At 36.9% G+C, this 135,895-nt stretch overlaps 2 protein-coding genes across 3 annotated transcripts in view; both read right to left on the minus strand.

The window, feature by feature from the left end:
- Positions 1–377: 377 nt before the first annotated feature.
- Positions 378–101,384, minus strand: MED13 (mediator complex subunit 13). 2 transcript variants are annotated; one of them, XM_025851084.2, is made up of 30 exons: positions 100,553–101,384; positions 98,320–98,554; positions 90,014–90,182; positions 69,544–69,689; positions 68,559–68,756; positions 66,915–67,109; positions 66,204–66,366; positions 65,905–66,015; positions 54,378–55,061; positions 43,800–44,013; positions 42,364–42,445; positions 40,486–40,607; positions 38,831–38,921; positions 38,487–38,701; positions 35,940–36,136; positions 34,285–35,198; positions 24,241–24,402; positions 21,539–21,762; positions 19,440–19,629; positions 18,036–18,498; positions 16,606–16,825; positions 15,438–15,629; positions 15,010–15,233; positions 13,029–13,171; positions 12,367–12,525; positions 12,063–12,251; positions 9,957–10,105; positions 7,861–8,034; positions 5,117–5,217; positions 378–4,400 (listed from the first exon to the last, which is right to left on the minus strand). In XM_025851084.2, exons 1-30 carry the CDS (start codon positions 100,616–100,618, stop codon positions 4,268–4,270), a joined length of 6,525 nt encoding a protein of 2,174 aa, XP_025706869.1. In that variant the 5' UTR covers positions 100,619–101,384; the 3' UTR covers positions 378–4,267. The 2 variants fall into 2 exon arrangements, with proteins under 2 accessions (XP_025706869.1, XP_073735607.1); XM_073879506.1 differs by lacking the exon at positions 12,367–12,525.
- Positions 101,385–118,516: 17,132 nt separating this feature from the next.
- LOC112808159 (uncharacterized) overlaps positions 118,517–135,895 on the minus strand; it is a 167,091-nt gene continuing 149,712 nt past the window's right edge. The window contains exon 6 of the mRNA XM_073879585.1: positions 118,517–118,644. Coding sequence (XP_073735686.1) covers positions 118,577–118,644 — 68 coding nt within the window. The 3' untranslated portion in view covers positions 118,517–118,576. The remainder of the gene's footprint in view (positions 118,645–135,895) is intronic.

The following is a 135,895-nucleotide window of genomic DNA, read 5'->3' on the forward strand; positions in this document are numbered from 1 at the left end:
TTAAAATGGGTGCTTATACAAAATATTTTTAATGGATTGTTCATATCTGAACCCCTTTATGTTTCAAAAACATTTATGTGATCAAAAAAATAGGACTGAACTAAGCTTTAAATATTTGAAAGTAGCTTGTTTAGACTAGAAAATGGATACCAAACTGACCAGCCTAACAGGAGTATGTACATACATATATAATTTTCCTGTATATTAATCACTGATACAGTTAAAATCTTTTTTTAAATAAAATACCACAGATGGAGAAATTAAAAGTCCCATCAATTAATTTTTAGGTTACCCCTTTCCACTTACGATGAAAAAAATATACTAATTTTTACGTAAGTTTAAGATGGAAATATTTTGAACAGAATGAGACACCACAATGAAGGCTTCATGAATAATTTATTCCATTTGAAGTTTTTTTTTTTTTTAAAAAGTATAAACCTTTTCATTTCCTCAATCACAATTTGTACAACTCAGTGTTATGGCATTCGGCAGCAATAGTGTTTGTTCCTTATTCTTTTTTTGTTACATTAAAAAAAAAAAGCAATTGGACCATATTAAATGTCACTGCTAAACAACAACTTTAAAACGCCCCTTCATAAAGTGACCAAGCTATTTTGAGAGAGTTGATGCTGACATGTCCAGTAATGACGTTACAATTTGTAGTTTAAACTCAGTAACTTTAAGGTCCACAAATCCAGTTACTTTGAAAACTAAAGCTATTTTAAAACTTCATGAATACATCAACCTGAGGAGTATTTTAGGTCCCAAATCCAGTTTTTTAATTAATACTCCACAAAAGAGAAAACACATATGAAAATTTAAACCACAGTTCTGGGCCCATTAAAACACCAAGAAAAACCAGAAGGTAAGATTTCCAGCTGACTGGGGGATTGGGGGGAGAGTGGGGGAGGGGGAGAGCAGGGCCAAAAAAAAAAATGTGTGTCAAAAACATTTTTCCTTAATTTAGACAAACTAAAATCTTAAGAGGAAACCCAGACCAAAACATTACTCATGCAACATTAAATGTATTAATAGACTGATATGCGATGCCATAGTGGATGAATAGCAAATTATATGATGCGACAGCATTTAAAAACTTCCTTTTAATGTATTCAATTTGAACATTTTAAATAATGCAACATAGTATTTTGATATTACAGTATTAACATAGTGCTTGATTAAAGATCTGCAAATCTTTGTAGTAACACATTAAGTTAAAAAATTACCTCAGAAGGTAAATATGAAGACGAAAGGAGAATATTTTCATACAGTAATCTGTGCCATACTGACAATTGAGTACGAATACAGCTGAGGATAGTTGACTAAGTAGTAAGAGCTTAATTTTAGTGGTTTAAGAAAAGTTTAGAAAGATTTAAAAATTACAGCTACTTTAAAATTTAAGGATTACATATAAGTACACTTGGTGGCCTTCTGGCCAAACAATAAGGTGTACAGAAATTTATTCATACAGTGTTAATTCACAGTCCTGAAAACTGAATGGCTTGCATAAGAAAGTATGGCTAGATGTTTCTCACTGGTTGGAAGCAGACATTATGTAACTAATCTTTTTAAATGCCAAAATACTGAACTTCCACCCTGCTTGGTAATGGATAACTGCACAAAAAACAGACGTTAGCACTGTAACAAAGAAGTCAAGGTGTTGGTGATCAACTGGTATAAAGAATATATTATTTTGCTTACCATTTAAACAAACAAAAAAATACTACCCATACTTGTCTGTGACAGTACATTAGTAAGTCAGATCCATCATCCTGCACAAAAGGTTAATTTTTTTTTTTCTGAAATAAGTCTCCTGACCTTTTCTAATGACTATTTAGTAATTTTCTATTTAAGTGTGAATTTATATGTGAAGGGAAGAAAAAAAAAGTCTTATCAGTAAATCCTGTATATTTGGGAACTACTCCCTGACTCCCAGATAAAAAGGAATTGTACACTGCGTTCCTTCCTTATGGCTCCATATAAAAGAAACTGTCAGGGAATAATTTTTTAAAAATCTATTTTCAAAACTGAGGTGTGGTTACTATAAGCTAGTGATATTAAACAACTGAGAATATAGTTTTTATTTTTAGAAGTCACTACTGGGCTAAGTATATTTTAAAAAGGATACTTTTTATAGAAATTCCAAATAAGCATCTTTTCCCTCAAATCTCAGACAAGTTTTTTTTTAAGTACAGAACAAAACATGCCAACATAATCTGTAGTGTGCTAGCATAATTTAAAAATGAATGCAGAGATGTGATCTTTAAATTTTAATTTCAAAAATGCTGACCACTGGAATTGCATTGTAATTTTGAAGAAGTGATTGAAAACCTTCGTCACCAGTTGTGTTCTTCATAGAAAAAACAAGACTTGCTAATGTTTTAATATACACAATTTGAAGTTATACTGTTTATAAGAAAGTGATATTTAAGCTAAGCATATAGTATTTACAAAACAAGTTTCAGTAAAAACAAAACAAAACATACCGAATTACAGTTTTGTAAATACAATTGATTTTGTCTTTGTGGAGAATTAGTGAATGTACAAATTCCAAATTTTGCTAGACTGCTTCCAAGAAAGATAGGTAGACTTGGTGACTGTGAATTCAAGTCAGCAACAAAGGTAGGAGGCTAACTTGGACTCTCCTGTGAGCAGCACTGTAGAAACAACATTTTAAGGGGGTAAAGCCTGCATAAAAGCATTTCTCTTGGCATGTGCAAACAAGAAGGGGGAAAGCTGTGTTGAAGGAAGGGGTGAATTAAAGTCCCTAAAATTCAAGTCCCTTCTTTAGGGAGGTGAGAACCTCCTTGGCATATGCCCTGCCTTAATCTGAGCTGTGTAATAGAAAAGTACAGACTCTGGTGTTTGGGACTGCCATCTCCAAACCAAGAAAATTAAATAAATAAAAAAGGCAAAAGGAAACAGGTTAAGTTTAGAAAATGGTTTTTTAACTAGTGGAATAGAGTATGAATACCAGAATTCACTGAGAATCTATTTACACCACAGTTTGATTGCACACACACACCCATACATATGCATACTCTCACACACATTCCCAATCTTTAATTTAAAAAACAAAAAAAGTCAAACAGAGTGACTGTTCTTAAAATAATTTGTAAAATGCCTAGAGCTGGGCTAAATTTCAACCTTATAGCAGATCCTGAAGATAATTTTCATAATTAATAATATTCCCATGCCTAGATGTGCCACTGTCAAAAATGAAAAAAAAAACCAAAACCAAAAACATTTAAGCATGTAACATTAAACACCAAAATTAGTTTAAGCATTCAGTAGCAAATGTTTTTCTTGTAAAACTAAGTTTCTTTCACTGGAAATGGCCTGAAATATTAGTCATAGCCCTAAACCATAGTACAAAATATAACTGAAGAATTCTCATTTTATTCTAAGTTAAACCACCCAACAATATCACTTGTATATTGCCATCATGTTATTCTGTAAAGGTGTGATATATAAAATGCTGTAAGACCCAGTACCTTTTCAATTTATAAACACAGTGAACTTCATTACTGTACATGTACTCTGCAACTACAGCTTAGCTGTAAATCCTCCACACACAATGGTATGGACATTATTCTCCCTCTATCCCCATTAAACTGTACATTGAGACAATACAAATTTACTGTCCCACCCACCCCTTACAAAAAAATAATACTCTAAAAGCAACCCTACTGCAACTTTTTAATTAAGACGATTACATATATTTTAGACCAATTGCTTTAAAGCAAGAAGGCAGTATAAACCTTCTAGGAAAATTTTTATAAAAGAGGTTAAGAAATATAAGACAATTTATACATTTAAAAACTTACAATAAATAAGAGATGCAGGCATTTTTGAATACTAGATACTATAATCCAATATAAGAACATCTTGATGTTCTGAAGCCGTATGTTGAAATTCATTGTTCCTCATGTTTCCTCTCCATGCTTTTAATATTCATTTAATATGACTGGGTACTATGGCTCATTACTTTTCACAAATACTGTGACTGGAAAAAAAAGGTTAATTTTGCTACGAAATGTTATAATACGTTTTGTATGATCAGTCATCATCCTAAAGAGTTCAGTATAGTCAATGAAAAATAGCAGGGTTATAGCCCCTCCCCCCAAGTCAAAACAATATTTGTTGAAGTAATAAGAATTAGACCCCATCACAGATGACTTTCACTGAGAAGATAACTGTAACTTAATCTTGCAGCGAAATATCTTTTTTCCTTGTTCTTTTCTTGCACAGTTCCATCGAATGAAGATCACAGCATATTCATGATAAAGTTATATAACTGATTCAGCACCACAAAATGAATTGGGAGACATGAGCGTCTGTCCTGGATTGCAGGGTCACAGGTTAGCCAGGAGAGTGCATTGTACTGTTCCAAAACAAACCTGGAAAGTGTAAGTCATGTATTTACTTTCACTGTAGATTTTGGAAACAGTTCCCAATTACAGCATCTAAGATTCAAAGCTACTTTATTTTTTATTTCAATTTTTAAAGATTTTATTTATTTCACAGAGAGACACAGCGAGAGAGGGAACACAAGCAGGGGGAGTGGGAGAGGGAGAAGCAGGCTTCCCGCGGAGCAGGGAGCCCGATGCGGGGCTTGATCGGATCATGACCTGAGCCGAAGGCAGACGCTTAACGACTGAGCCACCAAGGCGCCCCTTTTTATTTTTTTGAAGACTTTACTTATTCATTTGACAGAGAGAGAGTGCACAAGGAGGGGGAGCCCCAGAGGGAGAGGGAGAAGCAGACTCCCTGCTGAGCAAGCATCCCAGGACCCTGGGATCATGAGGAGCCGAAGGCAGACGCTTAACCAACTGAGCCACCCAGGCGCCCCTCAAAGCTACTTTAAAAAATGGTGGAAGGTATGGAATAAAGAGTCCTTGGGGAGATTAAAGATTAATTTTCATAAAAAGAACTCTCAAAAGTAGATTACACATGCTAGAAAGAAAAGCACTCATTCTGAATGATGTACTTCATCTAGAGATCCAAGGGTACACAACTGTTAATTATCGCCAAATATGAGAGAAATATGTAAGAATCAACATTATATTCTTTCAAAGATGTAATGGAGAACCTTTAACAGTAAAAAGAGTTATACCTGAGGACATCTGAAGTCTGATTTGAGTCAAGTGGGTGGGAGTGTTTACTGTGAAGCAGCTCGTCAGATTGCACTGAAGGCACGTGGAGGTGCAAAGAGGCCTAAAAAAAACAGGAAATCAGTCAGCCAAATGGAAAAGTTGTTGGTTTTACCTTATTTTCCCAAAGTCTCGTCCTTGATGAAATACATTTTAGACCTATGTAATGAATGGGCACCACTATAAAGATGCTTGTTCTCCTTGTTTAACCAATTTATTACAGAATTTTTAAGTGCATAACTTATACTGAATCTTACTTTATTTTCATCAGCTCTATTGCTTTTGAGACCACATAATAATCCTTAAAAAGGTTATTGAAAAGTTATTTTAAAAGTCATTTAAAGGCATCTATTTTCTGAGTGTAACATGCCTAGTTGCATAAATGTTTAAAGAAGCACTAAGCTGATAAACCTGAAGTCTGTCTACAGGTTACATAGAACTTTATGCACATACACGTAGGTCTAGCACTGAAAAATGTTAAGAGGAGTAAGTATATGCAAATATACTGCTTACAAAGGTATAAATTTTAAACAAAGTTACCTATGGTGGAATTGTGAGCACTCTAGTACAGTGCATAGTGCCTTCTTTGCCCATGCAATTTCATAATGGAGGCTTGGTGACAACTGTCACACCCATTTCGGTATGACAATGAAGAGTGGAAGAAAGGAATTTCAATTAAAGTGAATAATTTTTTGTTTATTGAGTCAATATATGTAAAGTGTTAAAAAAAACTATGAGAGATGGAGAAACTCTTAGCAGATCTCATTCTGTATACTGTAAAAGATACTATTTTATATTTAGGTCATCTCTTCTCCACAACTGTTATATATATATATAAACTCTTGTGTTATATATTCAAGAATATAACCAAAGATATGTGTTTTTTTAACTGCCCATAAACTCTTGATTTATAAGGTATAAACAAAAGTCTCATATGGCATATCACTACAAATTAGATGAATATAGTCAGTACCAGATATTACCATTTAATTTCTATGATAAAGAGATTTTTTAATCATCTAGGTAACAATTTATTATTTTTCCAAGTAAAGAGAAACACATCAGGTAGTTTTATTGCCTATGGTATAGGAAATAAAATGGAATGTATGAAAACAAAAGGTGAACAAAATTATGGTAAATTATGCCTTACCTGGTAATTCAGACCAGAAGTCCTAATCTTGTTACACTGTATCTGAGGGTGAATGCCCACTTTACACTATCCTCTCTGCAAATAAATATTGAGTAGAAAAGAATCTGGATAGTCCCTTGGACTTTTTGTAAAGTGGTGTTTCCTAAAAAAATGTTCCGTGAAACACTAAGGTCATGAACTATTCATTGGTGTTACACAATCGCTTTCTGGTGTATTAAAGTAAGTTTGGGAAATAGTAGGTATACAATGTTATTTACTGCTGTTTTTCCAGAAACTTTAATGTGCATACATGTATTATAACAAGAAAAGGGGGGCAGAAAGCATGTGCAACATTTCCCAAAGGACCAAAGAACCCTTTGTTTTGAAGAAACACCGACAACTACTATTTTGCAGAAACACACTGGGAATATGTTCTTGTAATGAGATCTGTATAGACCACTGTACATATACTGGAAAAGGAAGAAAAGTCATATGATAAAACTTCATTACCTTGACTGCCACTCCCTAAATATATTATTGCATCAATAGTCAATTCAGATCAACAGTTGTTGTATTCTTTATGAATGTGCTACTGAAGTTCAATGCTTAGTCTCAAATGTCACTGACTCAATGGTATGTGGGCCAAGGGTATCAAGATTTAATAGCAACAGGCTTAAGAGAGGACAAGCCTATTGGTTCAGGTACCTACTAAACTATAACCCCCCAAAACTAAAGCACAGTATCCAACTTTTATCCTACATGTAAAAAGCAACTGGCAAGAAGTGAGGTTAGCATGACTTCTGGAATAAAACAGTCAACTTCTGGTGCGTGTTATGTAAGAATAAATGAATCAGATCTGAATTTCCTATTCTGGAATAGTAGTAAGCAACAGCAGTAACAAACTCTGGATAGGGCTTTCACATCTCATTTTACCACTTTATAATGTATCTCAACCTCGTTATGTCACTTGCTAATGAACTTGTTTGGATAAATAAGTCACTATGGGTCTGAGAATCTTAGCACTTGAAAACCACTTAATAGTCTAACACAGCAATTTACAAAGCTAGAAAAAAATTTTTAAGGAGGTAGTAAATGGACCTAAATATCAAATATTCTTAACAAAACTATGAATCCTTTAATCCCCAAAATATTATGGCATAATAGCAGTATGATGTAATTCAAAGAGTAACAGTATAATCATGAAAGGATCCAGACTGTAGTCCTGGGTCTACTACCAATTTATGACTTTGGACAAATGAGTTTTTCTGAACTTTAATATGCTCACCTAGAAAATGAGAAGGTTAGATTAAAAGTAATATAAGGTTCACCCAGATTTAAACTTCCACATGTGCAGCTGCAAATAATAAGAGCAAGGGTCCCAGAAATATAACTTAAGATTAATTAAAAGTTCAAACTTAAGTTTCAATTTAAAAAGTAGAGCTGTTTCATAATTAGGTAACTTCCTTGTGATCTTGTCATATTTCAAAATGCATTTAATAAGACCTTAGACACTTCTATTTCTTAGGAATTAAGCCATCAATTAGCATTATTTAGGAACTGGCATAGAAATGGAAATACCTTAAGAAAAAGGGGACACTGATATTGTGCTTGAGGACATGCTGACCAGAACCAGTCAGGTAACGGACCCGCTTTGGCAGTTGATACAAAGTAACCAAGGGCCAATGGTTGCTGAAGAATATTAGTTACTTCATCATGAGATTCTGTTGAAAGTAGCCGATCAGTACCCTGGCCCTTAAATAGAGAAAATTAAAAGTATGTTAGTTCACTTGATATACCTTGGCACTAGATATACAGAATGGTTTATGGCAATCAGTCTATCTTACGACACCAATTTAAAAAAATACTAAAGGATATTGAAAAAAATCAGTTGCTATGTACTTAGTAAGATCATAATTTAAAGAATGAGTTTTAAGAGTTATATGAAGAAATTAATATACCAACTGTTTAAGTTTGTATTATTATGCCGAGCCCATGTTCAGTGAATGTGTGCATAAACTTTTCCAGCCAATTGAAAAATACAAAATGTTCAATGAAATTTCTAACTTACTTCCTAATACTCCCTCAACTAATTCCTGACCACCACATCTCAATCCAAAAGGTAAATTAAATTTAGCTTTGTTAATCTAACACTATAAAATGCAGTTATTAGTTTTTAGGAAAGCATTATGGCAATAGGAAGGGACAACTATTAAGTGATGCTCATATCCTTCAGATTTAGTCCATGTATTTCTTGGTATTTATGTTAAGGAAATAGATAAAAAGAAGAAAAATGATATGCATGGAAATGTTCATTGCAATACTGTCTATAACAGAAAAAAATAAAATACTTAAATGTCCAACATTTTGGGAATGATATAACAAATTACGGGAAAACAATGATGTTAAAAGGTGATTATACTTATTTATATGTATTGAAAGCTACAATATAAATACATGTGAAAGGAAGGTAATCTGCTAAAAGTAGAAACGATTTTATTAAAGTGGTAAGATTACTGGTGCTTTTCTATATACACATATATTTTTTCAATAATCTCACTTTTTTCCAAGGTTTTTTTTTTTATTTTTATGTAATCCCTACACCCAACATGGGGCTCGAACTTAAAACCCCGAAATCAAGAGTTGCATACTTTACCAACTGAGCCAGCCAGGCACCCTAATAATCTCACTTCTTTCCAGTTTAAAAAAAAAAGGAAAGATGTAAGCTAAAACTGGAGAAAGATCCTTATTTTATTCTTTAAGATTTTATCCATTTACTTGTCAGAGAGAGAGCGAGCGCGCAGAAGCAGGGAGAGCAGCAGGAAGAGGGAGAAGCGGGCTCCCTGCTGAGCAAGGAGACAGATGCATGACTCGATCCCAGGACTCTGGGATCATGACCTGAGCCAAAGGCAGGCGCTTAACTGAGCCACCCAGGCATCCTGAAAGATCCTTATTTTATTTTTTTAAAAAGATTTTATTTATTTGACAGAGAGAGAGAGACAGTGAGAGAGGGAACACAAGCAGGGGGAGTGGGGGAGGGAGAAGCAGGCTTCCCACGGAGCAGGGAGCCCAATGTGGGGCTCGATCCCAGGACCCTGGGATCCCTTGGATCATGACCTGAGCTGAAGGCAGACGCTTAACCGACTGAGCTACCCAGGCACCCCAAGATCCTTATTTTAAAAGGGCAGATTCTAAACATATGCATACTATAACAATCAAATAACCACTATATATAATTTCACTCAAATAAAGATGTTATTCAAATGAAGCCCAATTAGTTTTGAGTTCAAATAGAAGGACAAGGCAGCCTGCTTCCCAAATGCTAAAAATTAAGACAGAGGGAAGCCCTGATTGAGTGGCATCTCTTAGAGCATATACTAATTCTCAGATAATCTGATCCTATACCTGATTAGAAGCAATGGTAAAAAGGCAGGAAAACTACAAAAGGACTAAAGCCAAGTAGTCTAGAAAAACATGAAGTCAGGGACAGCAGACCCTTAGATATTCTTTTTATTATTCACAATTCAAAGTTGTAACATCTGTAAGACAGGATGCAAGAATGTACTATTAATCTCACTTCTTGTTAATTTCCCAGGAAAAAAATGTTTTATTTCATATATCAATCCATTAATAAGTTAATGAATGACATTTAGATTAAGCTTTTATAACACAGTTACCTTGCCAGCATCACCTCCATGGGGGTAATGAGATCCTGGAGAATGTACAGGAGACCCCGTTGGAGAGGCAGGAAGAATATTAATAATATCAGGGTCAAGATCATCTCCTGTGTCTAATAAATCAAAGATACCCATTCCATCTGCTCCATCTATACAGAAGAAAGAAAAATAAATAAATCCTCCATTTTTCACATCCCGCGGTCATTTTCAGGAGAGGGTTAAAATAAATTAATGAATTTTAACCAAAATGGGTTAATTTAATTAACATCTATTGAATGTCTACCATGTGCCAAGTATTGTTTTAGGAGCCATATAAACAATTATACATTATAAACAAGCATGTGGTAGTGTGAATAATGCCCTCCCCCAAGATGTCCACATCCTAATCCCAGGAATGTGTGAATATGTTACCATAAAGAACTTTGCAGATGTGATCAAGCTAAGGATCTTGAGATGGGGAGATTATTCTGGATTATCCAGGTGGGTCCAATGTAATCACAGGGGTCCTAATAAGAGGGAGGCAGTAGGGTTAGAGTCAGTGATGGAGATGTGATGATGCTACACTGCTGCTGCTGAAAATGGAAGAAGGGGCCATGAGCAAGAGGTGCAGGCGAGCTCTAGAAGCTGGCAAAAGGCAAAGGAACAGATTCTCCCTTAGAGCTTCCAGAAAGAACCAACCCTGCAGACACACTGACTTCAGCCCAGTTAAGACTGGTTTAAACTTTTGATCTCCAGAACTGTAAGATAATAAATGTGTGTTGTTTAAAGCTACTAAGCATGTGTCAATTTGCTACAGCAGCAACAGAAAACTAATACAAAACAAACACAGTATGCTGGAAATGAAAATGTATTTAAAATGGACTATGCACAATTAATACTCTAATTCTTTATTAGTATATAAAATACATTCAAGTTATTGTATAACGCACTGAAAGAAGAAAATAATAAATACTCCTTACTTGTGATTTTGTTTCTTTTTCTTTTTTTAAAGATTTATTTATTTGGGGGGTGGGCAGCAGAGGGATAGAAACTCAAGCAGACTCCATGCTGAGCAAAGAGCCTGACATGGGGCTTGATCCCAGGACCCTGAGATCATGACCTGAGCCGAAATCAAGAGCGGGACGCTCAAACGACTGAGGCACCCAGGTGCCCCTTGTGACTTTAGAGATGTGCCATTTTCTAAGGTACCTCAGAGCAACAATGGAATATCATTTATTTTCTCTTCTACTAAAATGTAATCTGTAAGTTTATCTATAAGAGTTATTCCCTACTATGGCAGTTTATATAAATTATTTTGGCAAATCAATTTAGAAAGGAATATAAAATATGCTGCAAAGTCTATGATTTATGTACAGGTAGCGAGCAGCACAGGCAAAAACTTGTGCATTTTATGATCAATGTTGCCTTTTAAAATAAGTAAATATTTATGAGATAATTCACAGCACTAGTTCCAATATCAATAAGGTAGAAGAATGGTTGTATTAGTTTCCTATTGCATTTTTAACCAATTACCATAAACTTGTTGACTCAAAACAACATGCCTTCATTCTCTTACAGTTCTGGGGTCCAAAAGTCCAAAATCAGTTTTACTGGGCTGAAATCAAAGTACTGGTCATTAGAGGTCAACATCAGGAACCAGGAGGCCTATGCTCTTTCTGGAGGCTCCAGGGGAAATCCGTTTTCTTCTCTTTTCCAGCATCTAGAACTACACTCCTTGCGTTCCTTGGCTCCATGGCCCCTTCCTCCATCTTCAAAGTCAGCAGCACAGGATTATTTCTCTGTGACCTTCCTTCCCTCCATTTCCATCACATGACCTTCTCCTCTTTTGGGCATCATCAAATTTCCCTTTGCTTCCCTCTTATAAGGATACATGTGATTGCATTTAGTGCCCACCTGCATAACCCAGGATAACCTCTCCATCTCAAGATCTTTAACTTAATCACATATGCCAAGTCTTTTTTGGTCATATAAGGTTAACACTGATAGGTTTCAGAAACATTTACCGGACAAGGATAGGTTTGGGGAGGCACTCGTCAGCCTAAAATCAGCCACAGTCATCCAAGACTTATTTTATATTTGCAAACCTTTAAAGAACAATTCACCTACCATTGTTGGGATTAAAGGCTAAGTCCAAATTTTCAGTGGTATAAGTAGCTGAAGCTACTTGCACAGAAGCAGAAGTAGGGAACACAAGTATATGAGTACATGATGTATCCTGTGGGGTATTTAGCATCTGAGATGTCTGCATATTTAGAGTGGTGCTTCTTCCAAACACAGAACCAGTTGACACAGAATCTGGAAATAAAGAGAATTTATTTTTTCTTTCAATAAAAGAAGAATCAATTTTACATAATATTAGAAACACAAGCACATGAAAAATTAAATCTGATATAAACTAAGGATAGCTAACCTGGCATAATAACAAAAGAGCCTTGGGGTTCCATTGCTACCAAGCAAGCACTGAGAATGCTGGGAGAGTCTGCAGCAGATATACCACACATTCTACACATGTCTTTGAGCCTTTTACTTAGAGACTGCAAGTTTCGACGACTCAGCAAACTGCTCCAATCTGTGGGTATCAATAGTAAAAAAAAAAAAAAACAATATCCAAAGTAACAGCACTGTTAACGCCCTCTAGAACCAAAGTTAAAACATAATGGTCTTAAAACTAGTGAATTCCTCCAATAGGAGTCATCATCAAGCCAAATATATTGCTGATGTTACTCAACGTCCTTTATCTACCTAACTTTAATGTATGTCAACATCAATTAGTATTTGCTAAACAGGGGATGAACTGAATAATAAGCAGAAAGAGGAAAAAATAGAAGACAATAAATAAGAATAGTAGTAATAACACTGGTGGTATAGTCAAAATATAAAATGTCCTTTTAAAATTGGAATTAGGCCATTTGTGACCTAGACATATGTAATTCCTCTTTGAAAACAAAACAAAAAACTAGTTTTTATAATGTCTGCATTTTACTCAGAACATATACCCAGATGTGTCCTGACAGTATATTAATTAACACAAAACAGAAGTTGAAGTACTTAACAATCAAAGCACAATTTTACCTTTCAATTCTCCATGACCAATCCTTCCTAAGCGGCCAATTACAACTCTCCATGGTAATGAACTCATTTGTACAAGTCCTAAGCACCACTCCCAAAGTTTCTGTAGACCGAATCTTCTAGCAGATCCTTTTTTCCGACGAGCCCTGTTGTACAGAATAAAGAGACAATTAAATATTTCTAAAAATCATACGAGAACATTTTAAAAGAGCTCAAATTTGTGAAAAACTAGTCCCTCAGTTTTAATGCCTGACACTTTTTACATAAGTCATAAGCAAGAATATACATAAAACCACAGTGTTTAGCATGCTACTTTATGTTTTTCATAATACACATTAAAATAGATTCTTAACTTAAAAGAAAAATTGTCCATGAACCACCAAAATTCATCAGAAACACTGTTCTACACCAGAGATTGCAAACTTTTTCTTTAAAGGGCCAATATATTAAGCTTTGCAGGCCATCAAGATTCTGTTGCAATAATAACTCTGCTGCTACAGCATGAAAGCAGCCATAGATAATACTTAAACAAACGCATGTAGCCAGATTTGGCACACGGGCTGTGGTGTGCCAACCCTTGCTCTATACTTTAAGTTGAAGAATATTAAACAAAAGACTACACTTCTCAGACCAAACAACACTGTTGTGTTTTCTGCATGCATGTCCTTTATTAGGCAAGTACATGACATAAGCACTCTGTGGCTGAGCCATGGCAGCTATGATTTACTGAGCACTTAATACATAGCAAGCATTATGCCCAATTTACATGTGATACCTCATTTCAGCCTAACAAACCCTAGGAGGGAGATAAAATTATTCTCCCGGTTTTATTTATTTATTTTATTTATTCTCCTAGTGGAAGCTCAGCTAGCTAAAGTAATTTTCTCAAGATCATATAACCAGTACGTAGGAGAGTTGGGATTTGAACCCACGTCACCATGACTCTGGAGTTGGACCTTTTTACCATTATCTCACTTCTACTTTCAGTAAAATGGCAATACTATCTTTGTATTGGAAAGGTGGTATTATTCTTTCTCTACTCTTTCTCATCCTTCACAGATAAGCATACTATTTCCAAAACTCACTTCATGACCATTTTAAAAAATCAAAATTGTGTCAAGGAAATAAGGTATGAAGTATTTCTCTAAGAATTATAAAAAATGGTCAATAGATCTTTATAACCAATAATATAAATGTTTCTATATTCCACTTCTTCAGCACCACTATAACCTAATATTCATTAAACATTTCTGCACATAATCAATTTCTGAGCTTAAAGAAACTGATCTTTATAAAATAAAAAAAATTAAGGATACAACCAAACCTCAAAATTGAACATTACTTCATCGACCTGCCTTTCAGGTTCTCTTATGCCATGTTCACTAGCCTTGAAACATGTTACTAGAAATGTCTATTAGGTTATAACTTAATATGAGGCTTACCTGTTGTGATCTATTAGTTACAGCCTTGATAAATAACTGAGCATGATATCTAATTACTACCAAGAAGAATTCTAAAAATAAGGCCACCATTTTCAGAAGACATTCCAACACTTAAAAGGAAAATTTTCAGTCAACAATTTTAGTAAAGGTAGTTAACTCAGTTAATTAGGGACTATATTTTAGATGGTACCTGAGAGAAGTAAATGCTATATAGGATGCTCTTTTTTAATTGCAGAGGGCTCTCTCGTTCCATTCTTTAAAATTTCTTAGGCTGAAATCATTGCCTCAAGCTTTATTACATAGAATTTAGGGACTTTAATCTCTTTTGTCTGTATAACAAAGATCACTCAAAATTATTTCTAATTATACAATATATTCACTACCCAAAAAAGTGAAAAGCACGCACAATCCCAAAACTTAATGTCCATGACCTTCCAAACAGTTTTCTATTCATTAAAAATGAAACAGTGTGTGTATTTGTGTGTGAGAGAGAATTTTTTAAAATGGATGATATAATGATACACTTAAGGAAACAGAGGTACCTATTTGGGACATCGATGTTAATGATACAAGTCTCTAAAAGTTCTCCATATAGATCTGTGCAAGATGCAAGAATCCATCTTTGATCATGTGATAAACAGTAGCCCACGAAAAGAACATTATATTTCTGTCCAGCTTCTCCAAATGTTTCTCCTAGCTCTGTCTGTTTATCCTTCACTGGAGCCAGAATAAAAGGTGGTGTATAAAGTCGAATACACTCTGGTCTCTGTAAAATAAAAAATAAAGGTACTATGGTACTAGACAATTATAGAAAAATCTTTTATTGAAAATGTGATATATTATCAATATCCAATTATAAGATAATCAGAAAATGAGAACTAAACAAAGAACTGTACTTAGTTTTGTATAAAATCATAAAATGTACAGTTATTCAATAACTTTGGTCATGGAAAACATACTTAATACTTACATCAGGACTTTTAAGAGCAGTTTCCATGGCTAAGCCTGGACCAAAGCCAGTCAATGTTTTCACGTTGGTTGATGTTGGAAGTGGTCTCCGACATTGGGTAAAGGCCGAAAAAGCCAGGGATTTTAAATGCTGGGTATAGATTTGTCTATCTTCGTGTTTCACAGGTTGCAACAGGTACTGACAAGGAACAATCTAAGAATTATAGGCAAATATTACAAAGGTTAAACTTCCAAAACTAAAAATAAAAAGAACCATGGGTCTAAAACTCTAAAAACATTTACTAGAGAATTTAAACAAAACCTAATTAAAACTATGTTCTAAAGAATTATATTTTATTATACAGGTTTTTAATAATCAGTTTTACTAACAGGTTATGTAAAAACCTTTTAAAATTTCTACACAGCAGTTAATCAATACTGCCACTGATTAGTCCTACTATATATAGTCTATAAAGAAATAATTCAAACTCTGCAAACAAGTTAATATCACTAATTTCTTTAATTTTTTATTTTTTTAAAGAGTTATTTATTTTGAGAGAGTGAGAGAGTACGTGTGTGAGTTGGGGGGGGGGAGGCAGAGGGAGAGGGAGAGAGAGAGAGAATCCTCAAGCAGATTTCCCACTGAGCATGGAGTCTGACAAGGAGCTCAATTCCAGGACCCTGAGATCATAACCTGAGCCAAAATCAACAGTAAGACTCTTAACCAACTAAGCTACCCAGCAGCCCACTCCTTTAAAATGTAGGCCCCATGCCCAGTGTGGAGCTCAATGTAGGGCTTGAACTCATGACCCTGAGATCAAGACATGAGCTAATAAGATCAAAAGTCAGAAGCTTAACGTACTGAGCCACCCCGGCACCCCCAATATCATTAATTTCTTACTTTTACTTGCAATCTATCTTATTTAGAACTCTAGTTTATACAGATCCATGCTCTGGTCTTCTATTTAAGCTTATCAATTTAAAAACTGGTTTATAACACAAGAGAAATATTTAATGTACTTAAATGCAACCTTTTTATTCTCCATTATTATTGTGGTATGATTGTAAAGTTTATCTTTTATAAAATCCCTAAGGATTCTATTATAATATCACTTAAAGTAAAATATAATAGAACCTGGCTTTAACTTCTGTCTACATCAAACTGTTTAACTTGCAAAAATTATTCTTACCTGTACAGAAACAGTACTCTTAATATGAGGAGGAAGAGTCTGGACCATTTCCAGAAAGCATCGAAGTAGCCCCAAAGTCCATACATTAGAAGAATTAGTGCTCTCCTCTTTATTTTCATAAGTAAAAGGATCAATTATATAAACAACAATTGCAGGTGGATAAGTGATTGCATGTGAATCACCATCTGTGGGGATACCCACTTTATCCCGATCCATTGTGCTAAAATTTAAGGTAGAAATATACAGTTAGGAAAAAAGTTGTACCATACTTTTTGAGGTAATATCAAAAAGCAGGTTCTTAGTAACCTCTCCCCTTCTTCTGGTGGGGGGTGTCGGAGAGCTTCTCTAAAAATTAAGGGACATCTCTTTCTCTCCAAATAGAATAGTAAACACTGTGCACACAATTTCATGGTATACAAATACGCTTACGTTAAGAGGGCTTGCATTAAAAAAGGGAATAGAATTTTTAAAACCACAGAATATCCAAAAACACTAGAGAGCTTAATGCTTAAGTGATAAAACTGAGACAAAGATAGTTCACTGAGCTGCTAAAGATGACAAAGCAGAGCCAGACCAGAAAGACACCAGGTCTTCAGACTTAGTCAATGTTCTACTACATTAATAGCCTATACATATTCATTTCACACTTCATAACTTTAATAGTGCACAAGGTTCATTCTTTGATGTTGATATGATTTTTTTAAAACTCCAAATCTCTTTAGATGTTCAAGATGAATGCATCAACCTGGGTAAATTAATAGTTTGTTTTTACTCACATAAATAAGTTTAACTTTGAGCAAAGTGCATCTGGGTAACTGAAAGATATTACTAAGCTCATGTTAACCTAACCTGTAAGTCAAAAGGGAAGCTCACTCAATACCTTCATCATAAAAGGAATAGAGAACTGCAATTATCATTGCTGTCATAAATAACTCACGTGTTTGGAAGCACTGTATAAAGCACTTAATGTACATTATATCCTACTGCTCCCATTTTACAAATAACATGCTCAGAGAAGTCAGACAACTTTCCTAAAGTCACATAGCCAGTAAATGGCAGAGCTGAGATCCAAATCTCTGTATGGCTCTTAATAAGCTCTGAACAGACTGGTTCAGTAGTGACTTCTAAATCATTGTAGTGATTTGCAAAGGCTAATTTACTTAACAGTTATGTCACAGAAGAGATTCAAACATCACAGGATAGTTGAACTAAATGGTTTTAAAGCTCTTAATTCCATGAGATTTTACGATTCTATGCTAAAGACTTTATGAAGAGTGTGCATTATAATTTTAGAGATAAAATAATCAACATTACAAAAACTAAAATTTCAAGGATAAGATCAAAAAACTTTCCATGTTCATTCACAAGGACTATCTTAGACAGAAAGAAGCATAATGTATTTACATTTCTGCAAAGAATAGTAAAGGTACCTTTCAGACACATCAGGATGAGGCTGAGTGGGAAGTGAAGATGATTCTCCAGAAATCCCTGCTGTTGGTAGAGCTGATGACTGTTGCCCTCCTAGCTGGCCATTCTGAACTGTACTTGCTTGTGTAGACATGGATCCTGTGGCATTACTGTTCATACTGCCAAAGGGTGGAAATGAGGGCAGTTTATTTGATGATACTCCACTATTCAAGTTGGAGGATGATGAAGATGAAGTTGCAGTTGTGGTCAAAGTTGAATTAGCTGTGGCAACTGAAGAAGACATGGTAACACCTGAAGTCATTGTCATAGTGCTGCTTGCTGCAGATGCTAGGGTGGCAGATGGAGTATTAGCGTTTCCAGTACTTGTCATCTGAGGTGGAGTAATCAAAGATTGACTTGTAGGGGCAACTAAATTTGGCTGGGAAAGTAGAGAGCTGTCCAAAGGCTGGGAAGCAAGATAAGGACCTAAAGGTAATAAAAACAGGCAGGATATTTAATTCTTTACTTCACTGATTGGTTCTTTTTTTATTCTATGTGAATAATAATCTAGTTGATGCTTTTTGGTAATTACCCTCCCTTAGCTGCATGCTAACAATGTAGGAGATAAAGCTTTTTCTTTTGCCCAGAAACTGAAGAAACAAATTTTAAATGGAACTTCATACAAAATAAAGAAATGGTTCCCATGAAAGTATAACAAAATTATATTTACTAGTTATAATTAATTGAATGAAAACAATCTAGCAAATTTTCATCAAACCATTCAAAGGGTTCCTAAATCACAAGTTGAATAAACACTGACTAAACTGAGAGCTAACTAGATATAAAATAAAAAATGTTATCATGGGGTTCATATTATAGAGATGCCTAATGAGGGTCAATATTTTGGTTGTGTTTCCTTAGATTAAGTCTAAAGTCCATTGATATTTAATCCAATGTTAATTCAAGAGTGTTAAAACCAAGTCTTAAATAGTTATTTTCTTAGTTCCAACAAAGAACTGTTTTCTTGGTGTTGTAGAGGTAATACAAGTTATTTTATCTCTAAACCATTAACAAATCAAGAATCTTAATGTTAATAAGCGTAAATAAAAACACAAATTCATCAGATCCTACAGAAGCAAAGGAAATTGTTTATACCCACAATTTCTTCTTACCTGATAGGATCCCTATTTTAGGGATCAGCAAACTTTTTCTGTAAAGGGTCAGACAGTAAATATTTTGGGTTTTGGGGGTCACACAGTCTGTCTCAACTATTCAGCTCAGATCTTGTAGCACAAAAGCAGCCACAGACAATATGTAAATAGATGAGCAGAGCTGGGTTCCGATAAAATTTTATTTACAAAAACAGCAGATACATTGGGCCATACTTTGCAACCGTTGGTTTTATAAAATAAACACAAATTTAATACCTAGATCATATCTGCAGACTTGTGCATAAAGCTTGAGTTTAGAAAATGCTTCATTGTTACCATCAGCTGCCTGAGAAAACCATTCTGCTACCAACTTTTCTGATAGTTTCTTTGATGCAGTAGATCCAACTCTCATGATCCCATCCGTCAATAGTCGAGAAATAGGTCTATGCTGACCTAATCGACAGGACTACAGATATACATACAGAAAGGAGAATTAGTGAATTTATTATAGTATGAGTACACACTATAAAATAAAGCATTGAAGTTATTTATTTTTTAAAAGATATATTTCTAAGTAATCTCTACACCCAACACGGGACTCGAACTCACAACCCTGAGATCAAGCGCTCCATGCTCTACCAACTGAGCCAGCCAGGTGCCCCAAGCATTTAAGTTATTTAAATTAAGCTTTATAATTTATAATTAACATTTGGGATAAAAATATCAAGTGAAGTAGTACATCTTTTTCTTTTTTACATTAGAAATCCATTACTTTTTTTTTAAATTAAACTATCTCCAATGAAATAAAACACCTAGATAATAACGGCACAAGAACTATGTGGTTTGAATGAAAACTTGTAGAATACAGATATAAGTGAGCATAAATATGCACATATAGCCAAGTCAAATAAAAATAAAAATTGGTATATAAATATACCATGTATTTGTCACCTTTCCCTCCAATTCTGTGGGCCACTGATGTTTGTTACAAGAAGTCCAATATCAAGTAAGTTTGTAATACTAAATTAAGAAAATCTAGAGGATTTTTTTTTTTTTTAAGTAGGCTCCACACCCAGTGTGGGGCTTGACTTTACAATCCTGAGATCGAGAGTCACACTTCCACCAAATGAGTCAGCTAGGCACCCCTAGAGAGAGGATTTCTTTACTGTTAAAGACTTTAAAAAGCTTAAAAAAAAAACAAAACCCAACTTTCAAAAGCTTTAATAATCTAATATGAATAGTGACTCTCTTAAAAAGTAAAATAATATATAATGTTTCCCCAAACCTGTTTAATTATGGAACTTTTTTCTGGAAAGATTTTGCAGAACTAGTGTTCCAAGTAATACTCCTTGGGAAATATTTATTTCCAAAATCCACAGGAGAGATACCTTGTAATTAAGTGGAACATTTAAAAGGAGCTAAGTAAGCACAAACAACTCAGACTGTAGAAGAAATTAAATTTTAAAGACTGGATTTCTAAGCATTTATGGGGAAAGGAAAGTAAAATGAAGTTAAGACTTTATGTCCTGTAGCACTTAAAATTTGTAATCACTGCACTCAGTGATGGATACAACATGAGAATTATAAGATCAGTTAAGAATTTAAAAGATCACTCAAGAATTTCAGAAATGATATAGATCACAGAGAAATCTAATACAACTTAACTTTATGAAAGTGAGGCCTAGTGTCAGCACCTGAGGTCTAGAGAATCAGGACTAGAATTTTTTTTTTTTTTAAAGATTTTATTTATTTGAGAGAGAGAATGAGAGAAAGCACATGAGATGGGGGGAGGGTCAGAGGGAGAAGCAGACTCCCTGCCGAGCAGGGAGCCCGACGCAGGACTCAATCCAGGGACTCCAGGATCATGACCTGAGCCGAAGGCAGTCGCTTAACCAACTGAGCCACCCAGGCGCCCAGGACTAGAATTTTTATAAATGTAATTTTTTTCCTGGCTATTTAATAATGCAACCCTTTATTTAAAAAAAAAAAAAAAAGATCATCTTAAATGGCATACATATGTCCTCAATGGTTTTTCCCCAATACAGTGATTTCACTGTGATCCATGGCACACACATCAGACAGTCCAGGTCAAATGCTGTAAAGAACATAACTGGCTAGCATGAGAACTATACAACTAGTTTCACATCATTATTACTCTGTCCCAATCAACTGAATTGCCCAGTATATTTCATATATAAATATACAAATTATAGTTTTAAAATGCCACCTCTTTTTTTTTTTTTAAAGATCTTTATTTAAGAGAGAAGAGAGCGTGAGAGAGCGCGCACACACACAAGAGTCAGGCAGAGGAGCAGAGGAAGAGGGAGAAGCTGACTCCCCCCACCACCCCCGAATACCTCTTTTTAAACACCTACCTCATATATCGCAGTGAGGTCTCTAAAAAAGCTTTTGGCTCCATTTAACAAGGCTTCATTTTCTGGACATAATACAACATAGGCTATATCTCTTTGAGATCCATAGGGTTCCAGCATAAGTCTCTCCCAATAAGGGAGCGCAAATGGAGAAAGCACCAGAAAATCATAATCATAACCCAACAAAAATGTAGGGATTGGCAGTGGTTCTGGGGATTCATCAGTTCCTAAACAGGAAAAAACATATTTTAGTATTAAAAAAAAAAAAGGAAATACTTTAAAGCAGTTACATGTCTTCCTTTCATTTAAATGTCAAAGTTACTGAAGTCATTAGCAAAAATATTTGATTAAAGATAAAAATATCTAAAGCCAATCCATGATTGAGACTTTTCCACAGTTAGGAATTTGCTAAATGGTCTTTAGGAAACATGACTTACATTAATTTAATTTATTTAATCCTTAAAATTAATTGTTTTAATTGTTTAAAAAATTCAAATGAAAAAAACTTAGAAGTACAAAAGAAAACATGGGAGGGGAGTTTTATTTTATTTTTTATAAATTTGGATTGGGGAAAGCCTTTCTAAGCATAATGTAAAACCTGTCCATTTAAAAGCTGATCAATCTGACTATACAAATTTTAAAATTTGGCATAAAAAACATTACAAAAAAGCCAAATGATTAACAACAAATTGGAAAAAAGATTTGTAATGCAGATGACAAAAGGTTAAACTCCTTACCATATAAAGGGGACTTATAAATCCCTAAGAAAATGATCAACCTAACAGAAAAATGGGTAAAGTGTATGAACTAAGTTCACAGAAAAGGAAATATCTTATACATAAAAAGCTGCTCAATCTCATTAAGAGAAAGCAATTTAAAATAATTATTGGTGAAAAACTGTAACATTTACTATGTGCTAGGTACTGTTCAAGGATCTTTACACATACTAACTTTACACATATTAACTCATTTAATCCTCACAAAACCTTATAAGGCGGATACTAATATTAACCTCATTTTAGAGGTGAGAAAGCAAGAATGAAGAAGTTAAGCAATTTGTCCGATTCACACAAGTGGTAGACATGGGATTAGAGGCCAGGAAATCTACTCTTACAGTCTGTGCTATGCCATTTCTCAAGCTATAATAAAACAACCATTTTCACCCATCTACTTTAGCAAGGGTTTCCCGAAACAGGCATTTTGCTGGTGGGAGTTTAAATTGATACGCAGAGAGTAATTTGGCAACAATAAAAACAACAACAACAAAACACACATCCTTTAAGCCAGAGATGTGTGCAGTATAGAAAAACAGTTGTGATGACAATGAAAGAAACAATATGTATGTCCATAAACAGTGGATTGGTAAAGTATTATCATATGTAAAGAACAATGAAATACATGCCCATTAAAAATAAAGAAAGACAGCTCTGTGTGCTGGTAAGGTGCAGAACACTGTGTGTGTGTGTGTGTGTGCGCGTGTGCGTGTGTGTGTGTGTACACACTATTTGGTTTTTTAAAGAATGTAAAAATATAATTAACCTGCATTTTTCTTTTTTCTTTTTTTTTTTTTTTTAAAGATTTTATTTATTTACTCATAAGAGACAGACAGAGAAAAGAGAGAGAAAGAGGCAGAGGGAGAAGCAGGCTCCCAAGGAGCGAGAGCCCGATGCGGGACTTGATCCCAGGACCCTGGAATCATGACCTGAGCTGAAGGCAGATGCTTAACTGACTGAGCCACCCAGGCGCCCTCCAAATATATTTCAAAAGCTCCCACCTTTCAGAGACAATCTTCAACAGATAGTTCAAGTATTTTGAATGTTCTTTGCCTTGACAGATGACCATAAATCTACTGTGTACCATACATACATATATTATTTTATTTTTTAAAGATTTTATTTATTTGAGAGAGAATGAAAGAGAGAGCACATGAGAGGGGTTAGGGTCAGAGGGAGAAGCAGACTCCCTGCCGAGCAGGGAGCCCCATGCGGGACTCGATCCCAGGACTCCAGGTTCATGACCTTAGCCGAACGCAGTCGCTTAACCAACTGAGCCACCCAGGCGCCCCATCCATATATTTTAAAGATTTCATATTTAAGTAATCTCTACACCCGATGTGGAGCTTGAACTCACAAACCTGAGATCAAGAGCTACATGTTCCACTGACTGAGCCAGCCGGGCACCCCTGTACTGTGTACCATATTTAGAGTATTCATTTGCTACTCTTACAACCAGCAAATTTCTCTTTTGTTTTGTTTTTTTAAATGAAGAACTTGGGTTGGGGCACCTGGGTGGCTCAATCATTAAATGAAGAACTTGGGGTCTTTCATCACTAGTAGTATCTTCTTCTTTTCATCCCATTCTTCATTCAACTTTGTAAAGTGATAATTTACAATGAAAGTAGTGTTCATTTATTTTAAAAATTTTGGCAGTACGATTCTTTCTTCATATAAAATCTTACTGGTGAGTCTCATCTGTAAAAATAGATCTAAGGGAAGCTGTTCTTTCTGAAGAGGGGCTGGAGAACCCAGTAAATTAAATGTTGGAAATGCTCAAAGTAATGAAGGCTAAGATTGACCACCCTGGCCTTAAGTCAAGCATATGCCACAAAAATATTTAAGGAAGACAAATGTGCTTATTCCATGTTGGGCACAAAAATAAAGGGCTGATATAAAATCAGTCAATACACATTACTATAAACTACTTACCATAAGAGCCTCGGCCAGCCATTTTATGAAATTGTTGCCAAGTGAGAGGACCTTGAACTCCCCAAGGCCTTACTGTTCTTTTTTTCTGAATAGCATCCTGAAGAACTGGCTGAAGAGAGAGGAGCATTCGAAGTATATCCTGTGAGCACTGCATACTCACATCTACAACCATTAAAAAAAAAAAAAAAAAAGTTAAGAATTGCTATTGCCAACATGAAGAAATAAAATTTTATAACAAAATACATGAAAGTTCAACTTCAATCATCAAGATTAAGCATCTGCTTGTGCAGAGAACTGTATTAGGTTCAATCTCAAATGATCTGTAGAAATGGTTCTTCTAGATACTTACCTAGAACAGACATAAGAAAAAAGTTATTATAACTCCTCTCCATAAAAAAGTCACTCATTAGCTCACTAACCAACTTATAATCAAATAAATTTCTTCCTTTTCTCCATTTGTTTTGGTTGTTTTTGGTGCTTGTAGGTATTTTCCCAGAAAGAACTCTACCTCACACTGAAATGAGTTATAAAACTGTATACCTTAATAACCACTATGGTAAAATGATCAGATAGATAAGACTGGTTACATTGATTAAAGTTTAATTTGGGAAAAATAGTAGACTGTAACAATTCTGAAATACAGAACTTTACAGTAACAGATGAACTTGCTCACACTGTAAAAAGTGTTATAATATCCATAGATATTTTATAAAACTAGATTTATAGATTATATTATGACCTGCATTGCTGACCAACTATCAGAATGGGTATGAAAGATGCTGCTCTTACATGTCAAATGGCTTTAAAAAAAAAAAATCACTAAATGTTACTGATATGGTTAATCTGTGCCCCCAGTACACTCAGTTGTACCACTGAAAATGTATGAGCACTTGTACATTAAATCATTCAACTTTTTTAAAAAAAGATTTTATTTATTTGAGAGAGAGAGTGAGCAATACAGAGAGCACATGAGGAGAGGAAGAGGGAGTGCAGACACCCCTGCTGAGCAAGGAGCCCAACCGAGGGCTCAATCCCAGGACTCTGGGATCATGACCTGAGCTGAAGGCAGACACTTAACTGACTAGGCCACCCAGATGCCCCTAAATCACTCAACTTTAATTCATTATTATTACTGCCTAATTTATTATTTCTGGCTTTCATTCCCTAGATCTAAATAGTGTACAGAATTGTAAGTAACTTAATTTCAAATATACTGCTTAATAACTATTACATTTAAATAACCTACTGTAGGGTTGCCTACATGGCTCAGTCGGTTCAGCATCTGACTCTTGATTTGGGCTCAGGTCATGATCTCAGGGTTCTGAGATCAAGCCCCACTTTGGGCTCTGCACTGGGTGTGGAACCTGCTTAAGATTCTCTCTTTCCCAGGCGCCTGGGTGGCTCAGTTGGTTAAGCGTCTGCCTTTGGCTCAGGTCATGATCTCAGGGTCCTGGGATCGAGCCCTACGTCGGGCTCCCTGCTCAGTGGGGAGTCTGATTCTTCCTCTCCCTCTGCCCCTCCCCCTGCTCCTTCTCTCTCTTTCCTTCTCTCTCAAAAAGTAAAATCTTAAAAAAAAAAGTTCTAACCCTCTCCCTCTGCCCCTCCCCGACTCCCTCTCTAAAAATATCAGTAAGTAAACCACCTAATAGAATATGTAGTCACTAAGTAACAACAGAGCTATCTTAAATGGACTAATGGCTTACACACTGGTAAATCAAAGCAAGTTATAAAACTATAGAAGATATTTCACATAAATAGTATAAAATATAATTATGTGTATTCATATCTGAATATTCACATAAAATGAAGTCTAGAAAAAGTTGCTATTGGCTAAGGTTATTTATCATAATCACATGGGGAACTTTTAAAAGACACATGCAGAGACACCATGAGAAATTCTGACCTGGGTTTAGCTCAGGAATTTGTATTTTGATTTTAATTCAGAAAGATTCTCAAATACTTTTTCATTCTTTTAGAAAATATATTTACTGAAGACCTACTATGGGCCAGGAATTATTCTAGTTGTGAGGAATACTGTGTAAATTCTTATTCATGTCTTGAGGAATTTTACTATCTTGTGGGGGAGACTGACATGAAGAAGAATTATAACTGTATACAGCCACAGGTGCCAGGTCTCTAAGCTGAAATCTGGTTGGAAAGCAATGATTAAAAGGTTACAAATGATTTTTAAGAGTGATCATAATGAAGGATAGACACACAGATCAGCAGAATAGAACATCCAGAAATCTCACAATTTATTTTTGACAGGGTGTCAAGACAATTTAATGGGGAAAGATAATCTTTTTAACAAATGGTTCTAAGACAGTTGGATATTCACATGCAGAAGAATAAAGTTGGACCCCTTCCTTATACCGAATACAAAAATTAATTCAGAATGGATTACACACCTAAATAGTGTTATAACTATAAAACTCCTAGAAAGAGAAAGAGGAGTAAATATTCATGACTTACCTAGGGTTAGGAAAAGCCTTTTTAGATATAACACCAAAGGCACAAGCAACAAGACAGTAAGTATGCTGAACTTCATTAACATTAAAAACTTTTCTGCTTCAAAGGATACCATCAAGAAAGTGAAAAGACAACCCAGAGAATAGGAGAAAGTATGTGCAAATCATATATCTAATGAGGGACTCATATCCAGAACATATAAAGAACTTACAACTCAATGATGAAAACAAAAAAGTCTAATTTAAAAATGGGACAAAGGTTCTGAAAAGACATTTCTCCAAAGATATAAAAATGGACTATAAGCACATGAAAAGCCATCAGGGAAATGCCAACCAAAACCACAATGAGATGGCACTTCATACTCACTATGATGACTATAATCAAAAAGACAATGACAAATGTTAATGAAGATGTGGAGAAAGCAGAACTCTCACACATTGCTGGTGGGAATATAAAATGGTGCAGCTGCTTTGAAAACAGTCTGACAATTCCTCAAAAGGTAAACAGAGTGCTATAGCCCAGTAAGTCCACTCACGAGTAATGAAAACATATGTTCACATAAAAACTTGTACACAAATGTTCACATCAGCATTATTCATAATAGCCAAAGAGTGGAAACAACCGAAATGTCCATCAACAGATGAATGGATAAATAAAGTGTGGTATACCCAATACAACAGAATATTATTTGGCAATAAAAAGCAAGTACTAATCAATGCATGCTACATGGATGAACTGTGAGAATGCTAAGTGAAAGACACCAATCATAAAAGACCATATGGTGTACGAGTCTATGTGAAATGTCCAAAAAAATCTATATGGAAGGAATGTAGTTGACTGGCATTGAGAGGGAGGGCTTGGAGGGAACAGGGAGTGACCTCTAATAGGCACAGGGTTTCTTTTCATGGTGATGAAAATGCTCTACAATTGACTGTGGTGATGGCTACACAACTCTGAATACAGGCATACCTTGCTTTATTCTGTTTCAAAAATACTGCATTTTTTTTTTAACAGGTTGATAGTTTGTGGCAATCCGGCAACGAGCAGGTCTATTAGTATCATTTTTCCAATGTCTCTGTCACATTTTGGTAATTCTCCCAATATTTCAAAGTTGTTCATTATTACTATACTTGTTATGGTGATCTGTGACCATTAGTGATCTTTGATGTTACTATAAATTTGGGGGGACACCACAAACCATGCTCTTTTAAGATGGCATACTTAATAAATGTTGGTGTTCTGACTGCTCCACAACTGGCTGTTCCCCTGTCTGTCTCTCTCTCTCCTTGGGCCTCTTTATTCCCTGAGACACAACAATACCGAAATTAGGCCAACTAATAACCTTGCTGGGGTCTCTAATGTTCAAGTGAATGGAAGAGTTGTACTTTAAATCAAAAGCTAGAAATGATTAGGCTTAGGGAGGAAGGCATGTTGAAAGCCCACACAGGCTGAAAGCTAGGCCCCTTGTGCCAAACAGCCAAGTTGTGAATGCAAAGGAAAAGTTCTCAAAGAAAATTAAAAGTGAACACACAAAGAAGAAAAGTGAAACAGGCTGTCTGCTGATATGGAGAAAGTTTTAGTGGTCTGGATAGAACAGAACATTTTCTCAAGGCAAAACCTAATCCAGGGCAAGACCTCTTTTCAATTCCATGAGAGCTGAGACAAGTGAGGGAACTGCAGAAGAAAAGTCTGAAGCTAGCAGAGGTTGGTTCGTGAAGTTTAAGCAAAGAAGCTATCTCCATAACATCCAAGTGCAAGGTGAAGCATTAAGTGCTGAGGTAGAAGCTGCAGCAAGTTATCCAGAAAATTAAGCTAAGATCATTAATGACGATGGCTATACTAAATAACATTTTTCAATGCAGACAGAACAAACTTCAGTTGGAAGAAGACATCATACAGAGGTTTTCACAGCTGAAGAGAAGTTAATGCCTAGCTCCGAAGCTTTAAAGGACATGCTGTCTCTCTTGTTAGGTGCTAATGCAGCTGATGACATTAAGTTGAAGCCAATGCACATTTACCATTCTGAAAATCCTAGGGCCCTTAAGAATTATGCTAAATCTACTCTGCCCCTGCTCTATAAATGGAACAACAAAGCCTGGATGACAGCACATCTGTTTATATCATGATTTAGTGAATATTTTAAGTCCACTGCTGAGATTTACTGCTCAGAAAAAGATTCCTTTCAAAATATGACTGCTCAGTCTATGGCCATACCACCCTAAACGCGCCTAATCTCCTCAAAATATGACTGCTCATTGGTCACCCCAGAGCTCTGACGGTGATGTACAATGAGATTAACGTTGTTTTCATGCCTGCTAACACAACATCCATTCTGCAGCCCATGGATCAAGAAGCAATTTCAACTTCCAAGTCTTACTAGTTAAGAAATACATTTCATAATGCTGTAACTGCCTTAGATAGTGATTCCTTTGATGGATCTGGGCAAAGTAAATTGAAAAGCTTCTGGAAGTGATTCACTATTCTAAATGCCATTTAGGAACATTTGTGATTCATGGGAAGAGGTCAAGATACCAATATTAACAGGAATTTTGAAAAAGCTGATTGCAACCCTCATGGATGATTTTGAGGGATTCAAGATTTCAGTGGAAATGTGGTGGAAATAGTGAGAGAAGTATGTGACTGAATTCTTCAATCTCGTGATGAAACTTTAATGGATGAGAAGTTGCTTCTTACTCTTGAGATGAAATCTACTTCCAGTGAAGATGTTGTGAACTGTTGAAATGACAACAAAGGATTCAGAATATTCATAAACTTAGTTGATAAAGCAGGAGAATTTTGAAGGACTGACTCCAATTTTGAAAGAAGTTCCACTGTGAGTAAAATGTTATCAAACAGCACCTCATACTACAGAGAAATTGTTCATGAATCAATGTGGCAAACTTCACTGTTGTCTCATTTTAAGAAGTTGCCACAGCTACCCCAGTCTTCATCGACCACCATCCTCATCAGTCAGCAGCCGTCAACACTGAAGCATCCAGCTAAGAGAATATGACTTGCTGAAAGCTCAGGTAATGGTTAGCATTTTTTAGCAATAAAGTATTTTAAAATTAAGGTATGTACATTTTTTAGACATAATGCTACTGCATATTTAATAAGACGACAGTGTAGTGTAAATTTAACTTTCATGTGCACTGGGAAACCAAAAAGTTCATTTGACTCACTTTAGTGTGTATTCACTTTACTGTGGTAGTCTGGGACCAGACCCACAATGTCTCTGAGGTATGTCTGCACTAAAAACCATTCCACTGTACACTTTAAATGAGTGAATTGTATGGTACGTCAATAAAGCTGTTGAAAGAGTGATCTTGGAGTGCTGTAATGGTGTTGTGAATGGGCAGGAATATGGGCAATTTTTACTTCTACTTTTCTGCATTGTCTAGATTCATTCTTTTCAGCAAGTATGTATTTTTTCCTAACTAGAACAAAGCTTTTCCTATCTTGAAAAAAAAATAAACACTACCATTAAAATATACAAACCATGGCTTGACATTTTTAATTCCTTCAAACAAATATTTTAACACATTGGGCATCTACTATATGCCTGGCACTGTTCTAAGTACTTGGGATATATCAACAAGCAAAACAGACAAAAACCCTAGCATTTTCACAGAACTTTCACTGGGTAAATTTAATGGAGAGACAATAATTAATCAACAAACTATACAGTATGTTAAAAGGTAAAACACATTACAGAGAAAAACAAAAGCAGCAGGATGGAGAACATGAAGAGGGGTTTGCAATTTTATACTGATAAAATGACACCCGAGATTTTTTTTTTTTAAGTAGGTTCCCTGCCGAGCATGGAGACCAACGTGGGGCTTGAACTCACAACCGCAAGATCAAGACCTGAGCTGAGATCAAGAGTGGATGCTTGATCGACTGAGTCACCCCGCCACCCCAACATCTGAGAAGATTTAAAGGAGACAAGAGAGTTACCCTTGTAAATACATGGGGGAAAGGTGTCCAAGGCAGAGGAATCAATTAGGGTAAAGGTCCTAATGTTGGACCTTTTCTTTCATGATGCTGCTATAGTTTAATAAAAGTATTCAAATATTACACATTTAGATCACAGCATTTTTTTTTAAAGATTTTATTTATCTGACAGAGAGCGAGCAAGCATGCATGCACACAAACAGGGGGGAGGAGCAGAGGGAGTGGGAGAAGCACATGAGCAGGGAGCCCGACATGGGGCTGGATGCCAGGATCCTGAGATCATGACCTGAGCCAAAGGCAGACACTAACTGACTGAGCCACCCAGGCATCCCACATTATTTGTTTTTATGTTGAAATTTAAAAACTGAAACATAAAGGAATTGCTCCTGTTTTGTTTTGAATTATTATTATTATTACTTTTTTTTTTTTAAATAGGCTCCATGCCCTGCATGGAGACCATTGCGGAGCTTTAACTCATGACCCTGAGAATCAAGATCTGAGCTAAAATCAAGAGTCAGTCGCTTAACTAACTGAGCCACCCAGGTGTCCCTTGAATTTTTATTTTTTTAAATATTTATTTAAGTAATCTCTACACCTAACATGGGCCTTGAATTCATGACCCCAAGATCAAGAGTGGCATACTCTTCAAATGAGCCAGCCAGGCACCTCTGTTTTGAATTATTTTAATATAAGTTGTTAGGATGAAATTTATCTTTATGGCTGTGAAGTTTCCTGTTTACATCAATGTTTACTGTTACACAAAAAATGATGAGGCTCAATGTTTTCTATTTGGCAGATAAGTTGGGCCTTTGAGGTACAACTGGCATAAGCTGGTTTTTTTATTTTTTATAGAGGTAAAATTGGCATAACATTAGTTCCAGGTGTAAAATGTAATGATTTAGTATTTGTATATATTGCAAAATGATCACCACAATAAGTCCAGTCAACATCCATCACCATACATAGTTACATAATATTTTTTTCTTGTGATGAGAACTTTCAAGATGAGTTGGTTCTTAAAAACAAGCAAGAGAGTACCACTAATGCTACTGCTTCTGCTATTACTACTATTACCAACTGCTAATATTTGAGTTCTTACTTTGTGCCAGCACCACTCTCTCTGTTACATAAAACACTGATCCTCTCAATACTATATGGGGTAAATACTATTACTGACACAATTTAAGAGAACTGAAGCACAGAGAGATTAAATAACTTGCCCAATGTCATAGTCTATAGTGATAAAGCCATATTTCAAACTCAAGCAGTCTGCCTCCACAGCGTATGTTCTTAACTACTACCTACGGCTGAAAACAATCCTGCCCATTTTTTGAACATCTGACATTTATTTATACCTTTTTTAACTCTGTCCTTGAGTATAAGGAGTTCCATGAATCATCAAACTATGTCATGAACAAAATCTTAACCACTGGTCCATGTACTGCCCTCCTATATCACAAATTTTCTTTAATAATAACATTATGAACAACCATATTACAGCCCAAGAACTAGAACATCACCACAAAAATCATATTAGCGCTTCTCCCTATCCTAACCCCCCTTCAGCTTTTAAAAATTAACCACTATCCTGAATTTTATGTGCATCTAAAAAATATTTAGTTTTGCTCATTTTAAAACTTTACAAAAAGGTAACTTACCATATATAATCTTCTAGAACATGTTCCCACTCTCCTTCCTCTCAATACTAAGATTCACCTGTTTGTTATATATAGTTTTATTCATGTTTAGAACTATGCAACATTCTATTTGTACTATCATAATCATTTATCCATTCTCCTGTCAATGGGCATTTAGGGTGTTTTTACTTCTTTCAACCCTGCATTATAGTTTTGGTTCTCTGAGTACTGTGTAAGCAATTTAAAAATAGGTTATCTACCTATCTCCTAGAAGACCAAGCACATTGTTTTGCCTATGTGTCAAAAAAAATAACTGAATTAGCGAATGACACATGGACCAACTAAAAGTTATTATATGGCAAATATCACCTTAAAAAAGATCCTTACCCAAAACCACATTTTGAAGGAGGCTAATTTTCTATATAATAACCACGTTAGAAAAGTTAGTGGTATATTGAGACAACTTTTAAAAAGTGTTAGGTTGGTTGTGCCTGAAAGAAAATATCTAATCAATTATTTTAATAATAATGGCAGCTTATATTATTAGTTCAGTACTATGTTACAAGCACCATGCTAAGCACTTAATATGGATTAACATATCAGATCTTCAGAACAAAGTATATGACATTGTATCTGTATAACATTATTTGACATTGATGACCATTCTCTCCTTCAAACATTTCCTATACTTGGCTTCCAGGACACCATACTCTTTTGGTTTTCCTCCCACTTCCTTGTTTTCTTGTCCTGGATCCTCCCTTTCTTCTCCACCTCTAAAAGTCAGTTCCATCCTTGGACTTCTCTCTAGTCACTCTCAAGGTTGTTTGATCCAGCTCCATAGATTTTAATACTGATAATTTACACAAGAAAATTTTAATCTACAACCCTAACCACTCCTCTGAATTTAAAACTATCTCCAAATGTGTACTTGACCTCCTCCCCCAACATTTCCCTCCTCTATAATTAGAATGATCACTTCATCCTGTTGCTCAAGCTATTCTTGATGCCTCATCTTTTCTTATGTATCAGCAAATCCTGTAGGTTCTATTTCCCAAAAATACCTAGAACCCACTACTCCTATCTCTATTGCTTCCAATCTTGTCTAAATTACCATCATCTTTCACCTGGACTACTGTAATTGCCTCCTAACTACTCTGTTTCTACTCTTACCTTTACCATCCACAACACAATAGCCATGAAGGTCTTACATGGCCCATAAGACCCCTCCAGGATTTTGGTGTTTGGCCAGTTCTTAGATTTCATGTCTGACCAATCTCCCATCACCCAATTCATTCCAGCAACAATGTCTCTTTACTGTTCCTCAAATACATTAACCTCAGGGTCTTTGCACTGCCTGAAACACTCTTCCCTTGGTTAGCCACATAGCTCCATTCTCCCAGTTTATGCAGTTTTTTACTCAAATGCCTCAGTAATATCTTCTCTAACCATACATCTAAAATAGTACACTCCTGTGTGTTTCCACTTTCACCTTTCTTTTTCTTCAAAGCAATTGTCACTAATATTATATAATTACTTACTTTTTTTGTTTATGTCTTCTCTACTAAATTACAGGCTCAAAAAGGGCAAGAAGTATGTTTGCTTCATTTAATGCTGTACTTTCTAAAGGAACAGTCTGTGGCACATATCAGGTGTTCAGTAAATATTTAATGAGTGAAAGAATGCTGAATAAAGCAGACAACCAGCAATTTTCTGCTAATTAACATCTGCAAAGTGCCTTTTATACTCCTACGTAAGTACATAATTACAGACTTACAATAACCATACTTTTATTGGTGAAATTAAACTAAACTGCTAGGAAATTCTCCCTTTAAAAATGTCATTCTTAGAGGAGTTTTAAGTCCCAAATTTCAATGTCTGTATTAGCTACATGGAAAACTGCCTCTAATACTTTTTCCTAAGAAAGAAAAGCAGTCCTACAACTAAAGGAAAATAAACAGAAAAATTATTCCATTAGGATGCTTACCATTTCTTTTGGACCAGGGGTGTAAGCATGAACTTTTCACAAGTGCTTCATCAACTTTTCCTCCTGACATGTTATCCATGAATTGACGCCCATGTTCTAATGCAAGGTAGCAGTCATTGCAACAGTCCCGCTCTTCAACACGTACCCAATTACTAATTACACCAATTCTGGGAAAAGGGTCTTGGTCTGCTGCTCCAAAAGGTGAAAATAAATTAGTGCACTGATCTTGTAGCAATAATATCAACTCATCAGGGAATTTCTCAGATTCCTTTAGTCCTCCATTAACATGTTCAGCAGAAGTAGCCCTGAGAGCTTCAAAACGTTTTTCTGCTTCTTTGCCACATTCTGTGTTGCGTCCTATGATATCTAGTTCATCTTCAAGAAATAATCCTGAATTGTTTCCAAATTTTCTGTTCATGACAGCACTGAAGCCGCAGGTACACCTATACTGTGCTTCCTGCACTGGATCTGGAATGTAAACTCCAACATCTGCACCCTTGATATTCATGTTGCAGACACAGATACAGCAACTATCAAAGTTACAGTCTTTAAACAAATTCATAACTGATTCTGAAAGAATGAGGTTTACATAAAGACTGTGTGCTTCAGGGATGGAGGGAACAGTTGCAGGTTCAACAGAATTAAGGGGTCTGCATGTGGATGGGGTGGAAGCTGGTGAATACAAGTCTGAGTTTTCATATTTGACTGAACCTTGAGCACTAGCAGGTCCACCAGCTCGAGGAGTCCTTGGAGTCCTTGGAGTCCTTGGAGTCGGAAACCTAGGTGTAGATGGAGAAGGAAGAATTCCTGCTCCACTGTTACTAGGAGGTGCGCTGCTAGGAGGCATCCCAAAAGAAGTATGAGTTTGAGGTGTATAAGCAGGACCATATTCTTGATCAATAGTACTTCCATCACTGGTGTCACCAGGGTAAAAAATTAAACACATACATAAAGGAACATATTAATAATATGAAACAGAACTAAAAAAGTCCCAGTATTTTTCAGTAACACTGAAAAGGAAAGCACAATTAGTGCAAAAATTACAAGTATAATTAAAATATGTTATCTGGTTATTATATCCACTCTAGGTGACTATTGTAGACTGTGGACCAACTGACTAGTTCCAAAATTGTAAATAAAATCTGTTTACACTTATCCCCACCTAGACATCCACATTTACTATCCATATTTCTTGTACTACAAATAACCGTATTTCATTGATCCTAAGATGTCACTGTTAAAAAAAAAAATCCTGATTTTAGAGATGTTTACATGCAATAAGGGACAATGACAATTTTAAGATCCTACCAATTATAAGACATCCCAATTTCAGAGATATTAAAATATGAGAAGTATGTGATACGGCAAAGACACAAATGGGATTTAGAATTTCAGAGCAAAATAAAGGTGCTTCTGAAGAAAAGCTCCACCCACAAATGAAGACAAATAACCAAAGCATAATGGTCTTAAGTTTTCCAACAGTTTATCTACATGCAACTAATACCATTATAATTTATTGATCAAAAAACAATTTTTAGAATTAAAAAAAAACTATCTTTTTTCTAAGTACTAGCAAAACAGGTACTTCTATGAAAAAAAATTAAAGCTATGTAAGCACACCTACACTATACCAATAACATAAATCTAAATCATACCCCTCTTTGATGAATGGCACTGCAGGCCCTGAAGGAAGCAATTCCAATTTTCCAACAGTCCAACTCTGACGGTAAATACACTCTTCTGGCAATTTGATAGGAGGCAGACATTGGCTTGGTAGACTTTTTAGAGGTGCAAACATGGAACATCCCACCAGAACTTGACAATTTTCAGGCTTATAGACATAAGAAAAATCCTATAATACAAAGACCATGACTTTCAGCATCTTATCTTCCAGGGGAAAAAAGCCAAACTCACTCTAGCCTTTCCCCCCGCCTTTAAACAAAATAATAAAATGTAAATATTCTTTTTTTTTTTTAAAGTAGGCTCCATGCCAAAAGTAGGGCTTCAACTCATGACCCTGAGACCAAGAGTCACAATCTCTACTGACTAAGCCAGCCAGGTACCAATATAATTTTATTCTTAAATGAATTCACTCTATTTTAATTTCAATTAATTAACATACAGTGCTATATTAGTTTCAGTTGTATACTATAGTGACTCAACAATTCCGTACATCACCCAGTGCTCATCACAAGTGCACTCCTTAATCCACATCACCTATTTCATCCATCCCCCTACCAACTTCCCCTCTGGCAACCATCAGTTTATTCTTTATAGTCAAAAGTGATTCTTGGTTTGTCTTTTTTTTTTTCCTTTGCTCATTTTCCTGCTTTGTTTCTTAAATTCAACATATATGTGAAAGCATATGGTATTTGTCTTTTTCTGTCTGACTTATTTTGCTTAGCATTATACTCTCTAGCTCCACCCAAGTCACTGAAAATGACAAGATTTCCTTCTTTTTTATGGCTGAATAATATTCCTATGTGGGTGTGGATGTGTGTGTGTGCATATGCATACACATCTTTATCATCTGCTCAACATCACTCATCAGGGTTATGCAAGTCAAAACTACAATGAGAAGGGCTCCTGCCTGGCTCAGTTGGTAGAGCATGCAACTCTTGATCTCAGGATGGTGAGTTTGAGCTCCATGTATGGCATGGAGTTTACTTAAAGTAAAAAAAAAACTAAACAAATAAAACAAACTATAATAAGATCATCTCACACTTGTAAGAATGGTTAAAATCAAAAACACAAGAGGGGCGCCTGGGTGGCTCAGTTGGTTAATCAGCTGCCTTTGGCTGAGGTCATGATCCCAGGGTCCTGGGACCTAGCCCCATGTTGGGTTCCCTGCTCAGTGGGGAGCCGGCTTTTCCCTCTCCCTCTGCCTGCTGCTCCCCCTCCTTGTGCTCTCTCTCTGTCAAATAAATAAATAAAATGTTAAAACACACACACACACACACGAAACAACTGGTGTTGGATAAAAAGGAACCCTCTTGCACCCCTGGTAGGAATGCAAGCTGGTGCAGTCACTGTGGAAAACAGTGAAGGTTACTAAAAAAGTTTAAAACAGAACTACCCTACAGTCCAATAATCACACTGCTGGGTATTTACTCAAAAGTTACATGGGGCGCCTGAGTGGCTCAGTCTGTTAAGTGGCTGCCTTCAGCTCAAGTCATGATCCAGGGTCCTGGGATCGAGCCCCGAGTCCGGCTCCCTGCTCAGCGGGGGGAGTCTGCTTCTCCCTCTCCCTGCCGCTCCCCCTGCTTATGCTGTCACATAAATAAATAAAATCTTTTTTTAAAAAATTACAAAAACAGGGCGCCTGGGTGGCTCAGTTGGTTAGGCGACTGCCTTTGGCTCAGGTCATGATCCCAGGGTCCTGGGATCGAGCCCCGCATCGGGCTCCCTGCTCAGCGGGAAGCCTGCTTCTCCCTCTCCCACTCCCCCCGCTTGTGTTCCCTCTGTCTCTCTCTCTGTCAATTAAATAAATAAAATCTTTAAAAAAATAAAAAATTACAAAAACAAAAAAATTAAAAATTACAAAAACACTAATTCAAAGGGATTCGTGCAACCTTATGTTTATAGCAGCATTATTTACAATAGCCAAAATTATGGAAGCAGCCCAAGTGTTCTTAAATGCATTCTTAATAGTGTCACCACTCTTTAGTCTTCAAATCTGTTAACTACAAAATAAGAATCACCATGAGTAGATTTTTTTTAATACAGCAACAAACTGGGGGTGCCTGGGTGGCTCAGTCAGTTAAGCGGCTGCCTTCGGCTCAGGTCATGATCCCAGAGTGCTGGGATCAAGCCCCCCATCGGGCTCCCTGCTCAGCGGGAAGCCTGCTTCTGCTCTCCCACTCCCCCTGCTTGTGTTCCTTCTCTCGCTGTCTCTCTGTCAAATAAATAAATAAAATCTTTAAAAAAATACAGCAACAAACTGAATCTGTAGGAAAATATTGGAGGGGTGCCTGGGTGGCTCGGTTGGCTGGGTGTCTGACTCTTGATTTGGGCTCAAGTCACGATCTCAGGTTGTGAGATAGAGCCCCACAGCAGGCTCCACACTGGGCGTGGAGCCTACTTACGATTCTCTCTCCCTCTGCCCCTCCCCAGCCTCCCCACCCTTAAATTAAAAAAAAAAAAAAAAATATATATATATATATATAAAGTGAATTATTTTTCTAGAAAAATAAAATACTTACTTTAATTTCGGAAGGTTTTGGGCTACAGAATCCTTCATCAACCTCAATTTTGAACTGTGTTCCTATACTAGAACTATTTCCTTCTAGAACAGTTCCTCCAGGTGTTATATCCATACTACCATATTCTTTATTGCTCATATTCATTGGGGAAAATCCCATAATATGTTGTTCCAATGATGGTGGTGTAGGATACATTTTATGAAGATCTGCAGTGCCTATATTTAATAAAACACACATTTTAACATAAGACTAAAAAGAAGTTAATCTGTGTTTAAAAGAAAGGAGTGGAGAATTTTACTCAGATTAAAAATCTGCAGATTTATCTGGAGATTTGGGAAGCTTACTTATGCAAGATAGTGGGTCCATATTTCCTGTCTTTGATTCCTTACTGCTGGATTTATCATCTGTTCCATTTGCAGACTTTTTAGATCCAGGCTATTAACAAAAACAAAAACACATTATTTATCTGAAATTTTAAGTCCAATGTGATCCAAGATGGTAATCATTAAGATGTAACTTGAAGGTCACACCCATTCATCAAATATATTATTCTGGTTGTGCCAGAGATAAATATTGGTTATTAGAAAAATGTATAAAGATGTAAAACACTTTTTAGGCAATCAATGAACCCAGATTAATTTCTCTGTTTATTTGATAATCCTACAAATTAACAGAGGGAAAAGTTCCTCCAAGACACAGGACCAATACTTTCAGAACACACAGAAGCAAAAATAACCTACCACTTAAAGCCTATTAAAATTAAAAAAAAAAAAAAAAGGAAACCTGCAATAAGAAGGATTTGTAATATCAAAACTGCTTCTTAGTAAAATATAGCATTTGTCCCCTTAAATTTCCTATATATTCAATCACCACTCTGAAACCTAATTTACACTTTTACCTTGTTTAATAATCTCCTTACCCTTACAAAAATGCTACAACATGTAAAACAAAGCACAAACTTCAGAAAGATCTCATTTGGTAACAGGATACCTAACTAAAAATTAGTTTTTAGCCTAATTTAAAGCCTCCTGTTAGCCACTTTGTCATAAATATGTAGACTGAGTTCTAATTACAACCTTTTTACCTCACAAGAGCCACAGCTGATACATGAATGGTAACGGAGAGAAAGCATAAAAGTACCAAAGTATTCGGGATATAGAATGTAAGTTTATGTACAGTTATATCTGCCTTATGTCACTTAAATGAAGACACCAAATGTGCATATGTGTATATACATATGTACATAAATATATATATGCAGTGTGTATGTGTGTATCATATATACAAGAGAGAGGATTAAAAGTGTAATACAGAACAAGAATGACCAAATGTACTAAAGAAGTTTCCAAGCTACCTTTATGCAGATGAAAATGGAATTCCCTTTTATGATAATGCAGCACTCAATTAATTTTGCTAGAGACTTGACATTCTAGTAAATCTCATTTTAAATTTTCTTTTATAATCACCTTTCTCTGCAAATGGATGTTCAAAGTTAAATATTTCTCTTTCTGCATCTTTCATTATTATAGTGTATAGTTGTTTTACAAGAATGGCTAGAATGCCAAACATATTCAAAAGAAGTAGTATTCCTTAATAAACTGACAAGGCATACAATTTTAATGTCAATTATTTATTATTTTATGTATGTGAGTCAATTCCAGGGTCATTTCTCAAATGAGAGATCAAAGAACAGGAAAATAATTCTGCTTCCTAAAGACTGCAGAAAAAGACCATATGGTAGAAATTAAGCTTAATCACACATGTCCTTCAAATATAAAAAAATAAAGAAAAAAACCCCCACAGCTTATAGGTGACACTATGCCAAGACTGCTCAAATATAAGTTTTAAAAAAAGAAACCAATTAATAAAATTTTATTCCAAAATATTTCCTATTTTTCAGGGCTCAAACATACTATTCAAGTCACATATCACTTCTGAAAAGTAAGTCTATATAAAACCAAGGAAAAGAAATAACTTTAACCATTAATAAAATACTCACTGTTAGTTCATCTTCATCAGAATTGAAGAGATTATCAAGGTCAGTGTAAGAGACAGCCAGGTCTGAGTCATAAATCAAACTGGTTGATGGAGGACGGGCATGACTAGTAGGGCGTGGAGCATCTATATATGTCAATCAGAGTCAATCAGAAAAACAAAATAAAAGATTCTACTACTGACCAAGTATTATTCTAGTTATTTAAACTAGATACCTAACTTTAAACTTATGAGTATTTTGCAATAAGAAACTGTGATATGCTTAAAATCTAAAAATTTTTTCATAGAAATAAAGTTGCCAATAAACAGTAGTAATTTCTCCAGGAAGATCACCAAAGGCTATGTAATCCATAACATGGCTAAGTACTCCAATTTTATATATCAAATAAAAAGACATACATTCTTAGGACAATAGTACGTACACACACACACACACACACACACACACACACACTTTTATTTTTCTGTCTTCCTGAAATGTAGAACAAGCATCGTATGATGACTAGGTGCTCTGGCTCTTGAGTCAGACGGACTATTAGTAATTTGAATTCCCAACTCTAACACTAATAGAACGACCCTGAGCAAGTTACTTAACCTCTCTGTACCTTAGTAATGGCAAGAATTAAACATGAAAGGACGTAGCTAAAGCACTTTGTCCAGTGCTAGGCACTTAAGTACTCAATAAATACTACCTTTTGGTTAAGATTCATTTTAGTTCTAGAATTTTACTTTCCTTTTTCTTCCCCCCCCCGCCCCCCACCAATTATAGTGGAAAAAATACACGATTACTCAAGAAAAAAATAAAAACACCAATGGAAGTTAAACTCCTCTTACATTCCCCCACAAAAAAAACTAATTTGCAGTTTGGTATATAACCTTCCAAAGCATCCTTGGATTATCAAATGACTTGAAATAGTCCTCATTTTCAGAAAGATAAAAGCCACTTTCCAAGTGCCTCTGCATGTCCGTTCTAAAAATTCACTGGAGCACTAATTCTGAAATCTGGTGTAAAAAAAATCACCTAGGGTACTTATTAAAAAACAAGATCTCCAAGCTCCACATCAAAAGATGCTCCAGAATGTGGTACGTGGTCCGTATTTTGAGAAAGCACAAAATAGCGATTATACATTCTCTACATCCTAGGGTAGGTAAACAGCCCAAAGAACCCAAACTGTTAACTTACCAAGCTACTCAGAATTATCAACTGATTTTGCTACATTAAAGACCATTTCTTCCTTATTCTTGTTTTTGGTTGCACAGAGCCTGACCCTCTCTATCCCAAATACTAAAACAAAACTTTGTCCCTAAAAAAACACCTACAGAAGGACAACTTCCTTTGCCTTCATCAAAAGTTAAATAGATTTTGTTAAAGAAATAACGTGTTGTGTCTGTCTATTCCAAGCACAACAAGCACTAGTCAGATACTTTACTTTCAAAGTGGAGCCTTGGCCTCAGTGGCAAAAACTGTGCCTATATATAATACCTACTTGACAAATATTTGTTAAATTAATAATTTCAGCAACCGTTCTTCTAATTTGAGTGAGAGAGAAAAGGACAACAAAATTATAGTCAAGCCTAATTTATAAGTTTTCAGATCTGAGAGGGACCTTAAATGATGATCTTTTTAAATCTCATTTTAAAGATGAGAACTATTTTTATTTGTGAGAAAGTATAGTTCCAACAGTTGAAAACAGAATTTCTATCACCTCAACTGCTTCTCCCAGTGCAAAATAAACAATAAATCTATCATTTTAAGATAGGTACCTCTCTATGAAACATATGAATTATGCAAAAAAGGAACAATGTAAGTCCAGTAATATCAAATTAGCTTGTAGTAATAATCCTTCAATGCAGTATTTTTATTAGGAAATAGAAGTTTTACCTTGCTTGATAGAGGGACTAAATAATGACATAGCATCTTCCTCATGTGATAACACTGTTACACTAGATGGCCCATCTTCTACCTGCAAACAGTATTACATATTAGATTGAAATATATAATTTAAAATAACAAAATCTTCCAACTATTGAGTTAACTACGTATCAAGCATCTTGCCAGGTGTTCTACAGACATACTAATTCCCACAACTAACCTATGTAATAAGTAAGTACTATGTTCAACTTACAGACAAAAAATAGTGTTAAAGATAACCCAGGAAATATATCTGATAAATAAATAGTGGAGCTGGGATTCCAACATAAATCTGTCAATTTCCAAAGTCCATGTTCTTTCTACAGTACCTATAGCCTTCCCAGCTACTACTGTTTTCATATTTACAAAAGGACAAAATCTCAAGTACCAGGCACGTAGTAAGGCTAAAAATTTTGTGAAATGAATTCTCTGTATTAAACTTATTACTGGGTTCTTTTCACAATTTTATAGGTTTTAATTTCCATATATTGTATTTAAGGCAAAATTCTTATCTAACAGAGTTATCTTGTGCTTAATAGATCCTCTAATTGATTTTTAAAATTTTAATAAATACTTCTATATCCTACGCTAAATATATTACTTCAAGGGACACTATAAGTTCTTAACTCACATTTAAAAATATCATATATTTTGTAAACTAAGCATTGTGTATTTTATTGTATTTTTGAAAACTGGGAATTCACCTGTAACATATTTTAACTCAGTATCAAAATAGTTTATCTAACTAAATGTAAACAATAAAAAATCTTTTCATTACAAGAGACCGGCTATAAAGTCCACACAGCTCTTAAATTTTGTATAATGTGCCTGATTCACCTACTAAAAAAAAAAAATGTTTTCCTGGGGCACATGGGTGGCTCAGTCAGTTAAGCGTCCCAACTCTTGATTTTGACTCGGGTCATGATATCAGGGTCATGAGCTTGAGCCCCATGTTGGGCTCTGTGCTGGGTGTGGAGCCTGCTTAAGATTCTCTTTCCAGGCGCCTGTGTGGCTCAGCTGGTTAAGCGTCTGCCTTCAGCTCAGGTCATTATCTCAGGGTCCTGGGATCAAGCCCCCCATCAGGTTTCCCTGCTCAGCAGGGAGTCTGCTTCTTCCTCTCCCTCTGCCCCTCCCTCCCTGTTCCTGCTCTGATAAATAAATAAAATCTTAAAAAAAAAAAAAAAAAAGATTCTCCCTCTCCCTCTGCCCTCCCCCCACCCTGGTCCTTCTTGCTCTATCTCTTAAAAAAAAAAAAAAAGTTTTCCTAAGTTACAATGATAAATCTGTTCTATTTTTTTTTTTTAATCTGTTCTATTTTAAAAGAAAACAATGAGAAGTGTGGTACCTATATGCAGTGTTACAAATCATCAGTCACCCTTCGGTGTACTTTGATTTCTTTTACTCACCTTATGTTTTTTTACAGCTTCTCTCTCATTATTTTGTCTCTCTTTCTTATCAGGAAAAAGGAATTCCTCATCTCCTTCAACAAATGCGTATGGATCAATTTTAGATTCTTGCTCTGCATCAGATGCTACTGCTGAAAGATACTGATTTTTAATTTGATATTGCTGTACTAATTCATCAGAAACTTTTAAAGGTTTCTTACATTGCACCATTAACCTGCATAAAAAAACAAAATTAGAAAATTAATTATATTTATTTTCCATAAAAGCAGAAAAAATTCCAATATGACTTAAGAATCATAAAGTTTTCAGGATTATTTAGAGATGATCTAACCTGTAATCCTTCATTTTATAAATGAAGAAACCTAAGCATAGAAAGATTATATGATTAAACCTTCAAATTTAGCAATAGAGAAATGCAGCTAAAATCTAAGCCTCCTCTTTATATGTTCTTTCCACCAAAATACACTGTCTTTTGGTAATCCACTCTGTTCCCAAATCCTCAAATGCATTAACTTGTCCAAATCCATTCACTGAAAGGGACTGGACTGCTCCAGGACAGGAACTCTCAGAATGTGGACTAACTATACGGTGAGACAAGACAAGTTTTATACAATTTATACATTTATACAATGAAAGTGATTATCCTTTACCTACTGCATTAGTGGATAAAGTTATAAAATTTTAAAGACCTCATCTGTGTTTCACAAAAATAACATTATAACTATTATTAATTCTGACAAGAGGTTTTATAATGGCAAGTTTCAGTGCAAGTACCTTAGAGGCTCTTTTTGATCACTTTGGAAAAATCTATTTTTATATTATCAGCCTTATGGTTTCACATGGTGACTAATAAACATACTTTTGTATTCTCCTAAAACAACCAATAAAATGACAAAGGACAACAGAATAACAACAGTGAAGTTGGAAAGACAAACTAGTAGAAACTGACAGACCAGAGAAAGCTGAAATTTAAGGTTAAGAGAAAGAAGATACAACAAGCTGATCTGCACCACCAGAATCCTGGAAAGCATCAGGACTTTTCTATCTCTGAAGACCAGGTTGCTTGGTGAGTGGGAATACTGAATGATTTGATTTTGGTTTGTATAATACAGACACTTTTTGACTCTCAAATTCATGTTCTCTGTGGTTTGTAAAGCTGAGTTTCCCATGCTGCCAGAAAGCAGCAGCTAGGCTTCTAGTCAGACCATGATCAAAATCCTGCAAGGACTATGTAATTCTGAATAAAAACTAAAGTCCTTGTAATATCCTACCAAAGCTTTCCATATCTTTCTTCTCTTTTCCTCTCCAACTTCATCTTCTGTTATTCTACTCCTTCCTCTCTCACTCTGCTTCCAAGAACTTTCTTGATGTTCCTCAAATAGGCCCGATATACTGCTGGCTGTTCCCTTTGTTTGGAGTATTCTTTCTTGAAATAAGATGGCCATCTCCCTCACTTCTGAAAGTTTTTGTTTAAATGTCACCTTATGTATGAGTCCTTATTTAAAACTGCAAAATGCCCAACTGTCTCAACACTGAACCCCCTTGTCCCACTCTATTTTTCCATTCACAGCACTTATCTTTAAATATTCTTATATAACTTGCTTAAGTTCATTGTTGACTGTCACTCTCATAGAATGTAAGCCCCTAAATGGTGGGGATCTTGTCTTTGTTCACTGAATTATCCCAAATGCCTAGAACAGCACCTGGCACGTAAAAGTTACTATAAATATTTCCTAAATGAATATGTCAAATCTAAAAGTCACATAGGATAGAGATGTTGTGGTTGCACTAATAATCCTAAAATACAGTATCTTGTACTTTGAAAATAAGCCACCTTTATTCATCAGAAAGTGATACTGTTACCACTTATCTGTCCTACAATTTAGGACAAAAAATCCTAAGAGACGTTAAGATTTGGGAATGATGAAGGCATTTGCTAGCTCATAAAATCTTTGAATGAGAGGGATAGATCTTTAAATCTATTCACCAATGCCCAGCACTAGAAGCACTCTATACTCTATAAACTAAGGTTGAAACAGAGGCCATCAAAAGGATAACTGGTATTTTCTAAACCTGCTATCAAATATCATAAATGCCATTTTTATTTCCAATATGCCCTAGATTTATCCCCAAAACTAAAATTCAAAGTCTATAAAAACCTTCTTACATGAGAACATGGTGCTATCTAGTCAACAGGGATATGTTTTAAAATTAATTGTTAAAATAGGGCACCTGGGTGGCTCAGCCAGTTAAGTCTGCCTTCAGCTCAGGCCATGACCCTGCGTCGGTCTCCCTGTTTATTGGGGAGCCTGCTTCTCCCTCTCCCTCTGCCCACACCCCTGCTCATGCTCTGTCTCTAAAAAACCCCACAATTGTTAGAATAGTTGTTCTATAAATGAACATTTATTTCTTAAGAGTACCTTTATACCTTACCATGTTAGATCCTAATAACTGTTTTTTTGATTATTAGATTCTAACATAAATACTTTGAAAACAGTTTTTCCATCTACTTTGACACAGATTTTATTTAATACTTAAAAATTAAACTTACAAGATAAGAAATGAAGGGTATCTTCTCTTTGCTATGCAAATTATGCAGAAAAAAATGGTTTGCTAAGGTAATAGATAGGAAAGTTAGGGCTAGACAGATTTTAAGTACGTGTATTCCAATAACTATTCATAGGGGAAAAGTGTAAGATCCCACTACCCCTCCCCACCACCAACCCGAAAGACACTACTACTCTGTGAAGGGCTAAATAAAACATCTCTGTTTTTCACATTAAGTTGTCCTCTGGCAGAAGCAGGAAAACTGCCACACTATTTACATAGGTAGTTAAATTAGTGTGCAGTAGCATTAAAAGGACCAATGCTACTGCATAGGGCTCTATGAAGAATAAAAATGAGTAAACCAAATGCAGTGCCTAAAGACAACTTGTTATTTTATTGAATGGTTCTCACAAACATTGGGATATGCAAAGAATTTAAATGTAGTTAATATCAAGAGTATCAAGTCACAACAAATTTTAAAATTTATATTACACACCCTTCTATATTTAAAAATGGTAGAATAGAAAAAATGGCAATTTTTAAAAGATGCCAGATTAAAAACTCAGTTATTTCATCACTATCCAATTATACAGTATACACATACTTTTGTGAAACAGGAATAACACTTCTCCTTTTCTAAAAGAAACTCTCACGTATGACCAAATGGTTAACTACAGAGAGAGTTTCAATGAGATGTAAAGCTAAATATACAGACCAGCTGGAAGAGGATTAGGTACAGCCATGAACAGGAAGCTTTGCAAAGCCCAAAGCAAACTGAAATTACTTTCATATTATTCATTAATTGTACCTTTCCTTTTACTATGACCACAGTAACATTCTATCCTAAAAATAATTATATATATATATTTTTTAAAGATTTATTTATTTGAGAGAGAGAGAGAACGCCTGTGCACATGAGCAGGGGGAGAGGCAGAGGGAGATGAAGAGAATCTCAAGCAGACTCCCCATTGAGCATGGAGCCTGACGAGGGGTTTGATCTCACCACCCGAGAGATCATGACCTGAGCCAAAATCAAGAGTCGGGACACTTAACTGACTGAGCCACCCAGATGCCCCTCCTGAAATATAGTTGTAGAGATTTTAACATAGCTTAGTAGCACATGCTTTTAGGTCTTTATTCAATAAAAATTTTTCCAGACAAGATATGAAAATATTTTAGGATTGACAATTATAAAAGGAGATAAGACATGTTAAGGAATAAATGAATTCAATAAATATAAAAAATCCTCTATTTTCTTTAATGGTACCTTTTCTAATATCAGCTCCAATCTTCAGAATCAATCCTTAAATTGAGTCAAGCTTGCTGTCGAAAGTACAGCTTTATTGTATTAAGATACCAAATAAGATTTACTTAAAAAGATTTAGAATACAGTAAATCAAAGGTTTATTTCATCATAGACTTCTATGAAACAAAATAATTAGAAACTAACTTTTAGAGGGCAAATAACACATTCTATAAACCATTTAACATATACAATAAAAATTGGGTATATCACTAGTACAACATAGGAGCTAGCTCTATTGATGAATGGTATGGTTAAAATATCCTGATGAATGTAGCCTTACTACCAAACAAGAAATGATACAAATATGCTCAAGTATAGTTCTCCTTTCTCAGGGTTTAGAAATGTTTCCCTCTGAATCAGAATAGAAGACTATTTTAAGCAATCACAAATACTACAGAATTAAGTGCTAAACCCTTGAAAAATGATATTAAAAACTGTAATGTTTCTTTGCAGAAACTTTGCTATCTTTAAAACTTAGAAGGTCTTAAAAGCCACTATTCTAAAATAGATGCTATCATTAACTAATAGAGAAACTAAAAATAACTAGAAGCAAAAAGAGGATAGCCACAGATGTGTATATCCTGTGTGTAGGCTATGCTATGTGCCACCCCAACCTCTCTCTCTCCTTGAACAAATTCTAAGAAATTAAAAAAGGAATTTTGCTTTAAGGTAGTTGCTAAAAAATCTGGCATCAACTGCTGCACACTGACAGAGTCTAAGAATAGGGAAGGTGCTAGAAATGATGAATCCTATTACTCTGTACTAGTTAGGCAGCCAACACCACCTAAAATTAATTAGAAAAACCAAGAGTATTGCTTTCTTTTGTTTATCCACCTATTATGGAAGCACACTGCCACCCTTTAACAGCAATCAATGGAAAATTTAATTTATACAAAAGGGAAACTGAGTTTTCATGTAACATAAATAAAACAAACCTCCAAATTTCTCCTTCATCACTTTCTAAAAAGACACACACCTGTAAAAACCAATTTTTATTTAAAAAATGTTTCTTTTTAAATTTCTGATACATTCTTGCCTCTCTTTGCCTCTGTATTACTCCAACTGGGTTAATATTAAGTTTTCTCCTAAGCTTCAGACACTTGACAACTGCCTGATTGCATATTTAAGCAGGCTCCTAAAATGAAGTCACAAATTTACAACGTATATGTATTACAAGCACATAGTTAAAAGTCATATTGTACACTAAGGCATGACTGAGACATACAAATTTCTCAATCCCCCTCCTTCAAGATAACAAGGGATTAAGTTTCTTTCACTTTAAAAAAATTGTAAAATTAAGCTTAAGATCTAAAGTAAGTAAAAAAGTAGAAAAGAAGCATTCAAATCTGTTTCTCCTCCTCTTTCCCTCATAATTAAATATGTTGGTCTCTAACTCTTCTGTTACTCCCCTACTTTAATATTCAATTGGCCATAAAGTTCTTCAGTCTACTCTGTATCCACAAAATCCATACATCCCTAATGATCTCTTTCTAATTTTCCTTGGGCCCTCAATTACCTTATATCTGAGCTATTCAAGATGTCCAAACTGATGTCCTTTCATACATATATATCTCTTCATTTAAATAATAAATCTCTTCATTTAAGCAATCTTCATTTAAACAATGCTACTTGGTTAATATTTCTAAAATCCTTATTTTCCAAAACCCTGTTATTTTTATCTACCTCAAAAAAAGCTTCCAACAGTGCCCCTATCATCTCAAGGATAATACTACATTAATACACAAGCTTATAAACAGTATTTTGCTATTCCGTTATATAGCACTACCCCACATTTCAGGTCTCCTTTCTTATCATGACATACCAAAACTAGTAAGCAACACCAGATAATCTATCCATACCAAACTACATAAAGCTTCTGGATTTCATAAACAGAATTAAATTATTCTTTATTCTGGTTCTCCATCCCTAATATATTTTATGTATACTTCTATCAGAGAATTTAATGTTATTTTCCATTAGATTACAATTTCATTTAGGGTCAGGACCAAATTTATTTCATACTCTGACAGTGCCTTACAGCATCTAGCATATTAGAGAAACCTCAGTTTTATTCAAACTGATAAAATACATCTTTGAGGAATATGAATTCAAAAAGGGTGAAAAGAATATAGGAGTTACAACAGTCCCCTAATTAACTGCCATATATTTAAATACACTTTCAAAACTCAAGAGTATGGAAAAAGATTAGAAATTTACAATGTCTAATAAGAATTCAGAAGTTTATTTATATAAAAAAATCTAGGCTTCTGAGTGGATTACGCTGACTAGAAAAGATCATATCTTTAAAGCTATACAATGCTTCTATAAAAAATTTAAGGTTGTTTAAATGCCACTGAGAGAATATTAATTAATAGAATTTATTTTAATGACAGGGGTATCATCTGACTGACGATCCTCATGACATCCTACCTCAAGTAACATTAATAGCAGGACCAGAATCACTAAGTTATCCAAACAAGATCCTTTTAACAGAGGAAACAAAACAAAACAAAACTGCTTTAGCACAATGCAAAGCCAATGCCAGGTATTTTACTGGATAATAAAATAGTATGGGGAATCTCCCTCGTAAAACTAATCAGTAAACAGGTTTGGCCTATCTAACTTAGTAATTTATTCTAGAGCTCAAATTTCTGTTAAAAATGATTCATGATATTAAAGCACTTCAACACTATTAACATTTTGGGCTTTGTTGTACTATATATATATGGTAGGGTACTTAGCAGCATCCCTCCAAATAGCAGCATGCCCCATGTTGTGACAATCTAAACTGTTTCTAACACTGCCTAATGTCACCTGAAGGTAAGTGGGGGAATAAGAAACTGCCCCAATTGAGAAACTACAGCCATAGAACAGTTAACTACAAAAGGAAATAAAACCAAAAAACTTGTAACCTATCAAGTACAGAACAACTATATTCCATAAATGTTTTAGTTCATATTTCAAGCAGCTAAGCTGAGGGTTGACTTTTTTTGTGATATTTTTCATAGTCTAATCTACTATAATAATAAAAAGGATTCATCTAAAAATAAGTGACACAATACACATTTTAGTAGCTAATAAAACCAAAACAATACTCACATAAGACACAGAATTAAAAAAAAAAATCCTTTTATTCAGTCTTTTCCGTTCTTTTTATGAAGCAGAAAAAATGGTGACCAGGAACAGATAGAAGCATGTTATTTCCTTAATTTACATAATCATGACCCAGCACCATTCTACTCTGCATGCTACCTTTCTACATTATGCTTCTTCCTTCTCATTCTTATTCAGTGAGAAGAATGTCAAATAATTTCAGAACGGATTCTAACATTAAACAGTATTAACTTCTAAGAGACCTTCATTCCACTTCACTTACAGATGTTCATGCACACAAGCAGCTAATACACTTATTTAAAGTTATGGCTAGGATTCTTGGATCTTATGAATATGATGTGCCCATAAAAACTCACCCTTTAAGTTTATAAAACTAAAAATATTATTAATGCTACATTTTATATACATTAAATAAAAAATTATAATCTAGAAAAAAACAAGTTCTAAAATCATAAAGTAACCCTAGGGCCATACTGTTGTTTCATTTATTCAAACATCTGCTCAATGTCTACTATGGACCTAAAATTGTTCTAGGGGTCTGTGTGTGTGTGTGTGTGTGTGTGTGTGTGTGTGTGTGTGAGTGAGTGTATGTATGCTGGAGGAACACAGCAGTAAACAAGACAGAGTCCTTGCCCTCATGTAGCTTACATTTTAATTGGAAAAAGATCATTAACAAATACATAATGTAATTTCAGATGATATATATAAAGAAAAAATGAAAGCAGTGTACAAGATAGGTAGTGATTTGGGAAGTGAAGAAAAGCCATAGTTTAGATAAAATGGTCAGGAAATACTTCCTGAGAAGGTAACTTTTCAGCAGGGCTAAATAAGGGGTGAGCTGTTTCCCCATCTGTAATACAATTCTAAAGGCCATTAGGAATGAGGTTGGCTTTCTGAGGAATAGCAAGAAAGCTGATGTCATGAAATCAGGAAGCAAATAGGACAGTGGTAAATAAGAGTGAAGAACTAGCTAGGCAGGAACTGGGTAGAATCTTACAGATGAGGAAAAAGTTTGGATTTTATTCTAAATGTAAAGGGAAACGACTCACGGGTTTTAAAAGGAAATGAGTAACGTAACATTTAACTTATAATGACCATTCTACTGTGTATAGAATATATGTAGAGAAGTACAGAAACAGAAAAACCAACAGTAGTTTCAGACAAGAGTTGAGGAATTTTATATTACATCCACCACAAATAACATTAAGATCTTTTGGGATTTGTTTCCAAGGCATCATTTGCTTTCAAGAGACCTCCTAACTATTAAATAATCTAGTTTTCTTCCATGATCATAAGGGTATCCTAAAGTCCCTAAATTTCAAATCCAGATTAATTTCAATTAAAAAAAATACTAGAACACTTTAAAGATTCAAAGAGCTAGATAAGGCACACAGGTTTACTAAAATAATAAAGAATATTAAAAGAGAATAAATCTTTAACAGTAAGGAAAATGGGAGAGGCTACAAGTGGGCCAGACATTTTACTTAGTCTCAGGGAAGCTCAAAATCAATGAAACACAGCAGAGAAAGGTCATGGACTAGAATATGCAAGAGGGGGCTATAGGAAACCTACATAAACAACAGGAGAGCTAACTCTCAAAAAAAAAAAAACTCAGAGGAAATTTGCACCTGTATCTCCGCACAGAATTGAAAAATACTAAATTATTTACTGAATGAGTAAGGAATAGGGGATTCCTTCATTCTAAAATGTGTATGAAGAGGGGCACATAGGTGGCTGAGCTAGTTAAGCGACTGATTCTTGACTTCAGCTCAGGTCATGATGTCAGGATTGTGAGACTGAGCTCCACGCTGCCCCCCTCCCCCGGCCCCACGTTGGGCTTGGGTTCCGTGCTGGGCATGGAACCTGCTTAAGATTCTCTCTCTTCCTCTCCCCCTCCCACTCTTTCTCTCTCCCTCTCTCTTGAAAAAAAAAAATTGTATGAAGAAATAATTATAAAAAAGTGATAAAAGCACAGTAAAAAGATGAAAATAAAGTAATTCTGAAGAAAAAAATTATAGAACATTAAACAAGGGGATGATATTTTTTAGAAAAGTTTAGAAATAAGAAAACATGAGCAACAAATATTAAGACTTCAAGAAAGGGTTAAAAGAAATTTGAGGAATCCCCTTAGAATACAAAGGAAAAAAAGATGGAAAATCAGAGAAAATACAGAAATTCAACATATGAATTACAGAGGTTCCAAACAGAAGGCAGGAAAAAAGCAGATATTATCCAAGAAGAAGAGAACTTCCCAGTAGCAGGACAAAGACTTCAAACTGAATCAGCCCACCGCAAATGCCCGATACAAAGAATGAACAAAAGATCACTACACCTGCACATATTCTTGTGAAAATTTAAAATTCTAAACTAAAGAGAAGACCCTAAATACTTTTGCTGACAGCAGACTAATAGAGAAGAAACATAACTTTGCACACTACTTGGTCTTGCACTGGTAAGAAGACAGACAGTTTTAATGAATATAATGGTGTTTTGTTGATTTTCACCTTTTAGAAAAATCTACAGATAAAAATGCAGAAGACTTATGGGACAGAACATAAATTTAATCAGAACAACATAGTAAAGGGAGACCCAAAAAATCTTCCCACCCAAAGTATGTCACACATAAAGTGGACAAAGGCAATCCATAGAATGGAGGAAGATACCTGTAACACATGTAACTAATATAAGATAAACAGCCAGAACATGCAAAGAATTGGGGGGGGGGGGGAAGGGAAAGAAAAATAGACTAAAAAATATGACATACAGACAGTTCACAGAAGAGGAAATCTTAATGTCCAATGAACATTTTAAATGATGCTTAATCTTGCTAGGAATCTGGAAAACATGTATTAAGACAGTAAGATGCCATTCTGTATACAGATTAGCCAAATTAAAAGTCTCATAATACCAAACACTGAGGAAAATACCATTCTCATACTCTGCTGGTTGATGAGGGTGTAAACCGGTATAGGTGGAGAGCCAACGTGGCAATGACCCTTAATGCAGAATATGGACATACCCCAAGGCCCAGCAATTCCATTTTTAAACATATTCCCTAGAGAAATCTTATACAAATACATAAGGACATGTGTACAAAAAAGTTCACTGCTACAGCCTATGTAACTGAAAATAACCAACTGTCCATCTTTAAGAAAGTAGTTAAATTATGTATTATTCATAACAGAAACACTATAAAACAATTAAAATGAATTAACTAGAGCTACACATCTAAAAACATGTATAGAACACCAAATTTAGGACAGAGGAAGAAAAAAATGGAAGAAAAATAGTACACAGGAGTTCTAATTATATGCAAAATCCTTAAGTTGGTTGATGGACAAGTGCTATTATTTTCTCCACTTTTTTGTGACTAGTATTTCAAAGTAAAGAAGTTCCCTGAGGAAAAAACACAGTAAAGAAGTTATGCAAAACTAATATTTATATTTATATTTATATGTATTTTATTTATAATAATATAATAATTAATATATTATATATAATAACATAATAATAAAATCCTACCCTGAAACCAATTCTGGAGTCCTAGTATCAAGAACTTACATCATTCCTACTCTTAAATGATAAATAGTGACTATTAAAAAAATACATACTCTGTAACTGATGTTACACTTTCCTGTCCAAAAGGTCCAACTGGATCATCCTTGAATTTATCACTTGGAAGCTGAGGTGGTAAAAACTCTACATCTTTTTTCTTTGGGACCTTGTAATACTTCCAGGCTATATTAGCTTCATCTTCTTCCAAGTTTACTGCTGTACCAACATACACTGTAGGTTCTACAGCTTCCTGGAATTGAGCTGGGAAAGATTGGGATAAACCATCTATCCTATCTTCCATTGGTTTAGAAGGAACCAAGGGATCTGGTGTTGGCATTTGATAAAAATGTTGACTTTGAGGAGTTGAAGGTGTTTTAGTCACTCCTTCATCAACCACGTCACATGGGTGAGGACTAAGTGGAGGTGGTTGAGGTGAATTTGCCATTTCGGTGCCATGCATCTGAGGAGTCTTTGCTACATCATTAGTTCGGATGTTTGAAAATCTCACTTGACTATCTGGAGCGGAAATCACAAGTCTTTGGCTAGCTGAATCTGTATCCATGCCAACATCATCACTAACAGATATACGATGGTGAAAAGGAGTCAAGGGGCGTTTCTGTGGTTTTTCACTCTTTTCTTGCTTTTCATTGGTCTTGTGCTTAGGAAGTACTTGTTGTTGCTGACTTAAAGATGGTGCCTGTCCTTGTTGTCCAGGATTTCTTGGTTTGAGATTTTTGTGCCTAAAAAGTTAAAAGAAAGGTTTAACTTATATAGTATGCCTATTACATCAAAGTACACAAGTTAACACTATTAGACAATCATGTATTTGTTCTTTTACATATAAATCTAAAAGTAAATGATTTGAATTTACAGGGAAAAAATACTTTGTTCAGCAACCTGAAGCTAAGAACTGCAGAAAGATTCATAAGAGCCAATCATCTTCTCATTTACTAGTATGTGATTAGATAACCAAAGATCATTTACCTTATGTAACCTAAGTATTTTAGTATCTGAATAGAAATAAAATTCTAGTTATTTTAAGATTAAAAAAAAAGTATAGAAAGATGTGAAATTCATTCATTCATGAATGTACCTGATATTTCAGAATAATTGTGATAAATCAATGGCTTGGCTGAGCTCCCAATCATCATCTACAACCCTACAGTAGCCAGCCAAAAAACTTACTCTACAGAAATAGAGTTAAATAACTCTGGATAGCACTGCAACTGTCTGATGGACCCCACACAGCATCCCACCTTCCTTCTCCCAAGGCTTACCACTACAGAAAGAGAATCAGCTAACTAGAAAAGAAAATGCCTAAAAGAATTATTTTCCTCATAATGTGAAGCAATTCTGAAACTGAAAAACTTAAAACTATATACATACCTAAAAACCTAGTAATTCTGTTCAGAGTTTAAGATTTCTTTAAGTGTAGTAAAAATACTGTGCACCTTGAGATTTCTAAACTCAACTGACAGTGGTGTATACTGACATGTTTTTTTAACTAAGAAACTAGGCAAAAAATGTGGAGGAATATGAAGTAAAAGCATTCAGTATTCATTAGATTTTTTAAGTTTTCTTTTAAAATTTACTTTACTAATGGTTTTGTTATATCAGAGATAACCAAAAAAGAGTATGAAAAAGCAACTGTAGGTACTTTTTTGAAGAACCCTCTCTATTCAGGGAATATGCTGAACATCCTTCTGTACAGAGTCTAGGACATATTATATGCACAGGGGAAAAAAGCATGAAAGTTATCAAAGAAAACTGGAATTATGTCAAAAAGACACAGGAAAAATCCACCATTAACCTGGGAACAAAATCAAAGACATTATAAGAAAAGGAAATCATAGAACAATATCCCTTAAAGGTATAGATGTAAATCATTAACAAGATATTAGCAATCCAATAATATACAAAAGGATAATACATTATGACCAAATGGTATCTGTCCCAGGAATATAAGGTATAACATTCAATAGAAATCAACATTATTCATCACATTAACAGAATAGAGAAAACCATATAGATACCGCCATAAGTACAGAAAAACATATGGCAAAATTCAACACGTAATTCATTATAAAAAGACTCAAAATGCAGACTAAAACTTAATCTGATAAAGGACATCTATGAAAAACCACTAATATCATACTTAATGATAAAAGGCTGGATAATTTATCCCTAAAACTGGGAACAAAGCAAAAATACTAACTCAACATTTCTATTCAATAACTGTATTGAAAGTTTTAGCCAATGTAATAAGAAAAAGATTTCAAAGAAAGAAGAAAAACTGTATTTATAGTATACATGGTAAACTTTACAATGAGGGGTCAGGCTGATCATCACCTTCTCAATCTCAACCAATTATTAAAAGTGGAACAACCAGACATTTGTCTTCTGATGTGACACAATACAAAGCAACACAGCACCACTTATGATGAAGTATTCTCCTCAAAAATACTGAACCTGAGGGGTGCCTTGGTGGCTCAGTCGGTTGAGTATCTGACTCTTGATTTCAGCTCAGGTCATGATCTCAGGGTCCTCAGACTGAGCCCAGTGTCAGGCTCTGTGTGCTGGGCATGAAGCCCATTTAAGATTCTCTCTCTCCCTCCACCCCCCCACCCACAGCTCACATGTGTGCTCTCAAAAATTAAAAAATAAAATTAAAAAATTTTTAAAAATTGAACATGAATCCATTAAGCCTCTAGATCAGCACTGTCCAACAAAACTTTCTGTAATGACAGAAATGTTCTATAAGTGGCTATTGAGGACCTGATAATGTGGCTAGTTCAACTGAGAAACTGAATTTTTAAGTGTATTTAAATCCAAATACTTTAAATAGCCACTGGTGGTTACTAACATAGATAGAACTGGACAGCACAGCTCTAGAACTAACTTCCATTTACAGAAATGCAAGGGATAAAGGAAGAAATTAAATGGCACTAAAAGAACAAGTTACAATATATGACAAATTGAGAAATCAAGAATGAGGAACATTCCACAGGATAACTGACATAGCTTCTCCAACCAAGTCAATGGCATACAAATGAGGTAGGGGATTACAAGGGAGACCTAGAAGACTTAACAATCAAATGTATACTCCCTGTCCAGATCCTTGTCAAACAAACCAACTACAAAGACATTTCTGAGACAAATCTGTAGAGGATATGAGATGACACTAAGAAAATACTGTTCTTTTTATTAGGTGTGATAATGGAATTATAGTTATGTAAAAAAAGAAAATATTAATAATTTATAAAAATTAAAATATTAGAGTTGCATACTGAAGGAGTGAAATGATATTTAAGATTTGCTTTAGAAATCTTCAGCATGGTGTGCCTGGGTGGCTCAGTCAGTTAAGTGCCTGCCTTTGGCTTAGGTCATGATCTCAGGGTCCTGGGATCGAGCCTGTTCAGCGGGGAGTCTGCTTCTCCCTCTCTCTCTGCCCCTCCCTCCTGCTCGTGCTCTGTCTCTCGCCCTCTCAAATAAATAAAATCTAAAAAAAAAAAAAAAAAAAAACTTCAGCAAGAGTACAGCATAGGGGAATGCCAAAATAAAGTATTATATTTTCATAGTATTACGGAATAGTATAAACTTAAAAGAAACACAGAGTTGGGGGGGGGGGCCTGTGTGGCTCAGTTGGTTAAGCAACTGCCTTCAGCTCAGGTCATGATCTCAGGGTCCTGGGATTGAGCCCCGCATCAGGCTCTCTGCTCAGCAGGAAGCCTGCTTCTCCCTCTCCCACTCTCCCTGCTTGTGTTCCCTCTCTCGCTGTCTCTCTCTTTCTGTCAATTAAATAAGTAAATAAAATCTTTAAAAAAAAAAAGAAAAGAAACACAGAGTAGGGTCTATATGTGCTAACAGAAAAATACCCACGATTACTGTTTATCAAAATAAGCAAGTTGCAAAACAGTATACATAGCATGATTCCATTTGTACGAAAGAAAGCAGGCAGATCTATATACATATATAGGAGAGGGAACTCAGTTTTTAATTTTATTTCATGTGCATTACTTGAATTCAAATTTAGCATTTAAAAAAATTTTAATAAAAAATTGGTCCTTAAAAAACAAGCAGTAGTTTATTCCAATGTAGAATAATCCCTTCTCTGATCATCCTTTGAATACTTTCATGACAAGGCCCACATTACCTTATAAGGAAATGCATCCCATTGTTAAATAGCTCCAGTTGTTGAAAAAAAAATTTTTTTTAAACTTTTTTTATTTAAGTAATCTATCCCCAGTGTGGGGCTCAAACTCACAACCCCAAAATCAAGAGTCCCAAAAAGCCAGCCAGGCACCCTGTTAAAAAATAGTTTATGTTAAACAGAATCTTCCCTTTTCTGCACCTTCCAGTCATTAGTCCTAGTTCTATTTCTAAACTTACGCTAACAATGGTATCCACAATCACACTGACTACTAGAAACTCAAAATGTGTCTAGTTTAAATTGAGATGTGCTACAAGTGTAAAATGTAAACCAGTTTTTGAAGACATGAAAAAAATGATGCCAACTATCTCAAAATTTTATACTGATATGTCAAAATAATCATTTTAGATAAATCAAGTTCAATAAAATGTTAAAATTTTTACAAATCTTCAATAAGAGGTCTACATGAAGCAAATGTAGTAAGTAAATATGGATGGCTGCTATATAAGAGTGCACGATCCAATTTTACCTTTCTGCATGTATGAAATTTTTCACAACAGAACAAGGTAGAATTAAAATGCAAACAACAACAACACAGAAAATAACTGGAGCAAGATTAAAGTGTCTAAAGGTCCTTTTATGTTCCATAAAGAAAACAGACATAAAGATTAACTTTAGAGTTGACAGAAAACAAATGCAATAAATGTTTGATTCAATTTACAGAAGAGTAAAAATAGAGTATCTAACTTCTAAGCCAGCTAAGGAAAAGAAAAAAAGGACGACAGGCAACAGTAACAGCAGGATAAGGGAAGGAAAGCAAAGGAAAAAAACGGGAAAAAAAATAGAAGGCGGCGCGGCAAGAATAAGTAGATACCATGACAGTTTTTATTCATTTATTAATTATTCAAATATTTTAGTGTCTACTACAAAAGTCCTCAAAATATGGTTCACGGACTCTTTCAGAGGTTGTATGGGGTTCAAACCATTATCATAATACCATCAAGACATTATTTGCCTTTTTCATTATGTTGATATTTACAATGATGTTACAAAAGCAAGGGACAGTACAACTGCTGGCAACCAAACATGAATCAAAACAGTGGTACTATTAGTAGTAAAACTGTGTTCTTTACCACCATACATTCAATTTTTTTTAGAGCCAGTTTCACTTAAGAATGTCCTTCAAAAGACAGTAAAAATGAGTAATTTTTATTAAAGTTCAATCTTTGCATACACAGCTTTTCATATTCTATGTAAAGAAACAGGAGGGGCACCTAGCTGGCTCAGTCGGTAGAGCATGTGACTCCTGATCTCATCAGGGTCATGAGTTCTAGCCCCACCTTGGTTGTAGAGTTCACTTAAAAAATAAAAACAACTAATTAAAAAAAAAAATACACATAAAGCATTTCTGCTACATATTAAAAACAACAGGTGATTTAAGGGAAAGTCCTTAAATAACTGAGTTGCAAGCTAAACTAGCCATTTTTTCACGGAACACTATTTTCATTTAAAAAATGAATAATTGACTGATAAACCTTAGTTGCTCAGATCTGGTTATTTGGCAGACTTGGTTATTTGGGTCTCAAAAATGAACAAAATGAGTTTGTCATTTTAAGTAAGAACAAATAAATGTGAGTTTTTAAGTAAGAATTAGAATTTGGAAAATTTTATCTGCAACAATAAGCTTCCCAACTTCCCAATATTAAAAAGATTTTTCTGATGAGATCATTGGTGATATTAACAAATTCAACTTTTTTTATACCATACAACAAAATGTGCTAACGTTCAAGAATCCGCATAATGCAGTGACTTCCTATTTTCCAAATGATGAATGATGTTACAAAATCATGCATAAGTAAAAGATCCATCTAGTTATTATGGAATATAAGAATTTGATTAATATGGGCTTCAGATTACATATTAAGACTAACCTTTAAGAAACTACCACTTGTCAAATTTTGGTGTAGTATCAAAGCACATCTACTATTACCTGAAAAAGCTATTAAAATAAACTCTTCCCCTTTTCCAACTGCATAGCTATGTGAGGCTGGATTTTCTCCACATACTTCAGCTAAGACAATATGCACAAAAGATTGATTGCAGAAGCAGATGAGAATCCAGATACCTTCTATTAAGCCAAACATTGAAGAGATCTGCAAAACTGTACAACAATGCCACTCTTCTAGGTTTTGTTTGCTTTGAAAAATATACTTGATTTCTATAAAAGTATTTTATTCATGTTAATATGTACTGGGTTTTTTGTTATTTTTTAATTAAATAAACTTTAAAATTTCACTAACATATGGGGTGCCTGGGTGGCTCAGTCAGTTAAGTGTCTGCCTTCAGCTCAGATCATGATCCCAGGTTCCTGAGATGGAGTCCTGCATTGGGCTCCCTGCTCAGTGGGGAACCTGATTCTCCCTCTCCCTCTGCCTGCCGCTCCCCCTTACTTATTCTCTCTCTCTCTGTCAAATAAATAAGTAAAATCTTTAAAAAACAAATTAAAAATATAAATAAAATTTCACTAAAATAGATATAAATAGATGTAACCCACATAAATAAAAGCACTCTGGGATTCTCGATAATTTTTAAGAGTTTAAATGAGTGATGAGACCAAAAGTTAAGATTAATCAAGTTATGCAAGGCACTAAGGAGAAATAATATCTCCAATAATCTGAGGGGAACTATTAGGTTATATTCCAAGTATATAGGGAATGTGAAAAGTACACAGCCATAGGTTCATTTACCCTTCTATAAGGGTAAGAAACTATTAATTTGGAACATATACTAATAGCAGTGGCTCTCTAAAATTTTGATAACATTAAATCATAGTCCCTTTCTTCTATATGGACACTTGCCTTTTTTAAATTATTATTAACATACATTATTTATTTCAGGGGTACAGGTCTGTGATTCATCAGTCTTACACAATACACAGTATGGACACTTTCTTTAAAACTAGTCTCCTTTAGGGGCACCTGGGTGGCACAGTCGGTTAAGCATCCAACTTTTGGTTTCGGCTCAGGTCATGCAGGATTTTCGCTCTCCCTCTCTAAAAATAAAAAAATCTTAAAAAAAAAAAAAAGCTACTCTCCTTTAGAGAAAACAACTGAATTTCATAAAAGAATTCAACTAATTTGGGAAATTGTCCTAAAAAAGTTGTGTTCTTAAAGCAAAATCCAAAAGAATGATCCCTTTAGATGTGTCTTCCTACTGATTAAAGTTCCCAATATTTTAGTGTTAACATTTGAAATTTATTTTATCACTTTCTATTTATATAGCTTGCTAAGTGCTAATTTTCTTAAGAACACTCTATCACACTAAAGCTTAATTTCAATAAATATGCAATATTTAATGTCATTAATAATTGAAAGAAGCCAATTAAAACAATTTTATGCTTTTCAATTACTCTAGTAGAAAAAAAATAATTTTGAGGACCATTCTCAGATCAGTGAAAGCACAAGAAAAACCAGCACTTCTATATATAAAAAGTGGGAGTAAAATTGGTAGGATCTTTTTGAATTCACAAGTATTTAAATAGCCCCCTCTCCCACAACTCTGTATCACATCACCCACCTAATTTTTTTCCTTCTTAGCACTCATCACTTTTTTTTTAAGATTTTATTTATTTATTTGACAGAGAGAGACACAGTGAGGGAGGGAACACAAGCAGGGGGAGTGGGAGAGGGAGAAGCAGGCTTCCCACGGAGCAGGGAAGCCAGATGTGGGGCTCAATCCCAGGACCCTGAGCTGAAGGCAGACGTTTAACGATTGAGCCACCCAGGTGCCCCAGCACTCATCACTCTTAAAATCTAAAAAGATTAAAAATTCTTTTTTTTTTTAATAATTATCTACCCCATTAGTGTACAGGCTTCATAATAGCAAGAGGCCTTATTCACTAGTGTATCTGAGCCTAGGACATCTCCTATCACAGAGTAAGTGTTCAAAAAAATCTAATAAATAATTGATAGTCCTAGAAGTGTTACTTTGTTTTAAAAGTAAACACAAACAAAAACTTTTGGAAACAACCTATCTGTCCATCAAACCCAGAATGATTACATACACTATGGTACTTTCATTCAGTGGAATACCAAGAAGTTTTTAAAAATAATATGGCAGATCTACAAGTAACAAGAATGGAAAGATCTAGGGCACATTAAAATGAAAAAAATAAGTTGTCAAATACATCCGTATTATATTTTTGTGTTGAGAGGAAAAACACATACACAAAATTACAGAAAAACTATGGAAAGATAATACCTAATTGGCAAGTAGTCAATTCTAGGGAAAGGTAGTAGCATTTGGCAAGAGACTGAGAGTGGTCAAGGGTAACTAGCTCCATTTGTTTAATTTAAATATTCAAATCATACATTACATACTCATGCAAATTGCTTATATAACTATGCACTCTTTTTCAAATTGATTTCTAAGAGAAATCAACATATATCAGTCAGGGTCCAATCCTGTGTCTCACATAGAGGAAATCTACTATAGAGACTGAGTTACAAAAAGAGGAAAGTGAGTCAACTCATAGACTACCAACAGCAGACAGTTTCTGGGACTTCTTGAACTAAAAGGGCAGTAAGATGAAATAGTATCACCAGATCAAAGAAGCTTAGGATGGCGTTAGAACCACAGTGGGATCTGTTCAGTGGTAAGTTGGACCACAGAAGAAGGGGCCATTAAAGAACTGCTGCTGGAGTTGGCTCAAAAAAGGGGTGGAGAAATAAGCTGGCTTCCTTCCTCATTTCATCAACCAATCTTCTCTTAGCACCTACCATAGCCAAATTCAGAAAGCAAGTGAGTCTAGTCAAATCATCACACTGTATACTTTAAACTCACACAATGTTATTTATCAGTTATATCTCAATAAAGCTGGGGGTGGGTGGGGGAAACAACAAACACATGGAGAAAGCAAAGGAGCCTAGGAAATGTAATCCCCTGCAATATAGAATAGAGTAGGGAAAAGGCAGGGATAGATTTGACAGCAAATTGGCTGACTAGCATAGTCAAATTATCAAATGTGTGCCCTACTTCCTATATTCTATGGCAGCAGATGATACTCATGGTGGCTCAACATCTATTTTAAGCCTTCTTTAAGAAGTAAATAAGAGAACCTGGTTTGAGGGAAGTGGAGAAGGAATTAGAAGTACAAAATGCAATAATGAAAAAAAAAAAGTAAATGATCAGAAACACTGTATTATTTCCTAGAACAGCAAATATGCCAAAATAAGTCACATGTATAGATGATACAAAATTTCATTATTGCAAATCTCTATACCTGGGAGGAATTTCTGGAGTTATGAGACACAATAAGTTTTGAAAAATAAAAGTTCAGCTTAGGAAGCAAGAATTTAAACTTAAACTTATGTTTACCAATATGCATTTTGAGGGTCTTCCTCTAAAACCATTTTAGGGGCACCTGAGTGGCTCAGTCAGTTAAGTGTCTGCCTTTGGCTCAGGTCATGATCCCAAAGTCCCGGGATCAACTCCAACATCAAGTCCCGCATCGGTCTCCCTGCTCAGCGGAGAGCCGCCTTCTCCCTTTCTCCCTGTTCATGCTCTCTAATAAATAAGTAAAATCTTAAAAATAAATAAAACCATTTTAAACAAATATACTTAAAACTCGCATCTTTTTCAAAAAGAATAAAACAAAAATCTAGGTAGGGAGCTAAAAAAGAACAGCTTAATAAAAATGTCAATATATGGAAAGAAAAGCCTAGTTTCATTTCAGCATTCTACTTATCTTAGACTACGAACTGGTAAACTTTTTCTATAAAGGACCAGATGGTAAATATTTTAGGCTCCAGAGGCCTTACAGTCTGTGTCACAACTACTCAACTCTGTGAAAGTAGCCATAGTTGACATGTAAATGAACAGATGTGACTCTGTTCCAATAAATCTTTATGGACATTAAAATTTGAATTTCATTTAAGTTTCTCCACACATCACAAAATATTCTTCTTTGATTTTTTCCAACTATTTAAAAATGTAAAAGTCATTTTCAGCTCACAGGTCATATGAACAGAGGCAGTGAGCCAAATTTGGCCAGTGGATCATAGCTGCTGCTGTCTGGTCTCAGACAAATAGTCATAGAGCTCTACATTTGAAGATTAGGTTTGGGTCCCCCCTGTCCAAGTGGCTATGGTGTTTAACTATTTTAAACTATTAAACAAGAGCTAATCTATCCATATTTTTATTCCAATGTATCAGCAACAGACAAGTTTTTAACACAGTTGTCAGACTTTAAAAAATTATACGGTCTCTAATGCAAAGAATCTATGTAAGTACATTTAACCTATGCAAAAACAAACCAGAACACTTGAGAGTCTGTCACTATATTCTATTTTTTTAAAGATTTTATTTATTTGAGAGAGAGAGAGAGCACAGGCAGGGGTAGAAGCAGAGGGATAAACAGAACCCCCCCCGCAGAGCAAGGGGCCCAATGTGGGGCTCGATCTCAGACCCCGGGATCATGACCTAAGCCAAAGACAGCCGCTTAACCGACTGAGGCACCCAGGTGCTCTTCTGTCACTGTATTCAATCAAACAAAGCTAATGTAAGAAAAACCTTGGTCCTAACATACAGGCACTCCATTCCTTTGGCTCACATCTGTGACAAAAGAGTAACCAACTATTAGCTCACAAGTTCTGGTAAGGGATGTCAGTGCCATTATTTGTTTACAAGACTGCAAAAGCATATGATCTACCTTTCATTTTAGAATAAAATAATAAACTCTAGGCAATATAATCTGAATGCCTCTGACAACCAAATCTCAAAGTCTCCAATATAGAAATACAATTGCCAAAAGAATTCCAAGTTCATCCATTGTTCTACTAATCTTTAACCAATACTGTCTATTAGAAAGTTTGTATTTTTACAGTACAGCTTCAATCCCTTGTAGAATTGTACTTTCTGAATCTTATTTCAACATATCCCTATAGTTTTGCCCAAAAGGGTAAGAAATTGCTGCATAAAACCTAATACCATATCTACTATAAAAAGGATTACAGAAATCTTCATCTAGTGTATCATATATGACCTTTTTTATGAGAACCTACAGGAGAAATTTCTCAGGCACAGTGCCATCTATGAACTCTTTTCTCAAGAGACTTGTGTGCCTTTTACGTTATAGATACTATATATACTATAATCCAGTATAAAATTCTCTTTTATTTAGCTGTAAAACCAAGCCTTCAACGATTCAGCTCTGGTAACTGTGTAAAGACTATGGCATACGTTTATATGTACTTCTATAATCAGCTCAAGTCACTAAATTTTTTTCCCCTCAAATTTTCTTTTGAAAAAAATCCTCACACATTATGCTTAGGTAAACTAGCTCAAAGTGAGACCCAAGTATTCAATAGCATAAGAAGCTATTACACACACGTAATATAGACATCAATCAACTGGGGGGGAAAAAAAAAAACTACCTCAAACAACTGCAATTTGTTCTTTGTGTGGCTTCAACAAAATCCCAGGATGCTACTTTATCAGGTATCTCTTCTTCAGACAGACCACCTGATGAAGCTGAATATTTCCTCCTAAGATTTGAAATTATAAAATTCTTTAGAATTCATAAGGTTTTCTATAACCACGAATAAAGCATTAAAATTGAAGTTAAAAAAATCAGATTTTTAAAGTCATACAAATGACTTTTTATACTTTAAATATCTATATACAAGTAACTGCCAACATGCAATATTTTAAACTTGAAAATGAAAACACGTACTTGTTCTGTGCTCTGTTCATATTGCATTCTTGCCAAACTCTATCCACCACATGATTTGCTAATTTTCTGGGTATTTTCCCACCGTGATGGCTAGTACTATCAGAGTTGAAGCCATCAGATACTGAAGAAAATTTGACCCACTTCTGGGCAGACTGAGGATCAACTGAAAACAAACAAAAAAGAACAGGCTATAGGAGAATAAAAGTACATTTAAAGTAACATTATTCGGGTTTGGGGCTTTTTTTTTGCTTGTTAATTTGTTATACAATGTACTCCACATCTATCTGGTATGCCTCCATATATTTGGAGACAAAAAAATGTTACTTTAAATACAGAAAGCAAAAAATCCAAAGAGGATGTAAACTTGATGGTAGTGTTATATCAAAGCTGACTTCCTGACTCTGAGGATTAAATGATAGTTATATAGGAGTGTTCTTAAATTTGGGAAATACACTCAGTACTTGGGCGTAATGCAGACGCATTGTGTCTGCAGCTTGTTCTCAAATGGTTCACAAAAAGGCCAATGATAATGAATGTATACATCTAGAGAGGGTGATGGAACAAATGCTGTTTTGAAATCTGGATGAGAGAGTTCTTTGTATACATGGAAACTCTTCAGTAAGTCCGAAATTACTTCAAAATAATTAAGTGCTGATATATTCAAAACAACAGATTTATAACTAGTGCTAATGAAACAGATTAATATGATACCTGTTTGGACTTCCTCAGGAGACGTAGGTGGTGTAAGAGTAACTGAAGACATAGCAGGATCTCTTGTGGAAGCAGGCACTTGGTGGACACCCAAGCAAGAAGCTGAACAGTGAGAGGATCCCACAGAGCTAGGAGTAGGAATGTCTGACTGAGGGACTAGAACAAAGCATGCTGGGTAGATCATTCGGACACCAGCTGAAAGGAAAAAATAATGGACAAGAAAATAAATTACCACCGTGACTATAGTGGGATTAGTTTCATTCAAAAGTACTGTAATGGAAAAGTACATACTATATTTGTTTAAATAAAATAAAAATATATTTAATGTATTTTTATAAATATATGCTCCTTTTGGCAGGTTTTTGGAAGAAACCGTAAGAAAATGTTAATACCTTTAGTGGTAACCTTCAGTGAGAGACTTCGAAGCAAGCAGCTTTCTCTTCATTTTTGGATTTTCTAATCATGAGAGTATATTACTTTTAAATCTTTATTTGTAAATGTGACAAACTATAATGTATATTACTTTTTAAATTTTGTTAAAGTTTAACAAAGGTAATCTGGACACTAGAATTATGGACCATTTTCTGCTTTCTTCTTTACAGGTCTTTTACTGAAAGCCTAATATTTTGTTTCTGGTTTTTTCACAACTACCCTGGTAGTAAAGTATTTATTGAAGTTCAATACTGGTATTCTTTTTATTAAAAAAAAAAGAAAAAAAACAACAACAACCCGTGAATAAGACAATCTTCATATATATAACATTGCCACACGTTTCTATTAAATACTGCTGCAGATTCTAATCCTAATTACCTGCTCAATTATACATTCCCCACACCTCCCCCATCTCTCTAACATGGAGTATACCTATTCACTCCACTCTTAGGCTTGGCTGTGTGACCTGCATATGATATACACCAGATCCCAACAGAAGCTTTAAATGTGCTTGCAAGATCAGTGCAGCCTCTCTTATTCCTGTCCTTTCCCTAAGATGATGTCTTTTCCCAAAAATAGTTTACCTTGTTAATCTGGGTCCCTGAATGAGAAGACACAGAGAAGAGCCAATATTAAAAGAGCTGACCTGGGCAGAGCAGATCAAAGCCATGAGTTCTTTAGGTGCACTTTCTACCTTTTAAAAATTATCAGAGGCAACAGTTTCACCAAATGTTAAAATACTACATAACAGGTTGTCAACTTTCCAGCTTCCAAATGTTACTCATTCACAGTTATCTTCTTCCCACCTTTAGCATGCTTACCTCTAGGTGGTATTTATTTCCTTGCCCCAATGACTTTGGCATGGCAAAGTGACTAGTTCTGTCTAATGGAGTGTGAGCAGATGTAACATACATCACATCCTAGCAGAAGCTTTAAATACACTTACATAGTTACACTCAGTCCTTATTATTCCTCTGTTCTTATAAGAACAGCATGTCCCAGAGAGTGGGTAATCATGGAACCTAGGTTGTAGAATGACAAGATACAAGGAGCCAAACCACAACCAACTTGTAGCCCTTATGTAATGTGAGGAGAAAACAAAGAAACAAACGCTTACTGTTGAAAGCCACTAAGGTATGGAAATTATTATTCAGCAAAATCTAATACACAGTCACATATTTTTCTCTTAAAATTAATACTCAGAATCCATACCAACAAGAACTTCTACTGCAGCTAAAGAGTCATCTTCCCAATCCATATCTTCCTGTTTTTCTTCAGACATCTCCTTTAAGCAAGATGAGATAGGATAGAATTGCTTCCATTCACCAATCAATTTTTTGGTAGCTGAATCAGACATCTTGAATGCTTGTCCTGTGAGAGTGCCATTTAGTCCAAATGGGCTTAAGATTACTAGAGACCCAAAAGAGACATTGAGTAAGTAACTAAAGACTGGTACACCAGATAAGATCACACTGAATAGTTTGAAAAGTAGTTATGCAATCTAAAAAAGAAAAGGAAACTCTTAACAGTCATTTCAGAGAAAAATTTATTATACTTCATTATTGTGAAGATAAAGCACAATATTTATTATAAAATCTTAGTATTTTGTCCACCCAAAAAAATCTCACATGGTTAGAGTTTCAACATGAGTGGGGTTATATGTATATCCTTTACTTCTCTTGATTTCCAGTAAGGAAAAGCAATTTGAGGAAAACTGTATGTGTGTGTATGTGTGTATAAATCTAAGTACTTTTATTATGTACTGCCATGTAATTTTTAAAAAGTAAATACTAGGGTTAGAATTAAAACAAGAACACCTTGTCCTTAAAAACAAATCAGCAATCTTGTATAAATATCAAAGTCCCCGTGTACCAACGTTAAAAATGGCTTATGTGACTGGACACAAAAGATGACCTTGAAAACATAAACATATATATCTGCTAAATGTTATTTAAAAGAACACTTTAAAACACGTTATCATTCATGTACAAGAATTTTATTAAAAAAATATTTGTATTAAAAAACTTACTTCATTAACTTAAAACTCTGGAAGAAGAAAATAAACTACATCAGAATCATCACTAGGCTAACGATCATGGGAAATCTCATTAATACCAAAATTTAAAATTACCGATTGCAATTAAGAGTTTTCTTGAAACAGTAAGAGATCAAATATCTAAGCCAGTAAATAATCTACCTTGAAATGGGCTATTAGACTGTTGAGCAAGGGTGATATGCTCTTCACTAAGAAGGTATACAGGTTGATGTTGGTTAATTTCCACACTGGTACAAACATTGCTGTCTCCATGCAAGAAAAAGGTGAAAGAGCAGGACAAGTGTTCACTAATAAAGAAGAAAAAGTTGTATTTTAGTGATGATTAATAACCAAAATATAAGTTAACTTGCTTTTCTTTATTAAGAAGCTATACTATAAAAGTGCACATTTCTCTTTAACCCAGAAGTTCTACTTCATCATCTGAAGGGGGGGATGGGAAATCACAAATATAAGCAAAGATTTAGTTTTAAGAAATGTTCTTCACAGCACTGTTCATAGTAGAAAAAGCTGCAAATCGAGGAAATCAGTAAACAACTTAAGTACACCCACACATACCCTTATAATACAGCCACCAAAATAAGTAAAGGTAAAGGGGAAGTGGGTTTAATGGAAAGGGTAGGCTACTAAAATAGTACAGTTACAATTTTTTTTTTAAATTGACTGTAAAAAATCTAGGTGTGCAACCAAATTACGGATGACCTAATTTTTATTTTCCCTTGTAATTAAGAAATTAAATACAATTATATTTTCTTATTTTATTATTTCTGAAATTGGGCTACATTCAATCAGTCAACCATTTAATGTACTGCCCTCCTCTGACCCCCAATAGTAAGTTATTTTTAAAAACTGATGGATCTTACAACTGAAGGCATCCTAGAATCGAAGCCATATGCAAAGCAGAACATCTTATGAAATTTAGATATGGCTGGGAAAATAAAAGTTCCCAAGAGGAAAGCACAACTATCTTTAGGATAAAATATAGAAAGGTCAAATGGCCTAGAAGAGGAGACTGTACAGTAAGAAGAATCCACTCTTATTTCTTTTCCACACATTTATCTTAAGAATTTGTCTTGGGGCACCTGGGTGGCTCAGTCAGTTAAGTGTCTGCCTTTGGCTCAGGTCATGATCCCAAGGTCCTGGGATCGAGCCCCGCATCGGCAGGGAGCCTGCTTCTCCCTCTTCCTCTGCCTGTCCCTCCCCCTGCTTGTGCTGGCTCTATCTCTCTGTGTCAAATAAATAAATAAAATCTTAAAAAAAAAAAAAAGAATTTGTCTTAAAGAACCAGTTCTTTAAAATATAACCATTAATAAGCTGAAAACCTGTTGTATCTATCTATAAAGCCCTCTTGAATTATTTCTGGACAAGTCAAGCGCACAAAAAATTAAGTTATAGTAAAAGTAATACTATAGCTAACAAAAGTGGGAAAATAAAAAAGTCAGAAAGAGGTGAAGAGTAATGCAGAGCTGAGAATTTCTTCATTTTATATATAAGGGAGCCAAAAGATTGTTTGAAGTTGACAGAAAAATCAAGAAACAAATTTAAGCATATCACTCAAGTTAAAAAGATAACCAGAAAAACTGACAATACTATCACTAATAAAGCAAATCTTATCTTTCATGGTAGAGAATCAGTAGATACTGTCTAAAGTTGATTAATCAAGGTCTAGAGGTATAAAGCATCTCTGTAATTATGGCAGTAACCACTAGAAGTAGGAAGCAAAAAAGTTAAAAAGATGGAAAACTAAACCTGGTTACTTCTAAGGAATGGGACTAAAGCAATTAAGCAGGGATTTTTAGAGGTTTTCAAAATTTGTAATACTCTATACTGCTTGAACTGTTACTTTTAAATTTTTAAAAATTATGAATTCTTGGGGCGCCTGGGTGGCTCAGTTGTTAGGCATCTGCCTTTGGCTCAGGTCATGATCCCAGGGTCCTGGGATCGAGCCCCACGTTGGGCTCTCCCTTTCCCACTACCCTGCTCGTATTCCCTCTGGCTGTGTCTCTCTGTCAAATAAATAAAATCTTTATAAATAAATAAATAAATAAAAATTATGAATTCTTTGGGTGCCTGGGTGGCTCAGTTGGTTAAGCATCTGACTTTGGCTCAGGTCATGATCTCAGGGTTCTGGGACCAAGACCTGCATGGGGCTCTCTCTTCAGCAGGAAGTCTGCTTCTCCCTCTCAAATAAATAAAAAATCTTTTATAAAAATTATGCAATGATTACTATATCTTCCCTCACCTCAGCAGCTTTTGTTGCTTTTTTTTTTTAAATAAACTTATTTTTGGAATAACTTTAAATTTACAGAGAAGTTGCAGAAGTATCATAGAAAGTTCCCATATACCCTTTACCCAGTTTCCCCTGAAGTTAAACATCTTACATAACGATGCTACATTTGTCAAACAAGTAATTAACACTGGTACATTGATTCCAGTCTTTATTTAGATTTCACTAGATTTTCCACTTAACCATTTTTCTGTTTCAGGATCCAATCCAAGATACCACACTGCATTTAACCAATACATTTTTTTCCCGCCAGCCTTGCTGAAGCATAAGTGACAAAGCCAAACAGTTTTTAAATAAGAAATAAAATTATTTGAATTATTTATTAAATATATTAAGCTTGTTACTCATCTAGAACAGCTATTGGTTGAGTAATTACAAAGCCACAGACATTTGCTTTGGTATAAGAGTAAAATCTAAAATAATCCCCAAGAGAAGAGATTTAACTAATAACGTTGAGAACTGTCCATCAAAAAGCAGACCATTGCTAATGCCCATTTAAAATAAAGACAATTTTATTATTGCTTTCCAGCAGTGGTAAGGCACCCATTCTGTAGAACAGGCGGAAAAATAAAAGTACCAAACACAAACCTAATTCCAAATGCTTAAAGCAAAACACGTACACACATTCAAAAGAACTCTGCATTAAACTTACTATATTCAAATCTAAATGCACTATATACTAAGCCACCAAGCGAAAGCAAGTATTACTCTTTTATTAAACAAGTGTTTTATGGCTAAGCATATGGCACTATACTAAATACCCATTTAATTTCAGTTATGTTAAGTGCTATTTAAAAACCAGGTACAGGATCTATGAGAATGTCTCAACAAGACCTAGATAATGAAAATAAACTTTAATTTCCTAAGTGGAAAAGAATCAAACCTGGGTAACAATATAAAAGTTAGTCTTATGTCTCATGTAACATTACATCAGCCTACCCCCAATACCTATTTCTTCTCCAACCTCATCTCTTACTAGTAAGTCTTCCTTTAATACTTTTCCTTCTCAACTGGCCTCTCTACAGTTCCTTAAACACACCAGGCCTTTGTACCTATTGTTACTCAATCTGAAACACTCCACATATCTACATTCACCTTCATTAGGTTTTTTGTTCAGATACCTTGTAGTAGAAGTTTTCACCAATCATTCTAATTTAAACTGTCCCTTAATTCCTATTCTGGGATAGATTTCATTGGCTAAATAATCACAATCTAAAATTTTAGTTTATTTTTTTCTTATAGTCCCACCCGAATGTAAGCTCTATTGGAGGAGCAATCTGTCTTCTTTATTCAAGGCTGTCTCCTCAGCTTTTAGAATAGGTCCTTGACACATAGTAGGTATGCACTAAATACTGTAGGACAAGGTCTGTATCTGAGCAACTTATTTCTAATCAAACATTCCTTTTCTTATCAAGTCTGTACTTATATAGTTGTCCAAAGCTAGAAAAGTGAATCATTCTCAACTTCTTTTTCCTAAGCTCTCTATAGTCAACTAATCCATCACCAATTCCTACTGATTCTAGTTCTTAAATATTCATGATTCGTCAAGTTGTTTTTTCAAGGTCTGAATAACTATTAAAATCTCTAATTTATCTTCTTGCTTTTTACTGCTGCCAGCAATCTTTCTAAAAATTAATTCTGATCATGTAACTGGCCGGCTCAAAACCAATAGTTGCCCAATGCCTTAAGGACTAAAAACAAAACAAAACCAAAAACCTTAGTATAGCATTTTAGACCTTTTGTTATCTGATCCTTGCTTAACTCTCCAGGCAGAGGTACTTAATCTACCAAGAACTCCTTTGTTACCACAAAATTCCTCCCCACTTCTTAATCTTTCTTCAACACTCCTTTATTTTTTTTTTAAAGATTTATTTATTTTAGAGAGAGGGAGAGGGCATGCAAGGGAGTGTGGGGCGGGGCAGAGAGAGAGAGACTTTTCAAGCACTCCCCACTGAGTGAGAAGCCCCTCCCTGGGCTTGATCTCAGGACCCATAAGATCATGACCTGAGCCAAAACCAAGAAGAGTTGGACGCTTAACTGACTGAGTCATCCAGGCACCCCACTTCTACACTCCTTTAAACAATGTCTCTGTGAGCTCCCATAATAGTCTATGCTTATCATAATATTTATCATAACACTATTATTTAACTAATAGAACTCCCTGCCAAGTTGTAAATTCCTTGATAAAAAATAATTATAACTTTAATATTGGCAGAAAATTGAGTTAGTGGTCCTAATTCTTCAACCCCTTCTTTCTCATTTATTTAATCATGGTAAAAAAACACAACATAAAATTTGCCATCTTAATCATTTTTAAGTGTACTGTTCAGTAATTTAAGTATATTCACATTGTTTTGAAACAGATCACCAGAACTTTTTCATCCTGCAAATCTGAAATTACAGCCATTAAACAACAATTCCTTCTTTCTGCTTCTCCTAGCCCCTGGCAACCACCATTCTATTTTCTGTTTCTATGACTTTGACTACTTTAGATCTACTTCATGTAAGTAGTCATACAGTTTGTGTCTTTGTGACTGGCTTTTTTCACCTAGCATTATGTCCTCAAGGCTGATCCATGGTGTAGCATGTGACAGGATTTCTTTCCTTTTAAAGTGTGAATAATAATCCACTATGTACATAACACAGTCTGCTTAACCATTCATCCATCAGTGGACATTTGGGTTGTTTCCACCCCTTGGCTATTGGGAATAGTGCTGCTATGAACATGGGGTATGGAAATTTCTTCAAGATCCTGCTTTCCCGCAGTCATCAAAACAGTATGGTACTGGCACAAAAACAGACACACAGATCAATGGAACAGAAGAGAAAACCCAGAAATGGACCTAAAACTACATAGCCAACTAATTTTCAACAAAGGAAAAAATATCCAATGGAAAATAGACAATCTCTTCAATAAATGGTGTTGGGAAAACCGGACAGCCACATGCAAAAGAATGAAACTGGACCACTTGCCTACACCATACACAAAAATAAATTCAAAATGGATGAAAAATCTGTATGTGAGACAAGAATCCATCAAAATCCTAGAGAACACAGGCAGCAACCTCTCTGACATCGGTTGTAGCAACTTCTTACTAGACACATCTCCGAGACAAGGGAAACAAAAGCAAAAATGAACTATTGGGGTGCCTGGGTGGCTCAGATGGTTAAGCGTCTGCCTTCGGCTCAGGTCACGATCCCAGGGTCCTGGGATCGAGTCCCACATCGGGCTCCCTGCTCGGCGGGGAGCCTGCTTCTCCCTCTGCCTCTCTCTCTGACTCTCATGGATAAATAAATAAAACATTAAAAAAAAATGAACTACTGGGACTTCAACAAGATAAAAGGCCTTTCCCCCCCCCCAAGATTTATTTATTTGAGAGAGAGGAGAGAGACAGAGAGTGCATGAGCAGGTGGCAGAGGCAGAGAGAGAGAGAGAATCCTTAAGCAGACTCCCTTCTGAGTGCAGAGCCCAACGCAGGGCTTGATCCCAGGACCCTGAGATCATGACCTGAGCTGATATCAAGAGTTGGTCGCTTAACCTACTGAGCCACTCAAGTACCCCAAGATAAAAAGTTTTTGCACAATGAAAGAAATGATCAACAAAACTAAAAGGCAACCTTCAGAATCGGAGAAGATACTTGCAAATGACATATCTGATAAAGGGCTTAATACCCAAAATCTAGGGGCGCCTGGTGGCTCAGTCTTTAAGCGTCTGCCTTCGTCTCAGGTCATGATCCCAAGTTCTGGGATCAAGCCCTGCATCGGGCTCCCTGCTCAGCGGGAACGCCTGCTTCTCCCTCTCCTACTCCCCCTGCTTGTGTTCCCTCTCTCACTGTGTCTTTCTCTTGTCAAATAAATAAAATCTTAAAAAAAAAATCCAAAATCTATAAATAACTAATCAAACTGAACACCCCAAAAACAAATAATCCAGTTAAGAAATGGGCAGAAGACATGAACAAACTTTTCCAAAGAAGACATCTAAGACACATGAAAAGATGCTCAACATCATTCAACATCAGGGAAATAGGAAACAAAACTACAATGAGATGCCACCTCACACCAGTCAGAATGGCTAAAATTAACAACAGAGGAAACAACAGGTTTTGGTGGGGATGCAGAGAAAGGGGAACCTTCTTCCACTGTTGGTGGGAATGCAAACTGGTGCAGCCACTCTGGAAAACAGTGTGGAAGTTCCTCAAAAAGTTAAAAATAGAACTATCCTATGACCCAGCAATTACACTCCTAGGTATTTAACCAAAGTATACAAGAACACAGAAACTGATTCGAAGGGATACACGCACCCTGATGTTTACAGCAGCATTTTCAACAATAGCCGATTATGGAAAACAATCCAAAATCCATCAACTGTGAATGGATAAAGAAGTGTAGTATACATATACAATGGAATATATGAGCCATAAAACAGAATGAAATCTTGCCCTCTGCAACAACATGGATGGACCTAGAGTGTATTATGCTAAAGTGAATTAAGTTAGAGAAAGACAAATACCGTATGATTTCGCTCACATGGGGAGTTTAAGAAATAAAACAGATAAACATGGGGGGAGGGAGAGAGGCAAACCATAAAACAGACTCTTAACTATAGAGAACAAACTGAAGGTTGCTGGAGGGGAGGTGGGCAGGGGGATGGGCTAAATGGGTGATGGGTACTGAGGGCACTTGTGATGAGCACTGAGTGTTACATGTGATGAATCACTAAATTATACTTCTGAAACTAATATTACACTATATGTTAACTAACTAGAATTTAAATAAAAACTCACAAAAGAAACAAAAAAAGATCCTTTCAATTCTCTTAGAAGTAGGACTGCGGGATCAAGAAAACAAAAAAGATCCTTTCAAATCTCTTAGTAGCAGGACTGTTGGATCATACGGTAGTTCTATTCTTAACTTTTTGAAGAACCTACATAAATGTTTTCCATAGTGGCTGTACCATTTTACGATCCCATCAACAGTCAACATGGGTTCCAATTTCTTTGTCCTCACTAATACTTGTTAGTTTTCATTTTTTTGATAGAAGCTGTCCTAACAGATGTGAGGTAGTATCTCATTGTGGTTTTGACTTGCATTTCTCGGATTAGTGATATTGACTATCTTTTTACATGTTATTGGCCATCCCTGTATCTTTGAAGAAATCTTTTCAAGTCTTCTGCCCAATTTTAAGTTGGGTTACTTGACTTTCTGTTGTTGAGTTGTAATTCTTTACACAAGCTAGATATTAACCCCTTATCAGATAGATAATTTGCAAACATTTTCTCCTATGCCATAAATTGCCTTTTTACCGATGCACAAAGGTATTTAAGTTTGATATAGTTCTATTTATTTTTGCTTTTGTTGCCTATGCTTTTGGTGTCATAACCAAGAAATCACTGCCAAATTTAATGTCTAAAGCTTTCCCCCTATGTTTTCTTCTAGAAGATTTATAATTTTAGGTCTAGGCTTTTAACCCATTTTGGGTTTTTGTATAATAAAGTAAGGAAAAAGCCAACTTCATTCTTTTACATGTGGATACTAAGTGTTCCCAACACCATTTGTTGAAGAGACTACCTCTTCCCCACTGAGTAGTCCTGGAACCCTTGTCAAAGATCATTTCAATACATATGTACATACTAGCTTATTTCTGGACTTTCTACTCCATTGGTTTACATGTCTGTATGCTAGTACCATACTGTTTGATTACTGTAGCTTTGTAATTATGTTTTGCTCACCCTCTCTTCATTTAGGCTCTTTAGTGTAAGGAGGGGAAATATACTTCCCCAACCTTGACTCAGGTTTGCTTTGTGACTTGCTTTGACCAAGCAAGCTTCAAACATGCTTATGCAATCTGGACTGCCCTCCAATGCTTCTTTCATTGCCATGAGAATCATATGAAATATACCTTTACCCAAACTATAGTTTACAGTGTGGGCTAGATTGGGTAACACCCAGCTGACCAGCAGATACATTAATGAGAATATGTAACTGCTGTGTTAAGCCTCCACATTTTTACGGTGCTTTGTTACACAACAGTGGCCAAAACAGAAAATGGCACAAAAAGGGAGATCTACCACGACAAAAATCTAAATATGTGGCATTGGCTTTGGGACCAGATGACTGATAGCAAGGAACATAAGACACTGAAAAGTGATGAGGAAATCATTAAATGGTGACCCAAGTTATGCAATGGAGAAATACATCATAGAGCTGTTGCCTAAAGGGGCTCCTGGGTGGCTCAGTAGGTTAAGCATCTGCCTTTGGCTCAGGTCATGACCCCAGGGTACTGGGATCGAACGCTGCATCGGGCTCTCTGCTGAGCTGGGAGTCTGCTTCTCCCTCTCCTTCTGCCCCTCCCCCCTGCTCATGCTCTCTCTCTCTCTCTCTCAAATAAAATCTTAAAAAAAAAAAAGAACTATTGCCTGAAATAATCTAGAAGGCAGGAAACGTGCCTAATGAATTCTCAGAGTTGGAGAAAAAAGATCAAGTCAAAATGTAATTTGATTGTTACTAGTTATACTTGATAAGGTACTAAAAGAAAGAGATGAACTCAGAAAAAAACCTGATGGTTTACAAGCATCATTTAGAGAGAATACAGACAGCCTGTAGGCTAGAAAATAAAACTATTTCTCAACAAAGTGATGGTATGGCCTATATATAACACAGATTCAAGGAAAAGACCAAATCAAGAGTGTGATTCTAATACCCTTTGTTAAAAATACATGATTCTTGATACCAGCTGGAACATTAGGATTTTCAAAAATTACTCCTAAGCCTCCATACATTTTTCTCAAAAAAGGTATCTAAAGTAAACAAGCATATACGGGGTGCCTGGGTGGCTCAGTCGTTGAGCATCTGCCTTCAGCTCAGGTCATGATCCCAGGGTCCTGGTATTGAGCCCCGCATTGGGCTCCTGCTTGGCGGGAAGCCTGCTTCTCCCTTTCCCACACCCCTTCTTGTGTTCCCTCACTCACTGTGTCTCTCTCTGTCAAATAAAGAAATAAAATCTTTAAAAAAAAATAAACAGGCATATATGCAATAATTTTGTTACTATATATGTGGGAATGCATATATAGTCATATTTGTACTTTTCTTTGTCCTCTTTTCTGACGCAGTTCTTCTATAATTGTTAAGGTTGAGTAATAGAGCATATAATACATAATTCCTAAATAGTACTTTTGTCTTAGCAAACCACTAATGTTTAATTTCTGAGAGGGATATGCCCATTTTAAGTATTGACATAAAACAAGCAGATCAATTTTCAAAGCATTTCTCTCTCTAAACAACAAAAAAAAGAATTTAAAAGCAAGACAAAATGCTTTAAAAAAGTTAAGAAAAATTTATATTCAACTGATTAGAATGACTATTTCTTACCATTACAAAGGTTTTTTAAACATTTTTCAGAAAACTTTAGAAGACAAATATTTCTTAATGAGGGGGAAAAATTTAAAGAGTTTAAAGGGGAATTACGGACTAAAAATACTTCTGTCAAAGAAAACACTTATTAAGAAGTGACTCCAGTAAGGGCGCCTGGGTGGCTCAGTTGGTTAAGTGACTGCCTTCGGCTCAGGTCATGATCCTGGAGTCCCGGGATCGAGTCCCACATCGGGCTCCCTGCTCAGCAGGGAGTCTGCTTCTCCCTCTGACCCTCTTCCCTCTTGTGCTCTCTGTCTCTCACTCTCTCTCTCTCAAATAAATAAATAAAATCTTAAAAAAAAAAAAAAAAAAAAGAAGTGACTCCAGTAAGAATAATTTATTACACAGAGAAATTGTAACTTGATTAGTTTTAGGGATCGAGTAAGTATTCTATAAAAATGATTATGAGAGGGGCGCCTGGGTGGCTCAGTTGGTTAAGCGACTGCCTTCGGCTCAGGTCATGATCCTGGAGTCCCGGGATCGTCCCATGTCGGGCTCCCTGCTCAGCAGGGAGTCTGCTTCTCCCTCTGACCGTCTTCCCTCTCGTGCTCTTTATCTCTCATTCTCTCTCTCTCAAATAAATAAATAAAATTTAAAAAAATAAAATAAATGATTATGAGTGCTGTGTGCTTATTCAGTAACTAAATAGATTTTAAAATCTGAATTGCAAATATTTCCAAGAACATTTGCAAGTATAAGCAACAACCTAAAACAGTCTCGTGTTCTTTATCTTCAAAAAGACAAAAGAGGAGGGGCTCAGTTGGTTAAGCCGCTGCCTTCAGCCCAGGTCATGATCCCAGGGTCCTGGGATCAAGGCCCGCATCCAGCTCCTTGCTCAGCAGGGAGCCTGCTTCTCCTCCCTCTCTTCCCTACTCTTGCTCTCTTATCTCAAATAAATTAAATCTTTAAAAAAAAAAAAAGACAAAGAGGCTTCCTCATATTCACTGTTTTTAATCAATGAAGTATAGTTCTTAAAAATAGTTTGTTTCATTTCATATGTAAAATCTTAAATGAGAATTAAAAAGGATATTCAAAATGGATTTTTGCCATGACATATAAAGCAAATAATGTAACTAAAAATTTTCCTAAAAAGATTACTATAATTTGGAAAATGTTTTTTTTAAAGTACATTACTTATAGTCTATTAAATATACGAAAACTATGGCCCATAAAACGAAGGCCCAATATAGCCTTTCCATGTGTCCAATGAGTACTTGACCATCTTAACTTTCAAATCAGAAAAATTTGACTGACATGAAGTGAAAAATTTGTCTCCAAGGGGTTTTGTAAAAACCCAATTGTACATACAAAATTTAATATGTATACTGATTTAGGAGGGGCCATATCTAATTTATTTTTAGCACCTGGGTTAGGTAGGTACAGAAAGATGATATCCCATTTTGCTATCAGGGAACTCAAGGCATAAAGAAGTTAAAGGGTTTGTCTTAAATCATAGAACTAGTTAAAAACAATGTTGACTTAAAACCCTAGTCATCCTGCAGCCCCTGGGTGGCTTGGTCAGTTAAGTGTCTGACTCTTGATTTCAGCTCAGGTCATGATCTCAGGGCTGTGAGATCCCCGTGTCAGGCTCTATGCTAGGCATGGAGCCTGCTTAAGATTCTCCCTCCCTCACCCTCTGCCCCCAAGCCCCTGCTTGTGCGTTTTCTCTCTCAAAAACAAAACAAAACAAACAAAACAAAAAAAACCCTAGTCATCCTAACCAAAACGGGCAAAGGACTTAAACAAGTATTTCTCCAAAGAAGATACACAAACGACCACCTCGTACATGAAAAGATGCTCAACACTAATCAGTAAGGAAATGCAAATCAAAACTATGATGTACCATTTCAACCCACAGGATGGCTATTATTACATTCTAGAAAACTTGGTAAAGATGTGGAAAAATTGGAACCCTCTTGGTGGGAATCTAAAATGGTGCAGATACTATGAAAAACTATAGCAATTCCTAAAAAAGAAAAAAAAATCAAACACAGAATTACTACATGATCCAACAATTCCATTTCTAGGTATATTCCCAAAAGAACTAAAAGCAGGGATTTTAACAAATATTCACACACCAATATATATAGCAGCATTATTCACAACAGACAGAAAGTGGAAAATCCAATCGTCCACTGACAGATGAATAGATAAACAAGATGTGGTATAAAAATACAATAGAGGGATGCCTGGATGGCTCAGTTGGTTAAGCGACTGCCTTCAGCTCAGGTCATGATCCTGGAATCCCGGGATCGAGTCCCGTATCGGGCTCCCTGCTTAGCAGGGAGTCTGCTTCTCCCTCTGATCCTCCCCCTTCTCATGTTCTCTCTCTCTCTCATTCTCTCTCAAATAAATAAATAAAATCTTAAAATAAAACAGAATGTTACTCAGCCTTAAAAAGAAATGAAATTATGGGGCGCCTGGGTGTCTCAGTTGGTTAGGTGTCCAACTCTTGATTTCAGCTCAGGTCATGATCTCAGAGTTGTGAGATAGAGCACTGCATTGGGCTCCATGCCAGGGCTCTGTGCTGGGTGTGGGACCTGCTTGGCATTCTCTCTCCCTCTTCCTCTGCCCCTCCCCAACCCCCCCAAAAAGACAAAAAGAAATGAAATTGTGGTGCGTACTACAAGGATGAGAACCTGAGAACATTATGCTAAATGAAGTAAGCCAGACACAAAAGGACAAATACTACGTTAATTCCACTTATATAAGGTAACTAAAACAGACAAATTCATAGAGACACAAGGTAGAATGGTGGTTACCAGTGGCTGAAAGGAGGGGAAAATAAGGAATTCTTTAATGGAGAGATTTTCAGTTTGGGATGATGAAAAAACATTCTGTATATAGTGGTGATATCGGCACAAGGTGATTATACTTAAGGCCACTGAACTATACACTAAAAAATACTGTACTGATTCCATTAATTTCAATAGTTTCCCTGTTTTTTATTACAATTGGAGGTCTCTTTTTAAAATTCCAAAGCCTAGGCCATACTCCCAATGTAAAACATGGGCATCAGTATTTTTTGAATCTCTCAACATTATTCCATATCCCAACAAGTTTCACTACTGCATTATACTATATTTCTGTAGCTCTCAAAATAACATTTTTAATTTCTTAAATTCATAGTTATTAACTTCAACATTAGGTATTCTGAACATATCTCCATGAACAAGATAACACCTTATCTGTGAATCTTGGATATACTTCTGCTCACTTAGTGAACACATTACTTACACTATAAAGAATACTTAGAAAACAATGATATTCTGGTTTACAGCTTCAAGTGTTCCGCAAGTACTCTTTATATTCCTATTATTTCCCCAATATAAGAAATTTTTAGGTATTCTGTTTTACTACTTCCTATCACTTTAAGATGACGTAAGTAGAGGAGCACTTGGGTGGCTCAGTTGGGTAAGCATCTGCCTTTGGCCTAGGTCATCATCCCAGGCCCCTGGTCAGGGGTTGGGCTTCCTGCTCAGGGGGGAGCCTGCTTTTCCCTCCTCCTCTGTCCCTCCTCCCGCACGTGCGTGGGCATGCACACACTCTCTCTAATAAAGAAATAAATAGAATCTTAAAAAAAAAAGATGTAGGAAGAAAAGATACAGTTGGTCTACAGGGTCCAAAACCTGTCTCATTTTTCATGCCCTATAATCCTGCTCCAACACTGGCAAGCTACATGACCTTGGATAAGTGACTTAGCCTCTCTGTGCTTTAGATTTAGCAATTGTAAAACTGGAGTAACAAAGTTTTAAGAATTGAGTTAATGTTAAACCCTAATTCTAAACACAGCCTGGTGAGTTCTGCTTAAGCAAAGGTTTCTCCCCCTTCAGAAACAAAATTTCCCTATTATTATTCATAACTAAAACCAACAGTTCAAAAGGACAGACTTAAAGGAGTCTATGGCAAAAATCATATAAGAAAAAGAAAAGCTTACCAGAGAGGAAAAAAGAAAGAAGTCTTAGCACTTAATTTTTCTCATAAGTGAGGGGCGCCCGGGTGGCTCAGTTGGTTTAGTGACTGCCTTCAGCTCAGGTCATGATCCTGGAGTCCCAGGATCAAGTCCCGCATCGGGCTCCCTGCTCCGTGGCGAGTCTGCTTCTCCCTCTGACACTCCGGCCCCCACCATGTTCTCTGTCTCATTCTTTCTCTCTCAAATAAATAAAATCTTTAAAAATTTTTTTTTTCTCATAAATGTTTTTGGAAAGTATGAGAATGTAGAAAACTGATCATGCAAATCCTCACGACTCAAGCATCAAGAGAAATTTCATGGGACGTAAGTAATATATCACCACTTAAGATTTCAGAAAACAGAATGCGTAATATTCTTGAGGAGACATTAACAACAGACCAACATAGGCTGCAGAGAGGCAAAAAAAAAAAAAAAAAAAAAAAAAAGACAGTAACTATGCCCAACCGGACAAATAGTGGGTACCTTGACATAAAGGTGAAGGTTTCCCCTATCTTTGAGATTCTAGATCACACTCAAATTTTAGCATATGGGGTGCCTGGGTGACTCGGCTGGGTGTCTGACTCTTGGTTTCAGCTCGGGGGTGGTCTCAGGGTGGTGGGATCGAGCCCCACATCGGGCTCCTCATGCTTGGTATGGAGCCTGTTAAGATTCTCACCCCCCTCCGCCCTTCCCACTGCTTGCACACTTGCACTCTCTCTAAAATAAATGGATAAATAAAACCTTTTTAAGTTTAGTATACAGGGCGCCTGGGTGGCTCAGTTGGTTAAGCGAATGCCTTTGGCTCAGGTCATGATCCTGGAGTCCCGGGATCGAGTCCCACATCGGGCTCCTTGCTCAGCAGGGAGTCTGCTTCTCCCTTTGACCCTCCCCCTCTCATGTTCACTCTCTTTCTCTCATTCTCTAATAAATAAATAAAATCGTTAAAAAAAATTTTAGCATACAATTCCAAGAGAATTCGGAAGACCAGTTAGAAAATACTTTTTTTTTTTTTAACGATTTTATTTATTTGAGAGATAGAGTGCACGCACGAGAGCACAAGCAGGGCGTTGGGGATGGAGAGGGAGAGCAGGGAGCCTGATGTGGGGCTCGATCCCAGGACCCTGGGATCATGACCTGAGCCGAAGGCAGAGGCTTCACTGACTGAGCCACCCAGGCACCCTAGTTAGAAAATACCTTCTACCAATAAACATTATACCAAGCTCAGCTGGGCTTAAAGCCCTAGAACAGCCAATATATACACGTGACTCTTGAGCACGTGAAATGTCGCCAGTCCAAATGGAGATGTACTCTAAGTATAGAATATACATTAAACTTCAAAAACTTCTTTAAAAGTAGTAAAATATCTCAAAAAAGTAAAATATATCATTAATATTCTTTGCATAATTAATTACATGCTAAAATGATGTTCTGGATATACTAAGTTAAATATATTTATCTCACCTGGGTTTTTGTTTTACCTCTTTTAATATGCCTACTAGAAGGTTTAAAATTACATATGTGACTCACATTGTATTTCTACGGGACACTGCTACCTGAGAAGGCAGGAAGAAGAAAATGAGTCCTTAGAAGACGTAATGATGATTGCTCTTAGCTTCCCTAGAAGTTCAAGTTTTCAGAAGTATTGAGGGACCCAACCAAAGGGCATCCTAAAGCTATATAAAATGGTTAATAATGTATCTCCAGAGAAAACTTAAATCTTGTATTGCTCACATTTAATTAAAATACTAGAGATAAAAGGACTGTGTAAAAGCCACAGGTATAGAAGATAAAACACAGTTTTATGGGTGAAATTTAAAGTATATTCTTTCATCTATTGCCTTAAAAACAAAAACAACTTTGACCAACTTCTTTAGTAAAGCTCCTAAAGTATTATTTTAATTATAAGTGTAAAGGCTCTGGTGTAAATAACACCAAAAGAACTTTCTGCAATGATTTAAATACTCTGTATCTATATTACCCAATACTCTGTATCTGTAATACCCACTAGTCACAGGAGTACTTGAAATGTAGCCAGTGAAACTAAGAAACAGAATTGTAATTTCACTTTTTTAAGTAACTGAAATTTAAATAGTGGCTACTATCCTGAACAGCACCGTTCTAAAACGTCTTTAAAATAAAAAAAACAGGGACGCCTGGGTGGCTCAGTCTTTAAGCATCTGCCTTCAGCTCAGGTCATGATCCCAGCGTCCTGGGATCAAGCCCTGCATCAGGCTCCCTGCTCGGTGAGAAGCCGGTTTCTCCCTCTCCCACTCCCCCTTGCTTGTGTTCCCTCTCTCGCTGTCTTTTTCTCTGCCAAATAAATAAATAAAATCTTTAAAAAAATTAAAAAAACGGGGATTAAAATTCCTTATTTTGCCCTAATATTCTAGTTACAATTAACTCTATAAAATACTTAGGGATATACTCCTCTCCTTCCTGTGAACTTTGCCTGCTTCATCTCACAAGACAAAAATCTCTTTCTGTGGGCCAGGCTCTTTGCTAATACTTAACCCTTAATTTCAGAACCCAAAATAAGGGCATAGAACATACAGAACCTGGGGTGCCTGGGTGGCTTAGTCAGGTAAGCATCTGACTCCTGATTTTGGCTCAGGTCACAATCTCAGGGTCATGGGATCAAGCCCCACGTGGGCCTCCACATTCAGTGCAGAATCTGCTTGAGATTCTCTCCCCTTCCTCCTCCTACACACACACACACACACACACACGTGCACGCGCTCTCCCTTTCTCAAAAAAATAAAATCTTTAAAACAAAAATACAGAACCAGGTATCTGATCCAATCTCCTTTATGTTATATTCAGCAAAGATTTATTCTATCCTATTTATATACACACACATATATACATGATATATAGATATCCTATCATTACCTTTTAAAATTGAAATTAAATAGTAGAGTAAAAATCTCAAAGCAGATTTACCAACTGAACAATATATTTTTTTCCATAGAAATTAATTATATGGCTATATCTGTAGTTGAGGGAACAGAGTAAAATTAAAGTATATATTAAATGTTCCCTATTAATTCTCTCCTATACAATCTCAACTGCTACTAATTAGCACACCTATGTAAACACATAGTGTAAGATATTAGACTAGCAGTCTTAAAAGAAAAAATCCTTATTAAGGGGCGCCTGGGTGGCTCAGTTGGTTGGGCGACTGCCTTCGGCTCAGGTCATGATCCTGGAGTCCCGGGATCGAGTCCCGCATCGGGCTCCCTGCTCAGCAGTGAGTCTGCTTCTCCCTCGGACCCTCCCCCCCTCGTGCTCTCTCTCTCTCTCTCTCTCATTCTCTCTCTCAAATAAATAAATAAAATCTTTAAAAAAAAAAAAAACCTTTAAAAAAAAAAAGAAAAAATCCTTATTAATATCTTTCTACTCTGTGTGTCTTCCTATAAGCATTTAAAACTCTTACTAAATATACAAACTTAACTGGCCACTCAACTAAGCTGCTGTAATAGATTGACAAAAAACTAACTAAACACAAACAGGTTCTTCTTCAAAATAATCTTATCCTAATGTACACTCAAACATCACAAGTTTGTAATGTCTTTTTGCTAAGAGACTACTTAAAACTTACAGTAAGTCATTGGTATTTATTATAGCCATTTACCTGTGGTTTCACTAGCAAACACAGCAACTGCATCTGATCTAGTTTCCTACACTGTAGGAAAACATCTAAACTGTTAAGACAAAACACTGGTCATTCTTTTAACAATACCTGAAGATGGTAGATTTAAAAGTAATTCTTTTAAATTCTTTGTGTTAATTACCCTAATAACATCTCAAATTTCTGTGGTTAATTACCTATACAGTTGAGGGGTTCTTTACAGCTAACCTAGCTATACCACTAGATTTAATTCCATTTCCTCTCTTTCAGTCCCTGAAGGTTGTTTTAGTTAATCAGACAATTAGCTACATTGAAATTCAGATTATTAGAAGATGAGAATCTATATTTAATGGGGATAAAGGGAGGAAGAATAAAGAAAAGGTCAGGAATATTATTTTCTCCTTTGTTCAAATGAAACCAACTTCACAATACCAATTTCCTTGACAATTGTGTTCTTTTAGGATTTTATTTATTTATTTAGAGAGCATGTACAAGAGAGCCCACAAGTGGGGGGAGGGGCAGAGGGGGAGAGAGAGGGAGAGAGAGAGAATCTCAGACTCCCCACTGAGCACAGAGGTCTTATGTGGAGTCTTAAGTGGCCAATCTCATGACTGTGAGATCATGACATGAGTCAAAATCAAGAGTTGGGTCACTTAACTGACTGAGCCACCCATGCACCCCAGACAATTATAATTCTTTTTAAGAATGTTTATACAAGTTCTTGGGGCATCTGAGTGGCTCAATCAATTAAGCATCCGATCTTGATTTCGACTCAGGTCATGATCTCAGGGTTGTGAGGTGGAGCCTGCTTAAGATTCTCTCTCACCCCCCACCCAATCCCCCTGCCTTCTCTGTCTTAAAAGAAAGAAAAAAAGCTTATGCAAGTTCAACAAAAAGTGACTTGATCATTAAACAAAAATAGTATATATGATGCTTAATGGTTTAGCTTCATAATAGGTTAGAAATGCAATTTATAATCCAATTGTTATCTACCTTCCTAGTATCATTCCACTGAATTCAATGGAAAAGTAAGTAGTCCCAAACCGTAATTAAAAGCAGTTGAGAGACTTATCTGCTTGATTTTTCTACTTGTTTTTCTAAAGGGAGGGGAGGTAGCAGGAAGTTCCTATGAAAAAAGGTTTGAGGGAGAACATTTATCTGTCCTGGATAAAATCAGTTTTGTACCACAACTACCCTTCAAGAATAACTCAAAAGAGCATATACTATTTCTAGTACCACTCCACTAATAAAACACAATTTGAATTTAGTTCCCCTTCTAAATGGGTCAGCCCACAGAAAAACACTACTGCTCAATTACATTATGTAAATAACAAGCAGAATCTATTGGATTCATGAAAATCTCCAGTATGAAAAGTTGCATCTTCTATTAATAAAAGCCCACTAAGAGAGCTTCTTTCATGAAGAGAAATAAAGATACTTCCAATATCTTACATGGATCATTGAACACATTCATTTACCTCTACGTCTTTGTGAAACACCTTCCACATAGACAGAAAAAGAGCACAAAGAGAATGGTATAAGTGAATGCAAAATACTGGCCACAAAATTTGGGGAGCTAACAAGCAAAGGCAAAAATAGTAACTAGCTTAGTAGATAAAGGCTAAGGGGAAGAAACCAAGATGCAAACTGAATCAAAGCCACAGAAATCCCAGAAAGGCAGAGAAGTGAAGACACTGGTAGATCTCTTAAGGTGTATGGTGTAACAAAAAACAAAAAGAATGAAAGTTCAAATGAGTAAGTCAGACTCCTAGACCCACTTCTCTATCCTGTAGACAGGCTCTTTATATTACTGATCCAGATCAGTAGAAAACTTAGAAGTTCACTCTGAATTGGATGAAACTCCTTGCTACCGAGAAAAATCAATTCCTACATAAGCCAAGTAGTTAGGTGTTCTGTCTTTTGCAACTGAATTCATTCCTAACTTGTACAATTTGTTTGTTGACAGTAAAGGTTTATGTTCATTTTCAAAGAGGAAGAAAATGAAAGAGCCTTGATTTGTCCAGGCTTATCTACTCATCCATTCTACTAAAACTAAAAAGAGAAGTCTGAAAAGACTCCAGAGTTACACACTGAAAACAATGTGTACATAAGACATAAAGGTTGGGGGCGCCTGGGTGGCTCAACGTCTGCCTTTGGCTCAGGTCATGATCCCAGAGTCCTGGGATTGAACCCCGCATCAGGCTCCCTGCTCAGCCAGGAGTCTGCTTCTCCCTCTCCTTCTGCCCCTCCCCCCCACAAACACACTCGTGTGCTATCTCAAATAAATAAAATCTTTTTTTAAAAACATGGAAAAAAAAAGACATAAAAGACGGCATCTCAACAATGATAACATAACCAAATGTTTCCTTCATATCCTCACATCTTTCAGGGAAAACTAAAAAATTTCTTTTTCTCTCACATCCCATCTTACGGTTTCATCTTTCTTAAAGCCTCACCAAGTGCTTAGGACCAAATCTTCTAAGAGATCGTATCTTATATCATATTTAAATCAAAAAGAACTGGGGAGCCTGGGTGGCTCAGTCGGTTGAGCATCCAACTCTTGATTTTGGCTTGGATCATGATCTCAGGGTCGTGGGACAGAGCCCCGAGGTGGGCTCTGTTTTTGGCAGGGAGTCTGCCTGGGATTCTCTCTCTCCCCCTCCTGCTCCTCTCCCCTTCTCACGCATTCTCTCCCCCCCAAATAAGTAAATAAAAATCTAAAAATAAATAAATAAATACTGTAGCAATCTAAAGCTTTTAACTGCATAGGAAAAGAAGTTATCTTAAAGTCTTCTGTGTCTCTATCTGCAACTACTCTACAAATTAGTGTCATAAATTTGCTTAATTCAAAGTTCAAGAAAATTACACTCTAAGAGTAAACATGTCATATAGAAAAACACAAATTTAAATTACTTTAATTAAAGCAAAATTAGAGATTTGGGAATGAGAAGGGTTAACTCAATCCAAAACACAACTACAGATCACTACCTTTAATAAGTATTAATATCACTTAATTTTAACAGAGTACTGCAGATATATTTGCACTATTATTAAAAAAGTATACTCTTCATTGCTTAAGCCTCTGCTTTCACCCCATTTTCTATCGTCCCAAATAAAAATTCAGGTCACTAGACATCCAGCCTATTCCCACCTCAAGAAAATTCTTAAAATGCATAAAAGAAAGGGTGGAGGGGTCAAAGAAAACTGAATACTTATAGTACTTTGCTGAACTTAACTTCCTGCATATGTAAGACAGCTTATTTCCGTCCACATTTTCTGTAAAGCTATAAAAATTAACAAACCTAAAGAAATGTTGAGTTTATATGAGATAGCTTACCTTTTATTTATAGGTTTTTCATCTTTTTCATAAGGCTTTACAAACCATTTGCCAATGCGTACAAAGTTCCGGTTCATTAAACACCGTTCCAACAGATTGTGAACTGCTTTAAATAGCAGAGTACGACATTCATAGGAAAGTCCATTCTCCCACACTCCATCTTCCTCTTCTACAAGAGAAATGAAAGAAACAAAAAGTAAAGTAGTGGCACTATATCTACTCAGAGCCAAGTAAAAAGTGTTACAGTTTAAATTCATAAACACTACTATACCTACTACATAAACCCAACTAAACCTCAGAATATTGAGCTACCACCACTTCAATATATCTCCAGACATTGAAATATCAGGTTTCAAAGTTACTCCATTAAGGAGCAAAATGCATAAGTGTCATGTATTCCATTAAAGTACCTGAAAATTATTTTCCCACTGCATAAAAAGTCAATGATATGTTGCAAACATACTGATTTGGTTTCTGTATCAATGCAAAGAACATTTGTATAAGCTGGTAAACATTAAAGACACGCTATACCTAAGATGCCAATTTCTAAGCTGGCTCACTTGTTACTTTGTCCTAATTCCTCCAGTCATTCAGCCTGCCAAAAAAAAACTAGCCAGTTAATAATTAACTCAAAAAATGTTATGTCCATCAGCATTCTAATCCACTACTCAACTATAAAAATAAGTGATGAATAAAAAGGAAGCTTTTGGCACAGAGGCTAACAAGCGATGCATTATTAGCCACCTTCGGTCTCATTTCAACCAAATGATTCCCATTACTCTTCAATATAGGATCCTCTACTTGACGAAGAAATTTTAAAATATAAAGATTTAAATTTTTTTAAAAGATTTTATTTATTTATTTGACAGAGAGAGCGAGCACAAGCAGGGGGAGAAGCAGAGGGAAAGGGGAAAGCAGGCTCCCCGCTGAGCAGGAAGCCCAACATGGGGCTCTATCCCAGGACCCTGGGATCATGACCTGAGCGGAAGGCAGACGTTTAATGACTGAGCCATCCAGGTGCCCCAGAAGTTCAATTTAAAATTTAAGTCTTTAGTGGTATCTGGGTGGCTCAGTCGGTTAAGCATCTGCCTTCTGCTCAGGTCATGATCCCAGGGTCCTGGGATGCAGTCCCGCACTGGGCTCCCTGCTCAGTAGAAAGTCGGCTTCTCCCTCTGTTCCTCCCCTGCTCGTATTCTCTCTCAAATCAATAAATAAAATTTTAAAAAAATAAACAGAACTTCCAATACGAAGTTATAACTACCCTACTAACTATACAGCCTCAATTTTGCCAGCCCATCTATTAACCACTTTAACTTACAAAATGTTAACATAACATAGTTATTTCTAGATAAGTCTAGAAGTAGTTCAAGAAAGTTTATTCTCTATCCATTTCATATCTTTAACAAAGCATCCAAGGAATTCTGCTACAAATGATACTTAGGCTTTTAACTTATTTCAAATATAATTTAGTATCATTCCATAGCCTGTATACTTTTATAAACATTTTATAAATATGGGTCATCTTTCAGTATAAGTAAAAAATAAATGACGAAACCTTAATTCAACACTAAAAATGTCTACACTATACCCATAGAATAATAATAAACTATGATGGGCTTTTGAATAAAAGCAGAAGCATGTATTAAGAGGGACACATGGTTTATATTCATAATCTACACAACAAATGGATAGACTAAACATTAACTAAAAAGCATAGTGACAGTGGACTTTAACTGCACTAGAAATCTGTGCCACTACAAAGGTTAATGTTGATTTTATGTTGTTCTTTAAAGTGTTTCCTAAATTAGTCAAGTCTTTTAAGTCAACTAATTATTTTTCCAAAAAGGTAAGCTTTAAAAAATGACAGTACTTGAGAGTTGGAATAATTTTAAATCATTAATATTAAGCATTAATTTTAAAGGAAAAGAGGTTTTATATTCTATTATATTGTAGACCACCTTATATATGTCTATATAAGCCAAAACTTCACAAGTTTCACCTTATTAAAGAAAACAGTAGTCTAGGAGAAAAGGGAAATGGCACACAGTGACTTCACTTTAATTATTTAACGGTCTAGATCACAAGTATATTCGTGAGTTGCTGAGAGAAAAAAAATAAATCTTAATCAATCTGCTTTCAGCCTAATCAGAGTGTGTCATTTCAAAATTAGTCACATTAAGAGTTATACCTCAAATTGTGATCTATGATTACTAAAAATATGCATATTTTTAACTTCCAGTTATGCTGGGAATATCTCCCAGTTCTTCATTTCTTTGTAATCTATTTAGTATACTTTTTTTATTGCCTTCTCAAAAATCCTTACCTTCTGAGAAGCACAATGGTTCTAACATTTGTCCTACAAAACAAACGTTTACCAAAATCTTTTTAACTAGTTTTTAAGTTTTAAAGCCACAAAGATCCAAGACACAGAGTTGTTACCATTACATATCAAAGTTGTTCAGTCGCTATAAACTTTAATTATCAGAAAATTATTCACTTAAAACTTGAGAATGAATTTGTCTTCTTCCCACAAAGAGTAAATAAAAGAGTCTTTGGAATAGTAAAAACCTGTAATACAATAATTTGCATACATTTTTTACATAAAATTCTTAAGATTTTTATTTTAAAAATCTATCCCAGTTAAACCTGAAGTTACATGATTTAAGAATACTAAATATAGTTTAAAAATTTCATCAGTACTAATTTTCAAGCATTTCTCCCTCATTGCTCTAAAGTTTATCTAGGGAAATTCTAGTTCTAGGGAACTTAATGCTTTTATCTAGAGAAATTTAGGTGAACTTAATCCTCATTTTACATTATATCCTCAAACGCCCACAATTTTCATTAACACTAAATGGGCGTTATGCATAAAACAAAGAAGAAAGGACACCTGTTAGGATTTTTCTAAGCCAACAAATATCAAGTATATCTTCACCTATATAGCAAGTAACTAAGCAACTATTATACTAAAGCAACAATTTCATTTTTCACTGCTGAAGAAATAAGTCCAATAACACTCAATGAAAAGCCTTAAGATTTTTTTGTTGTTGTTTTTGGTGTGTGTGTGGCGGGGGAGGTCACCTAGAAATAAGAGTCTACTCAGCCAAGCTTCTAATAGCCTGTTATAATAACCATAGCAAAAGTACTTCTCTACATGTGTATTCAGATGTGAAAAGTGAAATGGTACAACCAACCCACCCAAGATAGTGATATGCACCTCTTACACTAATTAAAACCAGTCCCTGAATCTCAACACCAGTATCATAATAGAGAAGGGAGGTAGAAGGGAACATATAGCAAATCTTTACCTAGCTCTTTTGAATTTAATCAACCATAGCCTAAAGGAAAAAGTCTGCTTAATGCATTTAAATAAATGTTTTTCTCCTCTTGTATCTGTATCCCCAGAGAAAATAGGTTCAATTTTGTTTATAGTAATTTTCCATTAGAACTCTTAGCATTAGAACTCATCATCATGACCTGAAAAATTTTTACAAAATATCTGAAAACAATGCAAAAGTTCAAATGCTAAATTTGATTACCATAAAATATTTTCCTGAAGATACAGATTATAGTGATGACAAACTATGTGATAGGTCATCAAAATAATTCTGAGTGGGGGGAAAAAACGAAAAAATGAAAAAGCTGACACTCTTAGTACTCGTATTCAACATTTTTCTCAAAACTGACATCTTTAAATATCTCCACAGTAATACACCAGTAAAAATGGATTCTTTTCCTAAATAATTCTGCCAAGCTTTTAAAACACAACATATACTAATGAATAATGAATGGGTCAAAAATGATAGAAAATGAGAAATGTTTAAATGTCTAATTCAGTGTTTGTCTTAAATAATTGCCCATTCATAGCCATTCATTCAACAAATAGAGCCTTAAGCTGGCAGCATCACTGATCTATGGCAAAACCTGAAAAACTCTGGTTTAAAAATCCCCTGAATATATGTTGATGATTATCTTTGATTTGAAGATTTAAAAGATATATGTTCTTGCTCAAAATGGGCAGTACATAGAAGAAATATGACAAATAAAAGTGTTCCCAGAAGACTAGTCAATACAAAAAGTTGGTCACAAGTAAACTATGGAACAGAAGATAGAAATGAATTAACTCGCTTCAGGCCAGCTGGGGCACACAACAATTTTTTTTTATTTGGCTGACACTAGATTCCTATACTTGGCTGCTATTTAACTGTTTGTCAATCCTGTTAAAGCTGCCACTTAAGGTAAATTCCACTATAATATCCTTCAATAAAAGAATCTAAAATTAAATTCTAAGCAACCAATGGCCCATTTAGTTTGACAGTATTATGATGAAATTCTGGTATAATGAAAGTATTTGGACAAGTTGCTAAAATCCCATATATACACCACAGGAGCCAGAAAAAATAACAAATATTTTTAGCCCTGAGTCTGTTTTTTTAGTTTCAAGGTATCAGTTTTCTCAAAGAGTCTCATCACAGTCTAGCTTGCTATGATTTTTTTTTTTTAAGATGCAACCTCAGGAGAGGGAGTAGTTTTTGTTTTTATTTTTGTTTTAAGGGAAAGACTAAAAGCCAATAATGACAGCAATAAAATTCCAAAAAGGTTAAGGCACAAAAGAAAAATACCCAGAAAACTCTTCTCCATCAAGGACACACTAATGGTAATAAAACAATCTTGGCTTTGATGCAAACTTAAAAGAACCAGTCCTACCTATTACATAGAGACTTGTGAGCAGAGGAATTAAGCTAAAATTTTCCCAAAGCCAATTTTACACCTCTATCATACAACCACTAAATGAAGTCTGCTACAAATTTTAAGTTAAAAAATATATATATAACTTAAAAAGCTGTAATCAGAGAAAAGTTTTGTTCCCTAATCCTTCTTCTATCAAAACATATTAATTCAACTATCCATTGTCTCAGAGGAAGCAGAGCAAAAAGTTAAAAAAAAAAAAAGGTTAGTTTTTGACTTTGGGATTTAAGGGATATTTCGAACAAATCTCTTCCTGGAATGTTAAAGTTAGGCAATACTAGTTAGCAAAAATCCTAACCCAAAAATCATTAGGTCTGTGCAAATCACTAAACAGTACTGACTACTACCGCTACAAAACAAGTACTGAGGGTTTAAAGTGTGTATCAAATTAGGTTTGGTTTGCTCTAACAGATTTTTACCAATTAGCAATAAGGTAAGTTTACATTCTGTTTCTATATCTTGAAAAGAAAATGACCTAAACACATGCTACATTATATTCAGACAGGCAAAATTTAAAATGCACTATAGAACCTGATCAGACTCTTCAGAACTATCAAGATCATCAAAACAAGGCAAGTCTTAGAAAATATCACAATCTGGAATAGCCTAAGGAGACATGACAACTAAATGTAGTATCCTGGATGAGAACACAGGATAGAAAAAGAACTCTGGGTAAAAATAAAGGAAATCCAAATAAAGTACAGGCTTTAGTTAATACCAGCAAATCAATATTGCTTCATTAGTTGTGAAAAATGTATACAACATATGATATTAACAATAAAAGAAGCTGGTTGATGGTTATACAGGAACTCACTATACGATCTTTGCAAATTGTATGTAAATCTAAAACTATTTTAAAGTTAAAAGTTTATTTTTTAAAATACACTATGGATGACACAAAAGAAATAAGGGGGTTGAGCAAAGGCAATTCTGTACTTTTATCACTGGATATTCCAGTTAATAAGAAAAACAGAATTCTAATCTTTGCAAAATAGAATGCCTTCCCTCTTTCCCTCATCAAGAAGGGAAATAAAACCATAATCACAAACATTTCAGTAATAAGATGTGGTAGGTGCTGAACCAAACAGAAGGGCACTGCCTGTGCCTGCAAAAAGCAAGCTCATACTAAATTAACCAGCTTTTTAGTTACCACCTGGGTCCTTCCGGTTCCCTTTTCCTCAGTGCTACACCTCCACTTGGAACTCAGGATTGCCTCCTGCAGCTGATGCCACCCCTACTGTCCAGCTGCTCTCTTCTCAGGGGAGCTTAAAAGAAGGGAATAGAGTGCCACAGATGGGAAGAAATGAAAAAGGGGTTAGCTAGAGAGACAGAGGCAGACTAATTATCCCAAAAGGGAGGCAGACGGTGTCCCTGGAGCAAAGAAAAGGGCGAGACAAATATACTCCATCTGAAAAGACCTTATTATTCTTTAAGATATGTCTGATTTAAGTAACAACATTCTAAAGTAAATGACAAGTTGGGGGGGGGAAGCTAAAACATTACATAAATACCACTGACTACACACATTGTTTAAAACAGTACAGAATAGGCTTTGGAATGGTAATTATGATTATACATACTACTAATATATTTTGCTTTGCTATTTCAATTGCTTTCACTCTGATAAATGTTTTAAAGTTAATTATCATTCAACGGCATTCAGCAAAATCTAACAACAATTAAAACCTAATCTTCCAAAATTATATTCATTCACATTCAAGATCAATATTTTAAACTACAGGTATTACCATTTTTTTTTAATTAGTAAAAAAGCAAAGTTAAACTACAGAAGCAATTTTTTAAACTGTAGCCCAGTTTTAGGAGAAAACATATTTAACTCGTAACATGAATCTAGGGGGAAAAAATCCACATAGTGTTTTAATATACATCAAAATAGCTCACATTTAATTATAATAGGCTTTCAAAATACTAGTCCTATGATGGTAAAACTAAATACTACACATCTGTTAAAATTATCTTTGATTCTACAAAATGTATTACACGAAATCTGGAAGAAAAGTGGTCTGTTCAAATGCTCTGCCAACTTTATTAATACTGAAATCCCCAAGTCAGCATTATAGTTTATCAACTAGTTTATATAGTTTATAGTTTATCAGTAACATTAAAACAGTCTCCAAACATTTTAGTTAAGGTGGTCTTTATGACCACTTAAAAGAACAAAATAACTCCAGCATACCAAAGTGAATGGAAGAAAAAAGGAAGCCGGCAAGCTTAATAAAGAAATTTCATATCCTGACATATATATATCACATATATATCATATACTTGTACATATACATACATATGTGAACACATCACTTTACATATTTAGAACTACAACGCATACTCATAACTAAGGACTAATATCTCCAGCAGGGATCTTATTAGAAAAGTAGCAAAGCTGGAAAGCATTTATCATAAAAGAATTGTAATCACTCTCAAAGATTAGCAGTGAAGGGTTTGTTCATTAGAACGTAAAAGGAACTATCAAAACAAATGTAACACATACATTCCTACAGAAACATTAGTCTTACTAAGAGCTTGTTTAAGACGGTCACCTGGATTACATTACATCCAAAAATAAAATAGGTCTTATAGGTCAAATGGACAATAATAGAAACTTCAGAGTATTCAATTTCAAGTAAGAATGTTTTTTTTAGTTATCAAAAAATCCTAAATTTACCTGTCAAGAATCATTACCAAACATCTTGCTGAAGTCATTCGTACCTTGCAGCAAATAACTAATCATTTACATTCCTATCATCAAAGATTGTTAACTTTGACTCTTAAGAATCTAAAGGAACCACAAGCTTCAGTGACTACATGAAGAGCTACAGTTTCTCTTTCTAAAGTAACATTTGGTCATAAAAGTCAAGAAATTAAGATAGAAGTAGTCTTATTGATAGGTTCATAATAAAATTATTTTTTGTGTAACTTTTCAGAGTATGATTCCACGTCCTATAAAAGCTAAACAAGTTGGCACTAGTCTCATTTTAGTGAGTGTTTGAAGGAACAGTACCTAAAACAAAAAGAATCACTCTCCAAGAATAACAAAATTAACATATGCTTTCATATGTTTTACATGACAATTAACAAAATATATACCTTGGAAAAAAACATGAGAAAGTTACAATAATATTTCTAGATACTCCTACAACTGTCTGCATATTCATACGGAAGACAGCAGTGGCAGAATGGACTCAAATGGTGAATTCCATGTGCCTGCAATTACTTTGTTAGGAACTTTATGCTCCCCCATTTCATTTTTCTTAGGTAACATGCCTCCCCTGTGCCCTGTCTGCATGAAATACACAAGGAACCTGGCTGGTGAAAGAACAAAGTTACTCAAGGCTAAAGCCTGACATAATATGGATAACTTAGGTAAAATAAAATAACCACAGTGAAATATAACAGTAAGCTAAATTTTTATCTGGCTTCACACTTAATAGTGTTTCACACACACACACAAAAAAAATCTTAATTTGTAATATAAATGATTTTTAGAAAAAGTATACAATGTTGTTATATATCATTAGTTAGAAATAAGTTGCTTTCACCTGACAAGTCATGGTGAATAAGGTCAGCAAAATTGGGGTCTTCACCCCACCAAAATATCCACAATTCTCTTCTTCCAGGTCTTTGATCTCGCCGCCAAACACCAAGTACATCTGCCTTAAGGCAGCGACTAAAACTGCTCAAAATTGGGTCTTCCTCTGTCACCGGAAACAGAATAGGGGCAGAAGTTGGGCCTTGCCATACATATCTTTTCCATTTAATTCCCGTCAAGTCAGCCTAAAGAAAAGAAAGCATGATTATTACTGCATATTCATTCAAAGTCAGTAGTAACTTTTTTTTTATTAAAGATTTTATTTATTTATTTGACAGAGAGACAGCGAGAGAGGAAATACAAGCAGGGGGAGTGGGAGAGGGAGAAGCAGACTTCCCATGTAGCAGGGATGCAGGGCTCAATCCCAGGACCCTGGGATCATGACCTGAGCCAAAGGCAGACATCTAAAGACTGAGCCACCCAGGCGCCCCAACAGTACTCTCTCTTAAAGCCCCTTATTTCATTGAGACATTACAATTTTCCAATATATATTAAGATGTTAAAGCAGATTGACCAAAAAAATTATTCTTTGATCATTCAACCAAAAATTTAAAGGAACAAAAACAGCTAAAATATTAACACTGACATGTCACTGAATAGCAATAAATGTGTCCCAAAGAAAAATAAAAGAAACTTAACAATATTAAATATAATGTACTTTAATACTGCACACGTAGTAAACATTTCCTCTAAGTTCTGTTCCAACTGGTCACGTTTACTCCCTGGTGTCACACTTGTAACAGAAAATTAATTTTTAAAGACTCATCATTTCATGTTTATAGAAGTGATGGCTCTGATAAAACGTGACCTATACTGAAAAAATTGTTAGTTCTTCACATATCCCTTTTAGAAGTGAAATAGGTGCTCACAAAGAACTGTCAGATTTGTACTAGTCTATTTCCAAAGAACTTGATCCTAAAAGTACCAAAAATAGAGTCAGAGAAGACAGAAATGTAAAACCTGCTGTTATGTTTTACTGCATCTGAAGAGATGCTGATTAATGGACATTGTACAAGAAAACATTTTATAAGAGAGAAGGGCATTAAAAATTCCAATTTGGCACAGTGAAAGAAATTCAACAGAGGGAATTCAGTAATTCTTTAACTTAGAGGTGCAAAGCATAAGGTGCCAAAAATGAAACTGCTGATACATGACTGGCAGTTTACACTTGCCAACTAGTTGTGCTCCGCCCACTCAGTTCACTTACCTATCACATACTCTCTTAATATTTCTCCTAGCACACAAAAAATGAAAAGTCACTGAAACTTTAAATCATGGATGAAGCTAAGCTACTGTCCAATTGAGGACCTAAATATTTGCAACAGTTGGTAGTTTTCAAAGTCTTAACTGTGGATGTTCCCAGAACTGGGCCAACCTATACAATTGTCATTCCTGCCTCCAGCTTCCCTAGACTTTTCAATAAAACGAGGAGCAGCCTGCTCAAAGCATTCTAAAAATGCAAGCAAAACAAATACGAAAAAAAAATTAGTGCAAAACCACAGAACCTCCTCCATTAGTCCGTTTCACTCTCACACAAACATGTTCTAATAAAAGCAAGATGGCTAGAAACTGTCAAAATGGCAAACTGTTTTCAAAGTTTAAAGAGAAAACATGTGAAATGGCATCTACTGGTTTTTACAGAGAGATCTGAACTCATCGAAGGGAGAAACTAATCTTCTGTTAGCTTGACTCATTAGAAAATGTAAAAGGAAGAGAGATTTTTAGTACCTAAGTTCCGGTGTCCTGTTTATTGGGGAAACCAAATTAACAGAGTGAGGAATAAAGACACTGGGAGAATGGCAATAATGCAAAGTGTTAAGAAGGGATACGGGGTCAATAAGGAGAAAAGCAGTAGTTAAAGCAAGAAACACAGAGGCAAATGTGAGTGTCCTGCCAGATCAGGAGCACAAGTTGAAGACAAGACTACGGCGAGGAAGAGTCGGAAACAAGAAAAAAAAGCCAGCACTCCTAAACCAGAGCCTAGGATGGTGGGTGAGCGAACGTGTTTCCCGGGGTTGGTGCGGAGCTCCGCCGCCGCGTCGGCTCCGGCTGGGCCTAGCCTGGGGACTCGGGCATCTGGATCAGACCCGGACCCCCTCCCCCACGGCCCAAGGGCGCACCTCGCGGCCCCCTCCCCCACCGCCCCGCTCGCCGCGGCCCCCGCCCGCGGCCCCTGCACTCACCAGGCAGAAGAGGTTACAGTGACAATCTTCCAGGCTGGCCCCGTTCGGCACGAAGGAGGAACTCATCGTCCCTCACAGCAGCCGCCGCCGGCGCCACAACCCACCATCCGCCATTACCGCCGCCTCCGACCAGAGAGAGAAACACAGACACCGGGGAGGGCGGGGGGGTGGTGGTTGGGGGAGCGGTGGAAGAGGAGGCCTCCGGGCCGCCCGCCCTCCCCACCCACCCCCCCCGCCGCCGCGAGCAGCCCCCGCCGCCCGGCCGGCACCTAGCCGCCCGGGGCCCAGGGCCGGCGGGAGGGCCGCGCCGCGCTTGCCCCGCGGGCCGGACTGCGGCCGCCGCGGAGCCCGCGGACGCTCGTCCCTCTCTGGGGGACAGAGGGGATATGTGCCCCTTCCACAAGAAAAAATAATAAATTAACACAATAAATAATTAAAATGGAGTCCGAGAGGGCAGAGCCCAAGCCCTGGAGGGTTCTCCCGGGCCGGGAGGCGCCCGTAGAGGGGCAAGAAGGGCAAGAACCGGGAGGGAAGCCCAGGCCCCCGGCCCGGCAGCGGCGATGTCCTTAAGCCCAGAATCTCCTCAGTGGCGGAGGTGGTGGCGGCGTCTGCGGGCTCAGACCATTCTCTGGCTGTGTCTTCGTGTCGTCCCTGGGCCAAGCCGGCCTAACGTCTGCTCTACTGCGGCCTCACCGCCCGGACGCCGTAGTCTCCCCCATTTTGTGGGCCCAGCGGGCGGTGTTTTTCCCCCTTTAATCCGAATTCACGGGTTTTCCCTTCGCTTTAATGGCGGCCACAGGGACCAGCTCGCCCTCTCTGCTCGCCCATTGGCCGCCTTGAGGTCACGTGGGCCCGGGCTCCGTGGGGAGGAGAGAGAAGGGAGTGAGAGAGGGCCGGGAAGCTTTCGGCGGAGGCGGTGAGCCCTGGGGACCGGACAGCCAGCTGGCGGCTACTAAGATAGCGCCATCTGCTGGGTACCCCAGCCAGTGTAAGATGACCCCGGCCCAGGCCCTATCTTTCTCCTTGCCGGGGAAATTACGGTGCAAGAGGGTTCACATCACAAATCTGAGAATTAAGTGGAAATTAGTTTGATTTCGTCGGAAGAGAAAGTGTTGCAAAAATTCCCAGGCATTTTCACTCGCAATCCCCTGAGCTTGGGAGTCAGACGATCTGAGATAGAACTTGAACACTTAAAAGTTGTGAGATGAAGAAAGAAATGTATGAGAAACAATATAGCCTTATGGTTAATAGCCTAGGAGTTACAGCCACACTTGCTTGGGTTCAAACCTTGAGTCAGTCAGTTGTGTCTCAGTTTTCCTCATTTGTAAAATGGGGAAAACATACCCCCTCTCTCATAGGGGTGCTGTGATAACTGAGTTAATACGAATAAAGCACATAGCCCAGTGCCTGGCACAGATATACATTGCTAAGAGTTATCTGTTACTATTGTCATCGTTACCTCATAAGATTATTGTGAGGAATTGAACCAGTCAGTGTATGTAAAGTGCCACTAGTGTAATCTCCGTGAGAACCAGCACTTTGTTTTGCTTACCACTTAGTGCTTAAAAAAAGGTTCCTAGCACACAGTAGGTGCTTGGTATTTGTAAATTTGCAAATGAATGAATGGTCAGAAGTGGGAACCAAATAAAATGTTACTTCTCTTTCCTATAAAACACTCAGTTCTTTACTAGGTTACACTTCAGTATATGAGTTCAAACATTCTCCCTGAGAGTTTTGGAGAGAGAGACCATGGGGAAGGAAGGAAGGAAGGGAAGAAGGGAGGGAGGGAGAAGTAAAGGTGATTTAAAAGTTAGAAACATTAGTGAGTTAGGATTTACCATAATTTGACATCATAGTTGCCTTTGTAATATAAATGATGGACTGTTCCAGGTCACTTCTTTTTAAAGATTTTTATTTATTTTATTTTTATAAGGTTTTTTTTCCCTTAGATTTTATTTATTTGACAGAGAGAGAAAGCACGAGCAGGGGGAGCGGGAGAGGGAGAAGCAGGTTCCCCACTGAGGAGGGAGCCCAATGCGGGACTCAATTCCAGGACCCCGGGATCATGACCTGAGCTGAAGGCAGACACTTAACCATCTGAGCCACCCAGGCGCCCCAGGTCACTTCTTCAGCCTTGGAATTAAAAGCATTCCTCATCCACCCATTCGTTAATCTATGATGATTAAGAGCCCAAATCTTGAAGCCAAAGCCTATAGAAAAAGTTCTGCCACTGTTTCATTCGTTTCAAAGTAAAATTTAGTCCAAAATGAAATTAATTTCTCTTACTCTCAGTTTTCTTATTGTAAAACGAGGATAATAAAAGTACTTTTCTCCTAAAGTGTCTGGTGAATGAAACAGTGTAGGTATAGGGCTTGCCACAGTGCTTACTAAATGTTAGCTATTAAAATACTTTTAAAGGGGCGCCTGGGGGGGCTCAGTCATTAAGCATCTGCCTTCGGCTCAGGTCATGATCCCAGGGTCCTGGGATAGAGCCCCGCATCCGGCTCCCTGCTCCGCAGGAAGCCTGCTTCTCCCTCTCCCACTCCCCCTGCTTGTGTTCCCTCTCTCGCTGTGTCTCTCTTTGCCAAATAAATAAATAAAATCTTTTTTAAAAAAATAAAATAAAATACTTTTAAAAATCATTATTGAGCACTTTCGTGCTCAACTGTTTTCCTGGTCTTTGCTAGGCCTGGGATACAAATATGAATAAGATACCTGTCTGTCCCTCAAGATTCCTGAAGAGAGGCAATAAAGGAAACATTTCCCACAGAATAAGATAAAATACAAAGGAGGTAATTGCTTGAATAAGGTATGTATCAACTATGGCACAATAGGAGCTCTGGAGGAGGAACACCAAAGTCAGAGAAGGCGTTTTAAAGTAGGTAGCATTTGAAATCAGATTTGAAGTATAAAATGAATTCTTATAAAGCCCTTTGAAGCAGTTAAATCTTATTAAGCCCAATTCAGATCCAAAGGCCACATATCAAAGTCAATTATACAACCAAGACTAATTTAATCCAGGAGCTAAAATCAGTTGAAGTCCATATCCTTTCTAACTGAGTGCCAGCACCAGGAGACAGCAATCCCCAGGCCCCATAAGGTAAGAACCCCCTCTCATCTCTCTTTCCCTGGTAGAATCCTCAGACCTTTGTCTCCACTGCTTCTATCACTCTGAAATGTCCTCCCCCACCTTTTATTTTATCTAAATCATAGCCGTCCTCTTTAGAAGTCTTGCCCTCCATTGCTCAGTCCCCAACTTGAGCACCTTTCTCCCAACTCTAGAGGCAGGTATAACCTCCCAGAAACCTACCAGGTGCAAAGTAACATTTGATTGACCCTTCATTTGAATATCAGTCTTCTCCAAAAGAAGAGAGAGAGAGGAGATAAGGGAAGAAGACCCAGGGGAAAACATCTCAGAGAGGATCCTGAAAGAAGCAAGACAGAAACAAAGGGGTGAAAAAGCAGGAGAGAAATTGAGAGAGAGACAGAGAGAGAGACAGAGAGAGAGAGAGAGAGAGAGAGAGAGAGAATGGAGAAGCAAGTGGAGGAAAAGGACACTAAATGCGAGAGGAATGGAAACATCATGGGGAGAAGAGAAAAGATCAATATCAGCACACAGACAACATGTCAGTAACCACCTACCTTCTCTTAAAATACTATTTTGTGCAATTTTAAAAGTAACGGAAATAAATTAAAACAGTATACACACATCGTCAAAAAAGATACAGAAAAGTATCTTGTTTGGAAAATGCAGTAAAGTATAAAGATGAAAAACATGTAAATGTACATTATTTTAAAAATGTAAAAAATGTCCATAATGTCACCATTCATAATCAACCATCTTTTAACATTCTGATGTTTTTCTTTCCAGACTTTTCCATATATCTATATCTATATCTATATCTATATCTATATCTATATCTATATATCTCCTACACGGTTGAAGTTATACATTTTACTACACATACTCACTATCTAGTGTGTCAGGTCATGTATAGACAAGGCATAGGATATACAAGGAGCACATAATCTTGCTAGATATTTCAATTGGCTAGTTGGATCAACTGGGATCAAAACACACCACTGCCTGCTAACTCCCTAACTTCCAATTACTCATTAGTAAAATATGTATGCAACAATAGCACCTAAATGTTAAAAAGTTGTTGTGGCAATTAAAAGAAATAATCTAAGTAAAATAGGAGAGCCAATCAGGAACGTTAAGGTGAATGTTAGATGTTGCCTTGGATAATCACCTATTGTCTTTGACTCTCTGAAACATGCATTTGCTCAGTGATCTACATTTAAAATTGTTCTTTAACTCCTCCACCCTTTTAAGGACTCCATTCTGAATGGGATAGTGGATGTACCTGGCCTCCATAAGGGTGACGGTTACATCACATCGTCTAAGCAGAGAAAGTCCAGGAAAGAGCAAAGTCTGACCTTAGGACTAATGTTCCCCACCTGTTCTGAAAAATCCCAGGGTCTAGAGCAGAGGTATCCAGTGGAAATATAATGTTAGCTAAAGAAGTAATTAAAGGGGTGCCTGAGTGGCTCAGTTGGTTGAGCATCTGCCTTTGGCTCGGGTCATGATCCCGGGGTCGTGCTCCCAGCTCAGCGGAGAGCCTGCTTCTCTCTTTCCCTCTGCTGCTCCCCTGCTTGTGCTCTCTCACTCTCTCTCTGTCAAGTAAATAAATAAAATCTTAAAACAAAAATAAAATGAATACTTTGACAGTTAAAAAAAGTAATTAAAAATTTTTGGTAGCTACATTAAAAAAGATAAATAGGTGAAATTAATTTTAATTATATATTTATCCCAATATAACAAAAATAATATGATTTCACATATAATCAATATAAAAAATTATTGAGATAGGGGTGCCTGAGTGGCTCAGTCAGCTAAGCATCCGACTCTTGGTTTTGGCTCAGGTCATAATCTCGGGGCGTGGGATCAAGCCCCTCATCGGGCTCCATGCTCAGCACAGAGTCTGCTTCGGATTCTCTCTCTCCCTCTCTCTGTGCCCCTCCCCCTACTCGCACATGCTTGCTCTCTCCGTTCTCTCTCTCAAATAAATAAATCTTTTTAAAAAATTATTGAGATACTTTGCCTTTTTTTGTAACCAAACCTTTCAAATCCGTGTGTGTATTTTCACTTACAGCACATTTCATTTCAGACGAGCCATATTTCAAGTGCCCAATAGCAACACGTGATCAGTGGCTACTGTGTTGGATAATACACATCCACAAAAGCTGCAAGTTAAGGACCAATTAAGCCGTGGAGTGAGTGGTCTTGAGCCTGGGGACAATATTGATTTTCTTAAGGTCATGTTAATGGTTTAATGTTGTACTTAATTCAATTTTTTTAAAAAGGCTGAGTGAATGCACAGATACTACTTTGTTGAATTTAGAAATAAACAAAGTAAATTGGCAAGTTGAGCCAATTAAGAAAACATTTCAGTTCTAAGTGTCAAATATCCTAAACTCTTAAAAGTTGGCCTGACTAGCCATTTTTCTTAGTGGTATAGCATCTACTCTCAAACTCAAGTTTCTCAATAAATATTTTATTCTAATATTAAATTTGAAATCAATTCCCCCTAATTTCCTCACTTTGAAATTTGGTTTGTAAACCCTCATAAGCAAATCAGATATCCCCTTCCTCCTATCTTTATTCTACTTGAGCTGGTCATTTGACTGCTCTGGATCTCAGTTCTCTCAATTATGAAGAGATTGGGTTAAATAATTGTTATGATTTACCACGTAATATGTAACACTTCATATATGTCAAGCATTGTGCTAAGTATTTTGCATAAATTATCTATTATCCTTTCCACAGGCTTCTGAGGTAAGTACTGTATTATCCCACTTTTCTAGATTGGGATACTGAGGTTCAGAGAACAGTTTGCCCAAGGTCTATAAAAGTATGCTAATGGAGCCTAATCCATAGTAAGGGGCTCAAGAGAAACTTCCTGCAGGGACAGTTGAAACTGAATCTTGGAGGATGAGTTGAGTTGAGCTTGGAAAAGATTTGGGTGAAAGGGGAAGGAGAGGGACAGAAGGAAGGGTTGGGGAGGCAGCTGGGAGTGGATAATAACTGGAAAGCTTGGTGTTGGTAAGAAAAGATATTTGGCTGAAGAGGTAACCCCAAGGCCAAATTATGAAGAGTTCAGATTTCATCCAAAAGAGAATGAGTAACCATTGAAGAACTTTAAACATGAGAGTACCGACCTAAGATTTGTTTTTAAAAGCAAGGTGCCAGGAGACTTGTTGGGGGCATTATGGAAATCCAGGCAGGAAGTGAGGAGGCCCGAGCTAATTAGGAGGGGCTTATCTAAAGTGAGATTGAGGGGCGCCTGGGGTGGCTCAGTCTGTTAAGCGTCTGCCTTCGGCTCAGGTCATGATCCCAGGGTCCTGAGATTGAGCCCCGCATCAGGCTCCCTGCTGGGCGAGAAGCCTGCTTCTCCCTCTTCCCCTGCTCGTTCTCTCTCTCTCTCTCTCCCTTTTTCAAATAAACAAATAAATAAAATCTTTAAAAAAAGAAATGAGATTGAGCCCCACGAGATCGAGCCCCATATCAGGCTCCAGGGTGGGTGTGAGCCTGCTTAAGATTCTCTCCCTCTCCCTCTGCCCCTCCCTCACCTCTGAAAGAAAGGAAGGAAGGAAGGAAGGAAGGAAGGAAGGAAGGAAGGAAGGAAGGAAGGAAGGAGAAGGAAGGAAGGAAGGAAGGAAGGAAGGAAGGAAGGAAGGAAGGAAGGAAGGAAGGAAGGAAGAAAAAATCCTTTCTGCTTCACATTTATTCCCTCTATTAAGGCATCAGCAAGGAAGATAGGGAAGTAGAGAAAATTGCTTTTGCAAAATGCTGAGCATTCCTTTCTTACTAAGCAGATGATTTTTCTCAGAACAGCCAATGTTGAGAGAGGAGACAAGTGCAGTTCTCTGAACCTACTCCTCCTGCTAAAAAGTTCCTGACAGGACTTTGATCTCACAGGATAATTATTCCTACCCAGATATAAACCAGTTTGCAATTTTATTGTTCCCTTCCCCCAAGAAAAGTTCACAGGAATTCAAAAGATGTAATGAACCAATAAAATAGGAAGATTATTCTAGAATGTCTTATTTCTACCATATAGAACTTACATGTATGTAAGGGATTTAATAGTAACATAGACGAAGGTAATAGTTTCATACCATTTCTATCACTAGCTTTGACATTCATTCATCCACTCATTCATTCAATTAATACCTATTGATATTTACTATGAGCAGGGTTCTGTGATAGGTGCCATGATGATAAGGCATTATGCAACAGTGCATCAGAAGCAGATCTGATTCTGAAGAAGCTTATTTATTCTCAGACAGTAAGATACATTAAATAACTGTAAGTTGGGTTTGAAAATGCCTAACATGGGTGTAGACAAAATATTGTGGAATTGAAAGAAGATGGGGCTACCACAAGTAATGGGGAACAAAAGGTTAGTGGAGTAAAACTTTGCATTTAAAGTGGACAATAATTTATGCATAAGATTTGGACTTGCAGAGATTTGGGGAAGAGCAAGTTAGGCCACTGTTTCCCAAACTGGACTTTGAAAACAAGGTTCTGAAGAATATTGGAAATTCCACATAAAAAGCATTCTTGGTTGTGCTGGTAACTGGCCTGTTTGTTCTCAAATTGATTTCCTTCTTTCCCTCTGCCATGTTTTGTATTTCAAGAGGTGGCTCCTTTCCCTTATCAATTTCCCTGTGGTTTGGTTTGGCCAATGAAGGCAAGGGTGGCAGATGAGGGGCCACGGAGAGGGTGGGTCTTTCCTTCTCCCTGTACTTCAGACAGTATCTCCAGTGGTGGCTGCATCCTCTGTGGCTCCAACTGTAGAAGGACAGTTCCTCTCTTGGTGGTCCCAGCTTCTGCTGGGTAGTCCTGGCTCTTGGGCCCTGCATTTCATATCCACTGATGCTTATTAAATACCTTGAAACTTCACGGCTTAAAACAACAAATATTTTATTATCTTGCACAATTCCTGAGGTTTAGTAATCTGAGAATGACTTAGCCAGGTGATTCTGGCTCAAGGTCTCTCATGAGGTTGCAGTCAAGATTTGGCTGGGGCTACAGTTATCTCAAGGCCAGAGTAGGGCTGAAGAGTTCACTTCCAAGTTCATTCACATGGTTGTTGGCAGGACACAGCTCCTAGCTGGCTATTGGCCAGAGACTTCATTATTCTGCCAGGTGGCCGCCTCATAGCTGCATACAACATGACAGCTTGTTTTTCCAACAGGAAGTACCCAAGAGATAGAGATACCCAAATAGAAGCTGCAGTCTTTCTAATACCCTGATCTCAGAACTAACATACCATCACTTCTGCCACATGCTGTTGGTAACACAGACTAACTGTGATACAGTGTGGGAGGGACACCAACAGGCAAGGATAATTGAGGGCTCTCTTGGAGGCTGGCTACCACAGTCCATCCTCTGGTGCCCAATGATTCATGTCCCTCTCACGTGTAAGATATACTTGCTTTCTCCCGAAGTCACCAAAAATCTCTTACAGCATCAGCTTGAAGTCAGCATGTCATCATCTAAATCAAGTTCCTGTGCAGTTGAGGCTCCCTGGGTATAGCTCCTTAAGTATATCTCCTTGAGAACAGTCCTCTCTGTAGCAGCTAAAGCAACAACTAGCTGCCCTCCATTCACCCAATATACAATGGCAAGACAGGTATAATTGGGTAACTGCTATAGATATTCCTGCTTAAAAAGAGGGAAAATGGCAGGCACAGAGGAGTCAGTGGTCCATTGTAGTTCCTAAATCCAGCTGAGCAAATGTTGAAATTTCCTTGATTAAGTCTCTAGGTCTCAGAATAATTCTCCCTGGCTCTGAGCTTCATGTTCTGTGGTCTTGGTTCTGACTTCTGAGTCATCCTCCCTTTTTCATGAAAGCTAGCCTATGTTTACAGCTGAGGAGTTTTCTCAGCCTACTTCTTGCCAGTAGAACTTTGAGAAACTAAAGGCCTTTTTTCATTTTGTACTATCTCTAGCCATTTTGGTCCAAGATGGCGATGTTTCTGCATACACACTTCCTTTAAAAATTTTATGAGTTTTCTGTGAATCTTATTGGATTCACTCCAGTTAGACAAAAGCTACACCTACAAATATCTTTCTGATGAGACAGCTGAGGGATCATGACCTTAAGCTTCCTAGATGCTTTATCATTTTATTGAGAGACTATGTGCGACATACCTGTAATCTCCTGAGAGGACATTTCATCTGAACAGAATAATACTCTGACACACAACCTTAAATCTTTGTGAGACTTCGACAAAAGATTTTACAGTCACACCACTGGCTTCATCTTTGGACTGTGTTTTACTGGCAATGCCCTGGACATGATCTGTGCTCAGAAGCTGTATCTTAATGTTAGCATTGTTTACTATTTGGAGAGGCGAGAATTTTCAAAATCAGCAAATCTTTTTTGTTGAAAGTTCTTCCTTTATTTTACCCCTCTCCTCTCACATGTTCCTATAGGCAACAAGAAGAAAGCTTTGCCTGGAAATCTCCTTTGCTAGATCACCCAGTTCATTAGACACATTTTCTACCTTTTAGTTATGGCAGGCAACAATGTTGCTGAACTTTTTGCCACTATTTAGTAAGGATCCCCTTTCCTCTAGTAGCCAATAACATAACCTCATTTTCTTGCAAGTCTTCACCTGCAGCCTTATCAAAGATCATGATACCTCTATTAATGGCACTTTGGACTTTCACTAACACTATCTCCAGAGTCCAGCCCCCAGTTCCAAAGTCACTTCTGCATTTTAGGATTCTGTTACAGGAGAATCTCACTTCCACGTAACAATATTAATTATCTGTTTCTATGTAACATATTATTCTGAAATGCAGCAGTTTAAAACAAAAATGTTTATTATCTCACACACTTTCTGAGGATCAGGAATCCTGGGACCTGGCTTGGCTATGTGGTTCTGGCTCAGGCTTTTTCATAAGGAAGCAATCAGTTTAAATGTCAGCTAGAACTGCAGTTATCACAAGGCTTAACTGGGGCTGGAGAATCTACCAAAAAATGTATTACCACATCTGGGCCACACTACCTCCTCCCTTAGTTGCTAGAGTCTAGGGAGTAGCATCTCCCTCATATTGCTCATCTGTGGGCTATCCCACTATTACTCTTTGAATTCCTCTAAAATGTTAAAAACTGGGTTCTCATGTCAGATTCCTTTTATTGATGCCCTGCCCTGGCATAGGTGCTGTTTTCTGTTCTGGATCCTGATTCATATGTTAGTCAACTAAGTCTTGTTGAGTTGAACAAAGTTTTGGTTGAGATGAACAGATTTCTTTACTGTGGGACTTTTCAGAGCCCTCAATATGCTAAATACAAGGTAAATCTCCCTGAGAAATCTACAACAGATAGCATTTCCCAAATTCTTTTGATCACAGGCCCTACTTTTGTTTTGTTTTGTTTTGGTTTTACATGCACCTAATAGCTAGGATGCAAAAACCATGAATTAGAAACATCATAGTTCAATTTGACTGGAACAATGAGCTTGTAAAGGAAAGCAGTAGAAAACATGGTGAGAACAGGGTGGAGGCTGAATCACACAGGGTGAGGTGTTTGAACTTGATCCTATAGGCACTGGGGAGTCACTGAAGTTTGCCTCCTGTTGGGTGCAAAGTTCGAATTGTTGAGCTGAACTGTTTAATCATAGCAATAACCTTCATTTTCCTTTTATATGCAGACTTATCTAGTACAATTAGTGAAATAGAGAAAAGAGAATTGCATTTCCTCAGGAGGAAAGAAAATGCTTCAACATATGCCCCTAAGAAACAGCTTTGTCAGGGAAGTTAAAAAATAGAGGAATTCTTTTGAAAAGAATCGGTGATAAGAAAAGAAGATGGAAGTATATCTCAGGAAAATAATGAGCTAGTAATTAGGAAGAGAATAGACTGCTTTTCAGAAAAGCAATATTTAAATGTTAGTGTGTACATGAGTTACCTATTTCTGCAAAACAAATTATCCCCAAACTTTATGGCTCAAACAATAACATCTCTCATAGTTTCTGTGGCTGTTTGGTTCTAGCTTAGAGATTCTCATGAGGTTAAGTCAGAAGTCTCATGAGGTTAAGTCATCTGAAGACTTGACTTAGGCTACCAATCTGCTTCCAAGGTGGCTCACTCACACGAATGGCAACTTAGTGCTGGCTATTGGCAGGAGACCTCAGCTTCTCTTCACATAAGTTAATTTTCAGGGGTCCTTGCATTATGGTGACTGCCTTTCCCCAGAGCAAGGGATCGAAGGGGCCATGGCAAAAATTATAATGCCTTTTATTGTTTAGCCCCAGAAGGCCTCCATTGTCACATCTATAGTAACCTGTCACAAAAATCAGCCGTGATTCAATGTAGGAAGGGAATACCAAGATATGAGGATCAGTCTAGGCTATCTTGGAGGATAGCTACCAGAGCATATTTTCTATCTTTCTAGATGCCTCTGTTAATACTCTTCCCCTCAAACAAAGCTACTTTCAAAATAGATACATCTTGGATAGCCAAATCATGTAGCCATACTGAAAACATCATATTGTCTGGTCAAATTGTAAAGAATTTCAGCGCAAGGTTAGCCAGTCTTCTAGATTCCTATTTTCAAAAAACGTATGGGATTTCCTATTGCAAAAGTTAAGCAAGTCAGGAATCTCTCAAGAATAAAGGTTTATCTGAAGGCTGAAAATTCATCATTGATAAAGAAAAGTAGTTTGTGGTACCAGTTATTTTATTCCTCTACTCATTGTCAACAAATTCATCTTTTGGGCAGGCAGGTATATATAATATCTTGATTTTAGAAGGCATCTTTTTAAAAACATGAAAATTATATAAATAATCTGTAACTTTTTTTCTTTTAAAAGCCCAAACTGGGTGCCTGAATGGCTCAGTCGTTAAGCATCCACCTTTGGCTCAGGTCATGATCCCAGGGTCCTGGGATCAAGCCCTGCATCGGGCTCCCTGCTCTGCGGGAAGCCTGCTTCTCTCTCCCCCACTCACCCTACTTATGTTCCCTCTCTCGCTGTCTTTTATTTATAAATAAATAAAATCTTTAAAAAAAAAAAGCCCTGCATTCATTCAAAATCTGTATCTTTTAATGTGGGATAAGTTCCTAAAAGTATATGACCAGAATAAATGTTAACATTTTAATTAATAAAAAGACATATTCTTCTTACAGGAACAACTTGACCTTTATATAGTTCTCTGTGAGACTATTCCAAAGGTAAACTACTGACCTTTCCCTCAGTGATTTGCCAAATAGAGGCAGTATGGTATATGAAAAGCATAAACTTTGGAATTAAAGATTTCTATCCTGACTCTGCTAGCCATGTGACCTTGTGCAAGTTACCAAACTTTTCCAAACCTCTGTTTACTAATCTGTAGAAATGGGGGTAATATAACCAAACTGAGGATTAAATGATATAATATATAGAGTACATAGCAAAATAACGGCTCAATGAATGATAGTTACTATTAACAATTTGGGCAAGCAATGTTACTACCCATGAGTTGACCTTTCAGTCTTCGGTTCTTATTTACTCCTGGTGCTACATAGCATCTGTGATTAGTGACTTTTTTCAAGTTTTTATTTTCATTCCAGTTCATTAGCATACAGTGTTATATTAGTTTCAGGTGTACAATATAGTGATTCAACAATTCCACACATCACCCAGTGCTCTTCTTGACAAGTAAACTCCTTAATCCCCATCACCTATTTAACCCATCCCCCCATTTGATAACCATCAGTTCTCAATTAAGAGTATGTTTCTTGATTTCTCTATTATTTTTCTCCCTTTGATGTTTTTGTTTTGTTTCTTAAATTCCACATACGAGTGAAATTATATGGTACTTTCTTTCTCTGACTTATTTCACTTAGCATTATACTCTCTAGCTCCATCCACATGGTTGCAAATGGCAAGATTTCATTCTGTTTTATGGCTGAAAAATATTCCTGTGTGTGTGTGTGTGTGTGTGTGTGTGTGTGTGTGTGTGTAACATCTTCTTTATCCATTCATCAATTGATGGACACTTGGGCTGTCTCCATATCTTGGCTATTGTAAATAATTCTGCTATAAACATAGGGGTGCATGTGTCCCTTTGAATTCGTGTTCTTGTATTCTTTGGGTAAATACCCAGTAGTGTGATTGCTGGATCATAAGGTAGTTCTATTTTTAACTTTTTGAAGAACCTCCATACTGTTTTCCACAGTGGCTGCACCAGTTTGCATTCCCACCAACAGAGCCCTTGGGTTCCTTTTTCTCCACATCCTTGCCAACACTTGCTGTTTCTTGTGTTTTTTATTTTAGCCATTCTGACAGGTGTGAAGTGATATCTCATTGTAGTTTTCATTTGCGTTTCCCTGATGATAAGTGATGATGAGCAACTTTTCATGTGTCTGTTGGCCATCTGTATGTCTTCTTCTTTTTTTAAAAAAAGATTTTATTTATTTATTTGAGAGAGAGAAAGAGAGCAAGCACATGAGCAGGGGGAGGGGCCGAGGGAGAGAGAGGGAGAAGCAGACTCCCTGCTGATCAGGGAGCCTGAGGCGGGGCTCAATCCCAGGACCCTGGGATCATGACCTGAGCTGAAGGCAGACACTTAACCAACTGAGCCACCCAGGTGCCCCCATCCGTATGTCTTCTTTGGAGAAATATCTGTTCATGTCTTCTGCCCATTCTTAATTGGATTATTTGTTTTTTGGGTGTCGAGTTTTATATATATATATATAAAACTATATATATATATATATATATCCCTTTATCAGATATGTCCTTTGCAAATATCTTCTTCCATTCTGTAGGTTGACTTTTAGTTTTGTTGATTGCAGAAGCTTTTTATTTTGATGTAGTCCCAATAGTTTATTTTTGCTTTTGTTTCCCTTGCCTCAGGAGACATATTGTGATTAGTAATTTCAAAATGTTGAAATAAAGGAACTACAAAAATAACAATGATTTAAAAGCTTAATTTATGGTTGTGTTGCTCCTTACTTTTCAGTTTTCTCTGGATGCAAAGCAGTGTATTCAATACCCAACTCAAACATGAACTAGACGTTTTTTAAAATCTGCCTTTTTTCATAATAATGACCTTCAAGAAAAATAAGACACTGCAACACCACAAAATAATCATTACATTATAAATCTGGGCTTAATTTTCCCAAAATTGGGCTTTGGAAAATAAATGTTATAAATCTTGAGACATTTTGAGAAGTATTGAATAAATTTTGGAAATTCACCTTTGTAAGACTCTTTTCCTCTATTTTCCAGATGGAAAGGGAAGAAGAATAATACTTTCTAAAGTCTTTTTCAAGTTCAAATGCAGAACGGCCATGATCAAAAAGACGAATTACAAAGAATAATCAGGAATCTAAATATGTACACATTTTGAATCAGTACTAAATGGGCTTGACAATTTTAGATGCAAACCTATCTCATATTTTGCATATATTTATACCTTAACCATTTTATATGCTTTAAAAAACTTAAATAAGAATAATACTTAGAAAATACACAAAATGAGCAGGTCTCCTTCTAAGAAAGAAAATATGAGTAAACCAGATTAAGAATCTATGATTTTGGGGGGCACCTGGGTGGCTCAGTCGGTTAAGCATCCCAGGGTCCTGGGTTCGAGCCCTGCATCAGGCACCCTGCTCAGCAGAGAGCCTACTTCTCCCTCTCCCACTCCCCCTGCTTGTGTTCTCTCTCTCTCTCACTGTCTCTCTCTGTCAAATAAATAAATAAAATCTTTTAAAAAATCTATGATTTTTTAAAACATAATTTACAAAGCATTTATATATTTTTTTATTAAAACCCATTAACACAAAGTATTAGTCTTGGCTTATATTCCTTTGTGCAACTCAGTGATGATTCATAAAGGACCACAGCCTTATCTGGATATAATGGAATGCCATGTAGCAATGATAAGAGCCTCACTTAGATCTGTACATGGAAATGTGTATGAGTAATATAAATAGGAAAGAAGAGACACAAAATAGCATACTCTGATTAAACTATGGAAAACATATGCCTCTATAATGCAGTACAGTGGAAAGGGCAGTGGGAATCCGAAGAGCTGAGTTCTAGTTGTGACACTTGGCTGGGTATTGATATCTCAGCAATTTATCTGCTTGTTCTCAGTTTCCTCAGGAGTGAAATGAAGAATTTGACCTAGAATCAGTCTATAAAGAAGGCATTCTCAGTGCTAAAGTTTAGTGATTCCATAGTTCAAAAATTTGGAGGGACATAAATATAGTTGATTATTACCTTCTTTCCCATAAAGTTGTTTAGGTTAATAATAATTTTATTCTTTTCTTTTTTTAAAGATTTTTATTTATTTATTTATTTGTCAGAGAGACAGAGAGAGCACAAGTAGGGGAGCAGCCAGCAGAGAGAGAAGCAGGCTCTCCACTGAGCAAGGAGCTGGATGCAGGACTCGACCCCAGGACCCTGGGATCATGACCTGAGCCGAAGGCAGACACTTAACCGACTGAGCCACCCAGGCGTCCCTTTTATTGTCTATTTAACCCTCCAGAACGTAAATTCCTTGAAGGCAGAGAGTACCATGTATATAATTACTCAATAAATACTTGCTGAATAAGAGAATAAGTGAAAATTATATTGAATCCCCTAGACAGAGTCAAACATCTTTTCTGGTATATTTCTATGGCCTTGTAGTTCAGGCTAATTTAGCAGGAAAGGCCCTTATGGACCCTCCTGCTGTGTTTATGATAAGATTAACTGATTAACTTAAGAAATTATTCCTATGACTGCTCTCCTTTCAGCTTACTACTGAAGTATTTCCTCATAAATTTTGCTTCCCTTCTATTCAGAAATTCTTCTTTCTTTGATACAAATGAAGCTAGAAGAAAGAGATGATTGTCTTTGCTTTATTCTCAGTTCTTTCTGAGTTACTTGTATCCAGATATTTGATTATTAATTTGATTCAGTGGTTAAATAGCCATTAGCTCTTTTTTTTTTTGCAACTTTGGTTTACAAACTTGGCTGAAGTTAAATGATACCAAGCACCTCTTTCAAAACTGTTGGGTGATGGGACAGAGGTGAGGGTCAGAAGCAGGGAGGAGCGTTCACAAGGCCAACAATTAGCAATGTGATCTCTATCCCAACACCTGTGGTTTTTATCAGCTTTAGAACTACTCATCTCAGCCATGGGGCTCCAACACTTCTCTCTCTGAGCAATAATACTTGAACCTGCTTCCCTTAAAAGTAATAGCATTTCGCATTTGTAGAGCAATTAAGACTTTACAAGATGCTTTTTATCCCCATGATCTTACTTAAATCTTATTTAATCTCTTTATTCTCATGCAGGTTATTTATTACACATTCTTCTAGGAGAACTAAGGGGAAAACTTGAGTAAGATGTGGGAAAAGGAAGTTCACAGTTAGTGAGTTATGAACTGACGAAATGGTAACACCATAATCATGATGAAACCAAAGCTGTTTCAACTGGCTGAGGTTCTTCACTCTGGATAAAGTTGATTTGTTACCTTCTGAGGGCTGATGTTCTCCTTTGTCCTCTGCTGTCTGGCATCCATAATTAGTTGTGTTGGAAGGCTGACACTACTACAAAGGGCATGTAGGATCTACTTGTCTCTCAGTCTAGTTGGTACCTGGCTCTGTCTTCCTTGCAAGCTGGTAACTGGCAGTTCTTCATCTCATTTCCCCCCTCCAGATAATCTATTAGCTTGGCCTTATCGCCTGTTAGGGGCCTATTGCTGCCTAAGAAATAAATGATTTTTCCTTTTGTTCTGACATCTCCCCTCTAAATTATTTTTCCTATTCTCTTGACTTCAGACTATTCTATCTTTTCCCTTTGTTGCTTTTGTTTTTCTGATATTTCCTGCAACTGTACTTGTTGATTCTCTTTTCATCTTGTATGTGGGCAGCTGATAACCTGTTCGGTCCCATAATCTCAGCTTCATGATTCCACCCACTTTCTTGGGTATTAATCACTCAGGAGCCCTGGGGAACTGTGACTTCCCAAAGTCATCTCATTACATTTTTATCAAGGCCAGTCCAATACCTTAGGGACCCTGGTAATAAAATAATAATAACAATTACCATTACTGAGTACTTACTGATGTGTATTGCCAGGCAATTTACACAAATGATTCTATTTAATCCTCCACACAACCTTATGAGGTCGAATTTGAACAGGTAGGTCAGCAGAGGCTTTATTTGCATGATTGTAAATAAAACCACATACAAAAGATAGTGACTGGTTATGTTGGGGTATATGACTAGTTCTATAGAGTAAGACGTCCATGCTCTTAGGACACACTTAATGGAGATTGTACCATATGTAGAAAAAACTTACCCTGAGTGGAGAGAGAGATAAATCCTGGTGTATATTTACTAAATCTAGAGACTGCAAATAAAACCTATCCTAGTATTTCTTATGGAAGATAGTTACATTGGTAGCCTTCAATCAACCATACCTCCTGCCATTACACCCTTATATAGTCCCTCTCCTCAAGGCTGGGCCTATCACTTGTTTCTAAGAATAGAATACAGTAGAAGTGACACTGTCCTGTTCCAGGCCTAAGCCTTTTTTTTTTTAAGATTTTATTTATTCATTTGTCAAACAGAGGAAGAGAGAGAGAGCACAAGCAGGGGGAGCAGCAGGCAGAGAGAGGGAGAAGCAGGCTCCCCACAGAACAAGGAGCCCGATGTGGGACTCGATCCCAGGACCCTGGGATCATGACCTGAGCCGAAGGCAGATGCTTAACAGACTGAGCCACTCAGGCATCCCCAGGCCTCAGCCTTAAGAATGTCTGGCAGCTTCCATTTTTATGCTTCTAGGAGCCCTGAGCACCATTGTATAAGTTCACATGGAGGGGGGAAAGCCCTGGGACTACATGGTAGGAAAGAGAGACCTTACCTTGCCAGCATCCCAGCTGAGTCTGGCCTTCCAGACATGCCCAGTGAGGGGTCAGATACATGAGTGAAGCCATCCTGGAGATTTCCAGCCTCAGCTGCCGGCTAACTGCAGCCATGTGAGAGACCCAAAGGAGACCAGCAGAACTGACAAACAGAGCACCAGCCATACACTCATGAGAAATTAAAAAAAAAAAAAAAGATTGCTGTTTTAAGCCACTATTTTTTAGGGTGGTTTAGTAAACAGTAATAGACAACCAAAACACTACTAAGATTAATAATGTTAAAGATTATGATTACTTTGGGGGCGCCTGGGTGGCTCAGTTGGTTAAGCGACTGCCTTCAGCTCAGGTCATGATCCTGGAGTCCCGGGATCGAGTCCCACATCGGGCTCCCTGCTCGGCAGGGAGTCTGCTTCTCCCTCTGACCTTCCCCCTCTCATGTGCTCTCTCTCTCTCTCATTCTCTCTCTCAAATAAATAAATAAAATATTAAAAAAAAAGATTATGGTTACTTTGGAGTTCCATTAGATAATATTCAGTCAAGAGGCTTAAGAATACCAGAATCCTATCTTAGACCACAGCCACCCCCTGCCCCCCATCCCCACCAAGGTCTGGAGGGAGAAATATATACAAGAGACAGAGGCAAAAGAAAACAACACTTGCATTTTAGCTAGGCTTGCTCTCTCTGGTAAGGTAGTCTGAGGACACACGCCTAGAGCTGGAGGCTTACAAGGCCTTTTTTATTTTAAATTTTACAGAATAAAATTTAAAATATTTAGCTCCCAGGAAAGCCAGGAACCTGCCTAATCAAAATGGACACGAGCTGAACCAAGCTGTACCTTTACAGTGTAACTCCAACCTGGTTGTTCCCTCTCTCTAAGCCTGAGGGCAGGCCGGGGCTGGAGTGTCACTCAGTACTATGGGGACAAAGACAGAAGAGCCCAGAGAGATCCATACCCATGTGTGATCCAAGCACATTGGGCATGATCTTGACTGCAGGGGAAAATGACCTGGTCAATGTCTTGGAATCTAACCAACCAAGTTAGCCACTTCTGTCATGGAGGGTAGGGGAAACATGACGGGTGATAAGGAAGAAACTGTGAAAGTGTCCCCCTCCCTGGACCCTTTACATAATATCTCATTTAGTTCTCACAGTAACTCTGAAAGGTAGAAATTTTTCTTGCCATATTACCCAGGAGAAAATTAAATATTAGAGAGGCTGAATGACTTGCATTAGGAATTACATGAGGTGGGTTGGAGGAGGTGAAAAAAGGAGAGATGATTTTTTGAGTACAGCACATTGTGAAGTTACTTACATTGTCATCTCAGTTGTTTTCTGTTCAAGTGAAAAAACAAAGTCAAAGGAAAGTTCTGTACTGTTAGAGGCGACCAAGGAAATAGGGCCCAAAGTCACCCTTTTTTGTGGCTTGATTATAGCACAGGTGGGAAGAAGGCATCTCTTTCTACTTCAGCAGAGAAGTAGCTGCACACCAGCTGTGGTTGGTGATCTGAGTCAGTGTATAGCCACTCAGAAATGCATGTGAAACCCCCCTTCCCCCCATAAATACTTGAGAGATACAGAAGGGACCTGAGGTTCTAATGACCTCCTTGTAGAGGCTCTTCTGCCCATGTTATCCATCTGTATTGTCGAACTAGAGCGCTGAGAGAGATGTCTGCTACACAAACATCACATCCCTGACAGAAAATTCTATATTTGCTCCACCCCCACATGCTCCATTCAAGTTCCCAGAAGTTTGCAATTATCCTCAAAAGATGTTTCCAGACAAGGCTTACTCAGCTTTGGTTTTCAGTAGGATAAGATTATTTTGTTTTGTTTTGTTTTCATTTCTTTGAACTTGGCTGACCATTCTCAGTCCACCCTAGGCTGGTGTGTAAAGGCCAGTCATGAACCACATACCTGTTCCCATTCACTTTTCCCCTGCTTGTTCTTTCTCTCTGAATCCTTGATTCTTGGCCCTATATGTCAATTTGATATCTGCATCTCTCTCTTTCTTTGGGTCAACCCCACTTCATTCTCCAATGGGTTTTACTTTCTCCTTCGGGCTGCCTGGACTTTGACCTCATTTTTTTTTACAAGTTTTTTTTTTTTTTAAGAATTTTTATTTATTTATTTGACAGAGAGAGAGCACAAGCAGGTGGAGTAGCAGGTAGAGTGAGAAGGAGAAGCAGGCTCCCCGCTGAGCAAGAAGCCAGATGTGGGGCTCAATCCCAGGACCCTGGGATCATGACCCCAGCCAAAGGTAGTCGCCTAACCAACTGAGGCACCCAGGCGCCCCTGGACTTTGACCTCTTGTCCAGCTTTCAGTTAGACTGATCCCTTTGGCTTGGTATCCTATATTGACTCACTGAAAATCTTTGTATCAAGCCCCAGCACTGCAGAATTTCACCAGCCAACTGCACCTGGGTGGTACCCGGTGGCACGTATTGTCCAAGCCCTATTCCTGGGGAAAGAAAACTATCTGACAAAAACAACAGCAGAAGAGAGGGAAGAGTTGTTTTTAACCTGCACTTACTGTCACTGCCAGCCAAATTTCTACCTGCCCGCCTCTGCACTCTTTTTCTTCTGGCTCCAAGAGATTTAGGAAGGATTAAAAAAAAAAAAAAATATATATATATATATATATCCTTGGTTACAACAACTTTGGAAACTGTTTGGCAGTATCTACTAAAACTGAACATATGCACATACTTTTACTAAACAATTCTACTCCTAGATACATTCACAACAGAAATGCATACATATGTTCACCAAAAGGCATGTTCAAGAATGTTCATAGCGGGACTATTCATGATAGCTAGAAACTGGAAATAATCCAAATGTCCAAGAGCAGTAGAACGGATAAAGAGTAGTAGATTCATATATCGTGCTAATATAACAACGAAAAAGAACAGACTCCTGCTATGCATGACAATGTGGATAAATCTTACATACACGATGTTGACCCAAAAAAGCCACACACAAAAGAATACATAATATATATTCAATTTATATAAAGTTCTAAAACAGACAAAATGATTCAGTTTTGTTAGATCAGAAGAGTGATTACCATATGGGGAGTGGTAACCAGGTGGGGACACTGGATTGGATGCTGATAATGTTTGTTTCTTAATCTGGGTACTGATTAAACTAGTGTGTTCACTTTGTGAAAATTCATCCAGCTGTACACTTGTGATTCATGTGTTTTCCTGTATATGGTCTACGTGAATAAAGTGAATGACAGAAAAATTTCCCTGCTTTCTCCTGAAAATGTAGTTATAAAGGACACTTAAGTTTAGTGGCTGAGTAAATGGGTTTCCTTGTGTTCCCACTTGTCATTTTGAAAGACCTAGCAATTCCTATTAATCTATAAAACCTATAGATTCCTCTGCTATAATGAAGATATCCTCCCCACTCCACCCCCACCTCCAAGTGGACATCATGGTATTTGGCAGGACATGATCAGTGGTATGGCACACAGCCAATACTACACGGGTCTCCACCTCTTGGTTCCCAGGTGGAATGGAAGAAACATAATTGTGGACCTACCTCTAAGAAGGAGTCAGGGGGTATTCTGGAATGAGTTAACCAGTTGGCTGGATAAGATAGCTCGCAGGCTGCAGAGCATGGGGCCACAGCAAATTTGGATGCTGTCAAGGGTTAAAACTGTAATAGATGACCACAGAGATTATCTTAGTGAATTACATGGCCAGTGACACTAGGCAGGGAATCAAAGGCTAGGTTTAGGACAACTGGATGGAAACAGAGACCATCAGGACAGATCAAATAGTTTGGTTAAAAAAAAAAAAAAGAGCATGGGAATGAGCAGCCACAGGCTTTTAAAAAATTTTATTTATTTACTTGAGTGGGGAGGGGCAGAGGGAGAGAGAGTCTTAAGCATACTCTGCACTGAGTGCAGAGCCTGATATGGGGCTCAATCTCACAACCCTGAGATCAAGACTTGAGCTGAAACCAAGAGTCATGCACTTAACCAACTACACCACCGAGGCACCCCTACAGCCATAGGCTTCTTTTTTTTTAAGATATTTTTTATTTATTTATTTGACAGAGAGAGACACAGCGAGAGAGGGAATACAAGCTGGGTGAGTGGGAGAGGGAGAAGCAGGCTTCCTGCGGAGCAGGGAGCCCAAAGTGGGGCTCGATCCCAGAACCCTGGAATCATGACCCGAGCCAAAGGCAGATATTTAACTACTGAGCCACCCAGGTGCCCCAGCCATAGGCTTTTAATAGGGCCTTTACAACCTCTGTGAATTGGGAAAGAACTATGAAAGAGCTGAACTGTTCTAGACAAAAATCCTATACACTTTCTACTACTATCCAGCTTCCCTTTCTGGGCTCTTTGTTTTGGTGACATCCCTCACTCACATTCTACCTCTCAGCTTCTAGGATTTTGGTTCCTTCAACATTTCTCAGCCCTGATGGCTTCTATAATTTGGGCATTTCCCATCATCTGGGGTGAGAAATCCCACACTTCAGCCAATGGCCTCCTGCCCCCAAACCCTGACTCTCCTAGCCCCTTATAGGTCAACAATACTCCTCTCCTTCAGTCACCATCACCCTACTAGGGTGGGGATTCTGGATAGAAAGAAAAAGAGCAGCTGTAACCAAGCAAGGCTATCTCCTCAGAACTCAAGATCATGTCTTTGTTGCTAGAGCTACCACACACCTCTGATACTCTGTCCCTGGTACAGTCTGTTTCCTTTTGGACTGTGTTGTTGTACTTGGCAAACCCATGGAAATTTATAATGAGGTCCACTAGTGTCTGTCTGCCATGTTGGGAATTCCTCCAGGCTATAGTTCCTTCCCGTCCCCTTTGCTTCAACTTATTCATTAGCCCCCTTGTTTTCCCACTTATATTGGTTCCACGCCTTGGCACCACTCTAGGACAGTGACGACAATAGGCGCTCTGTTCTGGTCCCTGTAGGATGTCACCCTACTTGGCCACCTTGTCCTATTTTATCCTACCAGGACAGAATAATCAAAATCCTCTTTGATTCTATAATATTTCTTGCTCTTTACATGGCTATTTGACGTTCTCTTTCTTAAAATGTTGCAAATTGAGATCTGAACCAACAGCAGCAATACAGGGTAGTGGAAGTCTGTATTTTGGAAACTGATAAAATGGAATTGAATTCCTGGATCTATCTATCACCTGCTAGCTAGGAGACTTTGGACAATTTACTTGACCTTTTTAAGCCTCAGTTTTCTCATCTGTAAAATAGTGATCTAGTCTTGAATAATTGTTGGGAACATTAAATAATATTGTGTGAGGACAATATCTGTTCATATAAACTACGAAATAAATGCTGGTTGTTATTGTTAGAAGATTTGTTTTAAGAACAGGCATTAACTACCTTCTAATTACTGAATAGCATTAAGCATTAAGCATTAGCAGAGCGCCTATTGTCATCACTGTTCTAGAGTGGTGCCAAGGTGTGGAACCAATATAAGTGGGAAAACAAGGGGGCTAATGAATAAGTTGAAGCAAAGGGGACGGGAAGGAACTATAGCCTGGAGGAATTCCCAACATGGCAGACAGACACTAGTGGACCTCATTATAAATTTCCATGGGTTTGGAACCAGAGAACCAGAGAAAGAGTCCAGCTGATCTGAAAAAGAAATGCATTTGCTGAGAAGAAACAAATGAATCCGTCTACCAAGAGAAGCATACACAGCAAGCTCTGCAAAGAAGCACATTCTGAGGTGCAGAAGAATGCAATTCAAGAATACAAATTAAGCACCAAAATTACATTGTGTATTAAAAAACACAAATATTAAGAAATTGATAGAATCAAGAAAAAGTCACAGTCCTAAGATAGTGCTGATCTCAGTAAATGACTTTTGACTGTGGAAGGACCTAAAAGAAGCTGGCTCCAAAGTAGTATATGTTTGGTCTACCTATAAAGAATTCTAGAAAGAAATAGTATTTATGTTGAATGTTGCAGCAGACCAAGGATATGAGAAAACCAGGCCACAAGAAATGGAAGGGTTTGGGCAGCAATAAAACAAAGGCCAATTAATCAACAAAAATCAAAAGTGAGTAAATAAATTTCCAAGGGCAGAACAAGATAAGATGACCAAAGTACATACAGTCTGCAGGGAGGAGAGCTATTGATCAATCAAACAGTTGGCCTCAGAAAGGGTCACAGGAAATGTGGCAGAGGCAGAGTTAGAAGAAGACAGTCCCCAGACCCAACAGAGAAGGACTCTCAGTGTAGAAGCAACATGCTCTTTTAGCCTCAACAAAGCCATTACAGTTCTCTCGCCCTGGTGAGAATGCATCTTTAGTGAGCCTGGTCTGTAGCCTTGCTGGTCATTTACCTAACTACATGGTTAGAAGAGGGAATGAGACTGGACAAAGTTCCCTGGGAAAGTATTTCAGGGCTGTCTTGGCTAGTTTCTTAGATGCAGGCTTATCTGAGTGTCATTGATCTAAAGAGAGGACTTGATTGGATCATGGATCTGATCAGTAAATCCCCGTGGGTAGTACTCAGGTCTACAGCCTTCCCAGTTAATAAAATGGCAAGATTATCTTTCTAAGAAAAATATTTAGTGTGTCTAGCAGTGTCTAGCAGTCTTCCTGGTAATACACCACAGTGGGGAAATAGAAGCAGCATTCTGTCCTTGGAACATCTTTTCCTTTTAGATGTGCAATGCCAAATACATCTTAAAGAGTTCCAGAAAGTCAGTCTTAAAGCCCCTGAAGGAATCTTTTGTCTGTTTTTATATAGATGAGCTAAGTTAAGTTCCACAGAAAATTTGGGAGGCCATGTAACATACTGGAAAGGGTACGAGTTTTAGTGCCTGACAAATCTAGTTTGAATTCCAGCTTTACCACTTACCAGCTGTGTGACTTTGCACAAATTATATAATCACTCTGAGTCTTACTTTCCCCAACTATGAAATGGAGATAATATCTATTGGAGAGTTGATTAATATGTATTTCACTATACCTGACACATTGAAGCTAATGACACTCAGTAAATGGTAATTCTCTTTCCTTTCTGCTCATTTTTAACGGACAAAGCCGTATCTCATTTCTTATAGTAGGGTTCCCTCCATCTAAACCTATTTGCACTTTTTATAAACATACTTGACTGCTATCTTTATCCTAGATGTTCTTCCCTTTTTAAAAAATGTTATGTATTTATTTAAGATAGAGAGAGTGAGCGTGTGCATGAGAGAGAGAGAGAGAGAGAGAGAGAGCATGAGCTGGGACGGAGGGAAAGGCAGAGGGAGAGGGAGAAGCAGGCTCCCTGCTAAGCAGGGAGCCCGATGCAGGGCTCGATCCCAAGACCCCGGGATCATGACCTGAGCTGTAGGCAGACACCTAACTGACTGAGCCACCCAGGTGCCCCATGATCCTACATGTTCTTTTCTTTTTTTCTTTCTTTTTTTAAAGATTTTATTTATTTATTTGACAGAAAGAGAGAGAAGAGCAGGGGGAGAGGGAGAAGCAGGCTTCCCGCTGAGCAGGGAGCCCGATGCGGGGCTCGATCCCAGGACCCTGTGATCATGACCTAAGCCCAAGGCAGCCACTTAATGGACTGAGACACCCAGGCGCCCCAATCCTAGATGTTCTTATAGGAACATAAAAGGATGTCTAACTTGAGTGTGTAACTACAGAATAATTGCTTCCCCAAAATGTCCATCTCCTAATCCCTGTAACCTGTGAGTTTGTTACCTGACTTGACAAAAGGGATTTTGCAGATGTGATTAAGGTTAAGCACCTTGAAATGGGGAGATTATTCTGGATTATGCAGGTGGGCCCAACTTAATCACAGGAGTCCTTAAAAGCAGCGAATCTTTCCCAGCTGAAGTCAGTGAAAGGGAGATGTGACTATGAAGAAAGGTCAGAAAGATTTGATATAAAAAGGATTCAATACACCATTGCTGGTTTTGAAAATGGAAAAGTGTGGGGCGCCTGGCTGGCTCAGTGGCAGGAGTTCTAGATGGAGCATAAGCTTTGTCTCCACTCTGAATTCAATCATGTCAGGACATCTCCATCACTGGCCATCATTCTGTTCACAGAAAGAGAAAATGTGCTTCATGGGAAAAATACCTAGATTCCTTAAGGCTCATGTGCTTCCCTCAAGTTCCCAAAGCTGAGACTCCCAGGAGTGGCAATTCACTCAAGTTACCTTTAGTAATAAATGGTTTATTGTAAAGATGCATATTCATAAAAACCCAGGGAAGGATGAGCAATCAAGGTCAGGAAGAACAGGAATAGGAGGGTGGCTGTGGATTCGAGGAAGTTCCAAGACCCCAACCAGAGGGTTTTGTGAATCTTTACTCTTAGGTGACTCAGCTACTCCCTGTGCGTCTGCGACACTCTCCACTCACTACTGTCTGGCTTTCTTACCATCTACTCTGTGTGTCTTCTCTGCATCACAGGTTCTGTTTACTCCTAACTTGGCTTACTCATAACCTGACTTAGTCAAACCTTTGACTCATTCAAGTCCCCTCCTGACTTCCTCAACTTCTCTTAACCCCATAGCCTTTCCACTTTATTCATGCATTTATTAATTTGAAAAATATCTTTTGAGCAACTACTATGTGCTCCCATGCAGTTTACTGTCTAGTCAGAGAGAAAGACATTAATCAGATAATCACAAAAGGGCTTCTGGTACATTCTAATTGCCTCAGCTCATTTGTTTAAACCAGGCCTTGGGGTCAGTTGCTAAACTCTCCATGAGCTGGCCATCTTCAGGAGCAGCAGTGATAGGCTGTCATGTCTACATGTCCACAACACCCAGACAGAGCTGATTGGACTAAGGGTTGGCATCTGACCAAGGACAATTAATACACTGGCTGTTCAGCAACCTGTAGTTTAACTCAAATTAATAAGCTTCCCTTGGAAGAAAGAAATTACAGTGCAGCAGACATTATATAGAATGGACATGTTTACCATGGAGAGATAAACCTTATACTCCAGAGCAGTAATCTAAATGCAGAAGGACTTCACCCACAGGGAACTTTCTCATTCATGAGATAGAAAGTTAGAGGGCACTTGTTTGGTTCAGGGACTCTGAGTAGGGTACAGGCCGAGAGCAGGGGTGGTTCTGAACATAGCATAGAGCTGTGTTAATCACACAAATGATGACCAGAGTGAGGCTTCAGGAAATTCTGCCAAGTTCCTTGCAGGAAAGCAACATAGTCTTAGATAGGGGTAGATCAGTGATAGTTTCCAAGAAATTTGCTTCCTGGGCTGATGAGGACAAAATGACAAGAGCAAGAGTCCTTTGGGTTCTCTGGGAGAGTCCCTAGTCTGGGCCTAATTGCCATAGGTTTCAGCATAGCACTACCTCTTATGCCAGACTCAGGACCATTGTGAATACCTTAGGCAGTTCTCAATGAAGCACTTTAGACAAGCCATGGTATGCAAAGGCATCATGGCACAACTGTAGTACATGACCTTGACTTCCCTGCTGGAACCCACAGACAGGAATTTATGTGGAGAAAGATTAAGCAGCAGCCCCCCATACTATTGATTATGGGTTAGCAACAAAGTTGGCATGACTCAGTTACCTAGAGGTGCTGTGTTGTGTTACTGATGTGGTTGAAAAGGAGGTCAGGACCGAGGGATGTCGAATAGTAACAGCACTTTCTAGAAGAAAGATTGACTAAAGGGCTGGTGGTTCCTGAGAGTTTGTGTATTTTGGTTTTTGGAACAGGATGTTAGCACATTTGTTCTGTTGTCTGAAGATAGGCTTGATTTTGAAATAAAAACACAAAGAGAACTGAGTTTTCTCTGGGACCATCTGGTAGTGTGTCCCAAACCTTGGACAGAAGTATTTGGTGTTGGTCCGGAGTTACTTGGGGTTATTGTGGTTCATGAAGACCCTAATCATGGTCCTGGAACAACAAAGCAGAAATCCAAGAACCATAGATCTGCCAGGAGCAGAAGAACACTGACCAACAAATTGGACATATTAACATTCACTGTGAAAGCCCAGGAGTTGAGAAGTGACAAGCATGAAGACTACTTCACTATCTGGAAGACCTCTGGCAGCTAGAAACCACTGGCATCCCCCATCCTCACTTTGTACTACATATTAGAGGTCATCTGGTTCAGCTTTTTCATGTTACTGGTAAAAATACTAAGGTCCAGAAAAGCCAATTAATACTTGAAGCAGGAATAGAATTCAAGGGATGAACACCCTTTAAACAAGGTCTGGTAGGAAATGATATGGTCAAAGCTGAAAAATAGGCAGTGACATGTCTTTAGTGTGAATATCATATTTACATGCATGCTGAGAATCTATGTGTTCAATGGTTTCTTAGCATGTAGTGATAAAATTGTTCTAGATGTTCTGCACCAACTGTTGAGTGACATCATTTAATCATCAAGTTGGGCAAGGTAGAAATCTCAGTGGCCCTTAATCCCCAACCCATATCCAGTCCTTCACCAAGTCTTGTCAATGCCACCTTGTATCCACTTCTCTCCTTTTTTCCCATAGCCACTCTGGTCTGAGCTACCATCTTCTCTCGCCTGGACTTCTAAGATAGATTTTTAATAGTTTGTCCACATTTCTTCTTCCTCCAGTATACTTTCCTCATAGCAGCCAATGGTCTATCCCATCCCTCTTATTTAAAAAAATTAGTTAGTAGACTTTATTTTTTAGAGCAGTTTTAGGTCCACATAAAAATTGAGCACATAGTACAAAGAGTTCCCTTATAACCCCTCTCTGTTTCACTCCCAGTTTCCCCCATCATTATTATTAACTAAAGCCCATTATTCATATTGGGGTTCACTCTGTGTGTTTTACAGTTCTATGGGTTTTGCAAATGTAGCCACCATTACAATATCATGCAGAACAGTTTTACTAACCTAAAAAAGCCCCTGGGATCCACCTATTCATCCCTTGCCAGTGGTCTTTTCAAAATGCAGATCTCACCCTGTCATCCACCCTGTCACCTCATTCAGTCTCATTTTGCTCCACTCTCTTTCTAGTTTTCTGTCTCCAACCATTAGGTCTTTTTGTTTCATTTCCATTCTGCCCAGAGCTTTGCTCATGCTGTTTCTTCTTCCTAAAATGCCCCTTTCTACCTCTCAGCCCTATCCCCAGGTCTTACAATGGTTTAAAATAATGTTTATGAGTGTGATTATTGGATTCAAATCCCTTTTGACTGTGAGCTTATCACTGGCAAAGCTGTGCCATTGTATCCAAAGTACCTGGCACAAAGTAGGTATGTAATGAATATTTGTTGAATAATATTGATTGATTAATTAATTAATGCCCAGAGAGTTTCACCTGATCGTGTGGAGCTTAAGAAGAGTAGTGAAGGTTTGCAATGACTATAGGGGATGAAAGGAAAAGCTGATGGGAAACAAGGAAAAAGGTTTATCCAATAGGCTGAGAACACAGTTGAAAATTTGTAAAAGCCTCAATCCATCAGATTGTGTCAGCAAAGAGGGCTGGATGGGTAGTTATAGTGATAGTTTAAGTTTTCCAGAGTAGAACTGTTCTGGTGGTGACAAAGTACAGAGTATGGCCATAGGAGGACACTACCATGGACTAGAAGTGAAGATGCTGAGTTTGAAAGGTCCAGGAACTACTGGGCCATTAAATGGATGCTCCACAGAGTCAACAAAACCCCCCTCCCGACAGGATGAAGTAATAAGCCAGGCATTTAATAAATATGAAGGTGTAACCAGGTTGTTAAATGACAAGAGAGAAAGTGACTAGTTGAATAGCATGAACTTCAGTGGGACAGAGGTTTTTCATACTAGAATAGAAGAGAAATTATTTAGAAGAGTCTTGGGGAGCTAGAAGACTATTGCTATTGCCTCTCTGTATGTGGGGTATGGGTGGAATAAATAGCTTCTACTTGAAAGGACTGCAGGGGAAGTGGTAACCTCAGGGGAAAGCCAGGTTTCAGTTCAGGCTAGAAGGTGAAGAGAGATTAGCTAGGTCTCTGGTTGCATGTAACAGAAATCATCTCTAGCTATCTGTGGTCAGTACAGAGTGGATGATGGGGGGTGGTATACAAGGGTATCTTGGACACACTGAACAAGATGATAGCCAGAAGTCCACCATTATGGGTTAGGAGAGGTGCTATGAAGGCCTTTGTGAGTTGGGAAGATACTCCAAAAGGTGTCTGCTATAGATAGTTCTGTGAATAAGTAGAGGAAGTAGGGGAATTTGTTCACCAACAGACAAGGGGTTCCATAGAACACAAATAGAAATGTCTGCTGGGGTAAAGAGAAGCAGAAGATTACAGTGGCTTGTGGGTTCCGAATAGTGGTGTCAGGAAGGTGGTATCTAAAATGACAGCTATGGGGTGCTTAGGTGGTACAGTCAGTTAAGCATCTGATTCTTGGTTTCAGCTCAGGTCATGATCTCAGGGTCATGAGATTGACCCCTGTGTTGGGCTCTGTGCTCAGTGCAAAGTCTGCTTAAGACTCTCTCTCCCTTTTCCTTTGCCCCTCCCCCTCTCTCTAAAATACACAAATAAAATCTTTTTTCAATTTTAGAAAATTAAATAAAAAATAAAGTGATAGCTATAGGAGGACCTATAAGCACATGGTGACAGTTATCCCATTTGTCCACTGCCTGAACTCCTGTTCCACTCCAGATATCTGTTTCTTCTTGATTTGTCTTTACCCATTGAATTTGAGTGTCTGATCTCCCCCGTTTCATCCTCTTCCTTTGCCCCTGAACATCTCTTAGATCCTTCACTAAACACTCTGTTACCTCCCTAAGAAGTTACATCCTGGATTTTATATTAAACTAATGCCCAGTGTGTGGGTCTAATGCTGACCCAGCCTGCCCCTTGAGCCCTCTCAATGCCCCCTATCTTCCAAATTACTGCATTATATTGTAATTGTTTTTATATGTCCTCTCCTCTTCTAGTGAGTGTCTACAGGACAGAGGCAATTTTTTGTTCTTATTTATATTCCTCCCCTATAATGCTTAACACATTGCCTGTGACCTAAATAGGGTTTAATTGTTGAATGAATGACTGAATGAATAACTGAGTGAGTGAATGGACTTTGATCTCTTATTGCCCTGTTCTCATACCCTATAAATGTTGGGCTCTACGAGGTGGCCTCTTTGACAGGACTTTTCTATTCTTGCCCACCCTTTTCTACAATTATCAATTTCCTAACCTGGATTCCATGCTTGCCAAATATAAGCTATCTGCTGGCCTAGACAAATCCGGCTCATGAGACACCCTGGCCCAATTCTTTTCTTTTTCTTTTTTTCCCAAAGATTTATTTATTTATTTTATTTTTTAAATTAACATATAATGTCCTATTTGTTTCAGGGGTACGGGTCTGTGATTCATCAGTCTTACACAATTCACAGCACTCACCATAGCACATACCCTCCCCAATGTCCATCACCCAGCCACTCCATTCCTCCCACCCCCCTCCACTCCAGCAATCTTCAGTTTGTTTCCTGACATTAAGCGTGTCTTATGGTTTGTCTCTCTCTCTGGTTTCATCTTGTTTCATTTTTTCCCTGTCTTCCTCTATGATCCTCTGTCTTGTTTCTCTAATTCCTCATATCAGAGAGATCATATGATAATTGTCTTTCTCTGATTGACTTATTTCACTTAGCATAATACCCTCTAGTTCCATCCACATCATTGCAAATAGCAAGATTTCAGGGTTTTTTGATGGCTGCATCATATTCCATTGTATATATATCACATTTTCTTTATCCATTCATCTGTTGGATGAACATCTTGGCTCTTTCCATAGTTTGGCTATTGTGGACATTGCTGCTATAAACATTGGGGTGCACGTACCCCTTCGGATCCCTACATTTGTATCTTTGGGGTAAATACCCAGTAGTGCAATTGCTGGGTCATAAGGTAGCTTTATTTTCAACTTTTTGAGGAACCTCCATACGTTTGCCAGAGTGGCTGCACCAGCTTGCATTCCCACCAACAGTATAGGAGGGTTCCTCTTTCTCCGCATCCTCGCCAACATCTGTCATTTCCTGACTTGTTAATTTTAGCCATTCTGACTGGTGTGAGGTGGTATCTCATTGAGGTTTTGATTTGTATTTCACTGATGCCCAGGGACGTTGAGCACTTTTTCATGTGTCTTTTGGCCATTTGGATGTCTTCTTCGCAGAAATGTCTGTTCATGTCTTCTGCCCATTTCTTCATTGGATTATTTGTTCTTTGGGTGTTGAGTTTGGTAAGTTCTTTATATATTTTGGATACTAGCCCTTTATCTGATATGTCATTTGCAAATATCTTCTCCCATTCTGTCAGTTGTCTTTTGGTTTTGTTGACTGTTTCCTTTGCTGTGCAAAAGCTTTTTATCTTGATGAAGTCCCAATAGTTCATTTTTGCCCTTGCTTCCCTTGCAGTCTGGCCCAATTCTTTCTAGTCTTCTTCCCAACATCCCTCCAGAAAATGGGCCTGACACATACTGACTGTTTTCTCCATTTCCTAAAATTTCCCTCGACAACATGGCTTGGGTCACCATCTCCAAACACTTGGATCAGGGCCAGATCACCTGGTCCAAATTCCCCAGACTGATTCTTTTCCCACTCTCTACATCTCTACCATTCCAGCAGAGGGAAAGCCCAGGGTAAGTGTATAGAATGACTGAGAATTTACACAGCCATGATAATCACTGAATTCAGTAAAGTGATTACTTCTGGAATTAGAGGGAGGTGGGATCAGACCAGGGACAGGCTATGGGGGTTTCAACTGTATAAGTGATAATTTATTTCTGAAGATATATACATAAGCATTCATTATTCTTTATACCTTTTTGTAATTCTGAAATGTTTCCATTAAAAATTTCAGAAGTAGAGGTACTCAGCTTTTACCTTAGTGGAAGGCCTGCAGATGGATCTGGCATAGAGACAGCACTGGCTGATGGACTCCTGAAGCTAGGAGGAATTCAATCAAAATGTTCAGCAAAAATAGTGTAGTGATAGGCAAAAGAATTTAGAGAAGTGAAGATGCTTAAGAGACCTATTAGACAACATCAAGAAGAAAAACATTCACACTATAGGGGTCCCAGAAGAAAAAGAGAAAGAGAATGGGGCAGAAAAGTTATTTGAAGAAAAAATGGATGAAAATTTCCCTAACCTGAGGAGGAAAATAGATAGCCAGGTCCAGAAACACAGAGAGTTTCAAATCAGACGAACCCAAAGAGATCCACAACAAGACACATTATAGTTGAAATGTTAAAAGTTAAAGAATCTTAAAAACAACAAGAGAAAAACTTATTATGTACAGGGGAAACCCCATAAGAATATCAGCTGATTTTTCAGCAAAAACTTTGCAGGCCAGAAGGAAGTGGCATGATATATTTAAAGTGCTGAAAGGAAAAAAAAAAAACTTCCAACCAAGAATGCTCTACTTGGTAAGGTTATCGTTCACAATTGAAGGACAGATAAAGAATTTTCCAGAGAAGCAAAAGCTAAAGGAATTCATCACCATTAAACCAACCTTACAAAAGATGTTAAAGGGACTTCCTTAAGCTGAAAAGAAAATGCACTAATTAATAACAAAGAAATATATGAAAATAAAAATCTCACTGGTAAAGATGAATATATAGTAAACATAGTAGATTAACAAGTTATAAAGCTGATATGAAGGTTAAAGGACCAGAGTATTAAAATTAAATATAATTACAATAATTAGTTAAGGAATACACAAATAAAAAGATGTAAAATATGACATAAAAACAAAATGTTGGGGGGCAAAAATGTAGTTTTTAGAATGCATTCAAATTTAAATTGTTATTAACTTAAAGTAGACTGTTATATGAATAGGTTGTTGTATGTGAACCTCATGGTAACCACAAAGCAAAACCCTATAGCAAATACATGAATCTAAACATGACACTAAAAAAAGGCATCAAACCACAAGGGAAGAGAGAAAGAGAAGAAGAAAGTAACAGAAAGGAACTACAAAAACAGCCAGAAAACAATTAGCAAAATGGCAATAAATACATACCAATCAATAATTATTTTAAGTATAAATGGATTAACATCTAGGGGCACCTGGGTGACTCAGTCATTAAGCGTCTGCTTCCAGCTCAGGTCATGATCCCAGGGTCCTATGATCAAGCCCCACATCGGGCTCCCTGCTCAGCAGGAAGCCTGCTTCTCCCTCTCCCACTCCCCCTGCTTGTGTTCCCTCTCTCGCTCTGTCTCTCTCTGTCAAATAAATAAATAAATAAAAATCTTTAAAAATTTTTTTAAAAAATGGACTAACATCTCTAATCAAAAGATACAGAGTGGCTTAATGGATAAAAAAAAACACAGGATTCATCTTTATGTTGTCTAAAAGAAACTCACTTCAGATCTAAGGACACACAGATGACCAGGAAAGGGATGGAAAAATATATTCCATGCAAATGGAAACCAAAGAAAGCTGGTATAGTTATACTCTTTTCCAGACAAGATAGGCTTTAAAACAAAGACTGTAATGAAAGACAAAAGAGGTATTACATAATAAAGGGGTCAATCCAATAAGAGGATATATAACATTTGTAAATATTTATGCATCCAACATAGGATACCTAAATGTATAAAGCAAATATTAACAGACCTAAAGAGAGAAACACACAATAATACAGTAAGGGACTTTACCATTATTTTACAATAATAATAAGAGACTTTAATACCCCATTACATCAATGGAGAGATCATCCAGACAAAAAAATCAATAAAAAACATTGGCCTTAAATGACACATTAGACTAGATGGACTTAATGGATATATACAGAACATTCCATCCAAGAACAAGAGAATACATTCTTCTCAAGTGCACATGGAACATTCTCCAGGACAAATCACATGTTAGGCCACAAAACAAGTCTCAAAATTTAACAGTGAAATCATATCAAGCTTTTCTCCAACCACAATGGTATGAAACTAGAAATCAATTACAAAAAGAAAACGGGAAAAATCACAAATATGTGGAGGTTAAAAACATGCTACTGAACAACCAATGAGTCAATGAAGAAATCAAAGGGGAAATCAAAAAATAACTTGGGACAAATGAAAATGGAAATACAACAACCCTTTGGGATGCAGCAAAAGCAGTTCTAAGAGGGAAGTTCATAGCAATACAGGCCTACTGCCAAAAACAAGAAAAACCTCAAATAAACAATCTAACTTTATACTTAAAGGAACTAGAAGAACAAATGAAGTCCAAAGTTAGTAGAAGGAAAGAAATAAGAGGGGCGCCTGGGTGGCTCAGATGATTAAGTGTCTACCTTTGGCTCAGGTCATGATCCCAGGGTCCTGGGATTGAGCCCCACATCCGGCTCCCTGCTTGGCAGGGAGCCTGCTTCTCCCTCCCCCTCTCCCTCTACTGTTCCCCCTGCTTGTGCTCTCATGCTCTCTGTCAAATAAATAAATAAAATCTTAAAAAAAAAGAAAAGAAAGAAAGAAAAAGAAAGAAAGAAGAAAGAAAG

This window comes from Callorhinus ursinus, unplaced genomic scaffold (genome assembly GCF_003265705.2).
Source record: "Callorhinus ursinus isolate GAN/ISIS: 27379988/994484 unplaced genomic scaffold, GSC_fseal_2.0 scaffold34, whole genome shotgun sequence".
Taxonomy (NCBI): Eukaryota; Metazoa; Chordata; class Mammalia; order Carnivora; family Otariidae; genus Callorhinus; species Callorhinus ursinus.

Excerpts from the sequence above, each read along its gene's own strand:
- MED13 (XM_025851084.2), bottom strand. The coding sequence starts at position 100,618 with ATGAGTTCCTCCTTCGTGCCGAACGGGGCCAGCCTGGAAGATTGTCAC. Across the intron at positions 12,252-12,366 it reads CTCTTTTGTTATTATGCCAG|ATTCTGTGTCAACTGGTTCT; the intron begins GTTAGCTATCCT and ends CTTTATTTCCAG. Across the intron at positions 8,035-9,956 it reads ATGGAGGTGATGCTGGCAAG|GGCCAGGGTACTGATCGGCT; the intron begins GTAACTGTGTTA and ends TCTCTATTTAAG.